We start from the raw sequence: 125,975 nt of genomic DNA on the forward strand, positions 1-125,975 counted from the left end.
CTAAGGTGGCAGTTTGCTCTAGTACAAAAAAACTACGATTGGGACCAGTTCTGATTTTGAATCTAAACTGCTCCAATTTCCGGCTGTGTGGTTCAGATTCCTTAACCTGATGGAGCCTCAGTTTCCTCTTTGGCCACATGCCTATTGTTCAGCGTTGCTGAGCTGGGGTGGGGGTGGGGGTGGGGAATTTGATTCGCTGCAGGCTCAACAGATTTGAGTCCCTCTGGCCTTATGTTCAGGAAGGACTGCCTGGGACTGCCCTGAGCTAATTAATCCAAGGGAGGAGGCTGGGGTCCTCCACCCAGATCAAGCCAAACTCTTTTCCCTGGGTCTCTGAGTGTCTAGTTGCAACATCATGATGGGCCCAGCCCCAGAACAGACAGGGAGGAAGTAGAAGCTGTGTGTGTATATGTGAGAGTGTAACAGCCATCTAGGTGGTAGATGGTTTTGGGATCTAGGGGTTTGGCCACCTATGACGAGGTAAAGAGTGGAGTTTGAACCACAAGGAGGGCCTAGTTACAGGTGGCTGTATTGCTGAGCCTGGCCAACAAATCAGCAGGCTTAGGCGGGGAAACAGGCAAAAGCCCAGCTCGGTAGCCTGAACACCAACTGGGGATGGGGCAGCTGCAGCTGAGAGTGACTCTAGCCAAGAGGGTCCAGGAATTGCTCTGGACAGAGAAACCCCACCCCAACCACCTTGAGGTCCTTGATGGACGGGGGCCAAGCATCCCAGGAGGGGTTGGGCCCATGTTGAAAGGGAAGGGCACAGAGGAACATGTCCTACTTGGGACAGCTCTGAGGCCTGAAGTTTCAGATAGTGATTCCAGGCCAAGTCCTGCAGCCAATGGAGGATGCCACAAGTATGTCTGTGTTAGTGGACCTATCATTCTCTACTGGCCCTGAGATGCTGCAAGGACCTCCAAGAAGAGGATAGAAAGAAGCAGAATTTTAGGATGGAGGGGGGGAGGAAGATACTGGAGCCTCCCAGGGGAAACTGGAGAAGAGAGCCAGAGGGCTTGACCTTCGAGAAGAAGGAGAAAGACAGGGTGACGGGGCACCTAGAGTGACTGATATCCTCTGGTCAGGCCTGGGACCTGACTGGCACAAATGCAGTAGTGGAGGTATGTGTGGAGGGGCTAATGAGATGATGGGAGGCTTTGGAAAGACTCACCCAGGAGGGTCACAGGGGCTGCTGGCCTCTCCCTTTACCTTTGGCAGCAATAGGAAGACTGTGGGTTCCTCCTGCCCCACAGAGTGTGTGCTACAAGGCCCTCAGCTTACCAGTAAAGAGAATGTGCCCTTTACAACAAAAAGCCATGCTCAAGTCTGACCTGTGGTGGCGCAGTGGATGAGGCATCAACCAGGAATGTTGAAGTCATCAGTGTGGCTTGCCGGGTCAAGGCACATACAACAAGCAATCAATAAGTAAAGTGAAGCACCTGATCGGTGGTGGCTCAGTGAATAGAGTGTCAAAACCCCAGGTTCAAAACCTTAAGGTCACCAGCTTGAGTGTGGTATCATTGAATGGTCCTATGGCCACTGGCTTGAGCCTGCCCAAAGCTTGCTAGCTTGAAGCCCAAACTCACTGGCTTGAGCAAGGCGTCACTGGCTCAGCTGGAACACAGATGTACACACCCCAATCAAGGCACATATGAGATATGAGAAGCAATTAATGAACAGCTAAAGTGCCACAGCACCACCGAAGTTGATGTTTCTCGTCTCTCTCCCTTCCTCTCTCTCTCAAAAAAAATAAAGTGAAGCAACTATGAGTTGATACTTCTAGCCTCCTCCTCCTCTCTCTGTAAAATTGATAAATAAAATCTTTAGGAGGATAAAAAGCCATGCATGGAGAAATGGCAGGGTGGATGCACACTGAGCTACCAGAGGGGTCAAGTTCAGAAACAGCACCTTCCTAACCACCCTTTTCAAGGCCGTCTAGTGGCCATTCTCAAATGCCGCCTAGGATGGGAAGAGCTCTGGTGGGAGAGTGGGTACTGTGATATATCCTTGGGTCACCATTAGAAGCGAGGTGACCAGACAGCCATGGTGGGGAAAAATGCCCAGGCCCGATATAGGAGTTCCACAGGGTTTGAGATAAGCCTCCAGGGAAACCCTACTGACTGGATATAGGACTCCCGCCAGGAGGGAGCAAGCAAGGAGCAGCCTCTCCCCTCCTTGTCAGCCTTGAGGGCTTTGTCTGCAGCTCAGCCTCCTCAGTGGAGTCTGCAGAACATCTGGTGGCTTCTGGTGTGGGAGGAAGGAGTCCCACTGGGCTCAGACTGCTGTGAGTGTTCATAGGGATCAGCCCTGGGCCTGTTGCACCACCAGCTCCCCAGCGAGGAGGCTGCAGGCAGCTGGGTCTCTTCCCTGGAATTGCCCCCTGAACACATTCTCTTCTGGCCCCTAGGGCAGCCCTGGAAGATATTAGGGGGGCCTCCCCCACAACCCCCAGTGAAGGCTTATTGCTGCTTGTGGGTAGACTCTGCCACTTGTCCCCAGCCCCTGACTGGGCCTTCTCAAAATCTTACTTACCTCTTCGCTGACCCTGTCCCCTCCTGGCACCTTAGAAGATGCTCTGCCTCCCCAACCTGCAACTTCTCAGGCCGCTGTGCTCCCCGCACCCCCAATCTCAGCCCCGCAGGATGACAGCTGCTGGTTTGGGGGCATGCTGGGAACCTATCTGGGGGACAGACCGAGCGGGTCCGACAGTCTGAGGCCTCAGGGGGCTGGGGTCTTTCATTTAAAAGGTCAACTGATTACTCCCGACCTAGCCCTAGGACTTGCTGTTTCCGCGGGACGCTTTCTAGCCACCACTTGTTTACGTATCACACAAACAGGTATTTTTAAGCGCCTATTACGCCTCAACCAAACCAACGGGGAAGGCGGAGGGCTGGGGACAGGGGCACCTCACACTGCTCCTCGCCCCCAGTTGGGTGGCCACGCCGAGTCCTCGGCCTGCCGCCGCCCTGCACCCTGCACTCGGCAGGGTCCCGGTGCTGCGCTGACTCTCGGCCACCCGCGCTCAAGCCTGGCCGGCTCTGCGGTTGCGATCAGCTCTGCGCGCCAATCGAAATGCTGAAAAGCGCCCTGGCCGGTTGGCTCAGCGGTAGAGCGTCGGCCTAGCGTGCGGAGGACCCGGGTTCGATTCCCGGCCAGGGCACACAGGAGAAGCGCCCATTTGCTTCTCCACCCCTCCGCCGCGCTTTCCTCTCTGTCTCTCTCTTCCCCTCCCGCAGCCAAAGCTCCATTGGAGCAAAGATGGCCCGGGCGCTGGGGATGGCTCTGTGGCCTCTACCTCAGGCGCTAGAGTGGCTCTGGTGGCAACATGGCGACGCCCAGGATGGGCAGAGCATCGCCCCCTGGTGGGCAGAGCGTCGCCCCTGGTGGGCGTGCCGGGTGGATCCCGGTCGGGCGCATGCGGGAGTCTGTCTGACTGTCTCTCCCCGTTTCCAGCTTCAGAAAAATGAAAAAAAAAAAAAAAAAAGAAATGCTGAAAAGCAACACTGGGCGGAGGGTGTTGCGAGAAGAGGAAAACCAATGGGGAAGGGGAAGGAAATGGTCTCGTAACCCTCTTCGTCCGGGCCTCCCAAAGGTTCGGAAAGGAACAGTTTGGAAAGGGGACTCCCGCGACCCGCGCATGGCATTGCTTCTGTCCGGCCTGGGCGAGGTCCCCGGAGAGGAGGCTTCCGGCTCGCCGCGACGTCACTGGGGACCCGGCCTCGCGCTGGGACTCAGGGCGTTCCCGGCTCCCGCCGCAGCTTCGCTTCCCTTACTCCCGCGCCAGGCCCTCCGCCACGGTCGCCAGCTGAGCGTGCCAGCACAGTAAGGCGACGGCCAGGAGACCGAGGCCCGAGCCTTATGCGGCCAGCGACTCGCCCTGGGCCAGGGCCAGGCAGGGTCAGCGCAGAGACGTGATGGCCGTGGTCTCGCGGCGGAGACAGTCAGCAGGACCACAGCACCAAACCCGAGGATGCAGCGAGGCCACGAGCCCCTGATCCTGGGTCGCCGGTCGCCAAGAGCAACATGCGCAGGCCCCTGGGTGGGAGCGCGGGATTGGCGGGCGCCAAGGGCCAAAACTTGGGTGTGCTCATGCCGCCCGCGTAGGGGCTACATTCGGGTGGATGTGGGCGCTCGCGCAGTCCCCGCTTTCTCTTGCCAAGTCAGAATAGATTGACAGGGGTCATGGATGAGAGTTCTCTGCTGCCTCTTGACATGGCTGGGGCCAGCGCTAATCTAGAGGGGGGTGTCTCCATTGCTCTGGGTTTGTGTTGGAGCCTACCTAGACATCCCTCCTCATACTATCCGTGGCATCTCCCTGCCCAAGAAGGTCCAGGTGCCCAGTGGTACTCAGGACACCACCAGTGTCCAGGACTGGCCCATATAGGTGGGTCTTTGGACATCCATTTGGGCTTAACTAAGGATCAAGGTGGACAGTGCCCCTGTCCTCATGGGGCAAAAGATCCAGTAAGGAAGGTGCACAATAAACCAAGTGAACACTGGATGAAATAATTTTGTGGGAAACCACCTGCTATGGAACATTCTGAGGTTCCCAGTGACAGGGTCATGGTGGGATCCACCCTGAGGATTAAGGGTTATTCAAGATCCAAGCACACGAGCAGTTTTGGAGACAGCAATGGAGTGGCCAGCTATCCCTCAGGCTCTCCTGCCTCTGTTCCCCCTTCTCATGGCTCCTCTCCTGGGTAGTAGATAGCGCTATTCCAATTACTGGATGCCCCTCTACCCTGGGTTTTCCCTTCCTACTTTTGTCATCAGGTCCCCAGCTGACCTCAAGACTCAGGACTCTATGACTAAGGTTTCCAGCCTGCTGGACAGTGGGGCCTTTAATAGACAGGACCTCCTGCAGCATACCTGGAGCCACACTGAGGTTGGTTCAGCATCACTCAATTCATGCTACACTTCAGCTAGTTCTCAGTTCTCTGCCTCCTGGGCCAGGATACCCTAGGGGCAAAGGCTGGTGTTACCCCAACTCTAAGTTACTGTCCATACTAAGGGCCAGGGCCTCAGCTCTGAGCATTGTGCCTAGTCCTTGTTGGTGCTCAGTAAAAGTTCATTTAAAGCAGGGGTCGGGAACCTATGGCTCATGAGCCAGATATGGCTCTTTTGATGGCTACATCTGGCTTGCAGACAAATCTTTAATAAAAAAAATAATGTTGGCCCTGGCCGGTTGGCTCAGCGGTAGAGCATTGGCCTGGTGTGCGGGGGACCCGGGTTCGATTCCCGGCCAGGGCACACAGGAGAAGCGCCCATTTGCTTCTCCACCCCCCCCCTTCCTCTCTGTCTCTCTCTTCCCCTCCCGCAGCCAAGGCTCCATTGGAGCAAAGATGGCCCGGGCGCTGGGGATGGCTCCTTGGCCTCTGCCCCAGGCGCTAGAGTGGCTCTGGTAGTGGCAGAGCGATGCCCCGGAGGGGCAGAGCATCGCCCCTGGTGGGCGTGCCGGGTGGATCCCAGTCGGGCGCATGCAGGAGTCTATCTGACTGTCTCTCCCCGTTTCCAGCTTCAGAAAAAAAATAAAATAAAAATAATAATAATAATGTTGCCTGACCAGGCGGTGGCGCAGTGGATGGAGCGTCGGACTGGGATGCCGAGGACCCAGGTTCGAGACCCCGAGGTCACCAGCTTGAGTACGGGCTCATCTGGTTTGAGCAAAAGCCCACCAGCTTGAACCCAAGGTCGCTGGCTCCAGCAAGGGGTTACTCATTCTGCTGAAGGCCCGCAGTCAAGGCACATATGAGAAAGCAATCAATGAACAACTAAGGTGTTGTAACGCGCAACTAAAAACTGATGATTGATGCTTCTCATCTCTCTCCGTTCCTATCTGTCTGTCCCTGTCTATCCCTCTCTCTGACTCTCTGTCTCTGTAAAAAATAAATGAATAAATAAATAAAATTTAAAAAATAATAACGTTGCCTGACGGGGCGGTGGCGCAGTGGATAGAGCGTCGGACTGGGATGCGGAAGACCCAGGTTCGAGACCCCAAGGTTGCCAGCTTGAGTGAGGCCTCATCTGGTTTGAGCAAAAGCTCACCAGCTTGAGCTCAAGGTTGCTGGCTTGAGCAAGGGGTTACTCGGTCTGCTGAAGGCCCGCGGTCAAGGCACATATGAGAAGGCAATCAATGAACAATTAAGGTGTTGCAATGTGCAATGAAAAACTAATGATTGATGCTTCTCATTTCTCCGTTCCTATCTGTCTGTCCCTGTCTATCCCTGTCTCTGTAAAAAAACAACCAAACAGCCCTGGCCGGATGGCTTGGTTCATTAGAGGATCATCCTGAAGCACAGAGGTTGTCGGTTTGATCCCCGGTCAGGGCACATACAGGAACAGATGGATGTTCCTGTCTCTCTCTCTCTCTCTCTCTCTCTCTCCCGGTCAGGGCACATACAGGAACAGATGGATGTTCCTGTCTCTCTCTCTCTCTCTCTCTCTCTCTCTCCCGGTCAGGGCACATACAGGAACAGATGGATGTTCCTGTCTCTCTCTCTCTCTCTCTCTCTCTCTCTCTCTCTCTTTCTCCTTGCTGATTCAGCAGGTCTGGGAGGGGACACTCCCACTTAAAAAAAAAAAAAAAACCCAACCAAACAAAAAAAATGTTAAAAATATAAAACATTCTCATGTATTACAATCCATTCATTTCCTACCGCTCATGTTCATAGTTGCGGGTTGCTGGAGCCAATCACAGCTGTCCTCTGGGACACCACCAAACTTTTATTGAATAATGCGTAAGGTACACGGGTCGTTGTATGGCTCTCACGGAATTACATTTTAAAATATGTGGCGTGGCCCTGGCCGGTTGGCTCAGCGGTAGAGCGTCGGCCTGGCGTGCGGGGGACCCGGGTTCGATTCCCGGCCAGGGCACATAAGGAGAAGCGCCCATTTGCTTCTCCACCCCCCCTCCTTCCTCTCTGTCTCTCTCTTCCCCTCCCGCAGCCAAGGCTCCATTGGAGCAAAGATGGCCCGGGTGCTGGGGATGGCTCCTTGGCCTCTGCCCCAGGCGCTGGAGTGGCTCTGGTCGCGGCAGAGCGACGCCCCAGAGGGGCAGAGCATCGCCCCCTGGTGGGCAGAGTGTCGCCCCTGGTGGGCGTGCCGGGTGGATCCCGGTCGGGCGCATGCGGGAGTCTGTCTGACTGTCTCTCCCCGTTTCCAGCTTCAGAAAAATACAAAAATAAAATAAAATAAAATATGTGGCGTAGCCCTGGCCGGTTGGCTCAGCGGTAGAGCATTGGCCTGGTGTGCAGGGGACCCAGGTTCGATTCTCGGCCAGGGCACACAGGAGGGGCGCCCATTTGCTTCTCCACCCCCCCCTCCTCTCTGTCTCTCTCTTCCCCTCCCGCAGCCAAGTCTCCATTGGAGCAAAGATGGCCCGGATGTTGGGGATGGCTCCTTGGCCTCTGCCCCAGGCGCTAGAGTGGCTCTGGTAGCGGCAGAGCGACGCCCCGGAGGGGCAGAGCATCGCCCCCTGGTGGGCGTGCCGGGTGGATCCCGGTCGGGCGCATGCGGGAGTCTGTCTCTCCCCGTTTCCAGCTTCAGAAAAAAAATATATATATATATATGTGGCGTTCATGGCTCTCTCAGCCAAAAAGGTTCCCGATCCCTGATTTAAAGAATGCCACAGCCTCCCTCACCAGGGCCCAGGGCTGTGAAGCATCTTGTATCTCATTTATCTTCACCCCAGGCTAATAACCACTCCCCCCAGTGTAACAGTGGTGACAACGCTGAGATTTGAGGCTCAGAGTCTTTAAGAATCTTTTAAAAAATTTATTATTTATTCATTTTACAGAGGAGAGAGAAAGGGAGAGAGGGAAGGGGAGGAGCAGGAGGCATCAACTCCCACATGTGCCTTGACCAGGCAAGCCCAGGGTTTTGAACCAGCATCCTCGGAATTCCAGGTCAACACTTTATCCACTACGCCACCACTGGTCAGGCAAGAATCTTGCTGAAAGTCCCAAAGCAGCCAACAGTCAGTGTAAACCCAATATGTGACTGGTTTAAAATCAGAGGCCATGCCCTTGACCTCTTGCCTTCCAAAGTAATGATTCCTTCAAAAGGGGAGGTGGGAGCCCCAGAAGAAGTAATAGAAGAGCAGATGAGGGGTGATGAGTAAAGGACCTGTTCCCTGTTGGAGGTCTTGGTAAAAAACACTTGATAAATTTTTGGAAAACAAAAACACAAAGTAAACCAAAATATGCATCAAATCCCATTTTGGTATGATAAATATATATACTTAAGTAGTTTTTTAAAAAATATTTTATTTATTGATTTTTAGAGAGTACTTAAGTAGTTTTAATGTCACATAAGCAGCTTGTAAGCCTAAACTGAGAAAAAACAGCCCTGACCAAGTACTCAGTGGATAGAGCATTGTACTGGCAAGCTGAGGGTAAGGGCACATACAAGAAGCAACCAATGAGTGCACAACTAAATGGAACAACTAAGTGGGCCGAGCTAATGCCCCTCTCTCTCAAATCAGTGGAAAAATTAAAGTGAGAGAAAACAGAGGTAGCTAAGAAAAGCTCTCCATGGGTTTCTGGTCTCCCCAAGCCACTGGAGGGCCCAGTTGACCAGATTTAGCAGCTGTGAGAAGGGACCTATGTCCTCAGGAAGAGCCAGGGGGCTGTCCATGCCCCTTGGAAACCTGGTCTCCCCGGGTGGCCAGGCATCTTGGCCTAGGCCACTGCCATCAGTGAGAATCTCCCCAATCCTTGTTCATTAACTCGGACTAGAGAGGGGGTGCTCTCCCCAGCTTGCCCTGACACAGCAAGGGTTCAGTCATCAGGCTCATCTCGCAGGATGGTGAGGAAATGATGGCCTCCCTCACAGAGAAGGCTGTGCACAGCCCGGAACAGCGCCAGCCTGGGCGGTCCCAGTGGCTCCCGTGTGCTCACCAAGGGGAGGAGCTCTGCCATCAGGACCTGGTGGAGAGATGTAGAGTCAGCGTAGTTGCAGAGAGGCCTTGTCCCAGACAGCTAGTCCAGAGCCCCCATAGGAGGGCCCAGGGAGTGTGGCAATCCCAGGGCAGGCTTTGAGGCACCATGCTCCAGCCTCTCCCTCCTCCAAAAGCTCCTAGCTCTCTGCTGCAGCCCCAAGGCCTGGCTGGTGCTGGCAAGTGCACAAGCCCAGAGGCTCCCATCTTCCTGGGGGCTACGGTGGGGAGCAGAGAAAGGTTCATAAGCCTCACAAGGCTCCAGACCCAGAATCTTCTCATGGCTCCCTCTCTCCTGGCACCCAGCCACCTACTCCCCACCTCTTACTCTAGAAATACCTTTTCCAGGTGGATCTGCTGGTCCAGCATGCCCACTCGAAGCCTGAGGGCCGCCAGGGTCTGCAGCTCCTCGGTGCTGGAGTAGAGAAGCAGCTGGGGGCCCCAGATGGGGTCTGCTCTTCCTCCACAGGGCAATGAAGCCCTGGGAAGTCTTCCCTCAGGCCATGGCTTCAGTGGCTGTTCCACCACTGCTGTGAGGACAGGAGGATGTGGCCTCATGGGGTTGCAGCTAGGCACTTCCTCCCCACTCTCCTCTAAGGGGTACAAAGTTGCAAAGTCTCCATTTGCCTCTTGGATAAAGCCCTATTGTCTAGTCATCTCTTGCAAGGCTAGGTCAGTTATCTGCCAGTACCTCTCTGATTCTCACATGCTACTTTTTCAATAACTGGACAAATAAACAAACTCTTTAGAGTGGTGGGGCTCTGTATGTAGGGAGAGGGAATGGGATGGGGGAACTGTCCAGACTGGTCCCATGGGACAACTGGGGAGAGCTCTTCGGTTGTTATTAAAGGCCCAAATCCTGCCCTGTAGCCAGAGGGGCTTGATCCCCTCCCAGACTGCAGTACCAGTGGGGGTGGAGTCTCACCCGCCTGCAGCTCCTGTAGCCTATGGAGACACTGCCCCACCATGGCCTGCAGCCCCTCCAAGGTAAGCAGGCAGCGGTACTCCTGCATCCAGTCTGTAGGGTCTATAAGAGTCAAGGAGGGCAGGCTGAGTCCATGTTGGTCCTGTAGCCTTCCCCACCCTAAGACCTGTATCAGGGCCCACTGACCTGTTGTGAGCTCTTCCCTCATTCGCAGTCTCAGTAGCGAGGAGGCCTTCTGCAGGCACCCCACTTCTGCCTCCACCTCTGCAGCACTGAGCCCAGAGCTGGGCCAGCCAGACTGGACACAGGTCAGGGAAAGTCCCCTGTGGTGAGCTCTCCCCCACCCACAAAGATGGGGTTTGCAAGTGGCTCTGGACCTTCCTGGAGTTGCTCCTCAAATTCACCAAGTGTAGAAGCAGACACTTCCCCCTAATCCCCTAGCAAATCCAGTAAGGATACAGTCATCTGCATTTTCTGGAGGAACTGGGTTTTGGAGAACACAGTGGCATCCACGGAGTCGCTGGTCTGTGTAGAGCTGAGCTGGGCCCACAGGCTGGGATGTAGACATGGGTACCCCAGGAACCAGGGAGGGATCATTATTCCAGCCAGCTGGGGGCCTCAGGAAGTAGGTATGGGCCAGAACAGGGGCCCCAGCCTGGGCTTCTGAGTGCCAGGAAGGGCCTTGGGAGCCTTTAGGGAACTAAGAGGACACTGGCCAGCTAGCTGACCCAATCTGGAAAATACTAGGAGAGAATTCCAGGAAGAAGGGGAAAGGGGCCAGCAGTGACTGGTAACTATGATGACTGGTCAGAGCTCTGGGTGCTGGCTCTGTACCAGGCACAGTGCATAACCTGAAAGGAACCACTTTGGTTAACATCTCTACAGAGCTACCAATATTATCATCACCTGCATGTGGAAGACAAACTGGGACTCATAGACACCAGGTGCCTTGCTCAAAGTCTTGCAGACTACAAGTAAGCAGCTGAGCTGGGGGCCTCAAAACCCACTGAGTCTAAGGCCACTATGGCAGTCTGAGCTGGGCAGACTCTCTCTCTCTCTTTTTTTTTTTTTGGTATTTTTCTGAAGTTGGAAATGGGGAGGCAGTCAGATATGTGCTCAACTGGGATCCACCCGGCATGCCCACCAGGGGGCGATGCTCTGCCCATCTGGGACGTTGCTCTGTTGCAACCAGAGCCATTCTAGCGCCTGAGGCAGAGGCCAGGGAGCCATCCTCAGCACCTGGGCCACCTTTGCTCCAATGGAGCCCTGGCTGCGGGAGGGGAAGAGAGAGACAGAGAGGAAGGAGAGGAGGAGGGGTGGAGAAGCAGATGGGTGCTTCTCCTGTGTGCCCTGGCCAGAATCAAACCCAGGACTCCTGCATACCAGGCCGACGCTCTACCACTGAGCCAACCGGGCAGGGCCCTGGGCAGACTCTCTTAATAGTGTCCCTACCTAACAAAGAAAGTAGAGGGATCTTTTGGAAAAGTCTTACCAACATGCCCCCAAACTGGTGGGAAGCCTTGGCTTCCCTGCTTTCTACATTCCTCTGGTCTCCCCATCACCCCCACCCAGTCACAGGACTCAGCCTCACCGGGAGTTCTGAGAAGCCGCCTTCCTGAAGGCCATGGGCAGCTGCAACAGGGTCCTGTCAGGAAAGCCAGTGCTCAGAAAAACGTCGCTTCACCCTGGGGCTGCAGACCCTGTACCTTGCTCATAGCCCACTCAGGGGTGAGACTTAGTACCCCTCCCCCCCACAACAGGGCCTCCAGAGTGATCATGTGAGCCAGCTCAGTCCAGGTCTGCTCTGGCAGAGAGAAGAGCGAGTACCACAAGCAGAGCCCATCTGGAGCCCCTGGGTTGAGTAGATAACTGAACAGGACACTGGACAGCCAAGGGAGGAGAGTGGAACAGGCTCTAGCTTGTCAAACTGGGCACATTTATACCCAGCTGTTCCAGCTTCAGGCCATGGGCCTCATGGGTGGCACTCTAGAACCCACACCCACCTCAATGCCCTGCCCTCCCTGACACCCCAAGTCCCAGACTACAGCTGCTGGCCAGGGTCTGATCGGGCAAAGAGCAGTTCCTCCAGTGAGGGTATCAGAAACCTACCCCTTCTCTTTCAGTCTGAAAGCTTCTGGCGCCTGAGGGGCAGCTGAGGGGGCTACTGGTTGGTCTCTGAGGCTTTGTCCAGGCTTGGCAGTGTGGGGCCTTCTCCGTATACAGGTCTGATCCCCCGCTGACAGAAGCCTGGGTTTAGGGAGGCGGGAAGCAGGCGTGGTGGTCTGGCCTATGCCCCTGGGGGGTTTTCTTTCAGAAGCCCGGGGTGGGGCAGAGGCTGTGGTAGCATGAGTAGCAATGGACCCAGACTTCAGGCTGGAGGCCTTGTCTCCAGTCTTCGAAATGCCTCTTCGCACCTGCACAGCTTTCTCCAGTGCCTGGGTCAGCAACTCCAGCTCCTTGAGGTCTTGGGGGCAGGGTGTGCATGCTGTAAAAGCCCAGGCGTAGTGAGCTTTCACCACTGTCCCCAGGAGAATCCTGCATGCCAGGAGACTGGTCAGGGGCAGCACCTGGAGGCGGGTGGCGGAGGTTTACCTGGAGGCAGGACCTCTTCATTAGTTTTTGGCCCTGGAGTTGGCTCTGGAGCCGGGGTCTCGGCTGGTTCCCTGCGAAGACACAGGGTAGCCGTGGCACACGGCCAGGAAGCGGAACCTAGGCCCAACAGACTCCGCGGGGTCGCCTGGCTTCGAAGCAAAACCCCATCCTCAGAACCTTCAAGGAAAGGGGGAAGTACCGACAACCGGTAACTCGGAAGTGGGCGCTGGGCCCGGCCTCTGGGTCCGGGGTTCTGGGAGGGGTTCTGAGGGCCCGAGGGAGGGAGGTCTAGCAGGTGGTCCCAGAGTCCGCGTACCAGGCCCGGAGCAGCCGCCGGGAGACTCGCAGGCTCCGCTCCAGTTGTCGCTGTCGCTCCGCACAGGTGTCCAGGGCGTCCCGCAGCTCGGCCATCAGCCTGGGAAGGACAGATGGGCAGCTCAGACCCGGGAAAGCCTCCCTCGGGCCTCGCTCGCTCCCATTCCTGCTCCCTCTCCCGCTCCCTCCCAGACTCCTCTGTCGCACGGGCCACACCGGCGCGAGCAGTGCGCGGGCAGCATGAAAGCGGCAGCCACTCTTCAGGAATTGCCGCCGCAGGAAAGCCCCACCCCTTCCGGGATATAAGCCCGCCCCTTTCCGACGAGCTACCCAATCCTGAGCCCAGAGCCCCCCACCGCCACCCCACTCCGGCGCACCCGGCGCTCCCTCCCTCCCTGAGCTAGGTACCATGGCCTGGGGTGCCGCGCAGGCTTCTGGCGTGAGTAACTGGGTAGATGGTGGCATCTGTGATCGCTTCGTCTTTGTCCTTATTGAAGGTACTCTGAATTAGGGCCCACCTACCTTGTTGACCTGGGGAGTGGCCCAGTCGGTATTTACTGGCCACAGTCGCTAGAGATGAGGATGAAGTGTGTGTTGGAAGCGAGGTGGGGGCGGGGAGTGAGCATGGAGGGGATTCACTTCTGGACATACTGGTGAAGTGATGACATCGAGGGGAGGCATTAGGAAGGCACCTGGGCAGTGAGGGCTGAAGCAAGATGGCCCAAGGTGGAACAGGTGTGCATAGTCAGAGACAGTGGAGGAATGGATGAAGGAAGAACGAGCTCAGAGAGGTGGAGGGACAGCAGAGCCCGGTGTCAAAGAAGTGGAAGGCTTTACTAGGATGTCCAAGGGATGGGGGATGGGGTGTGCAGTGACTAAATGAACACCCTGGGTTGGAGGAGTGATGCGGACAAGGTCCAGTGTAATTGGAGATAAGAATAGAGATTTGGGGGTAGCCGAAAGGACAACAAATCTTGGAGGCAGGGTTGTTTCCAGATGGAGAGCTGTTCATACTGTAGTCACTAAAAGGGAGGTGCTGCAACATAGGAGAGAGAGTTGAGGGGGTCAGACAGAGAAGGGGAAGAGGGTTGGGACCCGGGCAGAGCTTGCTTTTAGGGTGGCCCCTCCATCGGCAGTGGCCTGGTTTCATGCCTAATGGGGGGAAGGTGATGCCATTCCTGCCAAAAATGACGTTCTCTGTAAGGTAGGAGGGGAGAGGAAAACGCACCCATCAGTACTTAAGAGACCACACCACTCAGGTCACCAAGCTGATTGTTAGAACTTAGGGAGACACAGGGAGAACCCACACTGTGATCAGGCAGTTTTAGGTTCCACTGGAGTAGTTTTCTCCCACAGGTTGGGAGAAGGCAGACATGGGTCCACCCAGAGTTGAGACTTTTTTTTTTTGTGACAGAGACAGAGAGAGGAACAAATAGGGACAGACAGACAGTAAGGGAGAGAGATGAGAAGCACCAATTCTTCATTGCAGCACCTTAGTTGTTCATTGGTAGATGAGAAGCACCAATTCATTGCAGCACCTTAGTTGTTCATTGATAGATGAGAAGCACCAATTCTTCATTGCAGCACCTTAGTTGTTCAGTGATTGCTTTCTCGTACGAGCCTTGACTGGGAGGGGCTACAGCAGAGCTAGTGACCCCTTGCTCAAGCCAGAGATCTTGGGCTTCAAGCCAGCGACCATGGGGTCACGTCTGTGATCCCATGCTCAAGCCAGCCACACTGTGCTCAAACCAGCAACCTTAGGGTTTCAAACCTGGCTCCTCTGCATCCCAGTCTGACACTCTATTCACTACACCACCACCTGGTCAGGTGGAGAGTTGAGATTTTGATAAGAAGCCATGACAAGTGCCCCAAAGTGACTTGAGTGACAGTAGGAAGTAACAACAGGCCCTGCCCAGCTGGCTTAGTGGATAGAGCATAGGCCCAGCGTGCAGATATCCCTGGTTCGATTCCTGGTTAGGGCACACAGGAGAAGCGACCATCTGCTTCTCTTCCCCTCCCTCTCCCGCTTCTCTCTTTCTTCCCCTCTCGCATCCAGTGGCTTGATTGGTTTGAGCATGGGCCCTGGGCGCTGAGGCTAGCTCAGTTGGTCCAAGCATTGGCCCCAGACAAGGGTTGCCCAGGTAGATCCTGGTCGGGGTGCATGTGGGAGTCTCTCACTATCTCCCCTCCTCTAAAAAGTAGAAAATGAAGTAACAAGAAGGCAGTTCAGCCTTGGCCTGATAGCTCAGTTGGTGGGTGTGGTCCCAGTAAACAAAGGTTGCCACTAGTTCTGTCCCTAGTCAGGGCACATACAGAAGTGAACTGATGTTTCTGTCTCTCTTTCTCTCTACCCTCGCTCTAAAATCAATAAATAACAATTAAAAAAACAAAAACAAAAAGGCAGTTCAGATATACACGTCACTCAGCTTTCACTATCCTCATCACATTTAATCCTCACAACACCCCTGTGAGGTAGGTATTCTTGCCCCATCTTACAGGTACACAGTTGACAAGAGGTCTACAATCCTAACACCAGGGTCCCCTTACCTCAACCACATGCCAGGTGGTCAGAATTCTCTTACAGTAGCAAAGACAGCTCCCGTGGGGACATAGATAGACACATACACACGCACACACCTACACCCACCCAGAAAAGCCACTTCTGAGTCAGCATCTCCACATTACTGTAGTTCCGGTTCAAGAGCATTTGGGGAACACCCCTGGCCAAGTGGTTCTGACATTTTGAGAGGAAACAAAAGCTATTGTAGCACGGCAAGTGTCAGTGGCCAACCCAACTGGGGAGAGGTCAGGGTCACTATTGGGCAGATTGCTCTGGTGTTTTGGCTGCTGCCCCCAAGGGAGGGGGGAGCCCAAGTCTCTGGGCTAGTTATTCTCAGGAACACACAGCAGACCTACCCTTGCCCCACAGGCAAGGACAGATCCTCTGAATCTTGCTCTTCTGCCTCTGGGTCACCTCATTTATAAATGACTCTTAATTTCCTGGCTAACCTCTCCAGGAAAATTCTTTTTGCATAAACAGAGTTAGGATAGCTTTGAGGGGTTTGAATCAGATTTTCTTGTTTTAGCTAAATAATGTTAAAGAATCTATTTTTTTTAAATGTTAATACCTTCTATTTGAAATTTTTGTTTTCATCTTAGAAGATAGAAATACAGGAAAAGAAATGGCCCAGAAATTCAGCACAAAGAGATGTTCATACAGACACTATCTGTTGGGGACACAGATAGATCACTTTGGAAGGAGGGACAGATTTCGAAAATGAGCTGGGAATGTAGGAGGGAGGGAGCCTATGACCACATTGAGAACCTGGCCTTTAAAAAGTCAGGGCCATCACGCTTGGCTATCACATGCAGTCCCTTACAATGCATAGGTCAGGGCTCCCTCACCATGGGACCCTCTGCCTTGGGAGGAAGGAGTAGCTGACCAGGGCAGGTAAGGTGGGCATGGAGACAGACCTGTGTTCAGAGTTCTCAGCTCCCCTTAGAACCCCAAACCAGATAGCTGTGGGGAGGGAGGACGCTGTGCCAGGCTACCTGGATCATGTATGAATTGTGAAAGCTGTTGGCTCCCAGGAGAGGGGTTCAGTGGGGCTGTGGTTATCAGGTCGTGGGCTTAAACCTTCCTAGAAAGCAGAAACAACACAGGGTGTGTGTGGTGAAAGGAGAGACAGAGAAATAGGTTTTACATGGTGTTTGGCTTTGAGATTAAACTTTTCAGAGAAGGATCTGAATTTTTCTTCTGATTTAGACATTCTAATGGCTCAAATGGGACTCCCCTGGTGAAAGACTTAGTGCCTCAAGTGCTCTGTTCCCTGTTTGAGGCCTCCCCCCCACTGGGGGGTCTACACATCACCCACCTCCCATGCCCCCAGGCCTCACTAGTGCATCAGCAGCCCTCTTCCTGCCAGCATTCACTGTGGCAAACACTGACACACTCACAGCTTCAGGAAGCACAAGTTCGTGTCCTGCTCCTCCTGGATGGGGGCCGACAGGTTTTTCCTTTTCACCTGTTGCTGGGGAACACTGCTTTCTGGGGAACTTGGGGCACGACACTGTAAACACGACTTTCTGGCATGATGGTGGCAAGGCTGTGTGTTCAAGTCACTGCCTGGGGACAGTACTGAGGTAGAATGGGGAGGGCTGCCATCCGAGGAGTTTGTGGGGCTCACGCTGCTGATGGAAGAGTACCCTGAGGTTATCATGTCCTTGCCCCATTCCCTGCCACCACAGAGAGGGGCCTTGGGCCCTGCGGCCAGAGGCGGCTGGGTGTTCGGCATCATGGTATGCAGGTCCTGGCACTCTTCGTCCTCTAGAGAGGCCTCCTCATCACTCGATTCTTGACAGCAGTGCTGTTCTGGGTTGAGGTACACCACAGTGACATCAAGGACGCCGCTAGGAGCTGTCACTACGGGAGAAGTCAGGGGAGGTCAGGCCATGGACAGTACTAGGGTGACTCCCTGTCTAGTTGGGACCCTGGTGGCCCAGGGCTCAGCTGTCATGCAGCTCACTTGGCTACATATGTAAACCTTGCCAGATAGTTTCCTGTACTGATCTCCTTCAGGATAAGGAATGGAGGATGAATTGCCTCCTTCAGGCTCTGGATGACACCCAGTAGGACATAGGGGACAGTAGGAAGTAACAACAAACTGGTCATCTAATAGTTGACCTAATTTCCTGAATGGACACAAAAGAAAGCAATTGGAAAATCGACAGAAACTGGATTGGGCTTTCTATGCAGGGAGCTGCCTGAGAAAACGGGGGCGAGGCCTCCTGCAGCCTCCCTTGGAGGAGTCTGTGAGGCACAGAGCCCAACAGGGCAGTGGGGAGCACATCTCACACAATGTTCTAGGAAGATCATATTGTGAACTCCAGACAGGGTCTCTTCCTCTTCCCCTACCCTGGTGAGGTCCTTCTATTAACACAGGCCTGGCTGGGGCTGGATACAGACTTGGCCTACCCCCTGCTGTGGTGTCCTAGGGCCTCTGCTTGCTCACATATACCTGTAGCTGGACATGTTTTTCTGTAAGTAAGGCCCGGGGCCCTTCACAAGAGCTGCCCTTCTGCCCACTGCCCCCTCTGGCCTAGCCCCTGGGGGGTTTCATGTCCATAGGACTTACCCTCGCCCTCCTTCTCGCCCTCACTCTCTTGGTCACCCTCATAGCCAGAGCAGTAGTCCAGGTTCCAGTCCAGGAAGCTGCCCAGTAACGTCTCCTCCTGGCTGGACAGCTCTGCGGTGGGCGTGGTGACAAAGCTGCCCCTGTCCTCCTGGAGGCTGTTCTCCCGCTTCCTGTGAGGTAGAAGAGCCAGAAACTGAGTCACAGGCAGCTGTGTTGGATCCCTGGCACCTGCCCACCCTGGCCTAGTGTACGGTGATAGACAAGACAAAGCTGCCCAGTGCCTGCCCTCGGGAGTCCCAGAGGCGGGACCAGAGGCACAGTGAGAGTTCTGGCTCATCTAGACTTTGCAGAATCAGTAAGAGTTCTTCATGTGGATGAGAAGGGAAGTTATTCCAGGAGTGTACAGCCAGGACATTGAGGTGGGGAAGAGCGAAGTGAACAGGATACACACAGATTAGGGTGGAGATGAGGGTGAGTAGGGGAGGTGCTGAGGACACTAATCTGGTTGCAGCTGGAATGCATGGAGTGGTGGCAACATCATGGAGTAGAGGGCCCAGGGAGGGCGCCATGACCAGTACGTGGCAGGACCAGAGCCTGCCGCAGAGCTCACCCTGTGCTCAAGCCCAAGCCCATCTTTCCTCAGAGGAGACCAGTCAAAGCAAGAAAGAGTACATGGAAGGACAGGGCAGCTCAGGTCCAGGGGCCTAAGGCCTGGACTCAACACAGCTTCAATTTTTACGGGGCCTTTTCCTTCTCCCTGTTATGCCTCAGGAGCCCCCTGTGTATAAAAGGGGTGACAGAGCGCCACAGGCAGTTGCAGGGGTCATGAGGGAACCAGGGTCCAGTACGCAAAAGCCAACACTGCACTGTACCCTTCTAGATCCCTGGCTTACTAACCTCTTAGTTCTTCTTGCAGAGGGAGAGGTAAGGAAGGCGTGAATGTCCCCTGAGCTGAGGAAAGGTGGAGGTTCTGGGCTCTCCTGTTTCACTCCCAGAGCCGCACATACTTGGCTGTAGCTCAGCACCTGAGAGGAAGTGGAGTCAGAGGGAGGGAATAGGTCCCAAGGGGCAGGCAGGGGCCTGTCCCCACCGCAACCAGGACAAAGAGTAGGAGGGTGGCACCTCTTCCTGGCTGATCTCTTCATAGCGCTTGTCCTCAAATCGCTGCTTCACGGCAGTCAGAGAGACTTGTCTGTAGTCCTTGGGGATGTCATCATGGAAACTGCAAACAGAGGTATACATAAGGGACAATGGGAGGACAGGTGGGGTTCTAGGGTGGCATTATCAACATGCCCACCCCAAAATACAGTACTCCCATTTTAGTCTCTAGCACTGAAAGGAGAGGGAACCACATACTTTGCAAAACAGCCCAGTGTTGGCAGATAAAACAGGGTACTGCTGTGGAGGAGCCTAGCAGTTCCTAACAGTGTTAACCCTATGACCCAGCAATTCAATCCCAGGTATATCCCCAAGAGAAATGTAAACACATGTTCACAAGGAAACTTATACGTGGACGCTCAGAACAGCATGATTCTCAACAGCCAAATGGTGGGAACAAGACTGAGCAAGCGGTGCTGCAGTGGATAGAGCGTTGGCCTGGGACGCAGAGGACCCAGGTTCAAAACCCTAAGGTTGCCGGCTTAAGCATAGGCTCACCAGCTTGAGCATGGGGTCACTGGCTCAGCTGAAATCCCCCCACCCCCCAGTCAAGGCACAAACGAGAAAGCGATCAATGAACAACTAAGGTGCGACAAAGAATTGCTTCTCATCCCCCCCTGCTAAAAACAAACAAAAAACGTGACCTGTGAAGTGACCAATGAATGTACAACTATGGGAAATGAATGTGTCACTCTTTCTGCTGATCCTAAAATCAATCAATAAAGAAAAGGAAGATTATTTAATATTTCATATAATACTGACTTGGTGGTGATGAGCTTCTTGAGCTTTTCTTTTTTTTTTTTTTTTTTTTAATTTTTTTTTTAATCTTTTTTTTTTTTTTTTTTTTAAATTTTTATTTTATTAATTTTTTTGAGAGGAGAGAGAGAGAGAGAGAGAGAGAGAGAGAGAGAAGGGGGAGAGAGGAGCAGGAAGCATCAACTCCCATATGTGCCTTGACCAGGCAAGCCCAGGGTTTTGAACCGGTGACCTCAGCATTCCAGGTCAATGCTTTATCCATTGCGCCACCACAGGTCAGGCTTCTTGAGCTTTTCTTGTCTGGGAAGCTCTTTTTATATCCTTCAACTATAAATGATGGCTTCGCTGGGTAGAATAATCTTTGTTGTAAGTCAAGGTTATATATACTTTTCATGACCTTGAATATTTCTTGCCAATGCCTTCTGGCCTGCAAAGTTTCTGTTGAGAAATCAGCTGAAAGTCTTCTTTTTTATGATTATTATTATTATTTTATTTTTATTTTTTGTATTTTTCTGAAGTTGGAAATGGGGAGGCAGTCAGACAGACTCCCACATGCGCCCGACCGGGATCCACCCGGCATGCCCACCAGGGGGAGTTGCTCTGTTGCAACTAGAGCTATCCTAGCGCCGGAGGCAGAGGTCATAGAGTCATCCCCAGCGCCCAGTCCAACTTTGCTCCAGTGGAGCCCTGGCTGCGGGAGGGGAAGAGAGAGACAGAGAGGAAGGAGAGGGGGAGGGGTGGAGAAGCAGATGGGCGCTTCTCCTGTGTACCCTGGCCGGGAATTGAACCCGGGACTCTTGCACACCAGACTGACAATCTACCACTGAGCCAACCGGCCAGGGTAAAAAGTCTTTTTTTAAATTAAAAAAAATTTTTTTTTTTTGGGTATTTTTCTGAAGCTGGAAATGGGGAGAGTCAGACTCCCGCATGCGCCCAACTGGGATCCACCCGGCACGCCCACCAGGGGCGATGCTCTGCCCACCAGGGGGCGATGCTCTGTCCCTCCGGGCGTCGCTCTGTCACGACCAGAGCCACTCTAGCGCCTGGGGCAGAGGCCAAGGAGCCATCCCCAGCGCCCGGGCCATCTTTGCTCCAATGGAGCCCTGGCTGCGGGAGGGGAAGAGAGAGACAGAGAGGAAGGGGGGGGAGTGGAGAAGCAAATGGGCGCTTCTCCTGTGTGCCCTGGCCGGGAATCGTCTTCTTTTTTAATTAAAAAAAAAATTATTTTTTGAGCAAAAGAGAAACATCAATACATTGTTCCACCTATCATGCATGCATTGGTTGATTCTTGCATGTGCCCTTACTGGGGATCAAACCCGCAACCTTGCCATATGGAGACCAGGCCCTACAGGACTGAGCTACCAGGCCAGGTCAGCTAATAGTCTTATGGGAGGTCCCTTGTAGGTAACTGCTTTTCTCTCGCTGTTTTAAAGATTCTTTGTTTTTAACCTTTGGTGTGTTAATTGTGATGTGTCTTGGTGTGGGCCTTTTTAGGTTCATCTTGTTTGGGACTCTGTGCTTCTGGACTTGTATGTCTTTCACCAGGTTAGGTAAGTTTTCTGTCATTATTTATTTATTTTTTTTGTGTGTGACAGAGACAGAGAGAGGGGCAGATAGGGACAGAAGGAGGGGAGAGAGATGAGAAGCATCAATTCTTCATTGCAGCACCTTAGTTGTTCATTGATTGCTTTATTGTATGTGCATTGACCAGAGGCCTACAGCAAAGCGAGTGACCCCTTGCTCAAGCCAGTGACCTTGGGCTCAAGCCAGTAACCATGGGGTCATGTCTACTAGCCTGTGCTCAAGCCGGCGACCATGGGGTTTCAAACCTGGGTTCTCTGCATCCCAGTCTGACGCTCTACCCACTGTGCTACCGCCTGGTCAGACCTGTCATTTTTTCAAATAGGTTTTCAATTTCTTGCTCTCTCTCACTTTTTCTTCCAGCACCCCATGATGCAAATGTTGCTATACCTGAAGCTCTCCCAGAGGCTCCTTACACTGTCTTCATTTTTTTGGATTTTTTTCTTTTTGCTGTTCTGATATGGTGTTTTTAGCTTCCTTATATTCTAGATCACTGATTTGATTTTTGGCTTGATGTACTCTATTGTTTGTTCCCTATAAATTATTCTCACTTCAGTTAGTGTATCCTTCATCTCTTTTTTCTTTCATTTTTTTATTTTTAAGATTTTATTTACTGCCTGACCAGGCGGTGGCAAAATGGATAGAGCGTCAGAGTAGGATGCTGAGGACCCAGGTTCGAGACCCTGAAGTCGCCAGTTTGAGTGCGGGCTCATCTGGTTTGAGCAAAAGCTCACTAGCTTGGACCCAAGGTCGCTGGCTCGAGCAAGGGGTTACCCGGTCTGCTGAAGGCCCGTGGTCAAGGTACATATGAGAGAGCAATCAATGAAGAACTAAGGTGTTGCAACGAAAAACTGATGATTGATGCTTCTCATCTCTCTCTGTTCCTGTCTGTCTGTCCCTATCTATCCCTCTCTCTGTCTCTGTAAAAAAAAAAACAAAAACTAATTTTACAGGTGTGGAACAGGAAGTAGTTGCTTCACTCCAGCTGTTCATTGGCTGCTTGTTGTATGTGCCTTAACCAGGCAAGCCCAGGTTTCAAACCAGTGACCTTAGTATTCTAGGTTGGCATTCTATCTGCTGTGCCACCACAGGCCAAGCAGTGTATCCTTCATTTCTGACTGGTCTTTTTTTATGCCATTGAGGTTCTCACTAATTTCATTGAGCATCCTTATAAATAGTGCTTTGAACTAGGCATCTAGTAGATTGCTCCATGGTTAGTTCTTTCTCTGGAGTTCTGTTCTGTTCTTTCATTTGGGACATGTTTCTTTGTCTTATTATTTAGGCAGCTTCCCTTGTTTGTTTCCATGTACTATGTAGAGCTACCATGTCCCCCTGGCTTGGCAGAATGGCCTAATACAGTAGGTGTTCTGTAGGGTCCAGCGGCACAGCCCCCCGGAGCACCCAAGCTGGGCACTCAGGGTGTGTCTCCTGTGTGGACTGTGTACACCGTCCTCTTGTAGTTGAGCCTTGATTGTTGTTGGCGCTTCAGTAGCAGGGATTTACCCCCAGGCCAATCAGTTGCGAGAACTGGCTGCAACCACCAATTTCTGTGGAAGATCAGCTATCCAGAGGCCCACCCCACAGAGCGGGACTTACTTCAGTGGGGCTCTGGTGACCACTGAATCACCCCCTTGAGAGTGTTCTTTGTGGAGGTGGTTGGGTAGTGAGTCTTCAACTTGGTTGGAAGCTGTCCACTGTGTGTGCTACCTCTGGGGCCTCATGTGAGGTGCAGGCCAATGTCAGCCTCTGTGTTCTGACCAGGACCACCTGGCATGAACTATAAAGTGATCTGCAGATAGCTGCTACTTGTGCTGAGCTTAGAGGTGCCCAGACAAGGCTAAGTTTCAAACCAAGGCCAATTGTTGCTAGTGCCAGGCCTGGGGCTACTTAGCATGAGTTATGGGGCATGCTGAGGCCAGGTGCTGCTTGTTTGAGAACTTTTAGGAAAATCTGAAACATGAGCCAAGACAAGCCATTAGTATGGAAAAAACACTGGAAACAGCTTGGGTGGGCATGAGAGTTGGGTGGGGTGGAGCCTAAGAGACTCACCAGGTTGATAGAACTCAGATATGGTGCCCACCTGCCAGCTCTGTTAGGGGAGAGGGCTCATCAAGGGATCAGTGGCCTCTGCCAGCCTTTCTTTCTGGGAGAATGTTGCCTCCCAAGCTTCTGCCCTGTTGTCAGACAATTCAGTTCGTCCTTGTAAGTCCATACATATGCCCTTTAAAAGGAACTGGCTGGGACTCCAGTGGCCCTCTGGCTCTCTCAGCCTAATCCCCATTGGTTTTTACAGCCAGAAGTTATGAGGTCTTCTCTTGCTGGCATTGGAATCCTGGGCTGGGACTCCTCGCTCATCAGAGGTGACCTCTGCAGCTGAGATATCCCTCCTGATTTCATCCACCATACATGGGCAGGGGACCAACCTGTTCTTGTCTTTGTCCTTCCTACCATTCTTGTCTTCCTACCAGCTAGTTTCTCTAGTTGTACAATTTGCATTCAGCCAGATTTCAGGTGGTTCTGAATAATGACTTTTCTGTAGTTTAGTTGTAATTTTGATGTAGTTGTGAGAAGGTGATAAGGTGTTTATCTACTCTGCCATCTTGACTGAAGTGCAGAGTTTTTCTTTTGAGGGTGATGAAAATATTCTAAAATTGACTGTGGTAATGGCTGCATAACTCTAAATTTACTAAGAGCCTGTTGAATCATACACTTAGAAAATAGTTCAGGCCCTGGCTGGTTGGGTCAGTAGATAGAGCATCGGCATGGCATATGGACATTCTGGGTTCAATTCTTGGTCAGGGTACACAAGAAGCGACCATCTGCTTCTCTCCCCCTTCCCTCCCACAGCCAGTGGCTTGACTGGTTCGAGTGTCAGCCCTGGGTGTAGAGGATAGCTCAGTTGGTCTGAGCGTGTCAGCCTCAGGTGCTGAGGATAGCTTGGTTAATTCAAGCATTGGCCCCAGACAGGTTGCCGGGTGGATCCTAGTCGGGGCGCATATGGAAGTCTGCCTCACTATCTCATCTCCTCAAAAAAAAAGAAAAAAGGAAAAATAGAAAAAAGTTCAGTTTGTAAATAAGTGGTTCTGATTTATCTGATACATCTGGAAATAAAAACCTCAAGGGATAGGTATACAACCTAGCAATAACTTTTGGTAGCAATAACAGGCAATGGCTATTTGCACTCCCTAGCATGAGCAACCACAGGGTTATACACACGCTGACCTGTCACCTGCACTCCCAGTTCATTAGCTTCAAGGTCTGAGCACTGCAGGAGAAAACAGTGGGCTGAATCCCATGTCAACCCCTAATAATAGCTGATAGGTCCCCCCAAAACTGGAGCACAGCAGGGAGTGGGTAGAAACAGTGAATGGGCCAGAGCAGAGGCTGGTCAGAGGGATCTGGGGCCATGCTGGAGTTTTCTGAGCTCAACTTAGAAGGTGTAAGCAGAAGTGACATGTTCAGAGGCCTCCACAGCAGTAATCCAGGAGGTGGCTGGGGGAGTGGCAGTGGAAACTGAGGGCATCAGATCCCAAGATGTAGAAAACCAAGTGCCTTTGCCTTCAGAGTCCCTGGGATGCAGGAACAGAGAACCAGAAATGGGCTGGCCTAAGGTCTCTGCTAGGATGACCAGGGCCTCAGCCACTGAATACCAAATGCAATCTATGAGGAGAAATAGCTCTAGGAGGAGAGAGGTTCTGGCTTGGATAAGCTGGCCGGGGGTCTGGGGCCCCAGGTTTAGATATGTTCTGAATCCTGGAAGTGGTTACATTTTCCAGGGATGTCTGAGGATAAGAAGCCAGAATTACACAGCCTCTCATGCAGCGGGGAGGGGGGCACTGAGGCAGCGTAGCCTGGTGAAGGAAGATCACTACGTGCTTTAGTAGATATGCACGTGGTGGTGAGGGAGTGGGGAACAAAGTGTGTGGGCCACAGAGTGGGAGGAGAGAGTGCCAACTGAGCAGAGATGGGCAGGAGCTGGGGATGTGCTAGTGGCCATAGTTTGCCAGCTCCTAAGCTAGACCATGTGTCTTGCACTGAAATTCATACTTGTCATGGAGATGGTTTTGTTTTTTCTATATATTCTGCTGCCTGTAGAATTTGGTTTGGGTTGGGAGGAGCTACTGCATACATATCAAATGCTAAAAAACAAGTGAAATAAGCAATATGGCCTTGGAATGTTTAAATGTCAACTCTGAGACACACAACTCACTGCAGGAAAGGTCTGTGTGGATTGGTCTTCCCAAGAGAATCCCCTCCCTCCCCCCTGTACTTGAGGATACAGCCTCTGTGGCAGAAGTAAGGTAGAAGAACCCCCCCCTCCTTTTTTTTTAGGGAGAGACAGAGAGAGGGACAGATAGGGACAGACAGACAAGAAGGGATAGAGATGAAAAGCATCAATTCTTCGTTGCGGTACCTTGTTCATTAATTGTTTTCCCATATGTGCCTTGACTAGGGGGCTATAGCCAAGCTAGTGACCCCTTGCTCAAGCCAGCGACCTCAGAGTTTTGGACCTGGGTCCTCTGCGTCCCAGGCCAACACTCTATGCAGTGTGCCCCCTCCTGGTCAGGCAGAACCCATTTCTTTTACAGACTTACCACTTTTGGTGAAGGCTCAAGACGCAGGGTATGAGGTCTGCACAGGAGAACCCAGTGAGGTCCCACAGTCGAGAGGTCCAGGGCTGTGCTGGGGAGAAAAGCAGGAATAGTGGGGCTGTTCTGACACCCACTTACTCCTACAGCCCAGATGGTTCTGTTATGGCATTTTCTGGACTCAGGGTTACAAAGACCTGACACACAAAGCATGCCTGCTCACTGTCAACAGTGTGGGGAATACAGGGGTGGGCACAAGTAGGTTCACAGTTGCCCATATGGAACGTAAGAAGTAATAATAGAAGAATAAACTCTGTTTTACATACTCACAACTATAAACCTACTTTTGCTCGCCCCTGTACTTAAGCTAGAGCCATCCCTAACCTCACCCTCAGAGAATGGCTTTTAGTCCATTCTGGTGTTTTCTTCTCCAGGGGAGGGGGGCCTATTTCTGTCTCTCCCCCCTTCTATCTGAACATCGTCTCCTGACTCCAGGAATTGCCCAAGCCCCTGGCTTAGCCTATGCTGAGCAGCTGGCCCGAAAGGCAGGCTCCTTACTCTGCCCATGTGTCAGCCTTGCTAGCAGCAGGGCGGCCGTGGCCAGGTGGGCTGGCGAGTAGGCAGCCAGGCTGGTATGCAGCAGGGAGAGCTCGCAGAGGAAGCTGCACAGGTGCTGGGTTCTTGGCGCCACAGGGATCAGCGTCAGCAGGATGTCCTTGTAATCAACCACAGTGGGGACCTAGACAGAACCGGGAGTGGGGTCTCAGCACACAAAGAGCTCACCCACCCACTCAACAGGGAGTCTGGCCCAACACAGGGTTTGGCATCACTGACGTTCAGGATGAATGCCAGGGCAAGCGGTGACAAGACGCCCTCTGGGTCCAAGAGGACTTCTTAGGGCAGGAAAGCTCAACACCGTGAGGTTGCCCTTGGATGCTGCTGCCCCCTCATGTGACCTCCACTGTGATTTACAAGGGAAAAGCAAAAAGCCACTTACTCGAATCTTCCCTTCCAGGGCGGAAATGATCTCTCCCATCATCCTCACCAGGTCCTCATACTTGTACGTGTTGTCTGTGAGCCACACAGCTTCCCGGATTGTCAAGATCTCTTTGTTGATGAACCTAGAACAGTGAGAAGGGGTCTGAGAGTGAAGCCCAATTCCCTCAGTCGGGCAATCACTTCAGTGACAGTGGGTGGGGAGGGTCAAAGAGTGGACCTGGGTGCCTATGACTGCAGATGGCAACTGAAAAGATCACATAACCGTGTCATAAGGGGCTGGAAAGGAAGAGAGAATAGTGCCATGGACCAGTGAGAATGGCTGGAACATCTGTGTGCAGAACACACAGATGTTTCTGCAAAAGGCAGCTATTAATGACGTGACCAGCCAATCCTCTTAGTGCCTCCAGGGAGGGGAGTTTGCCTGCCTTGTGCCAGATTCTGCAGTGAGTATAAATGGCAGGTGAGCCAGCAGAGCCGAGCTAGAAGTTGTTTGAATGTTTGTACACAGCAGAGTCTGACCACTGGAACTGTGATTGTCCCTTAGGCAGGTGCTCTGTACTCTCCACCAGAGCCAACTTTCAGTGGACACTCTGGTCCAGTGGCCTGCTGAGGACAGGGCCTGTGATCACGGTCCTGAGGACTCTGCAGCTCCCACATTGCTGTTGGCTTGACTGAAAGGAGAGGAGGTACAGGGACCACGGGGGCTGAAAAGATGAGATGCAAGTGGGGTCGCCGAGAACCCTGAGCTTGAAGCCATAGCACGTGCTACTTTAAGAGCAGAGGAGGGAGTATCTTGGCCTCTAAAACATTTTAAAGCAATTAGCATCTCGCTGCTAGTCAGTCTGTGGTCCAGTAACTCAGTCTCTGATGGCAAGGATGTAAGTGTGCCATGCAGATCCAGGAGGCTCTCTCTGGTGAGAAGACTTGAAATGCTAAGGGGCCCGGAATAGCATGCAGCGGTCTGTTTACTGACCCCGAGCCCACACTTCCTCCGCCTGTGGTCATACAACCCTGCCTCCATGACTACCCAGAGACCACGCTTTCTAATTCCAAGTGTCCACGTGACTGAACATGCTGTGAAGGTAGACATGGTGACTATAGTGGTCAAGGGGGGTAATGGTAGAGAGTAAGACAGAAACTGGGGCTCCTCTGTGACCTCGTGAAACAGAAAAGCCATCCCAATGACATGGTGAGCCTGGACCCCTCTGCCTCTGGGTTCCTGTGCAAAAGAAATCAATCTTTATAGTTTGCACTACTGTGTACAATGAGCCTGTTCCACACTCCCCCAAGCCTTACACACAAGGATGGTTGGTCTGGAGAGAGTATTGTCCAGGGTAACTGGCAGGCCACCTGGTTTAGGAAAACTAGAAAATGCAAACTGTGTGATGGGAATCGCTGTCCATACTGCTTCCAAAGGCAGAGCTGGCAGACAGGCAGCTGCTAAAGGGCGCAGACTTAGGTAGAATGTACCTAAGGCGCAGACTTAGGTAGAATGGCACAGCTTATACGATCGCCGCTGCCAGGGGTCCATGCTGCACGTGAGGCAAGTGTGCCCTGTCTGTGTGGCTGCAGTGTGCTCTTCAGGGAGTTGGGCGGGGGTGTGTGTGTGTGTGTGTGTGTGTGTGTGTGAGATCCACTAAACAGAGGTCTTTGATGACATGTATTTGAGAAACACATTCTTGGGAAACTGACTGCCAACAAGCAGTCTTTCTATGATCTTGGGTGGAGAACTATGACCTTCCTTCCTTGCCAAGTCATCCTCAGGGGCCAGGGGTAAAGAGGTCCAGCTTGAGCCTGCCCAAGGAAGGCCATACTCGGGGGCCTGAGCCCTGTGCTGAGACGAGTGGCTGCCCATACATCGAGGGTCAGCTCTGCCATCCCTGTGTGGGGAGGACTATGCAGCTTGGGTACTCCTTAAAATTAAAACCCCCATCTAATAAGGGGGACACTGAAGGTTTATTTCTCTGAAAAGCCAGCCCAAGAACTAGGGCAGGGCCAGTATATTATGCATCATCCTATGGGCAAAGCCACAAGGAGGGGGGCTGGGAGGGGGGCTTCTCACCGGGTACAGATGACCATGCAGGCAATGCCCAGCAGCTGGAGCCTATACCGGGGTACCAGCCTCCTCCGTAGATACCGGTCCACACACTCCACAGTCAGGTGAAGGCATAGGCTTGTGAAGTCCTTCATGGTGGCAACTTCTACCAGCCAGTCAATTAGAATGTACCTTTAGGAAGAGCATTACTCCTGAAAACTAGAACGATCTTTCACAAGTATCCCATCTCCCATTCCAAATGGCCTATCTGACCCAAAGGAGTGAACTGGTCATCTATACCATTGGCTTATGCCCAGGAACCGTCCCAGGCTGGGATGCCTTATTCAGAGCAGTTGGGGAGCCCCACATCTCCCAATTTTGTTTATGGGAGGCAGGTGAGCTCACATTATCTGTGTCCCTGCCTCTCCCACAAAACCCCCCAGGCACTGAAAAACCTGACATAGGTAAGGGGCAAGGTGGGGGTTCAAGAGCCTTGGCCCTCCTGGAGCTCACCTATGAGGTTATTTTCCAAAACCCTCTGCATTGGAGCAAAAAGGCAAGAACACAATAAAGCAGGATGCACCAAGCCCATGAGCTGGACTACCTTCATCACCCAGCAACCCTGATGGAGCACATGGCCTGACACCACTGATACACACGGGGTCCTTCCTCGAGAGTGCTAAAACCTGGGGCTGGGGACACAGACATCACAAGGGAACGCTGCATGCAATGGCAAGGATACCAGAGTACAGTCAATGAACAAAGTCCTTTCTGAACAAAGGAGAAGGAATGAGAAAATAAGAGAGAAAGATCATGATACTGTAGCATTCTGTGCTGACAGGTCAATGAGATACTCATGTCAGCCTGGACAGGAGCATCTCACATGCAGAGGGAAGCAGGGAAAAACACGGTCAAAGCAGTGGAATGGAAGGAGGAGGGAAGCAATGGAGGTGAAATGGAGGGGGAGAGGGTGGAGGAAGACAGCATGAGCATCAGGTGTGAGATTTAAACCCGCCACTATTGCAACAGAAGAGAAAGCTCCCTCACACAAACAGACTTATCAAGCTTAATGATCTAACAGGAACAGAAGAACCATAATGTCTACTTTAAAATGGTTAAATCTGACACTGATACAATGTTACATGTCAGTCATACTTAATTGAAACATAGAGAAAAAGTTTGCCTGACACAGAGGAAAATGGAAAGATGCTCAATTCAAGGGCTGAAATGATATTAATATTTCAATAATATCATTTTAATTCTTGAAAAAGAAAACAAAAAAGTGAAATTTGTTTATGCTCGCCCCCGCAAAAATAGCCAGTCCAAAAAATAAGTAAAAGGGCAGACCAAGAGGGGCCACAGGTGCGATCAGCACATTCCTTCCAACAGAGAAAGGAGAGCCGAGAGGAACGGGGAGCAGGGCTGTCCCACCACCACAGGCAGAGCACTGAAAACACAACAGCTCTGTGACAGTTAATGTAATACCAAAGAATGATGCATAGTGCACTGTGTGTATGAAACGCCACAGAAAAGGCTAGATCCTTAAAAATAAATAAATTAATTAATGTTTATTTTGTTGAATTTAGGGAGAGGAAGGGAGAGACAGAGAGATAGGAACATCAGTCTGTTCCAGTATGTGCGCTGTCTGGGGACTGAACCAGTTAACTCTCTTCGCTTCAGGACAATGTTCCAAGCAACCGAGCTATCTGGCCAGGGCTAAAAATAAGTGTTTACTGAGAACTTACTATGTGCTGGGCATTGTCTGCTGAAATACAGCCAAACCCTGCCCATTATAAATCCAAACGCGTTAGAAATTTCTTGCATAAGCTTAAAAAAAGTATTCACATTTTCCATTTTACTAACATGTTCTGTGATTGAGTGTATGAGTGTCTTATCTCTAAACCTTGGAGAAAAATGGACCTGCAGAAGAGGGGTAGTGCTGGGGTTTCAGTCTGCTGGGCACATTGCAGCTGCTCCACAGGGCATAGCTCCCTGGGGCAGGCTGGCTCAGACGGCCATGGAATTTCATGCACTACGTTGATGCTCATAATGATGGCCTGTAAAGAATAGGTGGTTTCTGGGCTTCAGAAATTGGGGATATGAATCCCATCATTTTAGAAAAATGTTTAAAATGGTTTCACTTGTTCTGAGGCTTAGGAAGAAAACTTGGAGAAAGCAGATACTTTTTTTCTTTAGGCTTCCCCCCAACCCCCTCACTGATTTGAGAAAGAAAAGAAGGGGGAAAGGGGGTAGCGGTGGGAGGGAAGGAGGGAGAGGGAAGAAGAGAGAAAGAGAAAGAAGCATCAACTCGCTGCTCCACTAAGTTGTTCCATTTAGTTGTGCCCTCATTGATTGCTTCTCATATGCACCCTGACCAGGAATCAAACCCTTGACCTTGGTACACTGAGATGACACTCTATCCAGGTAGCAACCTGGCCAGGGCGAGAGCAGACGCTTAATTTTTTTTAAGCAGGGTGAGAGAGACAGACAGACAGGAAGGGAGAGAGATGAGAAGCACCAACTCATAGTTGCAGCACTTTAGTTGTTCATTGATTGCTTCACATATGTGCTTTGGTTTGTTGTGTGTGGGTTTTTTTTTTTGTATTTTTCTTAAGTTGGAAATGGGAAGGCAGTCAGACAGACTCCCGCATGCGCCTGACCGGGATCCACCCGGCATGCCCACCAGGGGGCGATGCTCTGCCCATCTGGGGCGTCGCTCTGTTGCAACCAGAGCCATTCTAGCGCCTGAGGCAGAGGCCATGGAGCCATCACCAGCGCCTGGGCCATCTTTGCTCCAATGGAGCCTTGGCTGCGGGAGAGGAAGAGAGAGAGAGGAAGGAGAGGAGGAGGGATGGAGAAGCAGATGGGCGCTTCTCCTGTGTGCCCTGGCTGGGAATCGAACCCGGGACTTCCGCACGCCAGGCCGACGCTCAACCACTGAGCCAACCAGCCAGGGCACCTATGTGCTTTGACCAGTCAGCTCCAGCTGAGCCAGTGACCCCTTGCTCCAGCCAGTGACCTTGGGCTTCAAGCCAGCGACCTTTGGGCTCAAGTCAGTAATCATGGCGTCATTCTATGATCCTGCGCTCAAGCTGGCAACCTCAGGTTTTCAAATCTGTGTCCTCAGCATCCTAGGTCAATGCTGTATCCAATGTGCACACCTGGTCAGGCTAGAGAGCAGACACTTCTTTTTTTTTTTTGACAGAGACAGAGAGAGTCAGAGAGAGGGATAGATAGGGACAGACACACAAGAATGGAGAGAGATGAGAAGCATCAATTTTTTGTTGTGGAACCTTAGTTGTACATTGATTGCTTTCTCATATGTGCCTTGACCAGGGGGCTACAGCAGAGCAAGTGACCCCTTGCTCAAGCCAGCGACCTTGGGTCCAAGTTGGTGAGCTTTGCTCAAACCAGATGAACCCGCACTCAAGCTGGCAACCTCAGAGTCTTGAACCTGGGTCCTCTGCATCCCAGTCCAACGCTCTATCCACTGGTGCCACCACCTGGTCAGGTAAGAACACACACTTTTTATGAGGGATATTTTCTCCTCAAAGCCCCGGATAACTTTGGCATGACTGGTTTTAGAAAACACACACACATATGAATGGGGGGGGGGTTCCTAGTGGGGTTGACAACAGAGTGTTCTGTGACAGGTAGCTCAGGTGAGACAGAACTGACAGATCCCTTCACTCCAGAGACTGGTGGTCACTCTGCCAATTAGAAGCTCTGGCTTGAACCCCTCACCTCATTGTGTCGTTGAGTCCCTTCTGCACAGAAAAGACTTCCTGCTTATTAGCAGCATGGGAGGCCTGAAACAGCTGGCGGACTATCTCACTGGACGTTTTCACTTCTAGTCCAAGCTGGTTTCCATTTGCACAGGCTTTGGCTAAAGACAGCTGAGAAGGAAGGACACGCAGAATAAGCACAAAGCAGTGGCTTACAAGGTTTTCCATTCCCGAACGTGAAGAGCTGTTGAGGGAGAAGACGTGTATACCCATTCGCTCTGCTTATGCTTTCTAGGCCTCCTGGAACCAGTATGGCTAAGGTTTTATTTATCCTTTTTGAAATAAGTAATATATCACATGATAAAGAATTTTAAAAAGGATAAAAGGTATATAATAGCAATCTCCTTCATACTTGGTATAGCTCCACAGCCAAAATATTTTGGCAACTTTTTAAAAAAATCACATTTGTGCCTGACCTGTGGTGGCGCAGTGGATAAAGCATCGACCTGGAATGCTGAGGTTGCCGGTTCAAAACCCTGGGCTTGCCCGGTCAAGTCACATATGGAGTTGAAGCTTCCTGCTCTTCCCTCCCTTCTCTCTCTCTCTCTCTCTCTTTCTCCCCCCTCTAAAAAAATGAATAAATAAATAAAAATAATTTTAAAAATCACATTTTTTTCTGTTCAACTCCCAATTGTGAAAGATGCCCAGTGGGACTCTGCATAGCCAAGTGGCAAAGAGCAGGCTAGGGGTTCAAATGACCTGCCTTTAACATCTGGGTCTGTATGTGGCTGCTGGCAAATACATACATGTCTATGTACTTCCTTTCAGGTTTTTCTATGCATTTGTAACAGTGTGCATATGCATTTGTGATCACAGTATACACATGTCTAATCTATTCTTTGCTTACCTAACAATAACGTGTTTTCTTAGGAAATGAAATTATCTGCAAACATGTTTCACCTGTACTTCCTGTTCAGGTATTTCTGACATGTTTTATTATTTTGTGGAACATCTTTGTGCAGTCAATTTTTAGTGCCCGCACCAGTCTGCTCCTGTGGTCAGTCCACAGAAGTGGTGCTCTGCTGAGCATTTTGCTACTTGTGGCCAAGTTCTTTCTGAAAGGCAAGCACCAATGTTCACACCCACTAAAAAGTGTATTTTCTGAGTTTACTACCCATCTACTCAAAAAACACATGGACTATATATACACAAACATGTATATACATAATTTGCTAATTTGATCCTCTGTACTCTCATTGAAACACATGCCCTTGTAGCCAGCCGTAATTAGAATGCTGCTTCTGTATTTCAGCCAGTTTTGCCCCTTTTCTCGGAGGTCACTCAGGTGCTGTGGACTTTATCAGGGTCTTTCTATTCTTTTTTTTTTTTTTTTTTAATTTTTTTTATTCATTTTTTTTTAGAGAGGAGAGGGAGAGACAGAGAAAGAGAGAGAGAGAGAGAGAGAGAGAGAGAGAGAGAGGAGAGACAGAGAGAGAGAGAAGGGGGAGGAGCTGGAAGCATCAACTCCCATATGTGCCTTGACCAGGCAAGCCCAGGGTTTCGAACCGGTGACCTCAGCATTTCCAGGTCGACGCTTTATCCACTGTGCCACCACAGGTCAGGCCTTTCTATTCTTATTGATGAGTTTAAGCTCCAACTAGAACCACATTGTTGGTTGTCTTATCTTACAAATTTGCTGGATGCGTTTTTGGACATAAAACATTACAGTATTCTGGGACATGTCAGGCTGGGCCACCTACTGCTTTGTGATTTCTTTCCTCACTTTATTTATTTATTTTTTTTAATTTATTGACTTTACATAGAGAGGAGCTGGGGGGGAACGCAAAGTTATTACTTCACTCTCAGCTGTTCATTGGTTGCTTGTGGTATGTGCCTTGACCAGGCAAACCCAGGGTTTCAAACCAGCGACCTCTGCTTTCCAGGTCAACACTTTATCCACTGCGCCACCACAGGGCAGGCCCTCACTTTTGAGGGTAGATGACTCTCAGCCATCCACTTGATTGGTTGAGCTTTTACCACTTGGCTTTATTTGTCTTGAAACCATGACTTTATTTATTTATTTTTTTTCATTTTTCTGAAGCTGGAAACAGGGAGAGACAGTCAGACTCCCGCATGCGCCCGACCGGGATCCACCCGGCACGCCCACCAGGGGCGATGCTCTGCCCATCCTGGGCGTCGCCATATTGCGACCAGAGCCACTCTAGCACCTGAGGCAGAGGCCACAGAGCCATGCCCAGCGCCCGGGCCATCTCTGCTCCAATGGAGCCTTGGCTGCGGGAGGGGAAGAGAGAGACAGAGAGGAAAGCGCGGCGGAGGGGTGGAGAAGCAAATGGGCGCTTCTCCTGTGTGCCCTGGCCGGGAATCGAACCCGGGTCCTCCGCACGCTAGGCCGACGCTCTACCGCTGAGCCAACCGGCCAGGGCGAAACTATGACTTTATAGATACAAAGAGGTAGTAGTTGAAGAATGCCAACTATAAATCTCTGAAGTTCTGGTTCTGACAGTGGGTGACCGGTGAGCAGGTCAAATGAGGAAAGGGCAGCACTGCACATGCCCACCTGCTCTAAGGAGCCTCAAGTTCTGTGGCTGAGGTAAGCTTCACCTGCTAGACACCTTCAGGGACTGGTATGGATTTGGACAACAATGCAGCCCACAAGCACTTAGAAACTGGACACATTGGATTAGGGGCAGTGGGCTTTGGGATGATAGGGTGGTAATGGGCAGAGGAAAGGAAAACTTCCAGGCTCTCCTCCTCAAAAATCCCAGAGCTAAACTTTTAAGACACAGTTCCAGTCCTGGGTCAATTTTACTGCCTCCTAAAAGAGAGCTCAGGGGGTGTAAGGCCAGCTCCCGCCTCACCTGGGCTTCCCAGCAACCTTTGGCGGCGTAGTCCCTGAGTTTCCGAAAGCTGTGGAGGCATCGTCCAGGATCGGACATCTGTCAATGTAGGAAAGTCACATCATGACTTACTATGCTTGTATCTACGGAAAAACTCAGAACTGACCCATGGGGTCCTTAAATGTTCCCCCAACACCCCCAGAGGGTCCCTGGCTGCACCTTCTTTCCAGTCCTCTATCCTCCAAATCAGTGTTTTTCAACCACCAGTCTGCGGACCAGCCTGCCAGAAATTTTGTGCCAGTCCGCAAAAGTTAACCACCCTAATGTTGTATGAAGATTATAGACCCAGTGATCTTAGTCAAATTCACTTAAACTCAGGGTGATTTCTGCCTTAGTGGTCCCCGAAATAATTCTATTTTCACCAGTTCCCAAGTGTAAAGAGGTTGAAAACCACTGCATGACGGTGGCCCTTTGGGGGCAGCACCATGAGTGGCCAACTGAGCAGCAAGGGGCCTAGGAGCTAGCTGTATGAGGATCCTTTCTGTGGTGACAACCTCATCTGAGGGCCAGTTTGGAGACTGCTTTGGACAACATAATTCCTCCTCTTCCCAGACCCTGGTCCACTCACATCGCTCAGTCTGTCACTTTCCCAGAGGAGGTACGAGCTGGTCAGACATCCCTGATTAGCAGACTCTTCAAAGAGGTCACGGGCCTGCTTCTTTTTCTCTTCATCCTGGAATAAGTCCAAGCATAATTTATTCTTTTTTTATTCTCTTCCTGCCAAACCATTCTACTAACTTCTAAGTAATCACATGCATTGCTCTTCGATAAAAATGAGTTAACTAAATTAGAATAGAAATGAATTCTCTAAAGATACACAATTTGAGAACCAATGTAGAGAGTGAATTCATGAGTTCTGCCCTCAAAGGCCCTGCTTTCTCTTTGACCAGGTTTGTGTTTGGCTTGGCCCTGGGCCACCTGGAGGGCCAGCCCTCCACACTGAACCACCCAGATGGTGGTGCTGGGGGCTGTCTCAGGGCTCCACTACCTCCTCCTTCACGCTCAGTGTCCCTCCCTGCTACTGTCAATGCATACCTGTTACCACAAGCCACCACCTTCCCTGAGTTAGCAACAGAGGGGCTTTCTTAATCACAACGTCCGTTACAGCTTTCTCAAGTGTGGACAAGCCTGAGTGAGGAGTGGGAGAGGCTCCCCAACAGCAGAACCATGAAACAAATATGCCCTGGTCCAGTGCACTCTTGGATGCACTGGATCCTGGTTCCACATAGCCTCTCACAGGCAGGACTCACTTTGGCTTTGAACCCTGGACACCTCCTTTTGCTGCCTTTACTTTATTTCCTCATCGTTGGTGTTTGTGCTTCCAGAAAGGTGAGCAGCATGGACACGTGAAGCTGCTGTACTCTGCGTGCTCACCCAGGCCAGACACATATCAAACAACGCAGAGTCCGAGGAAGATGGATGACTCAACTCACCTCAAAGAGACTCAGCACTCTCCCCAAGCAGTGCAGTATGGATGCTCTGTGAGTCTAAAGAAAGGAGAAGAAAGAAGGATAAGCATCAGTGGAGAGAATAGCTGAGGGCCACCCTCCCAGTCTGTGGGTCCCATGGCCCCTGACTCACCCTCTTTGCAGAGGACTGACTGCTTCACAGAGCCTCTGTCTAGCCTTTCCAGCTGTCAATGTGCCTGCAGTCCAGCCCCTCATCAGAGTCCCCTGACCCCAGGCTCTGAGGCCTCCTCCTGCAGCGTCATTTCTAACCACTCCTATATCCATATTCTTGATGTTCTGTGCCTCCAGTGCCATCAGATCCCTGACTTTATATGGTCCACAGCTTCTCCCTTAAGGTTTTCTCACCCTTGGGATCCTTCGAAGCTTGAACTAGCCAGAGCAGCCTGACCCATGTGCGCCCCTTGCCAGGACTCACTCTTTGCAGCTGGCACTCCGCCCTGAGGCTCTCGTGAACCACGGCCTTGCAGCAGCTTCCAGACACTGACCATGGAGGGCGGATGAAGAGCCAGATGAAAGGTGCAGCATTCACATTTAGTCGCTCGGCAAGACTGAAGTAGCGAGAAGCTTTCAGGCCGTTCACTTCTGCACGGGCCTCATCAGACACAGACACTGTAGAGGTGGACGCAGTGTAACTCAGGGATGTATGAGGACAAACGTGGAATGTTTTCCGTGGTCTTTTGTGAAAGTCTTAAACCTTAAGCCCACTGCGATGCAAAGTTGCTGGTGTTTTAGGAGAGAAGAGCCCTTCGGGACAGGGGACTCCTCCCTTTCCTCCCTCTACTTTGTGAACCATGTGTCCTTGCCAGGTCTTCCCAGCAGCCTGGATTTAAAAGGTTGGGAAGGTGCTCTCTGTGGAAATGTCATATGCCTACCCTCCCTCCTACTGAGAACCTCTAGCAACTGCCCTACTAAAAAGTTTCTTTTGGGGGTAGTGAGAATTTCCAAAATAAGCCACAATTCTGTGAATATACTAAAAACCACTGGGTTGCATACTTTAGATGGGTGAGTTGTACGTCATGTGAATTATGTCTGGGAACTGTTATCTGACGGGAGAGTTGGGTAGGACTGCTGCTATCCTGAGCCTACAAGAGGAATGTTCATCGCCTCTTTCAGTTACAACAGTGTCAACCAACCATGTGCATAAGTCACCTCTCAACAAGATGCCAGATCTTCTAGAAACAGAAAAATGGATGCTATACCCGTCTTTGTGTTTTGGGAACCAGGACAGGCTAGTTCTTGGTGTGTCAACCAAATAGGCAGGAATTGGGAGAAGGCCGCACAAAATTCTTTAAGGAGCACCTGATCCTTGGGGGTGACGAGATTCAGACATCATGCCGGTTTCACCTGTTTGTACTTGCCTCCTGCTTAGAACCCTGGCTACCTGCATTATTGATACCCCATGGAGTTAGGCATGCTTTGACTGCTTCCCCAGAGCTCCACAGAGGAGCTGTTACTGAAAACAGGAGCCAGAGTCTGCACATGGGTTGCAGTGTTAACTGGACAGAGGGTGGGCAACCAGGGAAAGGCTGGAGGCCTAAGTAGCCCCCATTCCGAGTCTCTGCTCATTTGTCAACCAAAATGATTTATTAAAATAAGAGTTGATTTGGCCTGACCTGTGGTGGTGGAGTGGATAAAGTGTCAACCTGGAAACGCTGAGGTTTCCGGTTCAAAACCCTGGGCTTGCCTGGTCAAGGCATATATGGGAGTTTATGCTTCCTGATCCTCCCCCCTTCTCTCTCTCTCTTTCTCTATCTTCCCTCTCTATAGTGAATAAATAAAATCTTTAAAAATAAATAAATAAAAAATAAGAGTTGACTCTTCCAACCTACAAAGTCAAAGTTCTCAATGAGTCCCTTACCAGGGCACCTCTGGGCTCAAGCTCCCTGGAGGAGACAGTGAGGCAGACCAGCAGACATAGCAAGAAGAGCAACTAAATTACAGACACTTGGAAGGGCTGCTGCTTGTTCTAAAACATCAACACCAAGTGGGGCAATGCCAGCTCCAGCCCTACTTACGGCCTTCATTGTAGAGGTAGGCAATGCCTAGCTTCACAGCAGCTTCAAAATTTCCCTTTTCGGCAGCCCTAGAACATAAGAACATAACATATTGTACAGTTTTATTCCATAAAGGCAATGTTCCATCACAGCAACTGAAGCTACAATACTTATTTTCTGAATAGAAAATTATTTTAGGTAACGTAGTCATATTATCATTTATCCGTGACATGCTACAACATGGATGAACTTACAACATGGATGAACTTTAAAAACATGCAAAGTGAAAGAAGGCAGTCACAAAAGACCACATGTCGATTTCTTTTCTCTCTCTCTTTTTTTTTTTTTTTAATTTTTTTTTTTTTTTTTTTTTTTTTCTGAAGCTGGAAACAGGGAGAGACAGACAGACTCCCGCATGCGCCCGACCGGGATCCACCCGGCACGCCCACCAGGGGCGATGCTCTGCCCACCAGGGGGCGATGCTCTGCCCATCCTGGGCATCACCATATTGCGACCAGAGCCACTCTAGCGCCTGGGGCAGAGGCCACAGAGCCATCCCCAGCGCCCGGGCCATCTTTGCTCCAATGGAGCCTTGGCTGCGGGAGGGGAAGAGAGAGACAGAGAGGAAAGCGCGGCGGAGGGGTGGAGAAGCAAATGGGCGCTTCTCCTGTGTGCCCTGGCCAGGAATCGAACCCGGGTCCTCCGCACGCTAGGCCGACGCTCTACCGCTGAGCCAACCGGCCAGGGCTCTCTCTTTTTTTTTAACAGAGACAGAGAGTCAGAGAGAGGGATAGATAGGGACAGACAGACAGGAATGGAGAGATGAGAAGCATCAATCATCAGTTTTTTGTTGCAACACCTTAGTTGTTCATTGATTGCTTTCTCATATGTGCCTTGACCATGAGCCTTCAGCAGACCGAGTAACCCTTTGCTCGAACCAGCGACCTTGGGTCCAAGCTGGTGAGCTTTTTGCTCAAGCCAGATGAGCCCACACTCAAGCTGGCGACCTCGAGGTCTCGAACCTGGGTCTTCCTCATCCCAGTCCGACGCTCTATCCACTGCACCACCGCCTGGCCTGGTCAGGCTCACATGTCGATTTCTTATATGAAATGTCTATAACAGGCAAGTCCAGAGACAGGAAGAGGATTAGCAGTGGCCTAGGATTTGAGGGATTGTAGATAAAATAGGCAGTGACTGCTAATGGCTATGGGGTTTCACTTTGGGGTAATTAGAACATTCTAAAGTTAGACAGTATTGACGGCTACATAACTCTGAATATATTAAAAACTATCAAGTTCCACATTTTAAAAGGGTAAATTGTATAGTTTGTTCATTACGTGTCAAGAGGCCTGCCTGAAACCATCAGCACATGGGGTTCCTGGTTTCCCCTCTGGGTCCCAACTCGAGCAGGGGAATGGGATCAGCCAGTGAATGAAATGCAATAGGGTTTAAACCACATGATTCTGACCAAAAGAAAAAAGGGCTGACTAAAGTTTCCACACACAGGTGACCTGGGGCTCAGTAATAAGGGATGGGTCACAGCCCCAAGGGGGTTCTTCAGAAGCACCACTGTGACTAATAAGCCAGGCCTGTGCTGGTGGATGACTGATGACTGTGCTGGAAGTCATGTGACTCGATGGGCGAGGTTGATAGCCCTCAGTTGCTTCCTTGGGAGTGGGTATAAGGCATTGGCAGGGGCTATAGGAAGAAAATCATGTCTAGGTCAGGACTGGAGACACAGGCTGAAATATCAGAAAGGCCCCAATGTGGGAGAAAAACCAAGCTGTTGTCAGGGTACAGAGATACCTTTCAAAGAGCTTTAGGTTCCTTGGAGAAGGCCACAGCTCTTGAAAGCTGGCACATGCCCATAAGCTGGCATGGTTGTCCACCAGGTACTTTAGGTGGGAGTGCACCTGCAGAACAACAAAAACAGGGTTGGTGGGGGGATTAAGGGACCTCCCCCAAAACCATGCCTCTGGAGCTCTTGAAGCTAATATAAAGACATAGGGTCTTCTGTCCCCTTCCATACCCCAATAGTAAAGGACCCCAGCCTGTGTCACAAAATAACAGTTGCTTTGAACAGAGAAAACAGCCCAGAAACAAGTTTCTCTATGGCTCTAAAGGTGGGGCCAGTGGTCCTGGAAGGGAGAATAAGCACCTAGACTGAGAAAGAGGAGATGACACCTCTGTAGGAGTATATACCTGCAAGGATAAGGAGATACAAGTCTAACAGGAGCAGCTAGGACAGAAATCTATTTTGTGTTGCCCTGCCTGGAGTCTTGCTAGTGGGAGCATGACTGGAGCATAGAGGTCAACAGGGGCTCTTGGAAAAGACTGACACACATGACAGCAGCCTCACGTAGGACCTGGAACCTTTGCCCTAGGTGGGAGCCTTGATCATAGGTTAGCAACTTGAGCGCTATGTTCCCATTGCCAGTGGAAACTCAGCACCCATGGATATTATAACCCAAATGGAGGAAGCTTTGAGAGTTAGAGAAGTAGGTTCTTATTTTCCCACTAACTTCCTATATGCCCTGAGTTAAGTCACTCAAACTGCACAGATATTGCAGTTCTATTATCTGTAAAATAACTCCCAGAGTCCCATTCAGTACTGAACGTTACACAGGACTTGTACTCAATAATGTACTTGTGCCCTAGCCAGTTGGCTCAGTGGACAGAGCATCAGTACGATGTGTGGACATCCTGGGTTCCATCGCTAGTCAGAGCACACATGAGAAACAACCATCCGCTTCTCTTCCCCTCTCTCTCCCCATTCTCTCTCCTCTCTTCCCCTCTCGCAGCCAGTGGCTCCATTGGTCCAAGCATTGGCCCTGAGCATTGAGAACAGCTTGGTTGATTGGAGCATCAGCTCCAGACCGGGGGGGGGGGGGGGAGCACAAGGGGGTGCTGGGTGGATCCCAGTAGGGGCGCATGCTGGAGTCTGTCTCAGTATCTCCCCTAGTCTCATTTAGAAGGAAATATATATATATATATATATATATATATATATATATACACTTGTATTTTTGATATATATATTTTTAAAGCAAGAGAGAGAGAGAGAGAGAGAGAGAGGAAGAGGGAGGGGGAGATAGACAGGAAGGGAGAGAGATGAGAAATATTAACTTGTAGTTGCGGCCCCTTAGTTGTTCATTGATTGCTTCGTATACGTGACTTGACTGGGGGGCTCCAGCCAAGCCAGTGACCTTGGGCTTCAAGCCAGCGACAATGGGATCATGTCAATGATTTCATACTCAAGCCAGTGACCCCGTGCTCAAGCTGGTGAGCCTGTGTTCAAGCCAGATAAGCCTATGCTCGAGTCAGCGACATTGGGGTTTTAAACCCCTGGGACCTCAAGCATCCCAGGTCGATGCTCTATCCACTGCACCACCACCAGTCAGGCCTTTTTAAATAGTATTTCTTTAAAAATTTTTTTAGCCATGGCAAGATAACTGGGTTGGTTAGAGTGTCCTTCTGGAGCACAGCAGTTGCCATTTTGGGTTGTAGGTTCGATTCTCATGTCAGGGCACATACAGAAGCTGCTCAATGTTCCTGTCTCTTTCTCTCCTCCGCCTCTCTCTCCAAACAAAAATAATAATTTTTTAAATCAAAAAAAATTTTTTCCCATTGATTTAAGTGAAAGAAGGATCAACTTGTTTCATTTAGTTGTTCCATTTAGTTGTGTACCCATTGATTGCTTCTTGGACGTGCCCTGACTGGGGGTTGGACCTGCAACAGTGTGCAAGGTCGATGCTTTGTTCACTGATTCACGCAGCCAGAGCTAAAAATTTATTTTTCTTTTTAAAATTTTATTTATTTACTTACTTATTTTTATTAAGTGAGAGCCAGGGAGGCAGGGAGGCAGAGAGACAGACTCCTGCATGCGCCCCTGGTAAGCACCCTAAAGGGTGATGCTCTGCCCATCTGGGACAACTGCTCCGTTGCTAGTCAACTAAGCTATTTCAGCACCTGAGGCAAGGCCATGGAGCTATCCTCAGCGCCCAGGAGTCATGGGTGTGAGAGATGAAATGAAAGGGGAAAGGAGGGTGGGGGGAGAAGCGGATGGTCACTTTTCCTGTGTGCCCTGACCAAAAATCAAACCCGGGACTTCCACACCAGGGCTGATGCTCTGTAGCTGAGCCAACCAAAATTTATTTTTCAATTACAGTTGAGATGCAGTATTATATTAGTTTCAAGTGTGATATCCTATTTCTTAAGAGATGCAAATTTTACTGCCAAAGAAGAGTGCTTTCTCTGTTAAACATCACAATGAGTGTGCTTCATTTCAGCTTTCTTACAATCAGAACAACCTCAAGCATCTATTAACAATATCTAACCCTCCTTTCTCTGCCCTCTTTTGTAGCCAAAGTTCTGTTCTGACATTTAAGTACATGAAGCTTTGATGGTATGACCAACAAGGCTAGGGCGGACACTATTTTCATCTAGCAACTTACAGATCGAACAGCAAGGATATCTCCAACAGAAAGCCATTTTAGGATATGAAAGATTACATCTTCTGGGAGACTCAAGATGGTTAGGTTTCGGGGTCTCCTTCTTATTCTTCGCTTTGTAGGATAACAGAAACACTTGGCACACCTACAGTGGATCACTTAAGAAAAAAAAGAATCAGACATCCCAATAAATAAAATTGAAAAAGGAGTTGTACTGATAATGAAAAGTTATGTCTGAAGATGATGTAAATTTTATTTGCCCCATAAAAGGAATCAGCCATATTTCTAGTCCCCAACAAAGAATAAAGGAGGAGTATTATAAGGATAACAGAAGACATCATCATTCATTTAAATATTCAGTAAGTATTTATGGTGAGTAGCAGATAGTCGTATAATTTGGCTATTGGAAAACCTTCTGATCCAGACCCCAGATGACAACCAGGAAGAGAAAAAAAGCAGCCCAAGATGATGAGGTCTCTCAATGAAGCTCCCTGGGACTGGTGCTCATCCCTGCTTCCATTTGCATACGACTTAAATGCATAATAATGATGATCAGTAAGGATCTGTGGACTTGAACAGTCTGGTTTCGAGTCCAAACTATGATGGTCAGCCCCACAAGGAAGCAAAGGCTGATCTTGGAGGCCAGGTCGGTCTTCGCTCTGCTCAGCATCCTCTCTCCCCGTTGGGCTCATTTCAACTCCAGCAGCATCTTCCTCGCGGTAAGCAGAGGATTTAGAAACTCCCGCGCCGGAGCCCCTTGTCTACAATGTACCTGGTTTGCCACCCGCTCCTCCCTCCTGTCGGGACCAGAGGTGGCGGCTCTCCCGGCAGCACTCCGCCCGCCGCCCCGCTGGGTCTTCCCATCAGCAGTTAACGTGCTGCGAAAGCCAGACCTACACTCGGGGCGACCGGTGCCCACTGATTATATGAGTTTTACCACAGTGTCCTCATTTCCTTGATGTAGGATAGACACAAAAACGCTTAACTGCCACAGTGACAATCACCGAAACCGCGACTGCAGTCACAGCCCTCGACAAGGTACTGGGACCGGCGCGGGGATTTCATGAGAACCAGGCGCTGCCTGGCATTTAAACCGCGCGCAGGGCAGGTGCAGCCGGGACCCCAGGCCGAAGGGCTCGAGCCCGTGTGAGCAATCTCGGGCCGCCCGCCCACCGCTGTCCGCGCCCCGGGCCCCGCGCTCACCACCGCCGCTCCCCATCGCCACCTGCACGGCCACTTCAGCCGCCGTCGCCACTGCCTCTGCCTAAGCCGCTTCAGCCGCGGGTCAGCCCTGCGCGGACCGCCCCACGCACGCGCAAACCCGCCCCGCCGCCCGCCCTAGTTTTCAAACGCGCCCAGTGCTCCCATTGGGCGGCCCGGGGGGGCGCGCGCCGCTGGCCTACAGGCTCCGCCCTCGGTCCCCGCTCCACTTGGCGGCCTCGATTGGCCACGCCAGGACGCGAATTCGAACGTCGGCCGTCGATTGGCGGAGTCGCCCCGGTACGCTACTCCAGGCGGGGGTCCCGAAGGGACGCGGCCGTGTTTGGCGGGCAGTGGTTTCGTTAACCCGAAATGGCCCGCGTGTTCACGGGCTGTTCGGTGCTTGTGTCTCGCTGCAGACTCGGCGTCAGAGGTCCTGGCCACCCGAACCCACGGCGCGCAGTGGGTTGTCTGGGAAGGTCGGGGCGTTCCGGCTGCGCCTCTGGATACGGAGTCTTGCGTACGGCAGTGCGCACCTGGGGCCAGGACGGAGTCGTCTACCTGTGGACGCGGACGAGCCGGCGCCCAGGCGGCCCCTGACCCCTGGCCCTCACCCCGAGGCCTCACGCCCTGCTTCTTCCTGTTTGTGCTTTAGGTGAGGACACCCGCTGATTGCACAGATTGTAATGCAGAAAGTTGAATTGGAGGTCTGGGCTCGAAATCATCCACTCAGTCAGCACATTTGACCTCTTCTTCCCCAAGAACGAGGCTCACCCTGGACCCTTACTCCATTCCTGCCCAGGGCAAGCCCAAACCCTCTCACTTTGACCAAATATCTTTCCAAGTCTATCCCCAGTATCTTTCCACTGTCACTTGAGAGCCCTTCCTAAAAGGAAAGTGCACACCTGTTTACTGGTTACTACTGCCAGCCACAGCTGAGCGTTCTGTTCATTCAGAAGTATCAGTGGGTGCTCACATAGTCTATCAGAAACCAATTCACATCCTATCTCTTTTATGAGACATTCTAACAAGGAAATAAATGCAATCCTTTTGGGTTCAATGGAGAACAGAGTAGCTTTGCCTGGAGAAGTCTGGAATCTTGGTCACGGCTCAGATCCCCCACCCTCCCAAAGCCTCAATCAGCTGTCATATCCCCTCTGTTCCCTCATCCCTCCTGCTCCCTGAACCCCGTGGTGCCCAGGTTCCATGCCAGTCTGGAGCAGAAGATGGAGAAGTGAGGTGATGGATGATCACAAGGAATATGAGAGTCTCAGTGGTCCTAAAATGACAAGGGGCTATAAATTGGGGGTCTAAGAGGGGGTTGGGGTGATGTGCACAGGAAGTCAAGTGGATAAAGCTGAACATGTGTGGGGTCTGCACCCCCAGATGTCCCACGTAATGTAGGAATCTGGAGGACTCCTCAGACTTCTCATCTTTCCTCACACCTTTGCTTCTGTTGGTTACTATTTGCCAATTTGTTACTTTGTTGCCTCCTCTCCTGCTATGTTACTTTTTTGCCCTCCTCCCCTGCACTGTTACTTGTTGCCTATTTCTCCCAGGCAGATGTACAGTCAGTGTTAGATTTTGGGAGCACCTTGCAAGCCCTAATAAACTGGAATGAGCTAGTCAGTTGTCATTCACTGCTCTAACTTCCCTGTAATACTGCGGCACTGAGTAAAGAATAGCACCCTGGTCACTCAAAGTTCCTCAGTTGTCCTCTGTCTTGTTCTTTATATCCTTATTGCTCTCCTTTGTGCAGAGGTGAAGTTTTCTTATTTTTCAGGAAACATGTTCTCCTCTTGGCTATGCTGCAGCCACACCTTCCCTAGCCCCCACCCACTCTCCTAGCAGTAAGAGCGCCTAGGACCCAGTGGGGTAAGACACACTCTCAGAGGGTGTGTGAAGAACCCACTTCCCATGGGGCTTCAGGAGGATAAGAGAACTCATTAGAAAGTCTAGACTGTGGGGAGCACAAGGATGTTCCTGCTTGGAATAACATGGCAATTGAAGGCCCTGGGGTGAATGGAAAAAAGAATTCTTGGGTGTCAGGGGGCGGAGGAAAGGGTAAGGAAATGTGAAGTAGGTTGGGAACTCGAAAGATCGCACCGTTTAAGAGAAAGGAAGAGGAGCCTTCAGAAGAGGCAGAGAAGGGTTGTGGAGGAATAGAGAACCAGACAAAGTGGGGAGAGGCCACAGGAGGGCTTTCATCAGAAGGTTGCAAGGGAAATTGTAAATGCCACAGAGAAGTTACATAGAAAAACCAGGGAGAAACCAGTGGGTGTGGTAGCAAGGGATGTGATACTGCTATAATTTTGGGTGAGTGGTGATGGGAGGTAGGAAATGTGGGCAGGGACAGTAGACACCACTTTCCTGGATCTTGGATGAGAAGGGAGGGAGACAATGACCTACAAATGAGGAGCTGAGAGTGCTTTTAGAGGGGGCCAGAGTAACCCCACTGGAGAAAGGTTACTTGATGGGGCATGTCTCAGAGGAGATCCTCATAACAGAAGTGGGTGCAGAGCCACATCTGTCCACACTCACAGGCTGGATAGGGTGATGGTCTGGAGCACACGGGCCTTGGGTCAATGGTTCTCATACCTCGGTTACATCAGAAGCACCTGTCAAGGTCCTGACTGGCTGGCTCAGTGGTAGAGCATCAGCCTGGCGAGTAGAAGTCCCAGGTTTGATTCCTAGTCAGGGAACTCAGTAGAAGCGGCCATCTGCTTCTCTGCCCCTTCCTCTTTTCTCTCTCTCTTTCTCTCTTCCTCTCCTGCAGCCATGGCTCAAATGGTTTGAGCAAGTTGGCCCTGGGCACTGAGGATGGCTCCATGGCCTCCACGTCAGGCATAAAGAAGAGCTCAGTTGCTGAGCAATGGAGCAATGCCCCAGCTGGGAAGAGCATCGCCACCTAGTGGGCTTGCCAGGTGGATCCTGATTGGGGCACATGCAGCAGTTTGTCTCTGCCTCCCTTCCTTTCACTGAATTAAATAAATAAATAAATAAATAAATAAAACTATAAAACTTCTAGGAAAGGCCCTGGCCGGTTGGCTCAGCGGTAGAGCGTCGGCCTGGCGTGCAGAAGTCCCGGGTTCGATTCCCGGCCAGGGCACATAGGAGAAGCGCCCATTTGTTCTCTACCCCCCCCCCCCCCGTCCTTCCTCCTGTCTCTCTCTTCCCCTCCCACAGCCGAGGCTCCATTGGAGCAAAGATGGCCCAGGCGCTGGGGATGGCTCCTTGGCCTCTGCCCCAGGCGCTAGAGTGGCTCTGGTCGCAGCAGGGCGACACCACAGAGGGGCAGAGCATCGCTCCCTGGTGGGCAGAGCAGTGCCCCTGGTGGGCGTGCCGGGTGGATCCCGGTCGGGCGCATGCGGGAGTCTGTCTGACTGTCTCTCCCCGTTTCCAGCTTCAGAAAAATACAAAAAAAAAAACAACCTTCTAGGAAATAAAAACATAGAATATCTCTGTGACCTTGGACTAAGACAGTGGTCAGCAAACCGTGACTCAAGAGCCACATACGTCTCTTTGGCCCCTTGAGTGTGGCTCTTCCACAAAATTCCACGTGCGGGCGCTACCTTGATAAGGAATGTACCTACCTATATAGTTTAAATTAAAAAAATTTGGCTCTCAAAAGAAATTTCAATCGTTGTACTGTTGATATTTGGCTCTGTTGACTAATGAGTGTGCCAACCACTAGACTAAGAAAAGACTTCTTAGCTATGCCATCAAAGGCATAAAAGAAAAACGTATAAATTGGCCTTTATCAGGCCCTCGCCGGTTGGCTCAGTGGATGTAGTGTCAGCCAGGCATGTAGATGTCGTGGATTCGATCCCCGGTCAGGACACACATGAGAAGCAACCATCTGCTTTTCTACTTCTCTTCTCCCTCTCCCCCTTCTCTCTCTCTCCTCTCGCAGCCAGTGGCTTGATTGGTTCAAGTGTCGGCCCCCCAGTGCTGAGGATAGCTCAGTTGGTCTGAGCATCAGCCCAGACAGGGGTTGCCAGGTGGATCCCAGTCAGGGTGCATTCAGGATTCTGTCTATCTCCCCTCCTCTCACTAAATAAATAAATAAATAAATAGGACCTTATCACAATTAAAAACTTTTTATCTGCTAAAGACTTAATAGAATTGTCTGACCTGTGGTTGCGCAGTGGATAAAGCATCAACCTGGAACACTGAGGTTGCCGGTTCGAAACCCTGCACTTGTCTGGTCAAGGCACATATGGGAGTTGATGCTTCCTGCTCCTCCCCCTTTCTCTCTATCTTTTCTCTCTAAAATGAATGAATGAATAAATAAAAATAGCAAAACTATGAAAAGAAAAAGACTTAATAGAATAAAAAAATACACAAGCCACTGACTGGGAGAAAATTATTTGCCAATTGCTATCTGACGATGGAACTGTATCCAGATAAATAAAGCTCTCAAATTCAAAGTAAGAGAACAAGCCAATTTTCTCTTTGGATAAAAAGAAAAATGAAGATGCTTAATCAAAAGGGATATATGACTGGCAAATATGACTATGCAAAGATGATAAACATCATCAGTAATTAGGGAAATGCACATTTAAACCACAACAAAATACTACTTCATAGCTACTAGATAACTCAGGGACTGAAAAAAGCAAAGCAGGGCATGGTATTGGCATAAAGCACTATGTTTAAAGCTGTTAATTTTGGCTCTACTTTTAAGTGTAAGTGAGAAAATCCAACGTTTGCTAATACTAGAATGGCTAATTTTTTTATAAGCTAAACATATACTTCCATATCATCCAACAAGCCCATTCCTGTTTTTACCTAAGAAAAAGGAAAACTTTTATTTTCAAATGTAAAACTTTATTTTTACTCAAGAACCTATACACAAATGATTATGGAAGGCTTTATTCATAATCTTTCCAAAACTGGAAACTGGGCCCTTGCAAAGTGCCAAGCACTTTTCTAAGTATTTTCTGTTTGATGCATCAAATCTACACAATATCCTATGAAGTGAGTACTGTATGATCCCCACTTTACACAAGAAAACTAAGGCACAGAATGGTTAAGTAAGACATTAAGATTTGAGATTCAGCCTGACCACGCGGTGGCGCAATGGATAGAGCATCGGGCTGGGACGCAGGAGTACCCTAGTTCAAGACCCCGAGGTCACCAGCTTGAGCACGGCCTCATTGGGTTTGAGCAAGGCTCACCAGCTTGAGCCCAAAGTCGCTAACTCAAGCAAGGGATCACTTGCTCTGCTGTAGCCCCCCCATCAGGCACATATGAGAAATCAATGAATGAAACAACCAAGGAACTGCAACAAAGAATGTTTCTCATCTCTCTCCCTTCCTGTCTTTCTGTCCCTATCTATTCCTCTCTCTGAGAAGATTTGAGAGTCAACTTGAGGCTGTCATCAGATTCAATAACAGGCTTTAACCACTACAATGTAATGACTGAATAACTGAATGAAGGGTTGGTGTACAGCCATTGGTCTAGAATTTATCGCCCCAATTATAACATCGTTCCTGTGGAAACAATCAGAGAAGCTCTATTCTAAAATTCTGCATTGAATACCAGCAACTTAGACACTGCTGTACAAAATAATAATAATAATAATAATAATAATTCATATATTGGGATGGAGAAAGAGCTGACATTGGTTTCTTTTCTTTCTTTTTTCTTTTTTGTTTGTTTGTTTTGTTTTTACAGAGACAGAGAGAGGGATAGACAGGGACAGGCAGGCAGGAACAGAGGATTGGTTCTTGAAAGAAAAAATTGAATAAGAAAGAGGTGGAGGCCCGACCTGTGGTGGCGCAGTGGATAAAGCGTCGACCTGGAAATGCTGAGGTCGCCAGTTCGAAACCCTGGGCTTGCCTGGTCAAGGCACATATGGGAGTTGATGCTTCCTGCTCCCCCCCCTTCTCTCTCTCTCCTCTCTCTCTCTCCCCCTCTCTTTCTCCTTTCTAAAATGAATAAATAAATAAATAATTTAAAAAAAAAGAAAGAGGTGGAGTGAAGAGAAAGACCAGTCAGCCAGGATCAGAGTTTTCTGGTAGAAAGGGGTTAGAAGGAAGGGGTGAAGTCTGTGAGGGCTTATAGGAAAAGACGATTTAAAAAAAAATATTTTTATTTATTCATTTTAGAGAGGGGAGAGAGAGAGAGAGAGAGAGAGAGGAGGGGGGGAGGAGCAGGAAGCTTCAACTCCCATATGTGCCTTGACCGAGCAAGGCCAGGATTTTGAACTGGCAACCTCAGCATTCCAGGTTGACGCTTTATCCACTGCACCACCACAGGTCAGGCCAGAAAAGACAATTTTTTAAAAAATTTTATTTATTCATTTTAGAGAGGAGAGACAGATAGAGGGAGAGAAGGAGGGGAGGAGCTGGAAGCATCAACTCCCATATGTGCCTTGACCAGGCAAGCTCAGGGTTTCAAACTGGCGACTTCAGCATTTCCAGGTCGACACTTTATCCACTGCGCCACCACAGGTCAGGCCCAGGAAAGATGATTTTTAAGATGTTTGCAACACTTTAATAATCTATGCTCCTACCCATCCTACAAATACATTATTTTTGGGTGGGTTGTTTTTCTTTCTTTCTGTATGTTCATTATAAAATACCAAGCTATATAAGGCTCTAGTTGTATTCACATTATACTAGTATTTATTTGACATTTATGTGCCAGGCATTGTAATAACCACTTAGCATTTGACCCTAAAAAAAATGCCTTTGAGTTTGGAATTATTATTACAGTTTTATTATTATTTTAATCTTAGAGATAGGAAATTGAGATTCATAAAGGTAAATGACATGCTTATTAGTTAAGGGATCAGGTTAAGTTTTTCTTTTAATTTTAAAATTTTATTTAGAGAATTAACTTCAACATGGTGACATTGACCAATAAGAGCACATAGCTTTCAGGTAAACATTTCTATAGCATCTGAACTCTTGATTATGTTGTATACCCATCAGCCAAAGTCAAATCATTTTCCATCATCTTATATTTATCCCTTTTTATACACTATCCCCCAACCCCCAGGTTAAGATTTAAAACTAGGTATTTGTGACTTTTTATTCAACAAATATTTACCAAGTGCCTCCTCTCTGCCAGGCATTCTGGCATCCTGCAACGTAGCCATAAACCAGACAAAATGCTTTTCCTCATGGAGAGTACCTTGTGGTGAGGGACAGAGAGGGAAGAAAATCAAACAAATAAGTGAATACCACTGCAGATAGTAAAAGGTGCTATAAACAAAATCAAATGGGGCATCGAGATGCTCAGTTACTAATCTATAAGGAGTCTTCAGGTGGCAGAATAATAAACCTCTCTACTTGTCATTACTTTACTGTTTAAAAAGTCGTATCTTGATCCCAGAGGCGTGCTGGGAGCAGAGACAGGAACTGGGCTGGTCAGGTGGCAGTGCCCCAGGACTGGCTGGCTTGCTGCGGCCCAGGAACTGCTGATAGGAACCGCCAGATTCCCAGCGGGGACAGCCGAGTGGCTCACCTGTGGCTGTGCCTTGGGCTGCTGGAAGAGGATCCTCAGAGTCTTCAAGTTGCTGGAGACATAGACCCTACTGGGCCATGTTGCAGCGACTGTCGGCTCTGCGCTGTCCACACTCCAGCCCAGTGCATCCTCGCCCAGCCCCATCACCTGCCACGAGACCCTCCAGTCTCAGGTTTGACCCCAACTAGGCCTCAAAACTCTCAGCCCCAGGTGACCCAATCCCTGTCCAGTGACTTTCCCACCCAGGTGACGTCTGCCTCAGGACCCTATCATTCCCGAGTGACTCTGACCTGACCTCACTATACTTCGGTCCAACCCAACCCATCACTTTGGGCAAATGAGTTTGTAAAATTTGTATTTTTTTAGTTTGCTCACTTTTAGTGTTAAAAAATGGTGCTGGGGCCTGACCAGGCGGTGGCGCAGTGGATAGAGTGTAGGACTGGGATGCAGAAGACCCAGGTTCGAGACCACGAGGTCTCCAGTTTGAATGCGGGCTCATCTGGTTTGAGCAAAAAGCTCACCAGCTTGGACCCAAGGTCGCTGGCTCGAGCAAGGGGTCACTCGGTCTACTGAAGGCCCGTGGTCAAGGCACATATGAGAAAGCAGTCAATGAACAACTAAGGTGTTGCAACGCGCAATGAAAAACTAATGATTGATGCTTCTCATCTCTCTCTGTTCCTGTCTGTCTGTCCCTGTCTATCCCTCTCTCTCTGACTCTCTCTCTCTGTCTCTGTAAAAAATAAAAAAATAAAATAAAAATAAATTAAAAAAAAATGGTGCTGGGCAGTGCCAGGTATGTGATCTGTGAAATTGCTAATTATTAATACCTTCCTGCTTGAGAAGGGCCATTGTTATGCTAATGTTGCTGGAGGAGGGATTTTCATGCCAGGAAAGTTTTGGTTTTTTTAAAGATTTTATTTATTGATTTTTAGAGAGGGGAGAGAGAGAAGGGGAAGAGGAAGAGGAAGCATCAACTCCTAAAAGTACTGTAGTTGCTTCTCATAAGTGCCTTGATCGGGCAAGCCTGGAGTTTCAAACCAGCAACTTCAGCATTCCAGGTTGGTGCCTTATCCACTGCACCCACCATAGGTCAGGCATGCCAGGAAAGTTTTAAAAAGAAAAGAGGGGGAGAACAGAGAGAGAAGGAGATGGGGAACAGAGGTGAGGGCTTTTGTGAGCTCCACTGAAACTGGTGGAATCTTTGACTCTAGGAAAAACCGGAGAAGATTCTCCTGGTTGTGGAACTGGAGAATGTGTCAGTAGCTTTGTGAGCTCTGAATAAGAGGGAAGTGTTTTACCCCGTGTGTGTTGCTTGTTGGCTGGTACGAGTCTTTTTTTTTTTTTTTTTTAAGATTTTATTTATCCATTTTTTATTGGAGAAAGAGAGAGAGAGGAAAGATATAGAGAGAACAGGGGGAGGAGCAGGAAGCATCAACTCCCATGTGTGCCTTGACCAGGCAAACCCAGGGTTTTGAACCAGCAACCTCAGCATTCCAGGTCGACGCTTTATCCACTGCGCCACCACAGGTCAGGCTGGTACGAGTCTTGAATAAAGGAATGGCCCACCATTTCTTGACTCCACTGTTTCTTTACTGTCTGTCCAAATCTAATAGGAACCTGCATGTAAATGGCTGGCATTACACTCACCCTCCTGCCTAAGGTGACCCCAATCCAGCTTTGGGAACTTCCTCAACCAAGGTGACCCAAATTTGGCCTTGGAACCCTCCAGTCCAAGGTGGCCCCAACCCTAACCTGTGACTCTCTTGTGGGAGATGACTCCAATCCAACCTTGGGAACCCCTGGCCTCCCCGCCCTTTTGAACTGCTTCTGGTTTCTGTGGTCACATCCCGGGATGCCTGGCCTTCCTGTCCACCCTACGACCGTTTTCCAGAAACTTCCCTGCCCTCCCAGGGCCTTGTCAGCTCCAGCAGCTGTCAGCACCAGGCCAGACGAGGTACTGGACACGAGAGGAGTTGCCCACCAGGAGTGAGGCCGATAGGGAGGTCCATACCCTTTCCGTGAGGAGATGGAGCACCACACCCAACAGAGCCCAGTGCTAAAGGTAAAATGGGAGACCAACCAAGGTCGAGGTTCCGGTGATAACTACTTCACCAGCCTTGCAGCACCTACCGACAACCTGATTCAGCCCTCTGTCAGGCCCCCCACCTGGCCCAGCTGTCCTGCGCCCCCTGCTGGCGTTGACCTGGCGCACGGGACACTGCGCAGGCGCGATAGGGAGGGGCGTTCCGGAGCAGGCAGGGCACCCGCAGGGGCGGCCCACGGCGCACGCGCGAGGCGGCCGGCGCGCCTCCTGCCGGATCCTGAGTTGCCAGATCTGTCTGGCTGTGGCCGATCGCAGGTGCCCCCTCCCAGCCTCGGCGGCCTAGCATCTGTCAGCGTCTGTCGCTTCCGCGAGGCGGGAGCGGCGCTGGGGGCCGAAGGAGTGGACCCCGCGAGAGGGCTGCGCGCAGGCCGCCCGGTGCCCAGGGTCGGTGAGTGCTGTCCAGACCCGCAGTCAGCGCGGCTGCGGGGCCGCTTCTCCGCTGCAGCCGCCTCCTAGCTCCTGCTGACCTGCCCCGGACCCCCGCCACCCTGCACCGCCCCCGCTTTGCCCGCGCCCACCCGCGCTGGCCCAGCAGGTGCATCTGCCCGCAGCGCCAGGCCGCCCTGATTAAGGCTTCCGCGCCTCTCGTGCCTCTGGGCGTGTCCCTATCCCCGCAGGCAGGTCGCTGAAGCCGGCTGCCCTCAGAGAAACTTAAACCTTCCTTCCTAGAGATAGAATCGCTTTGGAATCTTTTGTGCCAAGCTGAGATAAGACTCGCCGGCATTCATCCAGCAGGCACCTGCCTGCCTAGAGCCCTGCTAGTCCCAGGTTGGGGAGCCTACGCAGGGCCTCCAAGGATGCTGCTGGCTCATCTCTCAGTGCAGAATCCCAGAGTGGGTGGAGTGGGTGGAAATCGTTTCCCATACCGGAGTCCGCCTTGCTCCCAACCCCCCTCAGTCCCAGAACAGGGGTCCAGGGGAGATCAGGATCCACTGTTAGTGGTGGGAGTTGTATGAGGATAGCAGGAAGGAAATTCCTGGTCTAGGTTTGAGGGGCCTGCAACAAGCCTGTGTACAACCCCTGTCCGTGGTTAGTCTAGATTTGGTATGATTTTGTGTTTCCACTTGTATCTGCTCTCACACAGTATGCTATAAGCTTGGTGAGGACAGGGCCTGTCTCCTGCAGGAGGGCTTAGGACAGATGTATATTTGGTACATGAATGCACGCCCTCTCTTCACTTTCTTGGACGTGGTTTGATTAAAGCTGTTGCCTTATAGGATTATTTCTGTTTGCCCCTTTGCCTCCTGAACTGTGTGCTCCCTGAAGGCACGGACTGGATCTGGCCTGGATCTGGCCGAAGCTTGCCCTCCCAGCACGCAGTCAGTGCCTAGCACATGACAGGCACTTAGAGAGGGTGTTTGAATGAGTGGCTGAGACCCTGTAACAGAGTGGAGACTCCAGCAAGATGCAAGTGCAAGAGTCATGCACTTTCCTCCTTAGCAACTATATCATTTGATTGGTTACATTTTGGTGCTGCCTTTTGTAAACTTGAAAAGATGAAGGCAGTTTTCCTGTAGGAAGTTTGCATCATGGCAAATATAAGAGAAAGGGAAAATAGGTAAAAATGGATGCCCTGAGAATCTCCCCCTTTTGTAATTTTTAGAGAATTTTTAAAAATTGAACACTTACTTATTATATCTGACAAACAGGATGGCATCATTCCCCTCTGAGGTAATCTACCACTATTGTAATTGTAATGAGACAGCCTTTTAAAACAAGAGGATAACTCAAGTTTTTTTTGTTTGTTTGTTTTAGGAAGAGAGAGAGAGAGAGAAAGAGAGATGGGAAGCATCAACTTGTTGCTTTACTTTAGTTGTTCATTTATTGTTTCCCATATATGCCTTGGCAGGAAGGAGGGTGACTCTCCTGTCAAGCCCCAGTGACCTCTTGCTCAAGCCAGCGCCCTTTGGGCTCAATCCAGTGACCATGGGGGCATGTCTATGATCCCATGCTCAAGCTGGTGACCCTGCACTCAAGCCATATGAGCCGTGTTCAAGCTGGCAACCTTGGGGTTTCAAACCTGTGTCCTTAGCATCCCAGGTCGAAGCTCAAACCCCGTGATGGTGAACCTTTTTATAAAAACCTCCCACTTTTGCAGTGCTGGTCAACCTGGTCCCTCCCACCCAATAGTGGACGTTCCAGCTTTCTTGGTGGGCCAGTTTTCATGGTTGCCCGGTAGCGGAGCAACCAAAGGGCGCTGCGATTGGCCCACCATGAAAGCTGGACCGCCTGCTAATGGGCGGGAGGGACCAGGTTGACTAGCAATGCCAAAGTGGGCGTTTTTCTAAAAAGGTTAGCCATCATATCCACTGCTCCATGGTGCATGTGCTAGGCAGTGTAATGGGAACCTGTTTTGACTTAGGCTCAACTGGGAAGGCCCAGGTAATACTCCGTATTTAACAGGTTTTTCTCTAGACCTGTTTCTTGAAACAGACTCTCTCTCTCTTTTTTTTTTTTTTTTGAGAGAGAGAGAGAGAGGAATATTGAGCTGCTCCTGTTTGTGCCCTGACCAGGAAATCGAACTGGCAACCTCTGTACTCCGGGATGATGCTCCAATCAACCAAGCTATCTGGCCAGGGCTCAATTTGTTTTTACTGACTGACTGTTTGATTGATTTTTAGAGAAGTAGAGTGAGGAAAGGAGAGAGAGGAGAAAGGGAAGGGAAACATTCATTTGTTGTTCCACTCAGCTGTGTACTCATTGGTTGCTTCCTGGGGCTGCCCTGTCTAGGGATCGAACCCACAACCTTGCTGTTTTGGGATGACACTCTTAACTGACTGAACTAACTGGTCAGGGCTAGACCCTTCTGCTCTTAAGTGTGTTGACAGGGAAAGCATTCTAGAACTCTGGGGAGAATGATGGGTAAGGCTCTGTGAATGATTGAAAGACTTACTGGACATGGGTCCTGCTCTGAGGACCTTAGGGTGGAGTTAAAGAGATGATTTATTCACAAATAGCTATGATGTAAGACAGAACAAGATAAGTGACACATGAGATATCCACAAAAGGTGCTGAAAGTGTCCAGAGGTGGAGGAGGATGGCTTTCAACAAGAGCAGAAGGTCTCAACTTTGGCTGCACACTAGAATCACTTGGGAAAGAGTCTCATGGCCATAGTAGAGCCCAGAATCTCCAGGGGTTGGTCTCAGGTATCAATTTGTATCTTAAAGCACCCTCAGAAGATTCTATTGTACAGCCAAGATGAAGAACCCTTGGACCAGTGTTATCAGTGACTGCTTCACAGAGGTGCTAGGACTGGGCTGAGGAATGATAGGATTTTAGAAGGTGGAGACAGATATGGTGGGTGATATTCCAAACAGACAAAACCACAGAAGGCCCAGACATCCATACGAAAGTGTAAGGTGTGTCAGTCCCTGTCCTGGGGAACCTGGGTAGTGAATGGATGGCTGAATTATTTGCATGTTCGGAGTCAACAGGCAGGTAGGAACCTTTGCAGGAGGTGAGTAATGAGTTTGCTGCCTTGCTTCTTACGGAAGATCCATGGTTACCTCTCCCTGGGGATTCTCAGGTGCCCCATTACCTCATTTCCTACACCTAGAGAGGCAGATGGGCCAGCAAGACTAGGAATAGGACTGAGATCCCAGCAGGGGTTAGAAAAGCAGACAGCAGCACAGATTTTGTAGAACTCTCTCCCAGTAATCTCCTTTGGGTCACGTTTCTGACAAAAACATACTCTACCAACTCCCCCCAGGAACTTTAGTGAAAACTCAGAGCCATGTGATTCTGAGGAAATGGCCACCCCAGCCCTGAACAGAGCAGGTGGTGGTGTTAATTGTGAGATCAGCACACTGCGTCTCCACCTGAGCCTCCCAATGCATGTGTCCACAGCCTCAAACCTGGGGGGCATGGAAAGGGGAGTCCTCTCGGACAATGACTGAACCTTAGGGATTTCTTCCCACCTCATCCACATCAGGACCACTTGTGTAAATAAGTCATCTAAAAACTTTTCTTATGCACTTTCTTGTGTAAGAGTTTGAGCATGTACTCCCATATATTCTATTTGTTTATTAAATATAGCCATATACCACTGTCCTCAATATTTTGGACATGGAAATATATACAAATATAGGACTTTTCATTTTAGAGGAGAGAGAGAGACAGACAGACAGACAGAAGGGGGGGAGGAGCAGGAAGCATCAACTCCCATATGTGCCTTGACCAGGCAAGCCCAGGGTTTTGAACTGGCGACCTCAGCATTTCCAGGTCAACGCTTTATCCACTGCGCCAACACAGGTCAGGCCCTACAAATATAGGACTTTTAAAGGGCTGAGAGGCAAAGTGAGCATGATTAAATTTTGCCCATGTAGTAATGCAGTGATTTGCAGCTGGTGTGCTGCAAGAATTTTTAAAACATGCGCTCCCTGACTTTTAATCAGGGACACTGAACTCCTTTCCCTTAGACTGTCAAATTAAAAATGACAACAGAAAACACAACAATAGCACTATGAATGAATCAATTATACTGCTCATAAAAATTAGGGGATATTTCAAAATGAATATGAAGCGATAAAATATCCCCTAATTTTTGTGAGCAGTATATATGTATTTTTTTTTATCAAATTGGGAAAAAGTATATTTGTAGAGTGCCACAGGATTTGAGTAATTCATTTATGTGTGCCATGAGATAAAGAAGGTTGAAAATTGCTGTATTAATGGTACAAAATCTATCGTACCAACATACATACGTTGTTTTTCAACAAGAAAGCCATGTGGGCCTGACCTGTGGTGGCATAGTGGATAAAGCGTCGACCTGGAAATGCTGAGGTTGCCGGTTTGAAACCCTGGGCTTGCCTGGTCAAGGCACATATGGGAGTTGATGCTTCCAGCTCCTCCCCCCTTCTCTCTCTCTGTCTCTCCTCTCTAAAATGAATAAAATTTAAAAAAATCTTTTAAAAAAAAAGAAAGCCATGTGATCGAGTCCACATCTTGTTTATAAAATGGTGAAATATATGTCTCAGCATTTGAAGGTCTGGTTTTGTATCCTCTCTACCTCAGTTCCTGGTTCTTGTGGTACATGGCATTCACAGATCAACATGACACACATCATGAGGACACAGAGACTACACTATGAGATTGGTGCTTGTTTTTCAACCCCACTCACCAGTCATGCAAGGGCTCTTGACTTTGGTCTGATAAATGTTCATGGATTATCAGGGAAGCTGGAAGTCTGGTTTCCAAAGCTTTTGCTGTGCAGGTGTAGGTGTTTGTAAAGATGATGCTCCAACATAGTCACCCAATTGTAGAAACATCTTCAAATATCCATTTTCCTAAATGCTTGGTTCTTGGCAGATTATTTTGAAAGGACATAACTTGCATACATTGTCGCCTTGAAGAGACCAATTAGCTTGAAGGGCCCAATTAGCTTAAAAGAAATAAGCTAGCTGACACACTGCTGTAGTCATTTGCCCTTGAAAAAAAGAAAAGGAAAAGCTCTCCAGATTTGGAACTTTTTTTTTTAATATTACTACTATTTTATTTAATTTATTTATTCATTTTAAAGAGATGAGAGAGAAGGAGGGAGGAGCAGTAAGCATCAACTCCCATATGGCCTTGACCAGGCAAGCCTGGGGTTTTGAACCGGCGACCTCAGCATTCCAGGTCAATGCTTTTTCCACTGCATCACCACAGGTCAGGCCTGGAACTTTTCATGAAAGAAAATGTGAATTTCCTCCTTAAGGTAAAATCACAAGATAACCAGTGAACCTCTGTCACAAAAGATCTTCATAATTATTCCTGAATCACTACAAAGTATTGTAATACTTTGTGTAAGAGTCTTATTTTGTTTTGTTTTTTTGTTTTTTTGTGTGTGACAGAGACAGTCAGAGAGAGGGACAGATAAACAGGAAGGGAGAGAAATGAGAAGCATCAATTCTTTTTTCTTTTTCTTTTTTTTTTTTTTTGTATTTTTTTTCTGAAGCTGGAAACGGGGAGAGACAGTCAGACAGACTCCCGCATGCGCCCAACCGGGATCCACCCGGCACGCCCACCAGGGGCCACGCTCTGCCCACCAGGGGGCAATGCTCTGCCGCGACCAGAGCCACTCTAGTGCCTGGGGCAGACGCCAAGGAGCCATCCCCAGTGCCCGGGCCATCTTTGCTCCAATGGAGCCTTGGCTGTGGGAGGGGAAGAGAGAGACAGAGAGGAAGGAGGGGGGGTGGAGAAGCAAATGGGCGCTTCTCCTATGTGCCCTGGCCGGGAATCGAACCTGAGTTCCCCACACACCAGGCCGACGCTCTACCGCCGAGCCAACCGGCCAGGGCCGAAGCATCAATTCTTTATTGTGGCACCTTAGTTGTTCATTGATTGCTTTCTCATATATACCTTGACTGGGAGGCTACAGCAGACCTAGTGACCCCCTTGCTCAAGCCAGCGACCTTGGGCTCAAGCTGGTGAGCTGTGCTCAAACCAGATGAGCCTATGCTCAAGCTGGCGACCTCGGGGTCTCAAACCTGGGTCTTCCTCATCCCAGTCTGTTGCTCTATCCACTGCACCACCGCCTGGTCAGGCTGTTTTTGTTGTTGTTGTTGTTTGTTTTGTTTTATTTTTTACAGAGACAGAGAGTGAGTCAGAGAGAGGGATAGACAGGGACAGACAGACAGGAACAGAGAGATGAGAAGCATCAATCATTAGTTTTTCATTGCGCATTGCAACACCTTAGTTGTTCATTGATTGCTTTCTCACATGTGCCTTGACTGTGGGCCTTCAGCAGATCGTGTAACCCCTTGCTGGAGCCAGAGACCTTGGGTTCAAGCTGGTGGACTTTTTGCTCAAACCAGATGAGCCCGTGCTCAAGCTGGTGACCTCGGGTTCTCAAACCTGGGTCCTCCACATCCCAGTTTGATGCTCTATCCACTCCACCACCCCCTGGTCAGGCTGTTTTTGTTTTTAATGACTCCAATCATGATATATATATTTTTAAATAATTTTGAGAGGACATTTATTATAGCTGGGGACAGTGAAACAAGGAACGGCCTAGAATAAGAGACACAACAGAGAAAGTAGGCAAGGCTGCTTTGGTTCTCTAGAAATGTTATAGGAAAGAAGTGAGCCAAGGCGGCGGGGCTGTAGTCAGCTCACTGGAGAGTCAGAGAAAAGGAGGCCTTGGAGACAGGCTCAAGGGGTTAGCCTAGGTTGATCTGCCACTGCCTACTGCTCCCCTGGTTGGAAGGGAAAGGCGTGGGCATGCTCTGGGAAAGGAGAGTGCCCGACAGGGTATCTTGAAGCATGTAAACTCCAACATGTCTGAGAGGCTTAAAGTAAACTAGTGGGGAAGAGCCAGTCTTCCGTCAGGGTGTCATGGCTGCTGACACACAGGTCAACAGGGTGCCAGGGTCCTCCCATGTATTAAATATTAGTAAAGCCAATTTTTCTCATTTTAAAAGAAAAATACTTCTAAGTAAAATTTCCCACCGTTCCATTACTCCAGCAGATCATTTTGCTCACCCCACTTGGAGACCAATAATGGGGTTCACTGGTGGGGACCATACTCTATAAATGTGCCTGTTAGTTTCAGCCTGTTTCTTTTTACAGTGGTTGTTAGTATTTGGACATTTGATCTGCAGAATCCATTAAATTAGATATTTTCACATATTCCCTGTACACTCTGCCCCCAGAAGAAAGATCATGTACTGGATAAAAAATTTTTAAAAATTAAAACAAAACACCCTCAGGCAGCATTACTGTATATCTGGACACCCTGTCCCTCCCTCCACACACCAGTCCAGCTCCCTTCTTGGCACAGCACCCAAGTCCTGGTCAGGCTCCCCTTCTGGCTCATTCTCTGCTGTTCCCTCCTCACCACTCTGAACTACTTGTTGTTCCCCACACACTCTTCCACTTCTTTGTGGTCTTGTAATGCCTTTCTACCCCAACCAACAAGAAACTTGAGGCTAGTCTCCCATGTCACCTCCTCTTGGGAGCCTTCCCAGAGCTCTCTTACACAAATGTGTGTGTGTGCACGCACACACACACACACACACCAAATTCATCTCCTCCAGAATCTCATGATGCTTTTATTTGGCTTCAGTTTTGGCAATTACAGTACATGCAAACATTCACAGACTGTGAACTTCTTGGATGGAGAACTCTGGGATTCTCATTTCCAAATCCTTAGTCCCTAGTACAAGTGTCCATTACACAGGGAGCACTTCACAGATGTTTATTGGGTGAATAAATGCTTTTTTGTCTTGTGTATCCTGAAAGGCCACAGATTTTACTCACAAACGTTAATTAAGTACCTGTCATTCTTCAGTGTGTACACACACAGCCCTTTGATACTGCTGACTGTTCTGACTGTTGTGGACTCCGCATGTTGGTAAGGAAGTGCTTTCCTGGCTGAGATGGGTCCTCACCCACCTTGGTCCTCAGGAAAAGTGCCGAGTCCTGGCCAGCACCACCAACAAGGCTAGCTCTCTATTCCACACCTTTGGTCAAGAGGGCAGAACCATGCTGGTCTGTTCTCTGCCTGACATCAGGAGGAACATCTGTGGCTTTACTGAGACCCCGCCCCTCCTACCCACCCATGTCTCCCTCCAGGCCTGTGCAGACGTAGGTTTCTATGAAAGGAGATGTGCTGAGCCTGGGATATGACAGGAGCATGTGACATAACAGGGTGTGTGCCTTGTTCACTTGTGCTGATCTTGAGGCCTACTCAGTAGTGACCTCTTTAGAAGCCTTGACACTATTCTATTCCATATATGCAGAAATAAAACTTTTTTTGTATGGACATATAGAAGTTGGAGGATGTAGTTAAGCCCATAATGAGAAAAAAACCAAATAAAAAAAGTGGAGGTGTCTAGACCCCTCAACGTGTACTAAAGAATGCTGCTGAGCAGTGGGCCCCTGAACAGCCCCGGGTGCTCACGAACTGGCACAGCCCATTGCTCTTCAACTAATGAAAGCGACTGGAAAAACCATTTTCAGAGGACTTCTCTGTGCCATCGAGAGACTTCTCAGAAATTAACAGCCCACAATATGCACTCACTCTGGACCAATTCAGTTGCTCACCTGAAAAACAAATATTGAAATACTTAACAATTTGTGTAATGTTTAATATTTTAACAGTAAGCAAACAAGCCTCTTCGTGGTGGGGGTGGCGCCCTCCATTCCCTTCCCGCTCTGTCCCCGGAGGAGTGAGTGACCCTCTGGGAGCCAGGAGTTCTCAGACATGCTCTTGTGGTGCGGAGGTGGCAGCTTCGCAAGCAGCCAAGTGTTTGCCTTAGAGTAGAACCCTCCTGGGCGGGTTCTGGATCAAGGCCATTCCCACTTAGAGGGACTCTCAGTGCCACCAGGGTCAAGGGTTTTAAGGAACTTGGGCTTCCTTTCCTCCTGTACTTTTACTTTTGTAACCAGAAAGAAGCTTTCCCGATTTTGTAATTCCGGGAATCTCCTCCTTTAAATTCTTTTTACTCAAACAGAACAGACACAAGTATAGCATTCGGTGAGACTTTGGAGAAAGCGTGGCATGTGCAAAGCAACAAGCTGGGTGCTGCAGGGAGACAGAGAAAAACAGAATACTAAGGTGACAGGGCTTGGGGGCATTTTTTTCTTTTAATTTTTAGTGTTATATTCTGGGAGCAATATATACAGATTTTATAAGGATGTTTATTGCTTTTAGGATACACAAGGATATAGAGATATAGTGGTAAAAACATGGCCTGGAAGGTTCGGATCCTGGCCCTCTGGCTCTCTTGCTGTATGATCCTGAGCCAGGTGTTTCCTCCTGGTTTTTGTTTTTGTTTTTGTCTATAAATGCGTGATGGTACCAGCAGCCAGAGCTGGACTAGGCTGTATAAGTATAAAAGTGTATAATGGAAAAGCTTCTTATCTTTTAATGGAGCAGGAGAGAACAAAGAGCCGCCCTGTGGTCTGGTCTCTCTTTTCCGAAATCCATATTTCTTGGTATTGGATCTGTTTTGTCTTAAGGAATATACTCGCAATCTATTTTGCCCTTTGATTTTCTAACTTGGTGAGGGGTGTTTTGTGATTATTTTCCAAATTATGTTCTAAGACCCTCCCTCCATTTGCCCAAAGGTGCCAGAGAGTCATGCCAGCGAGACCCGGGCCCCTCCTGATGTCCCAAGAGGCGTCAGTGCTCCTGATCTCCAAGGTCACCCTGCCAGCCCCACCCCAGAGCCTTCTGCGCAGGGCTGCCTCCTTTCGGCCAGTCCTTCCGTAGCCCTGGAAGAAGACTGCAGCCAGGAGCCTCTACCAGGACTCAGGTCAGTTCCCAGATACTGCTGTACAGCCTCATAGGAAGGTGAGGGTCTGTGTTTCTGTCCCGTCTTTCCCCTAGGCTTAGAGAGACAGGAGTAAGCATGGTGATGTGTCCTCCCTTGGACCTACTTTTCCAGGAAAGGAAGTCACTGACTTCTCTGACCAGAAAACCTCTGTGAACTGTGATGGTTTCTACATTCCCCTCTTGAGATAAGGAATAAAGTTCATCTTGGCCAGGCCAGATGACCACAGGATGGCTGATCCCACTAGAGGCCCTGTCTTCTCCTTTTAGCCTAACCCACTGGAAGAAACCACGGGCCTCCGTGGGAATTATTAAACCACTACTTACTTATTGCTTGTCTACTGATTTTTAAGACAGTTTACTACCTTGTTAATTTTTTTTTTTATTGAGTGTTTTTTAGAGAGGGGGTAAGGGAGAGAAGGAGAGAGAGGAACATCTGTTTGTTGTTTGGCTTATTTATGCATTCATTGGTTGATTCTTTTTTAAAATTATTGATTGATTTTAGTGGCCAGGGCCTCCACATTGTTAATTTTAAAAGAATTGGGATAATTTATTACATTGCTGCTTAATAGTACTTTTACTATTTTAGCTTTAAAAAAAATTTTTTTTCCATTGATTTGAGAGAGAGAGGAAGCAAGAAAGAGAGAGAGAAAGAGAGAGAGAAAAGCATCAACTCATTGTTCCACTTAGTTGTGCACTCATTGTCTGCTTCTTGTGTGTGCCCTGACCAGGGATCTAATCTGCAGTCTCAGCGCACCAGAATGATACTCTGTTCTCTGAACCACCTGGTCACGGATATTTTTGCTTTAATTTGTTCACATTTTAACCGTGTGATTAAGCCCTGGTCAGATAGCTTGGTTGGTTAGAGCATCGTCCTCTGATGCACAGAGGTTGCCAGTTCGATCCTTGGTAAGGGCACATACAGAAACAGATTGATGTTTCTGTCTGGCTCTCTCTCTCCTGTCCTCTCTCTCTCTCTCTCTGAAATCAATTTTTTTTAAACGTGGTTAATTGAAAGCCATATTTTAAATTAATTTTAAAATTAATTAATAAGTGCCTGACCAGGCAGTGGCACAGTGGATAGAGCACTGGACTGGGATGCAGAGAACCCAGGTTCGAGACCCTGAGGTTGCCAGCTTGAGTGCAGGTTCATCTGGTTTGAGCAAAGCTCACCAGCTTGGACCCAAGGTCACTGAGTTGAGCAAGGGGTTACTTGGTCTGCTGAAGGCCCATGGTCAAGGCACATATGAGAAAGCAATCAATGAACAACTAAGGTGTCAAAACGAAAAACTGATGATTGATGCTTCTCATCTCTCTCATTCCTGTCTGTCTGTCCCTATCTATCCCTCTCTCTGACTCTCTCTGTCTCTGTAAAAAAAAAAAAAAAAAAAAAGTAACTACTTGCAGTTGTGTTATCTATAAATATTTAGTGACTACCCTTTAAAGCAGGGTTCCCCAAACTTTTTACACAGGGGGCCAGTTCACTGTCCCTCAGACCACTGGAGGGCCGGACTATAAAAAAACTATGAACAAATTCCTATGCACATTGCACATATTTTATTTTAAAGAAAAAAACAAAACGGGAACAAATACAATATTTAAAATAAAGAACAAGTAAATTTAAATCAACAAACTGACCAGTATTTCAATGGGAACTATGCTCCTCTCACTGACCACCAATGAAAGAGGTGCCCCTTCCGGAAGTGCGGTGGGGGCCGGATAAATGGCCTCAGGGGGCTGCATGCGGCCTGCGGGCCGTAGTTTGGGGACCCCTGCTTTAAAGCATAAATTTTGAGTTACTATTATTAGACAGATATGGACATGTCTTTTCTTTAAAAAAAATTGTTAAAGGGCTTTGCTGGGAGTTATTTTCAACCGACTGAAGCCAAAAGTGAAACTAGACATTTTATAAAACAAGCTCTTACTCTGCGCCCACTGGGTCTCAAGGCAGGTCCTTTGTTAGTTGTGTTCACTAATAATGATTGACTAACTGTATGTCTGAATCTTTCGTGTGTTCTTAACCCACTTAATGGATGGTGTTGGGTTAGTATCAGCCTGAACTTGGAGCCAGTTGATTGAACTTAGAACTCTTTTCCTATGAGTCATGGAGGTTTCTCCCGCACTTAAAGGACTCTGAGCTGTGAAGGGTTCTTCTCGCTCCACCTGTATCCTGGGTGCATGAACGGATACCGGGAGCTCTCTAAGGCCTTCTTCCTCTGCCACCTGTTACCCACTTAGGTCTGAGCAGCCTGGCCCATGCTTCAGCCTCCATGCCCGCAGCTTCCAGAACGCAGTGCCTCTGTCTTCTGGGCGTTGTGGAGTCTTCCTAAGCTAATTCAGACCACCTCCTTCTCTAGCAGTAAGCACCTAATGAACTCTAATGGGCTCAGTATCTCTGCTTCTCACATGTGAAATCTAGTGAAGTGGGTTTCCCTCAATCGAGAGAGGTCTTTTTAAACCTACACTCTTGTTTCTGTTATTTCTTATTTATCTGTTTATCTCTCAGCAGACTTTTCCAGTTTATGTGGCACATGTAAACAGAACATTCAGAGTGACACATGATAGATTTTCTTTGGAGGAAAGTGACCACTCTTATATGGAGGTTCACATACCAATGCTCAGAGTTAAAGTAGGAAAGACTGACCCTCTGGGGTCAAGGTACACTCTGTCATCCCACTTATGGGTCTGCCTCCTGGGTCAACGAGGCCAGTGAGGGCCCCCATCCCAGGCCTCTCCTCTCCCTCCCCCCACAGTCCTCTCCCAGCTTAGAAATCAACTCCTCCCCAAGCCAGCCCACTAAGCTGAGTTTCCTTTTGTTGGTTCTGTGTTGGTTGAGAGTAAAGCCAGTCAGGCCCTGGCCGGTTGGTTCAGTGGTAGAGCATCAGCCTGGCGTGCAGGGGTCCCGGGTTCGAAATCCCGCCAGGGCACACAGGAGAAGCGCCCATCTGCTTCTCCACCCCTCCCCCTCTCCTTCCTCTCTGTCTCTCTCTTCCCCTCCCGCAGCCAGGGCTCCATTGGAGCAAAGATGGCCCGGGCGCTGGGGATGGCTCCTTGACCTCTGCCCCAGGCGCTGGAGTGGCTCTGGTCGCAACAGAGCGACGCCCCGGAGGGGCAGAACATCGCCCCCTGGTGGGCAGAGCGTCGCCCCCTGGTGGGCGTGCTGGGTGGATCCCGGTCGTGCGCATGCGGGAGTCTGTCTGACTGTCTCTCCCCGTTTCCAGCTTCAGAAAAATACACACACACAAAAAAAAGCCAGTCAGAGAGAGGAATTCCATCAGCCTGATATTTTGCTAAGAAATAACACATTCATGTGAACTACACAGAACATCTGAATAACATTTGTCAAATGATAAATACCACTCTAGCAGTCACGTTGCATATAAAAGCCGGTTGTTGATCTTATGTTTTAGGAGGAAACAAAGTCAGTTTCCCAAAAGAATGTACTTTTTTTATCTGCTGTCTCTTTCTCCTGTGTGCTATTTTGAATTAAGGTGGTATAAAAGAAGGGGAGGAAAAAATGGAGAGGAGGGTCTGTGTCCCAGGACTCGGCCTTCCCCCTTCCCATGTGTCCCCCAAACACAAGGCGCATTTTCATGGCACGCCCTAACCTCTTGTCTTTGGTCTGTACCTAGTGCTGAGGGTCCCTCCTGCTGAGAGGATGGCAGTGCTCTCACCATTTTCATGGCACGCCCTAACCTCTTGTCTTTGGTCTGTAACTAGTGCTGAGGGTCCCTCCTGCTGAGAGGATGGCAGTGCTCAGGCAGCTGGCACTCCTGCTCTGGAAGAACTACACTTTGCAGGTATGTCCTGCTCCTGGGAACATGGCAAGAAGTACATGCCCACTGTGTGGGCGCCTTGGGAGGCAGGGGTTCAGGGCATGAGTGAAGCTTGGAGGAGGGGGCGTCTATGAGCCCCCTCTGTGCCTCTTGGTCCGTCAGCATGTGACCTCATTCCTGTTCCAGAAGCGGAAGGTCCTGGTGACAGCCTTGGAACTCCTCCTGCCCTTGCTGTTTTCTGGGATCCTGATTTGGCTTCGCTTGAAGATCCAGTCAGAGAATGTGCCCAAGGCCACTGTGTACCCCAGCCAGTCGATCCAGGAGCTGCCTCTGTTCTTCAGCTTCCCTCCTCCGGGAGATGCCTGGGAGCTCGCCTACGTCCCGTCCCAGAGCGAGGCTGTGAGGACCATCACAGAGACGGCCAAACGGGCGCTGCTGATCAACCTGAGGGGTGAGGTGTCCCCGGGATCCTTCTCTGCGAGGCTCCAGACCACTCTCCGGGCCTAGCATCTCCCCTCATGGGGCCATGTTGCCGGTGTGAACCCCCCAACTCTGTGTCATCTTATTATAGAGTGGGGACCAGAGTTGTGAGGACCCAATGAAGTGACAGGTGACAGCTTGAGCAGCACCCAATTACTCATCGTGGGAATAGGTGGCTACGTACCCAAAGAAAGCTCTTTAATTACAAGGGCAAGATGCGGTTTGAGAGCGCAGGGCCAAGAACCTTTTCTGGGATGTGGTTTTCGGAAGAGAGCTCTAAAATAGAGTCATTAGGAAGCCTTTTGAGGGATATTCTCAGTAAATACATGCTAGCCCCCTTTTCTAGCTCTTTGATTTCAGGATAAAAAAAAATGGGGTATCCCTTTTATTCTGCCTCTTAATCTTGGCGTATACCTCCTGTGGCTTAATTCATTATAGTAAACACTTAGGAGAAGACCCTTGGTCCCTCACTGGCTGATCACAGTAAATCCCTTTATGTGAAATGGGGTCTGGGTGATAGAGAATCTTTTAACAAGCTATATGTTAGTGTCTACTCCAATCTTTAAAGCACACCACTATGGCTATAAGAGAGGCTGCCCCCAGCGGTGGAACCCAGTGTGGGGTAGCCACCCGCATGGAGCAGGGTTATGGACCGGGCATCGCTGCCAGCCCTGCCCCCAGTCTCAGCAGAAACCCAGGCTACCTGTGATTGCGAGTTCTGGCCATCTTCACAGCAGCCCGCCTCTCTGCCAAAAACAAAAGCCTCCTCGAGTCTTAGGAAAGGTTTACACAACCCTAGAGAAATGTGTAGGTTTTCAGTCTTTTATCTGCAAATGACCGAACTGTCCAGATTTTTCAAGTGAGGCAGACGATTGGGCAACTCAGCTCCCGCGCTCTTCACAGTTCACGGTTTTCCCTCGGAGAAGGACTTTGAGGACTACATCAAGTATGACAACCGCTCCTCCAACGTGCTGGCCGCCCTGGTATTCGAGCACACCTTCAACCACAGCAAGGACCCCCTGCCCCTGGCGGTGAGGACTCAGCCCCACAAGCTGAGTGCTTCTTCCCCCACCCCACCCAGACCCCGAACTAATCCAGCCCTCAAAAGCGCTCTGCTGGCCTGGGAGTAAATGTCCAGCTTTCCCTTTGGGTCCAGTATTGCCATCTTTGTCCCCACTGAAGGAACCCTGGGGACATTTAGCCCATCAGGCCAGAGCACTTTAGAAACCTAACTTGCTTGAAGAAAGCGGCCTATAAGCCATAACTATAGGCCCCTTTATTGTCCCCTCATTTCAGAAACGGTGTTTCTGGTCTCCTCTTTGGATAGAATCAGATGGGTAGATAAGAAAACAGTAGATACTTGGGGCTGGAATGAGGTGGCATCAGCATTTCAGTTATATATTTAAAACAAACAACAACAACAAAGTTTCCTTTTGCCCAGTGGTATTAAGACTGAGAAATCATCAAATACCACTAGCATTGTTTCAAAGGCCCTCATTCATGGGTAGAGTTCATGTGAATAGATGGCAAGAGAGGGTGGCCGAGAACAGCCAAGGTGCCCCATGGGGCTTCCTGTTCTCCCTGGGGCAGTCCCACTTGCTCTGACATTCAGAGACCACATGGACATTGGCGGAGGCGGAGGGGGTGGGGAGGTCGGCAGAGTAGTGAGTTCACAGAATGACAGACTTCTCTCACCTCTCATCTGAGACAGCTGTTTGGTCCTCTGTCTGGATCCCTCAGAGAAGTTGGTTTTCTCTGTTTTCCACAGGTGAAATATCACTTACGGTTCAGTTACACACGAAGAAATTACATGTGGACCCAAACGGGCTCCTTTTTCCTGAAAGAGACAGAGGGATGGCACACTACTTCCCTTTTCCCACTTTTCCCAACTCCTGGACCGAGGGAACCCGCATCCCCCGATGGTGGAGAACCCGGTGAGAAGCATCTTCCAGGTTGTGTTACCGCCCCCGGTTGCTGACTGGTGATAATCACATGAAGGGAAAAACCTACCTTGCATTATTCTGCAGAAATATGTGTTAGGAATGTTTGACCTTTGTAGGAGGAAGAAGAAAACATGCAGTAACACTGCTTTCTCTGAGGCTAAAATAATCTTTGAAAGCAGCAAAGACTCCCTTCCTATTTTTCAGAGACATGTGCTCTTGAATGAAACGTTTATATTTCAGTTTTTAGGGAGCTTCGGTTTTCATTGAATCTTTTGGGCTTGATTTTACATTTTCCTTTTCTTCTTGTTGCCTCAGTATACAGTTTTATAGGAATTTTAAGCTCGTGTTGTCTAGCATGTGTGACTTGAACAGGTAGTTGGCATGTTTGTTTCCTCTGAAGCATGGTTACATCTTGGCATGTGCTAGATAGCCAAGAACGAACAGGACTAGACGTCACCCTCAGGCTGAGACACGAGTGCAGTTTCTGTGACATCCAGAGCCTTGCGGAGAACACAGGATTCCACAGGTCTGCAGGAGGCAGAGTTGGTTAGAGGTTTTGATGGAAAGACCCAGGAATGTCCCTAAATGGAGAACAAGGGAGACAAGAGGTAGAAAGGAGGTGGCCAGTGTGTAGCCAACGTGTGTGACCTGGCTGGTGTCAGGGCCTGTCACAGGTTAATGTTCCAGGACAAGGTTTCAAATCCAGAAGAAGAACCAAGATGAACAAGGCAAGGTAAGGTGCAAGAGGCCCCAGAATAAGGTTCTGGACAGGTCATCAAGCCTGGAGATAAGGTGAAACCACATCAACAGCAGGAGACACTGGTCGCTGAGACCCAGAGGCTGGACTAGAGTCCCTGCTTGTGTGGCCAGTTTCCTAAGCTTGAAAGCAACAGAAAAAGTTCTCAGAGGAAAAGACTGACAGATTTCAAGGACATTTTTTTTTTTTTACAGAGACAGAGAGAGAGTCAGAGAGAGGGATAGACAGGGACAGACAGACAGGAACGGAGAGATGAGAAGCATCAATCATTAGTTTTTCGGTGCGCATTGCAACACCTTAGTTGTTCGTTGATTGCTTTCTCATATGTGCCTTGACTGTGGGCCTACAGCAGACCGAGTAACCCCTTGCTCGAGCCAGCGACCTTGGGTCTAAGCTGGTGAGCTTTGCTCAAACCAGATGAGCCTGTGCTCAAGCTGGTGAACTCAGGGTCTGGAACCTGGGTCCTCGGCATCCCAGCCCGACGCTCTATCCACTGCGCCACCGCCTGGTCAGGCAAGGACATAATATTGATACTAAAAGCAAATAGAAGACTGGGGATAACATTTTCAGCAAATGACAAAGGGTAAATACCTTTTGTTATATGAAGGACTCATGCAAAGCAGTTAGAAAAATATGAAGGCCCCAAGAAATGCGGGTAAATTGGGTCTAGTGTTCTCCCCCAGCCCACCACCCAAAGGTCTGTACCTGAGACTCACTGATCCCCCTGATAAGAATTTAACCCTAACATAGTCTAAAAGAAGGAACAAATCCACAGGCACAAATATGTTCACCATAACTTTAGCTACAATCACAAAAATTTCAGCCAAGGGAAATGACTGATTACAGAGTGCTGGGCCGCCACACCGTCATGGTGATGGAGACCATATGGTAACGTGGCAAAGCCTTGCTAGACTACAGTGTGTGAGCGGGCAGGCAGGATATTTTGTGGGGGAAGTGGTGTGATGTTATGAGAAGACACTGGCTTCAAAGCCAGAGACCAGGGTCCCATCCCAGCTTGGCCCTGCCACCAGCTGTGTGACTCAACTGCCTGGGTCTCAGTGGTCCCATCTGTTCAGTGGAGATAACGTTAGCTCCTCTGCAGGCTGGTTGTAAAGATGAGAACCGAACCCTCACCCAGCACACAAATGGGTGACCTTAATTGAGCACCTCCTATTATCACAACCATAAAAAGACTTAAACCTAAGGGAAACACACAGGTACAGTAACTCCATCTGGGGGTATGGTAACTCCATCTGGGGATATAGTTGGGATATTGCTTTTCTCTTTTCTAGAGGCTGGAACCAAGGCAGTTCTATGTTAGAGGGTCTCAGATGTTCTAAACCTCACTGTATTATATGAGTGGGGGAGCTCATGCTACCTAGACCTGTACCCCATGTCCCTCCTCTGTTTCCCAGGCTCAGGCCTCAAGCTCAAGCTGCTGTTTTCTCTCTTAGGGCTGTGCTGACTCCTTCTTCACACTGAGTCCCTCCCAGGCTTATCTCTGGACGGAATACCATGTCCCCAGTTAATCACTCCTCCCAAGCCCTTTTCACTCTAAAAATGTTATTACAAACCACTTTGAGAAGTCAAAAAGGGCCAGCATGGAGAAACCACAAGGTCCACAAAGGTCTGATGGCAGTGGTCTTTGGGCGGTAGTGTCGGCCTCCCTTTGAGATGGTGATTCAAGGGCAGAGCTCCTTGTGGTCGGCAGCATTATGCTCTTAAAAGATGCCCACATCCTAATCCTCAGAACCTGTGAATATGTCAGGATACATGGCAAGAGGGAATTAAGGAGGCAGACAGAATTTAAGTTGATAATCAGCTAGCCTTAGGATAGCCAGATTATCATCAATTGTCCCAGTGGGCCCACTGCAATGAGTGGGCGAGGAAGGCAGAAGGGAGGGTCAGAGAAAGATGTGATGGGAGCAGCAGAGTCAAAGAGGTGCTGTGTTGTGGCTTTGAAGGAGGAGGGAGGAGCCACAAGCCAGGGAATTCTGGAGGTCCCTATGAACTAGTGGAGTGAAAGAGACCTTAGGAGTTAGGTGATGTCGCTCTACAGCCACATTCAATGGGAGAGATCAGTGCGCGCGGCTCTCTGAGATCGGAGCATCCCACGCTGCAGCTTTCACAACACGTGTTGACTTCCTGTGCTGGAATGTCCTGTTGCTCCTGCATTCAGGGTACATTCGAGAAGGCTTCCTGGCTGTGCAGCACGCTGTGGACAGAGCCATCATGCAGTACCACGCCAACGCCTCCACGCATCAGCTCTTTGAGAAGCTCGCCGTGATGGCAAAGCGGTTCCCGTACCCTCCTTTCATCTCGGACCCCTTTCTGGTGGCCATCCAGTACCAGCTCCCCCTGCTGCTCATGCTCAGTTTCACTTACACCTCCCTCACCATCGTCCGGGCTGTCGTGCAGGAGAAGGAGAGGAAACTGAAGGTAACCCTGTTTGCATTTGGCTGTAAAACAGTTTGGCAGGTTGATTCCAGGCACAATGCCACTGAGGGGCGGTTGTGTCCCGGGCCCTCTTGTCGGACAGGGGAGTGGCCCCTGGGCGCTGGAGCCACAGCGCAGTTCAGAGTGAGGCAGGCATCCATGGTGACTCTAGCCTATTTCGGGGCCTCTTTGAAACCAGCCCTGGTCTATCCAGACTTTAAAAATCATGAGAAAGCACCATATTTTGTGTGCAGTATACTAAGACCTGAATGTGGCTTTGGAGCTGCCTTTTCCAAACGGGAGCCACAAGCCCTGGGCTTCCAGCACTTTGCAGGGTGTCTGGCCTGAACGGAGTAATGCTGAGAGAGTAAATGTGCACTGGATTTCTGAAGTCTTAGCATGAAAAAGGAGTGTAAACTATCTCATCAGTACTTTTTTTTTTTTTGACCTTTGGAATGCAGTATTTTTTTTTAATTTTTAAATTTTATTTAGAAAATTAACAGGGTAACATTGATCAATAAGAGTAAATAGGTTTCAGGAGGACATTTCTATAGCGTTTGAACTGTTGATTATATTGTATACCCATCACCCAAAGTCAAATCATTTTCTGTCAACTTATATTTGTCCCTCTTTTTTTTTTAATTTTTATTAATTTTAATGGGGTGACATCAATAAATCAGGGTACATATATTCAAAGAAAACATGTCCAGGTTATCTTGTCATTCAATTATGTTGCATACCCATCACCCAAAGTCAGATTGTCCTCCGTCACCTTCTATCTAGTTTTCTTTGTGCCCCTCCCCCTCCCCCTCTCCCTCTTCCCCCCCCCATGAGTACTTTTGATATTGATTATATGTTGAAAAGACAATATTTTGGACATTTGGGTTAAGTAAAATACATCATTGAAATTAATTTTGCTTTTTTTTCCCCTTTTAACTTTTTCTTTGTGGCTACTATAAAATTCTAAATTACATATGTGGGTCACATTCTGTTTCCGTTGAACAGAGCTACTCTAGGGATTAGAGCAACAGTGAACCAAAATGTCTAAGTATATGGCCAAGCAGAACATTAACACACTTTACATAGGGATCAAGAATAGCTGTAGTTCTAGACTCTCAGGCACAGTGTGATGGGAAATGCAGAAGTATATGAAGTGTCACTCTAAAAGAGTATCACTCTAATCAAATGTATCCAAATGAGTAGTGTCACCTGTAAACCCATACCAATGACATTGCCAAAATTTCCAAAATGTATTCAAAGTTCCTCTTTTGGCAATATCTGCAGTGCCAGTAAACAACATTTAGAGTGTTCTCAGAGGCCCCCGATCTGATGAGGTGGGTTCTGTCTGCTTGGGCCCCTTAAATAACTTCGATAAAATGATATAATGTTTAGTTTAAATAGTTAACAGTGGACAATGAAATGGTTCAGAAAATGTTTGTACACGTGCATACCTACAGATACATAATAAAACCAATGTGGCAAAGTGTTTTTTTTTTTTTCAGAGAGAGTCAGAGAGAGGGATAAACAGGGACAGACAGACAGGAACGAAGAGAGATGAGAAGCATCAATCATCAGTTTTTCGTTGTGACACCTTAGTTATTCATTGATTGCTTTCTCATATGTGCCTTGACCGTGGGCCTTCAGCAGACCGAGTAACCCCTTGCTCAAGCCAGCGACCTTGGGTCCAAGCTGGTGAGCTTTTGCTCAAATCAGATGAGCCCGCGCTTAAGCTGGCGACCTCAGGGTCTCGAACCTGGGTCCTCTGCATCCCAGTCCGACGCTCTATCCACTGCGCCACCACCTGGTCAGGCGTGGCAAAGTATTAAATGATTACTGAATCTATGTGGTTGGTACATGAGTGACCATTGTTGCAGTCTTCCCATTTTTCTGAGGGTATGAAATTATTCATAAGAATCTGGGAAATTGCCTGACCTGTGGTGGCGCAGTGGATAAAGTGTCGACCTGGAAATGCTGAGGTTGCCAGTTCGAAACCCTAGGCTTGCCTGGTCAAGGCACATACGGGAGTTGATGCTTCCAGCTCCTCCCCCCCTTCTCTCTCTCTGTCTCTCTGTCTCTCTCTCTCTCCCTGTCTCTCCCTCTCCTCTCTAAAATGAATAAATAAATAAAAAATTTTAAAAAGATGGCAAAAAAAAAAAAAGAATCTGGGAAATCGATAGCCTGGCTTGGTGCCAGGTTTATAAAAGACCAGCCATGCTGGTTCCCTTTTCCAGACTAGCACTGTCCACTGGAATATTCCGTGGTGATGGATGGACATGTACTGTGTCTGTTGTCCACACTGTCACCACTGGGCACTTGTGCCTAGCACAGCTGAGGATTGGAAATAGCCTCGTGTTGCCACTGGCCACTGTAACGAATAGTGTGGCTTTATGTGTCCTGGGACTCCCTGGTCAGTGTGGTCAGTGGAGTAGCTTGGGTTTCCTGACCACACCTCCCGACAGCAAGGCCTATGCCCAGCATCACTACGCGCCTTTCCTTCTTGTGGGGGTCCTGCCCTCACAACGACAGTCTGGACCCCTCATTTCAGACTAGCAGGAGGGGAAGCGGTGCCTCTGGCTTTTAAAGCGTTCCCGCAGCCGCTGTTGGTCCTAGAACAGCCCCGGGGCCACACTCTGTGGCAAGGGCATTAGAGTGATTGGCACTAGACTGGAGGAGCTGGGCTCCACTCTCCTGACTCAGAACCCCAACACCAGCTGCCCCACCACACAGCTTCTCGGGCAGCAATCAGGGGCACCCAGAGAAGACTGGGAAGCACAGGAGTCTGGGATTGCTCCGAGGAATGAAGGACTGTTGAAAGAGTTCATTAGCTTGGTCAACACAATGCATGCCCACCTTGGGCCCTGACTGAAGCCCTGGGGTGGGGGTGGGAGTAATGGCCGAGGAGAGGGCAAGGGTGAGGGGAAGATGGCTAGTCCTGGCTGAGAAGTAGAGAGGGCATCCAGGTGGGTAGCACTCCTGGGGAAAGGTAGGGAGAGGGTGAAATTCCTCATACCCAAAGGTCAACGGCTGACACGCCAGTGGCACCCATGTCTTCTGTCTCTGGCTGATGTGGGTTTCACTGCTCAATGCCCCTGGCCTGTGGCCCGGGTGTCCTCCATTCTCTCTTGGCCCATGTATGACCCCTCGCATCTGCAGTCACACACACACAAAGGCTCTGAGATGATCAGTGTGAGGAAAGCGGCAGAGCCTGGCGTGGCCGGCAGTGGGAGCTCACCCCTGCGGGGCCGTCGCACGGCTGTGTTGGGCATGTATGGAGCGCATGCTGCTCTTCCCTCAGGAGTACATGCGCATGATGGGGCTCAGCAGCTGGCTGCACTGGACCGCGTGGTTCCTGCTCTTCTTCCTCCTCCTCCTCATCGCAGTCTCCTTCATGACTTTGCTTTTCTGTGTCAAGGTAAATGTGGCTTCAGGAGGGGGTCTGCTGTCAAGAACATGGCATTCGAGTTGATGGGAAAGCCAGAGGCAGCCATAGTCCCGCCGCAGAGACCCTGAGACCGTGTGTGCAGATCCCAGGGAGGGCTGCTTGGGCTCAGTAGAGAGGAGCGGTGGTTTCTCAGCTGAGCACTCAGCAGAGGCCCTTCACCAGTCCCCACCCGTTTCACTTACGGCTGGAACGTTTCCCACCTCCGCCTTCCCTGCCCTGCCCTGCCCTGTGTGTGCTGACCTCTGGGGTGGCATGTCACACAGGTGAAGAAGGACGTGGCGGTGCTCGCACACAGTGACCCCTCCCTGGTGCTGGTCTTCCTGGTCTGCTTTGCCATCTCCTCCATCTCCTTCAGCTTCATGGTCAGCACCTTCTTCAGCAAAGGTGAGTCTTCCTGCCCGTGGGAGGAGAGGACTGTGGGTGATAAAACCTCAGAAAACAGGGCAGTTTCGTGTGGGATACATAGAAAAAACCTAGGAACTGAAGGGTTTTTTGTATTCTGTACCTTCCTTTGAACTTAGTTTTTTGTTGTTTTTTTTTTTAATCTTTTCCTCTTTTCCTGTCTTTCTGGTTTCTTTTAAATTTTATTTATTTATTTTTACAGAAACAGAGAGTGAGTCAGAGAGAGAGATAGACAGGGACAGACAGACAGGAACGAAGAGAGATGAGAAGCATCAATCATTAGTTTTTCATTGCGTGTTGCAACACCTTAGTTGTTCATTGATTTCTTTCTCATATGTGCCTTGACCGCGGGCCTTCAGCAGACCGAGTAACCCCTTGCTGGAGCCAGCGACCTTGGGTTCAAGCTGGTGGGCTTTTGCTCAAACCAGATGAGCCCGTACTCAAGCTGGCGACCTCGGGGTCTCGAACCTGGGTCTTCTGCATCCCAGTCCGATGCTCTATCCACTGCGCCACCGCCTGGTCAGGCTGACCTTAGTTTTCTGGGTGATGAAGTATATCCCTGAATAATACTTCTTTAAATTTAATTTTATTTTATTTATGTGTGTGTTTATTTATTTATATATTTATTGGGGGGGCAGACAGGGGCATACAGACAGGAGGGAGAGAGATGAGAGGCATCAACTCGTACTTGTGGCACCTTAGTTGTTCATTGATTGCTTTCTCATATGTGCTTTTGACCGGGGGTTCCAGCTGAGTCAGTGACCCCTCGCTCAAGCCAGTGACCTTGGGCTCAAGCCAGCAACAGCAACCTTGGGCTTCAAGCCAGTGACCTTTGGGCTCAAGCCAGTGACCATGGGGTTATGTCTGTGATCCCATGCTCAAACCAGGGACCTCATGCTCAAGCTGGTGAGCCTAGGCTCAAGCCAGATGAGCCCATCTCAAGCCGATGACCTCAGGGTTTTGAACCTGGGTCTTCAGCGTCCCAGGTTGATATTCTCTCTATCCACTGTGCACTGCCTGGTCAGGATAAAAATTATTTTTAATTATAATTGACATACAATAAATATATTAGTTTTGGGTGTACAGCATAGTGAATCAACATTTATGTATCTTAGAAAGAGATCACCACAATAAGTCTAGTAATTGACTGTCACTATACATAGTTACAATGAATGATGTTATTGACTCTGTTCCCTATGGTGTACATCCTCATGACTTATTTTATACTGGAAAGTTTGTATTTCTTAATCCCCTTTCCCTTTTCCACCCCTTCCCACACACCTCTGGATACAGAGAACAAACTGATTTCTCTTGTTGAGGTGCTTGTGCCCTTGCAAATGTGACCCTGCCGAGGGCAGCAGCTGTCCCCCTCATCCTGGGAGCACACATTTATTTTTCTAGCCTTGTCCTATAGAGTTCACCTCCAGCCTTGACATTGCATACCTGACATGACTGATAGTGAGCTCTGAACCCCAGCCTTGTTCTCTGTATCTCTGACTTTGTTTCTGTTTTATTTGTTTGTTTTTATTTCACATATAAGTGAGATCATATGGTATTTGTCTTTCTCTGTCCAACTTATTTCACATAACATAATACTATGTAGATTCATCCATGTTTTTGCAAATGGTAAGATTTCATTCTTTTTTATGGCTGAGTTACTCCATTGTATATATGTACCACATCTTTATCCATTCGTATATTGATGGACACTTAAATTGCTTCCATATCTGTTATTGTAAATAATGCTGCAGTGAACATAGAGATGGGTACATATATCTTTTCAAATAATTGTTTTTGTTTTCTTCAGAGAAATACCCAAGAATGGAATTGCTAGGTCATATGGTAGTTCTATTTTTAATTCTTTGAGGATTCTCCATAGTGTTTTCCATGGTGACTACACTAGTTTATTATATTCTCACCAACAGAGCATGAGGGTTTCCTTTTCTCCACATCCTCCACATTTTTACTGTTTTTTTTTTATGATAGTCATTCTGACAAGTGTGAGGTTATATCTCACTGTGGTTTTGATTTGCATTTCCCTGATGACCAGTGGTATTGAGCATCTTCTCACATATCTGTTAGACAGCTAGATGTCCATTTTAGAGAAATATCTACTTAAGTCCTTTATTTAAAAATGAAATGTGTCAACATTTAGATCTGCATAAGCAGTATTTTCCAAATGACCAATGCATCATGTTACAAAATCATGCGAGAAGATTAAGCCATTCAAAGTGCAAATTAAACCAATGGATTTTAGTGTAACAGTATGAAAGGTTTATTGAATAGTTTCATTCCACATGGCACCTAACCTTTAAGAAACTACCACTTGTTGCATGCTGTAGTGTCAAAGAAGGATATCCACAAATATCTGAAGGACTCCTCTTTGAGCTACTTATCTGTGTGAAGCTGATATCTTTATTCACTTTACCCAAAACAATGCAACTCAACAGAGTGAATGCAAAAGCAGATATGATAGTCTAGCTGTATATAATCTGTTAAGTCAGACCTGCAGAGGTTTGCGAAAATGTAATCCAATGCACTTGTCTCACTAAATTATGAGAAAAAGTTTTTCATAAAAAATATTTATGTAGGCCCTGGCCGGTTGGCTCAGTGGTGGAGCATCGGCCTGGCGTGCAGGAGTCCTGGGTTCGATTCCCAGCCAGGGCACACAGGAGAAGCGCCCATCTGCTTCTCCACCCCTCCCCCTCTCCTTCCCCTCTGTCTCTCTCTTCCCCTCCCGTAGCCGAGGCTCCATTGGAGCAAAGATGGCCCGGGCGCTGAGGATGGCTCCATGGCCTCTGCCTCTGGCACTAGAATGGCTCTGGTCACAAAGGAGCAACGCCCCAAATGGGCAGAGCATCGCCCCCTGATAGGCATGCCGGGGGATCCCGGTCGGGTAAATGCGGGAGTCTGTCTGACTGCCTCCCCATTTCCAACTTCAGAAAAATACCCCCCAAAAAATTTATGTAAACTTGTAATGGATTTATTCTTGTTATTCTTATTCTTAAATATTTTTAAATTTGTTTAGTATTGCCTGACCTGTGGTGGCGCAGTGGATAAAGCGTCGACCTGGAAATGCTGAGGTCGCCGGTTCGAAACCCTGGGCTTGCCTGGTCAAGGCACATATGGGAGTTGATGCTTCCAGCTCCTCCCCCCCTTCTCTCTCTCTGTCTCTCCCTCTCCTCTCTAAAAATGAATAAATAAATTTAAAAAAAAAGAGCCTCCTAAAAGAAAAAATCCTTTAAAAAAAAAAATTTGTTTAGTATTAATTTTTAATACAGTAAACATTGATATCTATAGATATATCTATATATAGATCTAACTCACATAAACAACGGTTACTTGACATCCTTGATAATTTTTAAGGGAGTAAAGGAGTCTTAAGACCAAAGCATTTGAGGGCTGCCCTATGGACTAAAGCCATGCTGTTTTCCCCACACCTCCACAACCTGGTCCTCACCTCACAGGTCTTTCTCGTGTGTCACCTTCTCATCAAAGCTTTCCTTGGCTACCTGGTCATAGCCACAGTCCCTGGCTCAGGGAATGTCTTGTCACCATTCTTCATCTTGTTGGTCATTGGTTGACTGTCTGTGTCCCCACAGGATTATAAACTCAGGTGGGGCTGGCTTTATCTGTCTTGTTTGTGGCTGTCTCCATGGTGCCTGGAACAAGGCCTGGCACAGAGTAGGCACTCAGCGAATACCTGTGGGATGAACGAGTGAATGAGGGAGAAGACCAGGCAAGAAGCAAGGCTGGGGTTCAGGGCTCACTATCAGTCATGTCAGGTGTGCAATGTCAAGGCTGGAGGTGAACTCTGTAGGACAAGGCTGGAAAAATAAATGTGTGGTCCCAGGATGAGGGGGACAGCTGTCGCCCTCTGCAGGGTCACATTTGCAAGGGCACAGGCAGCTCAACAAGAGAAAAGTCTTCAGGCCTGGTCAGGCAGTGGCGCAGTGGATAGAGCGTCAGACTGGGATGCAGAGAACCCAGGTTTGAGACCCCGAGGTCGCCAGCTTGAGCGCAGGCTCATCTGGTTTGAGCTAGGCTCACCAGCTTGGACCCAAGGTCGCTGGCTTGAGCAAGGGTCACTCGGTCTGCTGTAGGGCCCCCGGTCAAGGCACATATGAGAAAGCAATCAGTGAACAACTAAGAGGCCACAATGAGGAATTGATACTTCTCATCTCTCTCCCTTCCTGTCTGTCTGTCCCTATCTATCCCTTTCTCTGTCTCTGTCACAAAAAATAAAAATAAAATAAAAGACTGCAGAACAAGCCTGCTGTTCCCAGCACCAGGGCATGAGTCCAGGGAGGGAGTCTGGTAGCTCACAGGCTTCCTTCTGACACATTCATCCAAATTCTCATGCACGATTTTATCACACTCCGCTTCCTCTCTCCCATCTCTAGCCAACATGGCAGCAGCTGTCGGGGGCTGCCTGTACTTCTTTACATACATCCCCTACTTCTTCGTTGCTCCTCGATACAACTGGATGACTCTTAGCCAGAAGCTCTTCTCCTGTCTTCTGTCCAATGTCGCCATGGCAATGGGAGCCCAACTCATCGGAAAATTTGAAGCAAAAGGTGAGTCTTTTTCTTTTGAGAAACTCCCCTTGCTGATTCAGTTACTCCCAGAGAGAGTCTGAACAGAGGCACCTCCAGCTCCAGGAACAGACGCATCACGACAGCTAAGCGAGTGACGCATTGGGAAGACAGGTCCTGAACATCCACTTAGCTGGCGTAGTCCAGGCTTTCAGTTCCCACAGTGCTCTACCTGGGACCAGCTGTTACTGCAGGAAAACGCTAATGGGAGCATCTGCTTCTGCTGACATGGGATTCCACTCAGTCACCTCTGAGTCTGCCTGCATCAGGAGGCATTCCGAATGATTACACCTGTGGTCTCTAAGTCTGTATTTTTGTAAAGAAATTTTTATTTTTCCATTCCAGATAATGTACAATATATTAGTTTCAGGTGTACAACCCAGTGATAAGACATTTATATAACTTATGAAGTGATCACCCCGATGAATCTTGTACCCATCTGACACCATACGTAGTTATTACAGTATTATTGGCTCTGCTGGACTTGACACCCCCTTAATGATCTACCAATTTGTACTTCTTTTTTTTGTTTCTGTTTTTTGTTTTGTATTTTTCTGAAGTGAGAAGCAGGGAAGCATAGAGTCAGAATCCCACATGTGTCTGACCGGGATCCACCCGGCATGCCCACCAAGGGGCGATGCTCTGCCCATCTGGGTCGTTGCTCCATTGAACCAGAGCCATTCCAGCGCCTGAAGCAGAGGCTATGGAGCCGTCCTCAGCGCTCGGGCCAACTTTGCCCCAATGGAGCCTTGGCTGCGGGAGGGGAAGAGAGAGAGAGGAAGGAGAGGGGGAGGGGTGGAGAAGCAGATGGGCACTTCTCCTGTGTGCCCTGGCTGGTAATCGAACACCCAGGACTTCCACATGCCAGGCTGACGCTCTACCACTGAGCTAGCTGGCCAGGGCTGGGCCAGAGTCTTTTTAATTTTTTTTTTTTTTTTGTATTTTTCTGAAGCTGGAAACGGAGAGAGACAGTCAGACAGACTCCCGCATGCGCCCGACCGGGATCCACCCGGCATGCCCACCAGGGGCGACGCTCTCCCCCTCCAGGGCGTCGCTCTGCTGCGACCAGAGCCACTCTAGCGCCTGGGGCAGATGCCAAGGAGCCATCCCCAGCGCCCGGGCCATCTTTGCTCCAATGGAGCCTTGGCTGCGGGAGGGGAAGAGAGAGACAGAGAGGAAGGGGGGCGGAGTGGAGAAGCAGATGGACGCTTCTCCTATGTGCCCTGGCTGGGAATCGAACCCAGGTCCCCCGCACGCCAGGCCGACGCTCTACTGCTGAGCCAACCGGCCAGGGCCTAAAATTTTTTTGCCAATTTGTACTTCTTAACCCCTTCTCCTTTTTCACCATCCTCCAATCCCCCCTCCCAGGTGGCAGCCATCAAAATGTTCTCTGTGCCCTGGCCGGTTGAGTGTTGGCCTGGCGTGCGGGGGACCCGGGTTCGATTCCCGTCCAGGGCACATAGGAGAAGCGCCCATCTGCTTCTCCACCCCCACCCCCTCCTTCCTCTCTGTCTCTCTCTTCCCCTCCCACATCCAAGGCTCCATTGGAGCAAAGATGGCCCGGGCGCTGGGGATGGCTCCTTGGCCTCTGCCCCAGGCGCTAGAGTGGCTCTGGTCACGGTAGAGCGATGCCCCGGAGGGGCAGAGCATCGCTCTCTGGTGGGCAGAGTGTCGCCCCTGGTGGGTGTGCCGGGTGAATCCCGGTCGGGCGCCTGCGGGAGTCTGTCTGACTGTCTCTCCCCGTTTCCAGCTTCAGAAAATTCCAAAAAAAAAAAAATGTTCTCTGTGTCCATGAATATGTTTCTGTTCTGCTTGTTCATTTGTCTTGGTTTAGATTCCACATTTAAGTGAAATCAGATAGTATTTGTCTTCCTCTGTGTGTCAGAGTCTGTGGGGTTTGAGCTACCTGTAGCTCTCTGTAAAGTGGTATGATTAGTATTTCTCCACTTCCTAGTTCCCTGAAACCCACAGTGATTTTCAATGAGGATGAGGACGCCCAAGAGAAAACAAGGGACAGACCAGAACATGGTTTTGTTTTGATTTTTTCATTGATTGATTTTAGAAAGAGAGGAAAGAAGAGAGAGAGAAACTTCAATTTGTTGTTTCACATGTGGTTTCACAATGCACTCCTTTGTTGATTCTTGTGTGTGCCCTGACCAGGGTGGAACCCGCAACCATGTCATATTGGGATGACACTCTATGAACTACCCAACCAGGACCGAACATTGTTTTCTTGATTTTTGTGAAATTTTCTGATTTTTAAAATATCACAGGGATGAAATAAAAACACTTCTTTGGGCTGTCTTTGGCCTTGTAGGCTCCCACTTTGGAAGCCATTGCGATAGCTGCTCAGATTTCTTTTTTTTTTTTTTTTTTTTGTATTTTTCTGAAGCTAGAAACCGGGAGAGACAGTCAGATAGACTCCCACATGCGCCCAACCAGGATCCACCCGGCACGCCCACCAGGGGGCGACGCTCTACCCACCAGGGGGTGATGCTCTGCCCCTCCGGGGCGTCGCTCTGCCACGACCAGAGCCACTCTAGCGCCTGGGGCAGAGGCCAAGGAGCCATCCCCAGCGCCCGGGCCATCTTTGCTCCAATGGAGCCTTGGCTGCGGGAGGGGAAGAGAGAGACAGAGAGGAAGGAGAGGGGGAGGGGTGGAGAAGCAGATGGGTGCTTCTCCTGTGTGCCCTGGCCGGGAATCGAACCTGGGACCTCTACACGCCAGGCCGACACTCTACCACTGAGCCAACCGGCCAGGGCGCTGCTCAGATTTCAATTGTTGGAGTCAGGCCTGTTCCTCTAACGTGATGAGGGGGCACCTGGCGTAACCCTTCACCTTCCTCCTGCTGGGAAGTCACCAGAGATGGAGAGCTCACCTCTTAGGAGAAGGCCCCGTTGATTTCCCCATCACTTAACCTCCTCTCCCAGAAGGGCCTTGGAGAGGTGGCTGAACTCAGACTGGCCCAGCTCTCTTGCTTGCTCTGTTTCCAAGAGGAGGATTGAGGGGTGCAGGTGAGTCTCTGCGAGGCTGGTGTTATGCTCACATCATGTCCCTGCAGCTCTGCCTGTTGTTCTGGCTCCACCAGCAGGAGGTAAAATGTCATCTCCCTTAGACATGACTGATCTGTGTGCATTTTAAGACCATCTGGGCCCTGCCCCATCCAGATGTTCTCTTTTTTTTTTAAGATCTTATTTATTGATTTTACAGAGCGGGTGGGGGGGGGGGAGAAGTATCAACTCATAGTTGCTTCACTTTAGTTGTTCATTGATTACTTGTTGCTTATCATATCTACGTTGACCGGTCAAGCCCAGGGTTTCAAACTGGTGACCTCGGCTCTCCAGGTTGATGCTGTATCCACTGAGCAATCACAGGCCAGGCCAGATGTTCTCTTTTCTCAGGCTGAATGCTCGTGTTCCTTCCAACCTTGGAATTCCTAGTTGTTGTAGCTTCTGATTGGCGGCATCTGTGGAAGGAAGCAGGTGGATAGCCACAGGAACCTTCGTATGGCTTTATCTATTTTCCCAGTGTGGCATTATCTTAGAATTTTTTTTCTTCAGTTGTCAATGTCTTCTAACACTTCAGTTTTAAATATACAGTTGGGCAAAAGTAGGTTTACAGTTGTGAGTACATGAAACAGTTCATTCTTGTATTATTATTTATTAATATATTGTTTTCCATACAAACAACTGTAAACCTACTTTTGCCCCGCCCTGTATGCGTTCTCGTGTTTAGTAGAGTGATGTATAATGTGGACTTTTTAATGCAGACTCTTCCAGAATGCAAATACTTTTTAAAAAGCCATTTACAAAGAAGAATATAACTATATGACACCTCTCGTTTTTCATAGTTCTGTACTGAATTTTCTTCCCTTTTTTTTTTTTTTTTTTTTAAAAGGAGAGGAGGGGAGATAGTGAGACAGAGTCTCACATATGCCTCGACCGGGATCCACCCGGCATCCTCCATTGGTGGTTGACACTTGAGTCAACCGAGCTGTTTTTAGTGCCTGAGGTCAATGCTTGGACCAACCCAGCTATCCTCAGCCCCCGACTGATGCTTGAACCAATTGAGCCACTGGATATGGGAGGGGAAGAGTTGTAAAAGGGGTGGAGGAGGGGAAGAGAAGCAGATGGTCACTTCTTGAGTGCCCTGATCAGGGATTGAACCTGGAATGTTCACACTCCTGGCTGATACTCTATCTGCTGAGCCAACTGGCTAGGGCCTGAATTCTCTTAAAACAGACAAATTTCTCATTGTTTGAAATTGAACACTAATCGAGGCCAGAAAACAGTCATTTTTATCAGGGAGTCTTGAGCAACAGAAGGTCATCTAGCTACACAGAATTCCAAAGTATCATTTGGACTGTGCTGTTGCAAGACCAAGAGTAGATAAAACACTATAAGCATCTCCAAATAGAGCTTTCTCTGTGTCCAAAGTATTTTTTTTTAATTTTTCTGAAGTTGGAAATGGAGAGGCAGTCAGACAGACTCCTGCATGTGTGCACCTGACTGGGATCCATCCAGCATGCCCACCAGGGGGCGATGCTCTGCCTATCTGGGGCGTCACTCTGTTGCAACCAGAGCCATTCTAGTGCCTGAGGCAGAGGTCATGGAGCCATCCTCAGTGCCTGGGCCAACTTTGCTCCAGTGGAGCCTTGGCTGTGGGAGGGGAAGAGAGAGACAGAGAGGAAGGAGAGGGGGAGGGGTGGAGAAGCAGATAGGCGTTTCTCCTGTGTGCCCTGGCCAGGAATCAAACCCGGGACTCCTGCACGCCAGGCCGACGCTCTACTACTGAGCCAACCGGTCAGGGCCGTACTTTTTTATTTTTAAAAAGACTTATATGAAATGCACACTGTTCCAGTTTTGGGTTTACCCCAAATCACATATGTGTGTGTGTGTGTGTGTGTGCATATGCATATCATGTGCAGGGATATGTGTTTGTGTATTTATATGTTATAAATCAAACGTGAGCCTATCTAGTCAATGAGCTTTTGCTGGTTCTAGAACATCGATTTTGTGACTTTTGTGTTCAAGGCCTTGAAGAGAGTCCTCAGATTCACTCTAAAGCAGGAAAGAAGTCCTGCTGCTCTGCAGTGGCTGTGTTGGGGGAGCAGGCTGCAGGTCTGCTTCAGGCCGATTCCTGGTATGTCTTCCAGGCATGGGCGTCCAGTGGCAAGATCTCCTGAGTCCTGTCAATGTGGACGACGACTTCTCCTTTGGGCAAGTGCTGGGCATGCTGCTGTTAGACTCCGTCCTCTATGGCCTGGTGACCTGGTATGTGGAGGCCATCTTCCCGGGGCAGTTCGGCGTGCCCCAGCCCTGGTACTTCTTTATCATGGTGAGTCCTAATGCCCTGCTCCTCCCGCCAGCCACCTCTGGGTCAGGGTCGGGTGGGAGCAGGTTTCCTTAGCCTCATTCCACTTGCTCCAGTCCCTGATACTCATGCCTAGTCGGCCGGGACATAGGACCTGGCCCTGTGCTCAGTTGATGAGCAGTATATCCTAAGGGCCCTGAGACCACACTCACACCCCCCCACCTCCCGAGATGATCCCTGCACTCGAGGGTCTGAGAGAAGGAACTCGTGCTGGCCCAGCAGACACAGCAGCAGCACACCCTCACCCTCAGTTTCTCTTTCTTGTCACTTACTGGGTTTTCTGTGTACAAAGTAATATGGCTTCTTGTAAAAATGATTGCGTTGCTGAATATATAGCACTGTCCCCGAGACGAACACTGTTGATATTTGGATGTAGAGTTCTTCTGACTTTTTCCAATACATAGACTATCCTTTAGCACAGTGTTTTTCAACCACCAGTCCATGGACAGGTACCAGTCCGCCAGAATTTTCGTGCTGCTCTGAGAAAGAGTTATCTACCCTGTTGTTATATGAAGATTATTGAGTCCATAATCATTGAGACCAGTAGTTAAAAAACACCACTCTAGCATACATGGGTGTGTACATTTATTTTTAGAAAACGAGATGATATTATAAAAATGCTTAAAACTTGCTTTTTTTTAACCTATAAGTGCACCTTAGATATCTTAAGTACATATATATATAGAGAGATCTTTAAAAAAAAATTTTGTGTGTGTGGCGGAGACAGAGAGAGTCAGAGAGAGGGACAGATAGGGACAGACAGACAGGAAGGGAAAGAGATGAGAAACATCAATTCTTTGTTGCGGCTTCTTAGTTGTTCATTGATTGCTTTCTCATATGTGCCTTGACCGTGAGCCTTCAGCAGACCAAGTAACCCCTTCCTCTAGCCAGCGACCTTGGGCTCAAGCTGGTGAGCCTTGCTCAAACTATTCAATAGATGAGCCCTCACTCAAGCTGGCAACCTCGGGATCTCAAACCTGAGTCCTCCGCGTCCCAGTCCGACTCACTATCCACTGCGCCACCAACTGGTCAGGCTTTATAAATACACTTTTAGATTTTTATCTATACATATTTGTAAATTTTGTTTTATTTACAAATAAATATATCTATATTTAAATATATACATGATTATGAAACAACTTCATTTTTTAAGACTGCACAGTATTTCACGGACAGCCCACCATGTATTTAACTAATTCCCTAGTGATAGTTAGGTACCACTTCAATGTTCTTTCTTGGATTCAACAAGTATTTATCAAGTATCCACTGCATATTTGATCAAATCTATATGCCACTGGTTTTTAGAGGCAGTTACTTTATCACTAAGAAGAAAAATACAGTTAAACAGTGGCACGTCATGATTTCTATGGCACAATCTGATTTCAAAGTCACTTAAAATGTGTGAAATGTGTGGCTTAAAACCAGTGGATGCAGTGTGCCAGAAGTATTCCAGGCACTGGGATACCCTGGGGACGTAGCTGTGGGTTAAACAGATTCTCCTCTCTAAGGCTTACCTCCGCGGGAGTTCTTTCAGGGCCCTGCTCTCCCCTTTCCTGTGGCCCTGCCCACATCTCTGTGTTCCCTGTGCCCACAGGCCGCCCTCAGGGGTGGGGTATTGTACAGTGTATGGGAATAGTCTTACCCCTCAAACATCCTGTCCCTGTGATGGCCAGACAGAGGATGGAGGGTCACTGTTCTCTAGACAGGTCAGGGCTTGTCCTTGTGGAGACAAAGGGTGGAGAGTCATCCTCTAGAAAGGGCGGGGCAAGGCTTCCTCATAGCAGAGGAAGGCCTGGTCCTGCATGGTTACAGGCTTCTGAGTAAGGGTGCAGTTGGGGGCGTGGAAAGACAGCCTCTTTCATTTTCTGCCCTGACATCACTCTGGACTGGAACAGTCACTAATCTGTCTGTTTTTAAATGTCACTGTTTGCCTTGTCTCTGTCTCCCATCTGAATTGGTATGATATGACAATACCTGTAAGCTGCCATCATGCCGGACGGCAGATTAGGAAGCTGAGGCTGAGCGCTTCCCCGGGAGTAGAGAGTGAGGGGCCATGCTGGCATCTGCCCCAGCCCTGGGGGGCTCTAAGTGGTATCCCCTGTGCAGCAGCATGGTGAGCGGAAGACCAAGGGCTCGCTGGCGCATGCAGTTAGCATGTCAGTTAGTTGTTGCTCTGTTTGTCACAAACACAGTGACCCAACGTGGATCAGCCATCTGAAACCCATCTGATTTCCATCCTAGCCCTCGTATTGGTGCGGGCACCCAAGGACGGTTTTAGGGAAAGAGGAAGAAGATCATGACCCTGAAAAAGCCCTCAGGACAGAGTACTTTGAAGCTGAGCCAGAGGATCTGGTGGCTGGGATCAAGATCAAGCACATATCCAAGGTGTCACACCCTGAGGGGACAGGCAGGGAAGGGGGACTTCGGAGTCTCAGGTGGTAAGACCTGCTGCCTTGCCCATGGCTCTCTCCAAGCTGGTGACTGTTCTCTGGGCCTTGTTGTCTCCTGGGTCCTCCGGGGTACTTTCTACCAGCTCTCCCAGGCACTGGCCACCACTCAGACTCTGTGTCCCCAAGGCCCAGTGTGGTGACTCAGGGTTGAATGGATAGACTGCACCTCTCAGCAGCTTTACAGTGAACGCTTGCTGTATTGGCCACACAGGGATGCCTGTCTCACAGGCCTTTGATATGAGACACAGAGGATGTTGGGTCCTATTGGGAGTGGGGGAGGCGGAGAACCGCAGGGGCCGCATGGCCTCCAATCAGCACTTTATTTGAAACTTCCTGCCCCTTGCCTGCTGGCTGCTGATGCTGGGCATGGTCCCCTCTGAGATCCTCGGTGGTTATCCAAAAGGGAGTGGGAGGGACTCGCGGAGTAAGTTCCTGAGGGCCCTGAAGTCCAGGGGATGCCTCTGCCTCTGCTGCAGGTGTTCAGAGTGGGGAACAAGGGCAAGGCAGCCGTCAGAGACCTGAACCTGAACCTGTACGAGGGCCAGATTACTGTCCTACTCGGCCACAATGGTGCAGGAAAGACTACCACCCTTTCCATCCTCACAGGTGAGGGGCCACAGGGCCACCATGGCAGGAGTGGGGTGACCAGCAAAACGACTCACAGGCGGGTTCTCCGGCAAATCAAGGGACAACTGCGCAGGCATGGCGAGACCATCGCGCCTGTGCCGTCTGGCAGGGTGTCCAGTGGAACCTAACGAAGCCTTTGGTTTTCTTCTTGGCTGCAGGTCTTTTCCCGCCAACCAGTGGGCGGGCATATATCAATGGGTACGAGATTTCACAAGACATGGCTCAGATCCGGAGGAGCCTGGGCCTGTGCCCGCAACACGACATTCTGTTTGACAACCTGACGGTCGCAGAGCACCTGTATTTCTATGCTCAGGTGAGCCAGCAGGGGGTGGGGCTCAGAGGTTGTTCTGGTCTTGTTTGTTCCTTAGCCCGCACGCTTGGCTTTCCCAGGCAGCCAGCTGAGCCCTTAGCCTCCCATACACTTGGGGCAGGGGAGGTGGGACGGGGAGTCAGCACTGGAAGGCCAGCACAGGAAAGGATGAGACGGTGCAAAGAGGTGGCTCATGGGATGGCCCCATCAGAAGCCCCTGCCAGATCTCTGTGTCCCCTGCTATTTCAGCTGAAAGGCTTGTCCCGCCAGAAGTGCCCTGAAGAAGTCAAACAGATGCTGCACACCCTCGGCCTGGAGGACAAGCGGGACTGCCGGAGCAGGTTCCTGAGCGGGGGCACAAAGCGCAAGCTGTCCATTGGCATCGCCCTCATAGCGGGCTCCAAGGTACAGAGCAGCGGCCCAGCCTCCTGAAGGACACAGGTCGGGGCCCCCATGTGTGGCAGACAGACACTCGGGGCAGCAGGGCCCAAGGGCATTGCCCTCTGACTCCTACCAGGCCCGAGCCGGCAGCTGGCTCTGCAGCTGGGGCCCAGGAATCTTGGGTCTGGGCACAGTGGACACCTTGGTGAGGGCAGTACCGCTGCATCTTTGTGGAACTCCAGCCACACAGGGCTGACGGCACAGCCAGCCTGGGCCTGGGGTGCGGCTCTGCTGTTGTCACAAGGCTGTTCTCTGCCCTCCAGGTGCTGATGCTGGATGAGCCCACCTCAGGCATGGATGCCATCTCCAGAAGGGCCATCTGGGACCTCCTTCAGCAGCAGAAGAGTGACCGCACCATCCTGCTGACCACCCATTTCATGGATGAGGCTGACCTGCTCGGGGACCGCATTGCCATCATGGCCAAGGGGGAGCTGCAGTGCTGCGGATCTTCACTGTTCCTCAAACAGAAGTATGGTGAGTGCAGGCGGCCGGAAGCGGGCTGGGCAGCCCAACTGCCACTCCGCACGGGTCAGTGTCACTGAGCCAGCCCACTGAAGAAAGCGCTCAGTGTTAACTTCCACGGAGGGCCCCTGAGATCAGGCAAGGACAGACCCTCCCTAGACTTCCTGTCTGGATGGAGGAAGTGGGGCCTCTGGATGGAGACCCAAGGCCCCAGGCACAGGGGATTGTGAGAATGAAGAGGGAAGGAAGTGGGGCAGATAGTCCTGATTTCATTAGAGTGACAATTAGGGGTGGCCAGTGGAACAGCAGTCAAGGACCAGGGCTGCCAAGAGTGCCCTTGGAGAGACCAAGTACATTTGCCAACGTTGGAGCTCTCCAACCAGCAAGTGGCCTGCGACATGGTCCAGGGCTGGTGAGTTGCATGTGGAATCAGGACCCTCTTTGCTACGTGGGCATGGCTTCCTTTCTCAAGGGCAGCAGCCAGTATGCCAGGTCCCATCGCATTCTGCTAGTGGGAAGGAGCAAAGACAGAAGACGTGACACACCCAGGAGTTGCATACCTTCCTTCTGCTGCTTCCTCTGGCGGGCACACAGCCATGTCAAACAGATGGTGACCCAAAGTAGTTACCGTCAGGCTGCTGGGGGCTGGAGAGGAAGCCTTTATCCTGGGGTTCCATTACTGAGGAAGCAAGGAGAACAGGTCTTAGGGACAGTATCTACTACAGCCTCTGAGACTTGAAGTCCAAAGTCTGGCTTGGGTTCCGCTCCTTATCATGCTCAGCATGCTCAGCACCCAAGTTTTTCAGCATCTCTTCCCAGCCAGGTAGCAGGAGGCAAGCCCCTCAAGACAGCTCTGAGACGTTGCAGTGTGCATTCATTCTGGTTCAGCTGCCCCCTGCTCTCTAGCCCCTTTCCCATGAGCCTGCCACAGTCATGAGCCCACCACGGTCATGAGCCCAAGGGCCCCAGGTAGGCCAGGGGCCATGGGAGGTAGCCGTATGTGGGGCTCCGCCGTGTTCCAGGTGCAGGCTACCACATGACACTGGTGAAGGAGCCTCACTGCAACGCCGAGAGCATCTCCCAGCTGGTCCGTCACCACGTCCCCAATGCCTCTCTGGAGAGCAGCGCTGGAGCAGAGCTGTCATTCATTCTCCCCAAGGACAGCACGCACAGGTTCGTGTCCCAGGAAGAGCACATAGGTACAGGTCCGACAGTGGGGCTCAGTGGGCCTTGAAGGCTCTGTGCTTCGAGTCACAAACTCTGCACCTGTCAGGCCTGGCCAGTGAGTGTCGCTCAGGTCCTGGGCCTGTGACAGTCTGCTTGGTGAATCTGCTTGCTGGGTCTAAGGTGCCAGGCTTCCTTGTGCAATGAGATGGGAGAAACTTCACTTGTACCTGAAAAACAGAAAAGTGTTTGATTATTCAAAAGGAAGTTCAGTGCATTGATCACACTGGGTGAAGTGTGCACAGCAACCTATCCAAAGTTCTCTGTTGAACTGAATTTGTATGTCCTCTTGGTCTTAGAATTTGAGTCATGGACACATGCCTCATAAACAGAGCAGACTACCAGTGTGGGAAGTGAAAAACCAAACTTTTGTGTGTGTGGCAAAGACAGGGAGAAAGAGAGAGGGCAGACAGGGGCAGACAGACAGGAAGGGGGAGAGATCAGAAGCATCAATTCTTCATTGCGGCACCTTAGTTGTTCATTGATTGCTTTCTCATATGTGCCTTTACCAGAGGGCCACAGCAGAGTGAGTGACCCCTTGCTCAAGCCAGCAACCTTGGATTCAAGCCAGTGACCTTGGGCTTCAAGCCAGAAACTTTTGGGCTCAAGCTAGCGATCATGGGGTCATATTTATGATCCCACGCTCAAGCCAGCAACCCAGTGCTCAAGATGGTGAGCCCACATTCAAGCCGGATCAGCCCTTGCTCAAGCCAGAGACCTCGAGGTTTTGAACCTCAGTCATCTGCGTCCCTGTCTGATGCTCTATGCACTGTGCCACCACCTGTTCAGGCGGTAAAAAGCCAAACTTGATTCATATTCTGAAACTTTGGGACACAAATCTTTTTTTTTTTTAACAGAGAGAGAGATAGATAAAGACAGACAGACAGGAACAGAGAGAGATGAGAGGCATCAATCATCAGTTTTTCGTGGTGACACCTTAGTTGTTTTTTTTTTTTAATTTTTTATTTATTCATTTTAGACAGGAGAGGGGGAGAGAGAGAGAGAGAGAGAGAGAGAGAGAGAGAAGGGGGGAGGAGCTGGAAGCATCAACTCCCATATGTGCCTTGACCAGGCAAGCCCAGAGTTTCGAACCGGCGACCTCAACATATCCAGGTCGACACTTTACCCACTGCGCCACCACAGGTCAGGCGACACCTTAGTTGTTTATTGCCTTCTCACATGTGCCATGACTGTGGGACTCAGCAGAGGGAGGAACCCCTTGCTTGAGCCTGCGACCTTGGGCCCAAGCTGGTGAGCTTTTGCTCAAACCAGATGAGCCCGTGCTCAAGCTGGCAACCTCGGGGTCTCGAACCTAGGTCCTTCTGCATCCCAGTCCGACGCTCTATCCACTGCGCCACCGCCTGGTCAGGCGGGACACAAATCTTAAAAGTACATTTAATTTTGCTATAAGACCAATTGAGTAATATGGTTTTAATAACTACATAGTGTTCCCTGATGGATATATAATTTATATATAACATCTACGCTATTATCACATGCTCATGGTTTTCCAAAAAAAAAAATGCTATTGAACATCCTTCTAGAAAACTTTGTGTCCAGATTTCCAGTGATCCCCTTAGGACAAATTCCCAAAAGTGGGGTAATAAATAGGACCAAATTACCTTCTAGAAAAGTGGTATGTTTGGATTCCCTTTCAGTAGGATAGGAGAGTGTCCATTTTATTCTACAGTAGTTATGTTTGAGTACATTTTTAAAAATATTTGTGGCCCTGGCTGGTTGGCCCTGTAGGATAGAGTGACGGCCAGGCATGCAGAAGTCCTGGGTTCGATCCCCGGTCAGGGCACACATGAGAAGCAACCATCTGCTCTTCCCCTTCTCTCCCCCTTCTCTCCTCCTTCCCTTCCTGCAGCCAGTGGCTCAATTGGTTCAAGCGTTGGCCCCAGACTCTGAGGATAGCTTGGTTGGTTTGAGTGTTGGCCCTGAGCACTGAGAATAGCTTGGTTGATTCGAGCGTCAGCCCCAGATGGGTATTGCTGAGTGGATCCCGGTTGGGGCACATGCAGGAATCTATTTCCCCTCCTCTTGCTTAAATATATATATATTTATAATACCTATCTGATGGGTGAAAAATGGCACATGCTTAACTGGCATTTTGTATTTCTTCCATTCCTGCTGGCAGGAGGTTGAGCATATTCAGTGCTACTAGTCTTTAAGCCTTGCTTCTTCTGGATATTGTTTGTTTATACCTCTTACTCATTTATCAGTCAGAGTGTTTTATATATAGTTGACCCTTGAACAATCCACATATAAATATTAATTCCCCCAAAACTAAACTACTAATAATAGTCTACTGTTTACCAGAAGCCTTATCGATACATAAATGGTTGATTAACTCATACTTTTTATGTTATATGTATTATATAATATATTCATACAATAAAATAAGCTAGAGAAAAGAAAATGTTAAGGAAAGCATAAGGATGAAAAAATGTTGTATGTATTTTTTTTTAATTGAATGTAAGTGGATCATGTGGTTCAAATCATGTGGGGTTTTTTTTTGTTTTGTTTGTTTGTTTGTTTTGTATTTTTCTGAAGTTGGAAATGGGGAGGCAGTCAGACAGACTCCTGCATGTGCCCGACCAGGATCCACCCGGCATGGCCACTAGGGGGCGATGCTCTGCCCATCTGGGGCGTCGCTCTGTTGTGACCAGAGCCATTCTAGCGCCTGAGGCAGAGGCCATGGAGCCATCCTCAGCACCCTGGCCAACTTTGCTCCAATGGAACCTTGGCTGCGGGAGGGGAAGAGAGACAGAGAGGAAGGAGAGGGGGAGGGGTGGGGAAGCAGATGGGCGCTTCTCCTGTGTGCCTTGGCTGGGAATCGAACCCGGGACTCCTGCACGCCAGGCCAACGCTCCACCACTGAGCCAACCGGCCAGGGCCAAATCATGGTGTTTTTTGTTTTTTTTTAATTTTTTTTTTTTTAGATTTTATTTATTCATTATAGAGAGGAGAGAGAGAGAGAGAGAAGGGGGGAGGAGCAGGAAGCATCAACTCCCATATGCGCCTTGACCAGGCAAGCCCAGGGTTTTGAACCGGCAACCTCAGTGTTTCCAGGTTAACGCTTTATCCACTGTGCCACCACAGGTCAGGCCAAATCATGTTTTTAATATCAATCATTTTTGTTGCAACTCTTTCCAATTTGTATTTGCCTAATAATGTGGGATTTTTTCCCCATGCAGATACTTTACATTTAATGGATCATATCTTTTTTTGTGTGATTTCTTTTTAAAAATTTTTTCCCCTGCCCTGCAATCAAATGAACATTCACCAATTGCTTTTGGTTTGTTTTGAGATCTTGTTGTAGTGAAACCAGCAAGAGTATACATACATTCTCCACACTAAAGTTCAAATTTAAAGGAGTCTTTTATTCAAAACCGGCGACCGCACAGAGACAGTCAAAGCATGTGGCCCGGAACACAATCTGAAGTCAGCTTTTAAAGACAAAAGTACCCACTGACTGGGGGATGGGGAGGAGGAGAAGCCTAGCAGTAAAACAAAGCAGTGAAACAAGCTCTTTTACAATGTTTATCTAAAGATTAATTCAGGGAGAAACATTCTAGGAACATCTGCAACCTTGAGGAACTAGCTCAAGTCCATAGCCTGGAAAACCAGCCTCAAAACCAGGGGTAGGGAGTCTTTTAGAAAAAGTAAGTTCTGCTGAAAGTCTCTTTGCTTTAGAGAAAGTAAGTTCTGCTAAAAGTTATTTATGCTAAGAGCCTTTCCTTTCTACATTTCCATCTCACATAGGTGGATACTATCAAAGAATGCCTTTGTATTCACAAGATGTTACATGACAGGGGGTGAGGGGGTCAAGGAACAAAAACTAACTTATTTTTATTTTTTTTTATTCAATGAGGGGAGGGAAGGGGAGGCAGAGCAGACTCCCGCATGCACCCAGACTGGGAGCCACCTGGCAAGCCCAGTAGTGGGTGATGCTCTGCCCACCTGGAGCTCTTGCTCTGTTTCTCAGCAACTGAGCTCTTAGCGCCTAAGACAGAAACCATGGAGCCATCCTCAGTGCCTGGGGCCAACTCGCTCCAAGAGACCCATGGATGCAGGAGGGGAAGAGAGAGAGAGAGAGAGAGAGAAGTGAGAGGGGGAGGGGTGGAGAAGCAGATGGGTGCTTCTCCCGTGTGCCCTGACCGGGAATTGAACCCAGGACATCCCATCCACACACTCTGCTGACGCTCTACCACTGAGCCAACCAGCCAGGGCCGACTTTTTTTTTTTTTTTTTTTTTTTTTTTACAGAGACAGAGAGAGAGTCAGAGTGAGGGATAGACAGGGATAGACAGACAGGAACAGAGAGATGAGAAGCATCAATCATTAGTTTTTCATTGCGCATTGCAACACCTTAGTTGTTCATTGATTGCTTTCTCATATGTGCCTTGACCGTGGGCCTTCAGCAGACCGAGTAACCCTGTGCTTTAGCCAGCAAACTTGGGTCCAAGTTGGTGAATTTTTGCTCAAACCAGATGAGCCCACGCTCAAGCTGGCGACCTCAGGGTCTCGAACCTGGGTCTTCCGCATCCCAGTCCAACACTCTATCCACTGCGCCACTGCCTGGTCAGGCCCGACTTATTTTTTTTATAATGGTATTTTAAGGAGCTCACTTCCTTTGCCTTTCTCCCATCCTACATGGAGGTGATTATTTAGGAATGAATTGTCTGGAAAGTCACTGAGAAGGGACTCAGCACTTGGGGTTTCTTTTCAGGTTTGAAAGTCTTTTTGCTAAACTGGAGAAGAAGCAGAAGGAGCTGGGCATCGCCAGCTTTGGGGCCTCTGTCACCACCATGGAGGAAGTCTTCTTACGGTCAGTGACTATGTGTTTCCTTTAGTCTAGGACCCAGCAATGTGGATGATTTTTTAAAAGTGTAGCGATAAAGCAGTCTCCTCACTTATCATCTCTAATACCCATCTGAGGGTGGAAGCAGGGCAGTGGGCCAGCTGTCAGAGCCCGAGTACAAATTGTGACTCTTTTATTAATACCTGCACAAACCTGGTGAGGTTTCTGACATGCACAGCAATTTAGGAAGAGGAGAGCAGCTGTGCTCCAATCCTGTAGGGCGTGTATGTGCTTCCCCTGGGGTCCTGCCCAGGAGCACCATGGCAGTAACAGGCTTGCCAAACTCTTCTCGGTTTAGGTAGTAGTCTAGAGCATGCCTCCTTCCATAATGAAGATGTGAAATTTAGCATTCAGATCCTCAGAACTGCAGGGTGAGCTCAGTACAACTGACACATGTATTAGACATCTGTGGAATACTTATTTGGCAGATATAGCGCTAAGAACTAGAAATGCAAAAATGGAATGTGAGGTAGATATTTTGCCTTAAGAACCAGTGGCCTAGAGCAGGTCACAGAATGAATAAATATAAACACAGTACAGCTATCATACCCCAAGCCTCTGTCCCTCTGGAAAGCCTTGATTATAATTGCTGACCTTGGTCAGTTTCCTCATGAGACTGGGATACCCATGGACAGGGTCCTATCTGCTTGTCCCTCTCTCCTGGACTTGCCTTGGCTGCAGTAGCTTTATTTTAGAGATATTTATTGATTATTGATGAACAAACCAGCCGATGAACCTGATGGCATTCTACTTTAGTACTTCTGACAGATGCCCTATTTTCCTCTCTAATTCCCTTCTCTGCGGAATAGCTTCTCCCTCCCTGGGAGCCTAGTTATGATCAGGACTTGTGTGTGGTTTTTTGTTTTTGTTTTTTAGCAAGAGAGAGAGAGATGGACAGACAGACAGGAAGAGAGAAAGATGAGAAATAGCAATTCACAGTTGCGGCACCTTAGTTGTTCATTGATTGCTTTCTCATATGTGCCTTGACTAGGGGGGCTCCAGTTGAACCAGAGACCCCTTGCTCAAGCCAGCAACCTTGGGCTTCAAGCCAGTGACCTTTGGGCTCAAGCTAGCAACCATGGGGTCGTGTCTATGATCTCACACTCAAACCAGATCAACCTCTGCTCAAGCCAGCAACCTTGAGGTTTTGAACCTGGGTCCTTAGCATTCCAGGCCGATACTCCATCCACTGCTCCACCACTTGGTCAGGCGGGACTCATGTGTTTTGGTGCAGGGTCGGCAAGCTGGTAGATACCAGCATGGACATCCAGGCCATCCAGCTGCCTGCCCTGCAGTACCAGCATGAGAGGCGGGCAAGCGACTGGGCAGTGGACAGCAACCTGTGCGGGATTATGGACCCAACCGACGGCATCGGTGCCCTGATCGAGGAGGAGTGCACCACCATCAAGCTCAACACAGGGGTGAGTGCTGGGGCTGCACAGGTAGCACAGGGGGGAGACACTCCTAAACCCCATGGGGTGCGGGTGTGTGGGGATAGATGTGGACTTCAGGAGAATCAGGTGCCAGGAAGAGGGCAGATTATAGCTCATGCTATATATGCTCCCATGGGTTGGCAGGGAAAAGGAAAACTTGGACCATTTTTACTGAGCAATTTTAACTTCTTAATATTCTAAATTGGCCACTCATGAATAAGAGCGAATCTTTGCTTATCATGCTAACAGTGCTCTTCCTGTGAGCCGGCATTTGGTGAGGTGGAGGCAGGACTGGTCCCATTTTATAGACAGGAAACTGAGCCAAGTTCACACGGTCAGCATATGACAGACCTGGGGACTGGTCCCTGTGGCACTCCCCACACTGAAGACAGTGAAGGGGTGAGGTAGGGGAATATGGGCAGCTGAGGGACGTTTGTTCATCTGCACGTGCGGCTGGGGTCCTCATACCAGGAGCAGCGGGGAGGCAGAGGCCTCGGCAGGGGAGCTGTGGGGTCGCAGCCAGCCCCCTAATGTCCTGTGACAAGGAAACAGTGCCTGTTCTGCCTCCATGGCTGTTGCAAGACCCCCTGAGGCCCACATCAAGGCCTGCAGAGATGTGTGCACACATGTCCTGCATGTCATCGACCAAAGCCTTGTGAGAAGCCCAGGGGACCTAGGGGGCAAATGTCAGCCAAAGGCCCCAGCCTCACCTGGGAATCACACCTGTTGCTGGTCAGATACTCCTGAGTGACAGCCATGTCACCTTGTCCCCTCTGCTGCAGCTCACCCTCCGATGTCAACAGTTCTTGGCCATGTTTCTGAAGAAGGCCACATACAGCTGGCGGGAGTGGAAGATGGTGGCAGCCCAGGTCCTGGTCCCTGTGATGTGCATTACCCTGGCCCTCCTGGCCATCAACTACTCTTCCGAGATCTTTGACGACCCCATCCTGAAGCTGACCTTGGGCGAGTATGGCAGAACCGTTGTGCCCTTCTCGGTTCCTGGGACCTCTCGGCTGGATCAGCAGCTATCTGAGCATTTGAAGGACATGCTGCAGGCTGAGAGCCAGGAGCCTCGGGAAGTGTTGGGTAAGGGGCACCCCTGGGGGCTCAGGACCCGAGCTGTGCTGTCAGAGTCTGGCTTTCCAACCAGGGCACTGTAGATATTGGAGGTGGTTAGTTCTTCACTGCCCTGTGCACTGTAGGACTTCTCCCCCAGCCCTGCCCCGTCACGACAACCAAAAACGCCTCCAAACATCGCCAGGCCTTCCCTGGAGGAGGAACTTGTTGCACTGAGTCAGAAAAAGACACAAGGCAACATCTCTGGGGCTAAACCTTGCCTAGGCTGTCATTTCCTGAAGTTATTTATTTGGGATTATTCAACTGAAATGTGAAACTTCCATGATCTTTTCGTTGCCTTTTCTTTGTTTGCTTAGGTTGGTCACAGTGTCCATTAATGTGACGCAGTGTTTCCTTCCATCATCCTAGAACCCAAACTATCTCATGTTTCTGGTGGTGGCAGTTGGACACTGCCCTGGGGTTAGAGCTGGTAGGATCCCTCTCCTTACAGGGACTATGCTGGAAGGTTTTCCCCCTTTATTGCTCCCCTCCCCCCACTTCCTGGCCTGCTACTTTGAGATTCAGCATACTGAATGGCCACAAAACCTTGGCCGGAATTAGGTTCTTCTCTAGCTGGATGTATGGGCAGCCTAGCATGGGCTTGCACTGCAGTGGGCACTGTGCTGGACAGGAGTGACTGTGACCCTGACTAGCCCTACTGAAATAGTAGTGGGTGCCCCTCTTTGTCACCCCATGCACCCCAGCCTCTTCCTGGCTGTTACCCATCCTGGCCCAGAGATTGTGGGGTTCCCATGGTGCACAGTGGCCCTGTGCGATTGAGGAGGCTGCCACAGATGCTCCGGCCTGAGTCCATCTGGAAGTTTACATTGCCTGCTCCCTCACTGAGTGTGGGCCTCTTGTTTCTGACCACCTCACTGTATGGTTTTATCATATTGTACTTAAAGACATTTGACCTCTTTCCTTAGGTAATGACAGCAGGCCTTGATGGAAGCCATTGTAAATATCAGTTCTAGGAGTGACTGATATGTCCCTGTCCCCTCACTGACCCTTGGGACCTGCAGTGTAGGTGTCATCACTGTACCCATTTTACAGCTGAGTGAGAAGCAAGGCCCGAGCAGTGAGCCTGTGTGCAGGGCGGAATGACCCGTGGACAGTGTGCACGTGGAAGATGGCTGTCCTTCCCATGGTTCTCCCAGGCCTTCAGAAGCATCCTAAAGTGTGGGCCTTGGGAGCCAGTGGTCCACACTGCTGACTCTGTCGTTGCCCCCCAGGTGACCTGGAGGAATTCCTGATTTTCAGGGCCTCAGTGGAGGGGGGAGGCTTTAACGAGCGGTGCCTGGTGGCAGCATCCTTCAGAGATGTCGGCGAGCGGACAGTTGTCACTGCTTTGTTCAACAACCAGGCATACCACTCCCCGGCCACTGCACTGGCCCTTGTGGACAACCTCCTGTTCAAGATGCTGTGTGGCCCTCAGGCCTCCATCACAGTCTCCAACTACCCCCAGCCCCGGAGCACACTGCAGGCTGCCAAGGACCAGTTCAATGAGTACGTGTGCTGCCCCACCATCCCTGTCCCCCGGCAGGACCCTGTCCCTAGCAGATCAGGCCCTTGCCCCCTCCTGTCAGGACCATCATCAGAACGGACTGCCTTGGCACCACCAGGGGCCACCAAGAACCATGGAGGTGAATGAAGCAGAATTTCTGCCCTGGGGAAGCTTCTGGTTCTTGGCTAGGGAATCCTTACTCCACATCTTTCTCAGCCCTCCGTACTCACCCTTTTCTTTGATAGCACATAAGCTGGTGAGACTTTATCCCTGTGGGGAGCTCCTGAAAATTTAGAGGGTGTCTGTAACCTCTTCCCAAATCTGCAGCCAGGTCCTGTCAGCCACATCCCCAAGGAACCCCAGCACTCACTCAGGCTCGGGGCCATGCCTGGCTGGGCATGTGAGCGAGGACAGCAGAACGCAGCAAGGTCAGGAGTTCTTGCCCCTTGGTGGCCTCGAGTCAGGGAGCCTAGGAGGCATCTTTCTCCTTAGGCCTTGTCAGGCCATCATGTGTATAGGACTGTCCCTCACCCCTGTCACAGAGCTCCCAAAACTCTAGGACTATCCAGAGGATGCCAAGAAAATCAGTTCATTTCAGAACAGTCACTCTACTTCAGGGCAGCTAATTAATGGGAGAAGACGGTTCATCTCCCCCCGACCCCATTCCAGGCTGTTCCCTGGGCCATGCCCTGTGTCTTTTCCTTCCACTACTTCCTGTTTCTACCCCAAAAGAAGAGGCATCATGGCAGCCGTTTGATTTCCTTGGTACACCAGAAACAAACAAGCACAACGATAAATACTTTTTGATGGAGCAGATGGCAGGGCTTTGAAATGATACACAAGGTGCTAGGGAGAGGCTTCCCCTTGATTGAGACATCAAGAGACCGTCTGATTGGGGAGGGGGGGGCAGAGAGAACAGGTTCAGACCGAGGCAGTCCTCAGCCCCTACGGGCAGGAGCTGTGTGTGCTGTGGGCACCGAGAGAGCAGCTGCCTCCTGATGGACTCTGAACTAGGAGATCTGGAGGTCAGGCAGGGCAGGTTCAAGCTTAGTGTGGTGAGAGTGGACCAGACAACAGGAATCTTTGTTTTAAAAGCTTAGGAAATGGCCCTGGCCGGTTGGCTCAGCGGTAGAGCGTCGGCCTGGCGTGTGGGGGACCCAGGTTCGATTCCCAGCCAGGGCACATAGGAGAAGCGCCCATTTGCTTCTCCACCCCCACCCCCTCCTTCCTCTCTGACTCTCTCTTCCCCTCCTGCAGCCAAGGCTCCATTGGAGCAAAGATGGCCCGGGCGCTGGGGGTGGCTCCTTGGCCTCTGCCCCAGGCGCTAGAGTGGCTCTGGTTGCTGCAGAGCTACGCCCCGGAGGGGCAGAGCATCGCCCCCTGGTGGGCAGAGCATCACCCCTGGTGGGCGTGCCGGGTGGATCCCGGTCGGGCGCATGCGGGAGTCTGTCTGACTGTCTCTCCCCGTTTCCAGTTTCACAAAAATACAAAAAAAAAAAAAAAAAAGCTTAGGAAATAAGCCTGACCAGGCTGTGGCGCAGTGGATAGAGAGACGGACTGGGATGCAGAAGACCCAGGTTCGAGACCCCGAGGTCGCCAGCCTGAGCACAGGCTCATCTGGTTTGAGCAAAAGCTCACCAGCTTGGACCCAGGGTCGCTGGCTCGAGCAAGGGGTTACTCAGTCTGCTGAAGGCCCGTGGTCAGGGCACATATGAGAAAGCAATCAATGAACAACTAAGGTGTCAAAACGAAAAACTGATGATTGATGCTTCTCATCTCTCGTTCCTGCCTGTCTGTCCCTATCTATCCCTCTCGCTGACTCTATCTCTGTCCCTGTATAAAAAATTAAAAAATTGGCCTGACCGCCTGACCTGTGGTGGCGCAGTGGATAAAGCGTCGACCTGGAAATGCTGAGGTTGCCGGTTCGAAACCCTGGGCTTGCCTGGTCAAGGCACATATGGGAATTGATGCTTCCAGCTCCTCCCCCCTTCTCTCTCTCTGTCTCCTCTCTCTCTCTCTCTCTCTCTCTCTCTCTCTCTTCTCTCTAAAATGAACAAATTAAAAAATAAAATAAAAATCTATTATAAAAATTGGCCTGACCTGTGGTGGCACAGTGGATAAAGTGTCAACCTGGAAACACTGAGGTTGCCGGTTCAAAACCCTGGGCTTGCCTGGTCAAGGCACATATGGGAGTTGATGCTTCCTGCTCCTCCCCCCTTCTCTCTCTCTCTCTCCTCTCTATAATAAATAAATTTTTAAAAATCTTTATTAAAAAATTAATTAATTAATTAATTTAAAAAATGAAAGCTTAGGAAATATAATTCACCTATAAAATATCCCTGTTAGCCTGACCAGGTGGTGGTGCAGTGGATAGAGCATCAGACTGGGATGTGGAGGACCCAGGTTTGAGACCCTGAGGTCACCAGCTTGAGCGCAGGTTTATCGGGTTTGAGCAAAGCTCACCAGCTTGGACCCAAGGTCGCTGGCTTGAGCAAAGGGTTACTTGGTCTGCTGTAGCCCCACGGTCAAGGCACATATGAGAAAGCAATCAATGAACAATTAAGCTGTCACAACGAAAAACTGATGATTGATGCTTCTCATCTCTCTCTGTTCCTGTCTGTCTGTTCCTGTCTATCCCGCTCTCTGACTCTGTCTCTGTAGAAAAAAAAATATCCCTGTTATACAATTGTATGGTTGTTAGTATATTCACAGTCATGGAGCCATCATCACAATATAATTTTTTAAGATAATTGACATATAACATTAATTTAGTTTGGATGATTTGATACACATATTGAGAAATGACCACCACAAAAAAATGTAGTTAACAACCCTTAACATTTTATACATAGTTATAAAATTTTCTTCTTGTGATAAGAACTTTTGTTTTGTTTAGTGAAAGAGAGAGAGAGAGAGGCAGGGGGACAGACAGGAAGGAAGAGAGATAATAAGCATCAGCTCATAGTTGTGGCACCTTAGTTGTTCATTGATTGCTTTCTCACATGTGCCTTGACTGAGGGGGCTCCAGCCGAGCCAGTGACCCCTTGCTTAAGCCAGCGACCTTTGGGTTCAAGCCAGTGACCATGGGATCATGTCTATGATCCCACGCTCAGCCAGTGGACCCACACTCAAGCTGGCGACGTTGGGGTTTTGACCCTGGGTCCTCAGTGTCCCAGGCCAATGCTCTATCCACTGAGCTACCACCTGGTCAGGCTGTGATAAGAACTTTTAAAATTTACTCTCTTAGCAGCTTTAAAATATGTAATGCAGTACAGTATTATTAACCATGGTCACCATGATGTACATTACATCTCCATAACTTACATATTTTATAACTGGAAGTTTGCACCTTTGACCCCGTCACCCATTGTGCCCATGCCCGACCTCTGGCACCCACCAGTCTGTTTTCTGTATCTACCAATTTTGTTAATTTTCTCTTTTCAGATTCCACATGTAAGTTTGATCATGCCATATTTGTCTTTTTCTGTCTGACTTATTTCACATAGCATAATCCCTCAATTCATGTCACAAATGGCAGGGTTTCCTTCTTTGTTATATCTGAGTAATAGTTTGATATATATATAACATTTTTTTTTTTTTTCATTTTTCTGAAGCTGGAAACAGGGAGAGACAGTCAGACAGACTCCCGCATGCGCCCGACCGGGATCCACCCGGCACGCCCACCAGGGGCGACGCTCTGCCCACCAGGGGGCGATGCTCTGCCCATCCTGGGCGTCGCCATGTTGCGACCAGAGCCACTCTAGCGCCTGGGGCAGAGGCCACAGAGCCATCCCCAGCGCCCGGGCCATCTTTGCTCCAATGGAGCCTCGGCTGCGGGAGGGGACGAGAGAGACAGAGAGGAAAGCGCGGCGGAGGGGTGGAGAAGCAAATGGGCGCTTCTCCTGTGTGCCCTGGCCGGGAATCGAACCCGGGTCCTCCGCACGCTAGGCCAACGCTCTACCGCTGAGCCAACCGGCCAGGGCCTATATATAACATTTTTAATCCACTGATCCATGGACACTTAGGTTGTTTCCACCTTGGCTATTGGAAATAATGCTGTTATGAACGTGGGTGTACAGATATCGATTTGAGTTAGTGTTTTCGTTTCCTTTGTGTAAATACCCAGAGAAGTCACTGGATCATATGGTTGTTCTTATTTTTAATTTTTTGAGGAAACTTCACACTGTTTTACATAGTGGCTGCACCAATTTGCATTCCCATCAACACTGCAAAAGGGTTCCCTTTAACCCACATTCTCACTAACGCTTAGTATTTCTTATCTCTTTAATAATAGGCATTCTAACAGGTGTGAGGTGATATCTCATTGTGGTTTTGATTTGCATGTCCCTGATTATTAGGGATGTTGAGCATTTTTTCATGTACCTGTTGTACCACAATATAATTTTATTGGATGTGTCATCACCCCAAAAAGACAACCTGTGACCTCAGGCAGTCACTGTCCATTCCTCTCTCCTCCATCTCCTAGCAGCCGCTAGTCTACTTTCTGTCCCCATGTATTTGTCTGTTTTGAACATTTTATATAAATGGAATGATATAATATGTAGCCTTTCATGACTGGCTTCCTTCATTTCCATCCATGTTGTAGCAGGTGTCCGTACTGCATTCCCATTTTGTGTCAATTAATACCCGGCTGTTTCCAGTACCATGTATTGAAGTGGTCAGAAGGTTTTTATTTTATTTTTCTGTATTTTTTTGAAGCCGGAAACAGGGAGAGACAGTCAGACAGACTCCCGCATGCGCCTGACCGGGATTTACCCGGCATGCCCACCAGGGGGCGATGCTCTGCCCCTCTGGGGCGTCGCTCTGTTGCTACCAGAGCCACTCTAGTGCCTGGGGCAGAGGCCGAGGAGCCATCCCCAGCGCCTGGGCCATCTTTGCTCTAGTGGAGCCTCGGCTGCGGGAGGGGAAGAGAGAGACAGAGAGGAAGGAGAGGGGGAGGGGTGGAGAAGCAGATGGGCGCTTCTCCTGTGTGCCCTGGCCGGGAATCGAACCCGGGACTTCCGCACACCAGCCTGACGCTCTACCACTGAGCCAACCGGCCAGGGCCGGTTAGAAGTTTTTAAGCAAGAGAATAATGCCATCAAAGCTAGTTTGTAGAAGGTATTGCTAGCAACCGAATGTAGAATGTATGTGACCCAATAATGGGGTCTGGCAAAGGTAGAACAGAGAGAACTAGGCAGAGGGCTTTCAGATGTGGGCAAGGCAGACTGATACCGGAGTGTGTGTAGGAAGTGGGTGGCACAGGGGACAGATTGAAGGCAACTAGGAGAGTGGCACTGCCATCATTGAGGAAAGGAAATCCAGTGGAGGAGCTATTCTTGAGGAGTGCAGTTTTCTTGGTTCTGAGATGCCCCCCCCCAGCTCTGGCATTCTCTCTTAACCCCCTTTAGTGGCTAGGCCTCTGCATCGCATGCTTTGAATGGTAGTGACCAAGGACCCAATCCCCCAGGTGAACAGAGCACTATTCTCTATTCCTGAACCTCCCTGTCCTCCCAACCCCCGCAGGGGCCGGAAGGGATTTGACATCGCCCTCAATTTGCTCTTCGCCATGGCATTCTTGGCCAGCACATTTTCCATCCTGGCGGTCAGCGAGAGGGCTGTCCAGGCCAAGCATGTCCAGTTTGTGAGTGGCGTCCACGTGGCCACTTTCTGGCTCTCAGCTCTGCTGTGGGATCTCATCTCCTTCCTCGTCCCCAGTCTGCTGCTGCTGGTGAGGGCCGCAGCGGGTACTGGGACCCTTCTCTGCACATCCAGGGGGCTTGCCCTGGGGCCCCTGCACAGACCAAAACCAGCCCAGGATACACGCTGGCAGCTCAGCCCTGATTCCAATTGGGAATGCCAGGCAGCCCCCCTTGTTGGTCTCCACACCCCCAGCTTCTGCCCCCCCTTTGGTAAGGCAGGGCCCTGGGGCCAGGTGCCCTGGTGACAGTTCTGACAGCAGAGGAAAGAAGGGCGACCTCATCAGGAAGATCCCAGGGCTGAAAGCCACCATGGGGGACGACTCGGCCTGTAGGGCTGATGGGCCTGGGCTCCTGCGTTGCTCTGCAGGCATACCAAGCCACCCTCTCTGTGCTGCTGCAGGTGGTGTTCAAAGCCTTTGATGTGCATGCCTTCACACGGGACGGCCACGTGGCCGACACCCTGCTGCTGCTCATGCTCTACGGCTGGGCCATCATCCCCCTCATGTATCTGATGAACTTCTTTTTCTCGGGGGCGGCCACTGCCTACACGAGACTGACCATATTCAACATCCTGTCAGGCATCGCCACCTTCCTCATGGTCACCATCATGCGCATCCCAGGTGGGAGCCTGGAGGCCGCCCCCTGCTCCCCACAGCCCGGGCACCCGTGGCGCCTCTCTGCCCCAGTGTGGAGGTGGGGGGGTGGGAGGGGTGGTCTTGGTACAGGCACTGGGCCAGACCACACTCCAGCAGCACCCGCTTGTATTTTCAGCAGAGCCAGGGGGGCCGCCCCTGGGAGGTAGTGTCCCCGGAAGGCCTAGGCCGACCTGTGGAGGACACCCAGCTAGATGCCCTGGCCCGCACACAGTGCATAGGGAACATCAGGGACCCGCCTTCCCTGGTTTGATCTGTCCTTGGAGGCAGGTGTGGTATGTCCTCCTGTATTCACTGGTCTGTGCCTTCTCCCCACAGCGGTAAAATTGGAAGAACTTTCTAGAACTCTGGACCGCATATTCCTGGTGCTGCCCAACCACTGTTTGGGGATGGCAGTCAGCAGCTTTTATGAGAACTATGAGACCAGGCGGTACTGCACCTCTTCCCAAGTGGCCGCTCACTACTGCAGGAAATACAGTGAGTGTTGGCTCCCACGGGCAACCCCTCTTCTCAGCTCTCTCCCCAGGACCAGCCAGGGCATCCTCTGGAGAGAGCCGGGCCGTGGCATGGCAGGGCAGGCTCCTGGGCCCAGGAGTGAGACACCCAGGAGCCTTGTTTCTGCACAGGGGCTCCTCTGGAGAGAGCCAGGGCCGTGGCATGACAGGGCAGGCTCCTGGGCCCAGGAGTGAGACACCCAGGAGCCTTGTTTCTGCACAGGGGCTCCTCTGGAGAGAGCCGGGGCCGTGGCATGGCAGGGCAGGCTCCTGGGCCCAGGAGTGAGACACCCCAGGTGTGTGCAGGAAGCAGATCTTCAGAATACTTGTGCTCACCCCCCCAATAATATGCTCTTCTTCCTGCCTGCCTGGCTGACCCCTAAATCGCTGTAAGACCAGCCTAGGCACTCCTTCTGGAGTTCCTCATCGCCAGCCCCACCATGACTTGGACGGGGTACCCCTCCCCTGCCTCCTTGATCACCTGATCCCACCAGTTCCCACCATCACTCCAGTCTCCTTCTCTATCTTTTTGTAGCTTTCTCCATCTGTCTCTGTATCTCAAACCTCCCTCCCCTTTCTTTTGTAAGGACATGTGTCAGTGGATGTAAGGCCCAGCCTAAACTCAGGATCTTGCCTTGAAATCCTTAACTGATTACACCTGCAAAAACCCTATTTCTAAGTAAGCTCATTCGAAGGTTCAGGGGGTAAGACATGGATGTCTTTCTGAGCAGCAGGATTCATCACACCGCATACCCTTTCTGTGCCTGGAACAGTCTTTAGCAGGCAGTTTACTTGTCATGTCTGCAGAGCCCTGTGCGTCCATTCCGCTGGCAGGCTCAGTCTGCTCGGTCCCTACCCCTTTCTTCATAGACCAGCAAGGGGACAGGGAGAGGGAGGCACCTCTTACTGTCTTTATGTCTCAATGCAGTCCCCAAGCAAGGAAGTGAGTGTCTGTGGGAGTAAGGCTATGACTCAGTCACTTGTCATAGATGTCTCTTGCAAGGTGAAACTGCCCCAAATGCAGGAAGTGTTTGGAGCTCTTGTGTGGTAGTGACAAACGTGGGATGTACCCTCTTTTTTTTTTTTTTCTTTTCCATTTTTCTGAAGCTGGAAACAGGGAGAGACAGTCAGACAGACTCCTGCATGCGCCCGACCGGGATCCACCCGGCACGCCCACCAGGGGCGACGCTCTGCCCACCAGGGGGCGATGCTCTGCCCATCCTGGGCGTCGCCATGTTGCGACCAGAGCCACTCTAGCGCCTGAGGCAGAGGCCACAGAGCCATCCCCAGCGCCCGGGCTATCTTTGCTCCAATGGAGCCTTGGCTGCGGGAGGGGAAGAGAGAGACAGAGAGGAAAGCGCGGCGGAGGGGTGGAGAAGCAAATGGGCGCTTCTCCTGTGTGCCCTGGCCGGGAATCGAACCCGGGTCCTCCGCACGCTAGGCCGACGCTCTACCGCTGAGCCAACCGGCCAGGGCCTGGGATGTACCCTCTTAAGATGAATGGACCCTGTACCTCCCCAGCTTCCATGTAGAGGGCTAGGGTATAGGTGCTTGGTGGGCCTGGAGAGAGGGACGTAGGCTGGCACCCCAGTAGAGGAGGAAGGGCAGTAGGGGACGCAGGTGCAGCACCCTCCGTTCTGTCCACAGACATCCAGTACCAGGAGAACTTCTACTCATGGAGGGCCCCGGGGATCGGCAGGTTCCTGACCTCCCTGGCTGCCTCAGGGTTTGCTTACCTCACCCTGCTCTTCCTCATTGAGACCAACCTGCTGTGGAGGCTGAAGACCTGCATCTGGGCGTTTCGGAGGAGGAGGGAGCTGGTGAGTGGCCCCTGCAGCTGCACCAGGCGGCCTGTCCAGCTAGGCCAGGCTTTCTCCAGCTGCGCCCGCTCACAGGGACGGCCTCAGCACTCAGCAATGGCCGGGCTATATGCTTCAGCCCGGGGGTCAGGGACGCAATCCTCCTGAGACCTTGGGGTCCTTGGTCTCAAGAGGGGCAGTGCTGAGAGGCACCGTCGGGTATGACTCATACATCTCACAAACAAAACCTGCTGAGATGACATTGGATGCACAGATCAACCCAGAGCAAATTGGCTTCTCTAAGTAATAAGACTTCTTGCTCTGGTCAGATTGTTCGGTTGGCTCAAACATCATCTCGAAGCGCAGAGGTTGCTGTCCACCAGTCTTGCATGGTCCTTGTTCCTCAGGCAGTTGGTGCCTGCTCTGTGTTCATTTCAGCCCCTCTGGCTCCCTGCCCCCACCCTGCCACTCTCCCTGTGAAAGGTCTGAGTCTGAGCAGGTAGGCTGGACTAGGAGAGCTGTCTCAGAGACCTCAGCCTCTTCTCCCATAGAAAAGGACATCTGGGGCTGGAGCTCACGCCTTGTGGTCTTTTTCTGGAACAATTAGATGGGAATGAACACCCGTCCATCAGCACTTCCTGAGGACCAGGACGTGGCAGATGAGAGGAACCGCATCCTGGCCCCCAACCTGGACTCCGCACTGGACACACCTCTGGTCATCAAGGAGCTCTGCAAGGTAAGGCGGCTACACTCCGCAGGTGCCTGATCTGCCCCCAATGCCCGGCTGCCCAGAGGCTGGACCCCTGCCTCCCCGTCCATTCCTCTCTGGAACTTAACAGGTGTATGAGCAACAGATGCCCCTCTTTGCTGTGGACAAGATCTCCCTTGCAGTCCAGAAAGGAGAGTGCTTCGGGCTGCTGGGTTTCAACGGAGCTGGGAAAACCACCACTTTCAAAATGCTGACTGGGGAGGAGACCATCACCTCTGGGGACGCCTTCGTTGGTGGCTACAGCATCAGCTCAGATATCGGGAAGGTGGGTGCCACTGGGGAGGCGGGAAGAGGGGGCACCCTGGAGGCAGGGATGCAGCTCTTCTCTGGCTCAGGAAGTGGACAGCAGGATGAGGCAGTGTCTGTGGGCAGAGCCAAGCCAGGGATCGGGAAGAGAGAAAGGATAGGAAGATAAGAGCCTCCTAGGCTGGGAGGGCCCAGGCCTGGCTGAGGGGCCGAGACTAGGCCTCTCCCAGAGAAGCTGTCTCACTGGACCTGGTGGGCATGGTGCTCACAGCACGCTGCCCTGCTCAAAAGAATAGGCTCTCTCCAGTCTGTGCGCGGAGATTTACAGTAATGGCCCCCGGGGCTATTCGGACCAGCCATGCTCCGAGCATCAAAAGCCGGGTAAACATCAATGACAGACCATGGTGGTAAGAACAAGGAGGTGCACACAGCATGGTGAGGAACTCGGACTGAAATCCAGGAGCCCTGAGAGGCACAGGGGGCCGCTGTGTTCTATGCAGTGGGCATGGGTGTAGGGGCCTTGCTGAATGAAGACAGCAGAAACAAAGGTCCAGGGCCCCATGCTAGGGTTGTAATAGACTTCCCCCACGTGGAGTTGAACTGCAAAGGCTGTCTCTCAGGGTAAAAATGAACTGGGCCACCCTCCTGCTCCCCTACCCCTGGGGATTGCCTGGCAGGTTCCCTGTGTGCTGAGCAGAGCAGGACAAGGAATGGAGAAGAGCCCGTGTCTGGGAGTGACCTCATTTCCTGAACTGGCAGCGGGGCCTGCCGCTCACACCCTCTCTGGAGGAAGGCCTTTGTCTTGGGTTTCTAAGAACACCCCAAATAGTGTTTTAAGGCCTATGAGGAGTACACAACTAAACAAACAAAGCAGACAGTCCTTGGGGCTAGAATCTGCAGACACGAGGGTCCCACCACTTTAGAACATATAGTTTTTTAGATTTTATTTATTCATTTTGGGGAGAGGAGAGAAAGAGACAGAGAGGGGTCCCACCACTTTAGATTTGCAGTTGCCAGACCCAGATTATAGAAAGCTGTGTTTACTGTGTTTAAAGAAATAAACACACCCGAAAATACATGTAGGAAAGAGAAAACTATAGATGTAATCTAGAAAATGGAGAAAAGGATGAGAAGTCCTGAATACATTTAATCTGAGTTCCAGCAGGAAAGGAGAAAATGAGAGAAAGATAATCATTGACAAGGTAATAGCTAAGAATTCTCCCAGACTGAGTAAACACAAATGCTGGAAGCATAAGAACCCCAAGGACGATAAAGAAAAGAAACTCGGTCTTTGGAATCCACAGACTTCAGGCTTACCTGTCCCCAGACAGCTGCTGAAGGTGGAGGGGGGAGATAGCAGCAGCTGTGTGGCCTCCTGGCTCTGATGAATGTGGCCATCTGACTAGGGGATGTCGCACTGCAAAGGCATTGCCCCCAAACCTCTGTCATTAGAGGGAGAAGAAAGGAAAGTCCTAGCACATGTTAGATGTTTATTAAATGTCCGATGAATGAATGAACAGATGATACGCCAAGAGATATTTTTGTGATGATCACTCTATATAATCAATACATTCTTTTTTTTTTTTAAGTGAGAGACAGAGAGAGGGACAGACAGGGACAGACAGACAGGAACGGAGAGAGATGAGAAACATCAAGTCTTTGTTGTGGGCCCTTAGTTGTTCACCAATTGCTTTCTCATATGTGCCTTGGCCAGGGGTCGGGGGTGGCTCCGGCCAAACCAGTGACCACTTGCTCAAGCTGGCAACCTCAGAGTTTCAAACTTGGGTCCTCTGTGTCCCAGGCTGACACTCTATCCACTGTGCCACCACCTTGTCAGGCTAATCAATACATTCTTGTACCAGCCTGCCTCCACACTGCCCATAGTGGACAAGGCTCTGGCCCATCTCTGAGCCCTCACAATTGGGCACTGTGGCCACTTGTGGCCTCCCTGAGCCGGCCAGGCCGCTCCTGTGTCCCTGCTGAAGTGCTGCTTGTAAGCTTTGGCTGTGGTCAGCGCCAGGGCCTGTGTACTGGCTGAGGGACCACCCTGCACAGATTGTCTAAGAGAAACCTCGAGGAGCCTCCCTCTGCCCTGTTACCTCCCTGGCTGTTTTCCAACCCAAGGTGCGACAGCGGATTGGCTACTGCCCCCAGTTTGATGCCTTGCTGGACCACATGACGGGCTGGGAGACACTGGTCATGTATGCCCGGCTTCGGGGCATCCCCGAGCGCCACATCAGTGCCTGTGTGGAGAACACACTTCGGGGCCTGCTCCTGGAGCCACATGCCAACAAGCTGGTCAGGAATTACAGGTGCGTTTGTGTCTCAGTCCCTCCCCCACCCCGTGACTTGACGACCCATGGGTCTTCCCGGGATAGTCAGTGTCTCCCTCCCCTTAGACAGCCACACAGGTTGGGAGCTGCAGCTCCCAGGTGAGAGGGGCTTCTGTCAGTTCCCACCTCCTGGGGGTAAGGCCAGCCTCAGGTCATGTCAGGAGTCCCCTAGGTGCATAGACGGTGTTACTGCTCCATGTGGGGGTGGGAATGACCCACCCGTGCACACAGCGTTCTCGGGGGCCTCCAGCTCTCTGAGGTGAGAGATCTCCGGGCACACTGCCTTGTTCCTCTTCACCTGGGCCCTGTCATCTGTTGGGACTTGAGGATGCCATGCTAGTAATCAGCCTTGTCCTCTCCTGCGTCCCTTATCACCCCAGCGGTGGCAACAAGCGGAAGCTGAGCACCGGCATTGCCCTGCTTGGAGAGCCTGCGGTCATCTTCCTGGATGAGCCATCCACTGGCATGGACCCGGTGGCCCGGCGCCTGCTCTGGGACACCGTGGCGAGGGCTCGTGAATCTGGGAAGGCCATCGTCATTACCTCCCATAGGTAGAGCCAGGGTCTCTGTGGGCCAGTAGAGGAGCCACAACGGGGGCTATGGGAGGGCTGGGCTGGGTGGAGAGAGCTCTGACATTGGCTGGCATAGAATCCATGAGGAATATCCCCAGGCTTTGGTACATGGCCACACTCTGAGCACAAGAATCACAAACGTCCTGATATGGTGTTGACCCTTCCTAACTACACAGAGAGGGTGGGTGTCGGCATACCCCAGCCCTGTGTCAGGCCTCCACACCCTCTCCCCAGCATGGACGAATGTGAGGCCTTGTGCACCCGGCTGGCCATCATGGTGCAGGGTCAGTTCAAGTGCCTGGGCAGCCCGCAGCACCTCAAGAGCAAGTTTGGCAGTGGTTACTCCCTGCGGGCCAAGGTGAGGAGTGACGGGCAGCAGGAGGCGCTGCAGGAGTTCAAAGCATTTGTGGACCTGACCTTTCCAGGTGTGTGACACTGCACAGAGGACATCTGAGCCTTGCCTCTACCAAGTCCCACATCCCTGACCCCTGGGACAGTCTGTGATTCTGCGGGCCCAGGCCACGGCCCCCAGGCCGTCGGCCCAGCCTTCATGAGAACACAGTCTCTCCTTTGTGCAGGCAGCGTCCTGGAGGATGAGCACCAAGGGATGGTCCATTACCACCTGCCTGGTGATGACCTCAGTTGGGCAAAGGTGAGCAGGGGCCTCAGCGGGGGCTGGGGAAGTTTCCTCTAGCAGTCACTCCTTCTGCGGTGGTTCCAGGCTTTTTCCAAGGAGGAATCACTTGTAGTTTCTGTTATAGCACTCTAATATCTATTAGGTTTGGGAGTTTACACCTGAAATATTTGGGTTGGAAAACAGTTGGTGCAAAAGAGGAAACTTGTTCCGAGAGGGAGCACAGCTTGCCATACTCTGCACTGAGTCAGGAGGAAAGCCAGTGCCCAGGCCTGCTCAGCTAGCACAGCCCGCCTCCCTCTGAGCTCTCAGCTCACCCTGCAAGGCCGACTCCCTGTGGGTGCTCTAGGGGCTGGACTGAGCAGGGGTAGACTCTGCGGCCATACTGCCCCTTACAGCCACAGGACTCTCAGACCAGCCAAGCAGCCAGGCTCTGGGCTTGTTAACAGCAACTGTCTGCTTCCCAAAGGTCTTTGGTATCCTGGAGAAGGCCAAGGAGAAGTATGGAGTGGACGACTACTCTGTGAGCCAGATCTCGCTGGAGCAAGTCTTCCTGAGCTTCGCCCACCTGCAGCCCCCCGCCGAGGGTGAGGGGCCATGAGGAGCCCGACCGAGGTGGGATGAGTGGAAGCCCAGGTGGACATGCTCTCCGAGTTCATCTTACCCTGCACTTTTATTTCTAATCACTGTTTTCTATGATGGATATGAAAATCAAGGCACAATATAGACTGGGTGTATTAGTGCCTTCAAGCCGGGAATCAGCATGCGAATACCCACGTCCAAGGTGGTCACCAAACCCTACTCCCAGAACTCAAGATCCCAACCAGGAGAGGGTCTGGCAGTTTGTGTGGGCAAGCTGCAGGGTCTTCGGGGAGAGCTATCCAGGGAGGGGCCCCAGCTGACCCAGAGAGTGAATTTCCCTACGAGCTCATGAGGAGAGCACTCAGTGACATCTCCGTGTTCCCACGTGGCACAGAGCTTCTGTGGGGGTGAAATGGGAAACTGGAGGGACAGTTGGCAGCAGGGCTCGCCAGGCTGCCCAGAATGGACAGAAAGGTCGCCTGTCACCATCCATGAAGGAAACGCTGGCTGTGATTAGGCACTGAGGTCTTGGCTTCCATTATAGCTGGGGGCATCCTGAGAGCCCCTGCTCCTCAGAGGGTGAACACTACGCTGGACAGAGCTGACCCTTCATCCAGTGCCATCCCACCAGCATCTTCCTGAACCGGCCAGTGCAGGGAGGGAAAGCAGCCCTCCATTCCAGACCCTGGCCTCTGAAACACCACCAGCCGAGGCCCGTCAGGGACTGAGCTGCCAGCTATGGAAGATGCACCAAACATATGGTGCTTGGTGTCCAGAAAATAAAGGCTGGAAGGGAACATGTCCACAGTCTGTAAGTCACACACAAGATGGGGGTCACAGGCCCAGTCACTCCATTCTAACACAAGCCTTCTGTGTCAAGCTTCAGGTAAACAAGAGCTCCTTTCCCCCAGCATGTCATAAACTCATAGAACTGTCATGAGGTGAAGGAATAAGCAAAACACAAGTGCAAAAGCAAGACATATAAACGGCCAAGTGACAGATGTTTGTCTACAGCGAGGAAAGAGCGGTGTAGGCTTGGTGTATAGGGTGCAGGGGTGGGCAGGAGGCCTCTGGCTCCAGGGCCACTCATGGGCTTTAAGCCATTTTCCAGAAAATTCTTCAGCATCAGCTCCCTTTTTGTGTACTATTTATTTCTTTGTTTTCTAAATGTCCATGATTTGAATCTGTGCCTTTTACATCCCGTTAGAATTTATAGTTTGAGGAAGGACTTATTTTCATCACTTTGGTTCATTTGGGTCAGTTTCAACTTCGCACTTTTATCAGTCTCTCAAAGTTTATAAACACCACAAATAGTTTCCAGTAGCTCTTTTATTCCCTTTAAAATTCTTCAAACTATCATCATTTAGTTCCACGTTATAAAAATTAAACTCAGTGGTGGTTGCAGTCCTAAACATTGCCCAAGAGACAACATCTAAGAGGTGGGCCTGAGATCTGTGGGCAGGAAATGTGGTTGCTGAGAACAAGTTGGGTGTGCAGGGTCAGGGAGGAGGGCAGAGACCAGCACAGTGGGTGCGCGGGGTCAGGGAGGAGGGCAGAGACCAGCACAGTGGGTGCGCGGGGTCAGGGAGGAGGGCAGAGACCAGCACAGTGGGTGCGCGGGGTCAGGGAGGAGGGCAGAGACCAGCACAGTGGGTGCGCGGGGTCAGGGAGGAGGGCAGAGACCAGCACAGTGGTGCGAGGGGTCAGGGAGGAGGGCAGAAACCAGCAGTCTGGCCACACGTACACACTTGGCAGCCATACCGCAGGATTTCCTGGGCAGTTTTTAAGCCCGCATTAGGAATTTATCATATTTCTCCTTTGTTGCCACAAAAAAAGGGTGTGAAGAAAGGGGTTTACGGCTGAAGGGAGGTGTATGTGAGATGCATGTATGAAATCAGACTGCATCAGTTCAGGGAGAGGCGGGTTGGTTGATGGGAGATGAAGTGGAGAGATCAGTGTGAAGGAGACAGGCAGGATGAAAGTGGGAACTGGGCCCTGGCCGGTTGGCTCAGCGGTAGAGCATCGGCTTGGCGTGCGGGGGGACCCGGGTTCGATTCCCGGCCAGGGCACATAGGAGAAGCGCCCATTTGCTTCTCTACCCCCCCTCTTCCTCTCTGTCTCTCTCTTCCCCTCCCGCAGCCAAGGCTCCATTGGAGCAAAGATGGCCCGGGCGCTGGGGATGGCTCCTTGGCCTCTGCCCCAGGCACTAGAGTGGCTCTGGTCGCGGCAGAGCATCGCCCCCTGGTGGACAGAGCGTCACCCCTGGTGGGCATGCCAGGTGGATCCCGGTCGGGCGCATGCGGGAGTCTGTCTGTCTCTCCCCGTTTCCAGCTTCAAAAAAAAAAAAAAGAAAAGAAAGTGGGAACTGTCTTGCTCAGAGATCATTCTTAGGAAGATGACCTGGAAGCCGTGGAAAGGATGATGCCGGCACAGCCCAGGCTGCAGCGTGGGGACCAGAGGGGAAGGTACACAGAACAGTCAGGGAGAGCCCAGAAGACCAAGAGGAGCCCGTGGTTGTACCCAAGCATGGAGCTTGGGCAACTGCAGGAAAGACAGAAAGGACCCCAGCCAAGAGCAGGAAGGGGCACTGGTGTTAGGGTCCCCAAATCATCTGCAAGATTGCTGGTCACCCGGCATGATGCTGAGTGTCCTCAAGGTGAAGTGGGGCCTCAGAAAACCCCTACACACTGTGCCCTGGCTGGTTTGAACTGTAGTACCTCTAAACCCAGGAAAGGGGTGTGGAAAGGAGCTGTGGACCCCCCAGCAGAAGAGTCAGCCTGTGTCATCCATCCTTCCATTCCTATCTCACTCTCCTCTAGACCTGTTTTTCAACTGCCAGTCCACAGACCACTGCTGGTCTGCCAGAAATCGTGTCGGTCCACAAAAGGCACTGGATAGACTATAATCTCCATATAACATCACGATGGTTAACTCTCTCATGGACCGGCCATGGTTCCATGAACCAGCAGTTGAAAAACACTGCTCTAGACCTTCAGGCCCAGACAGTGCCTAGAGATGCTGGTCTCGAATGGCTGTCACATCTGGCAGGCACAGCCCTCCACGGGGACTCCACTCCTGCCCTGCCCCCAGGAGGGATTAGGAGACCCAGGAGACAAGGCATGCCTTCCCTGCCCTGTGTGGCCTGGTCAAGGGCTCTCTAAGAGCAGACAGCCATATCAGGGCTGAGAGCAAGGCCTAGAAAAATCCTGCCCAGTCCAATGGTATGGCCCAGCTGAAATAGTGGATGCAGGGACTGTCCTTCAGCCTGACAGCTGCACCCAGAACTTCGAGAGGGCTCTAATAAGGGAGGGGGGGAGACTCAACAGGGGGGCAGGGCTGAGGTCAAGCCTCTCCACTGCCTTCACTGTGAGGAAGGGCTGCCAGGCAGTAGGTCACAGGTCAAGGGGACCCCACTATCCAGGCCACAAGAACAGCTCCTGCAGAATGAAGACTGCAACAGGCTTGCTGAGCACATCAGAAAACCCCAGGATGCAGTGGTTTAGAAAAGACAGTTGATTTCTCTGCCAAGTACAAAGTCCAGAGAAGGCAGTCTAGGCATTCTGTCACCACCAAGGTCTCAGGGAGTCAGACTCCATCTGCCTGCTCCATTCAGGTGCAGGCCTCCCTCTTCAAGGCCACCTCTCAGGGTCCAAGGGCTGCTGAGTCTTCCAGATGGCATCATGAGAAAACAAAGGAAGAGCAAGAGGGCACAGCTCCTGGTGGCTGCCACACACTTCTGCTTCCACCTGGCTGCTCAAAATGCAGGCACCTGGCTACACCACATACAAAGAGCTGGGACTCGGATAAAACCAACACCAGCCTGATCAGGGCCCCCTGGCCTGGTCTCACAAAGCAGCAGACAAGACTGAGGAGTGAGCCAAGGCTAGCACCTGGAGGGGAGGGGAGACTGGAAGGCAGGTCCAAGAGTGGCCACAAGCTGTCTGGGGATGAGGAGAGAAGGTTCCAAAAGGCTGGCCTAAGGCTAGACTGCCAGCCAGGGCAGCTGATTCCTGCTGTTCCACCTGAGTGACAGCCAGCTGCTGTTCGGTTCACCTCTGGGGACCAGCAAACACTCATACACGGTCCAGGACCTCTGGGACTTCCCAGTCCCACACAGATGGGTCAGTGTGAAGGTGAGTGCTTCCTACATTCATCCAGAGCCCACCCACTGCACTGAGGGAGAGAGCTGCACCTGCAGACACAGGGACAGACATTCCTGGGTAAACAGCCTGGGCCCCAACCTGAACCCAGAGGGGCTAAGCTCCATCCACTCCTGCGTGACAGATATGGCCGGGAGGTTCTAAGAGGTAACCCCAACATCAAAATTAGGGTTAGGCTGCTTACTCCATCCCACGGCTGAGGCCAGCAGGTCAAGTGTGTGATGTCCCACTCTCCAGACACAAGGCTCCATTCCCTGAACCCATGCTCAGGTCTGAACCCAAACCCCAAAATGCTCAAGCGCCTGCAACCTGTCTCCCTTCCCCAGTAGAGGACAGAACACTCTGGGAACCCTGCATGAAAGGGGGCTCAGGGCAGGTGAGCCTGGAAGTTGCCAGAGAAAGGGCAACAAGATGGGGGTCCAGGCTTCCCAAGAGAGGCAGCCAGGAGGCAGGACAGCTCTGGGCTCTGGAGTCCCATCACCCCTGATGGGCTGAGCTGGTCTGGGCTTCAACCAGGCAGGTGGGTGGGCTGAAACTATGGGGTCAGGCCAAGGGAGCGGGGTGTCCGATAAACTCAATACACGTTGCTGCCCAGGGCCCCCTATTGGGGCCTGGCCTACACCCTACAGGTGCTGGCTTCAGATGCCTCCGAGGTCAAAGAAGCTCTAAATTGACAGACTGCAAAGCCCAAGGGAATGGGGGAGGGCTGGGGGCCTGGCCACAACAGCTCAGCTCCGGCTACCACCACTGCATGACCTGAGGCTTACTCCAGGGGTCCCCAAACTACTGCCCGCGGGCCACATGCGGCCCCCTGAGGCCATTTATCCGGCCCCCGCCACACTTCCAGAAGGGACACCTCTTTCATTGGTGGTCAGTGAGAGGAGCATCCTATGCTACTGGAGTACTGTATGTGGCGGCGCCGCAAAGCGCAGCGTCGCTCATATAAAGTACTTCTTCCGGTGACACGGGATGCACACATCACGGCTCCAGAAGCACGTCATATCACTTGTTACGGCTAGCAGTGACAAATATGGAACTGGACATTAACTATCTCATTAGCCAAAAGCAGGCCCATAGTTCCCATTGAAATACTGGTCAGTTTGTTGATTTAAATTTACTTGTTCTTTATTTTAAATATTGTATTTGTTCCATTTTTGGTTTTTTTTTACTTTAAAATAAGATATGTGCAGTGTGCATCGGGATTTGTTCATAGTTTTTTTTATAGCCTGACCCTCCAACGGTCTGAGGGACAGTGAACTGGCCCCCTGTGTAAAAAGTTTGGGGACCCCTGGCTTACCCTGTGCTGCAACACACTATACACCTGCTCTGCATCCAGCTCTGGCCAGGCCCCATCCTATTCCGTCACTGCCCCAAGGTGGGCAGCTCAGTTGTCACTATCTTTAACTTCGTTGGAGCAGACACAAACATGGAACTTTGAGCATTAAAACCAGCAGGCTCCTGCCTCACCAGGTGGTGGCGCAGAGGATAGAGCATCGGGACTGGGATGCCGAGGACCCAGGTTCGAGACCCCGAGGTTGCCAGCTTGAGCGTGGGCTCATTTGGTTTGAGCAAAGCTCACCAGCTTAGACCCAAGCTGGCTTAAGCAAGGGGTCACTCAGTCTGCTGAAGGCCCCGCAGTCAAGGCACGTATGAGAAAGCAATCAATGAACAGCTAAGGTGTCACAATGCTCAACGAGAAACTAATGATTGATGCTTCTCATCTCTCTGTTCCTGTCTGTCTGTCCCTGTCTATCCCTCTCTCTGTAAAAACAAACAAACAAACAAACAAACCCCAGCAGGCTCCCAACCCACTACTTGGCCGACCCTGGTCATGCAGCGCCTCCTGGGAGAGTCCAGAGGTGCCTGGTGCTGGGGGGTGGAAAGGTGAGGGGGTGGCGTAGGGGAGCTCAGGACTTGATGCCCCCCTCCACCTTGAAGACACTAACTGGGAAGGCCTCACTACAAATCTAGACCCTTATTGGCTAGCTGGCCCTTTCAGACCCAACCTGGCCACAGAAGGACCAGCCAGCACTAGCTGGGTTCCTTCACAGGCTGCAGGCACCCACCTCCACAGACAGGAGCCAGACTTTGGCGATCTGCTCCCTCTTCTTTTTTTTTTTTGTATTTTTTTCTGAATTTGGAAATGGGGAGGCAGTCACACAGACTCCCGCATGTGCCCGACCAGGATCCACCCGGCATGCTCACCAGGGGGCGATGCTCTGCCCATCTGGGGCGTTGCTCTGTTGCAACCAGAGCCATTCTAGCGCCTAAGGCAGAGGCCATGGAGCCATCCTCAGCACCCTGGCCAAGTTTGCTCCAATGGAGCCTTAGCTGAGGGAGGGGAAGAGAGAGACAGAGAGGAAGGAGAGAGGGAGGGGTGGAGAAACAGATGGGCGCTTCTCCTGTGTGCCCTGGCTAGGAATCAAACCTGGGACTCCTGCACGCCAGGCCGACGCTCTACCACTGAGCCAACCAGCCAGGGCTGCCCCCTCTTCTAAGGCTTTCTCCAGGGTCACTGAGCCATCACAACCTCCCTGACCCCACCCAAACCTGTCTTTCACCAGGCTGGGCCACATCTGCTCTTGGCACAGACTACTAGCAATGAGTAGAAGTGCTTTTTTCAGACTACTAGCAATGAGTAGAAGTGCATTTTTTTTTTTTCCTAAGTGAGAAGCAAGGGGAGGTAGACAGGCTCCCGCGTGCCCACCAGGGGGTGATACTCAGCCCATCTGGGGCGTTGCACCACTGCAACAGGAGCCATTCTAGCACCTGAGGCGGAGGCCATGGAGCCATCCTCAGCGCCCCGGGCCAACTTTGCTCCAATGGAGCCTTGGCTGTGGGAGAGGAAGAGAGATATAGAGAGAAAGCAGAGGGGTAAGGGCGGAAAAGCAGACAGAAGCCTGACCTGTGGTGGCGCAGTGGAAAAAGCGTCAACCTGGAAATGCTGAGGTTGCCGGTTCGAAACCCTGGGTTTGCCTGGTTAAGGCACATATGGGAGTTGATGCTTCCAGGTCCTCCCCACCTTCTTTCTCTGTCTCTCTCTCCCTTTCTCTCTCCTCTCTAAAATGAATAAATAAAATTAAAAAAAAAATCTAAAATCTTTAAAAAAAAAAAAAAGGCAGACAGAGCCTCTCCTATGTGCCCTGGCCAGGAATCGAACCTGGGACATCCACACTCCAGGCTGATGCTCTACCGCTGAGCCAACCGGCCAGGAATTAGAAGTGCTTGGATTACAAGGGGTCACAATAGCTGCTCAAAGCTCCTGGGTGGCTGGGTGGCCCAACTATGACCTCTAGAACCCTAGCTATCTGTGACCCTCTTGGTGTCTGGCTCACCAGCCTCCAAGGGCAGGCACTGAAGAGGTTATCAGGCCCACAGAGGGTTAAGGCAGAGGGAACATTCTACTCTGATGTGGGTATGCCCTCAAAGTGAGAGCAGCCCCACATTGCAAAAAGGTAGCCCTCAGCACTGGGAGGAAGGAGAGCGCAGGATACCTGTGGTTGGCTGCCAAATGCTCTGTCCACAGGATCCCTGCCCCACCCCATCTATCAAATCTGGACCAAAGACCTCCTGAGGGCCCCGAAGACCCCTGCTGTAGGCCCTCAGCCCCCATGACCTCAGCATGCTGGCACTAGGGGCTGGGAAGGGGAAAGGCCAGGAGTATAGTTTTATTTTCTCATGTTTCTTTCAAACACATCTGCTGATCCCCCAAATGGCAAAAGCCAAGATGCTGTAATGTCAAAGCTCACCTGCTAACACACTTGGTAACAAAAACCAGTAATACTGAGAAACAAATTTTTTGTTGTTGTTGAAACACCTTAGTTGTTCATTGATTGCTTTCTCATATGTGCCTTGACCGTGGGGCTACAGCAGACTGAGTAACACCTTGCTCAAGCCAGCAACCTGGGGTACAAGCTGGTGAGCTTTGCTCAAACTAATTGAGCCCACACTCAAGCTGGCAACCTCGGGGTCCTGAACCTGGGTTGTCCACATCCCAGTCTGACGCTCTATCCACTGCGCCACCGCCTGGTCAGGCGAGAAACAAATTTGATTAAACTCATAAGTGAATAAATCATGCTTTTAGATTTTATATAAAATGTTACACAATATAGAGATGATGTATTTTAAAATTGTACACCTGAAACCTATAATGTTTTTAAATTTTTTTTTTTTTCTGAAGCTGGAAACAGGGAGAGACAGTCAGACAGACTCCCGCATGCGCCCGACTGGGGTCCACCCAGCACGCCTACCAGGGGGCGACGCTCTGCCCACCAGGGGGCGATGCTCTGCCCCTCCGGGGCATCGCTCTGTTGTGACCAGAGCCACTCTAGCGCCTGGGGCAGAGGCCAAGGAGCCATCCCCAGCGCCCGGGCCATCTTTGCTCTAATGGAGCCTCGGCTGCGGGAGGGGAAGAGAGAGACAGAGAGGAAGGAGAGGGGGAGGGGTGAAGCAAATGGGCGCTTCTCCTGTGTGCCCTGGCCGGGAATCGAACCCGGGACTTCTGCACGCCAGGCCAACGCTCTACCACTGAGCCAACCAGCCAGGGCCAAAACCTATAATTTTATTAACCAATGTCACCCCAATAAACTCAATAAAAGGTGCTAATTTATTTTTTAAAAAGATAAGCCTCACTGGGCAGTGGCACAGTGGATGGGGCATTGGACTGTAATGCAGAGGACCTGGGTTCAGAACTCCAAGGTCGCTGGCTTAAGCGCAGGCTTATCTGGTTTGGGCATAGTTCGCCAGCTTAAGCCCAAGGTTGCAGGCTTGAGCAAGGGGTCGCTTGGTCTGCTGTGGCCCCCTGGTCAAGGCACATGTGGGGGAGCAGTCAATGAACAACTAGGGTGCCACAGCAAGGAATTGATGCTTCTCATCTCTCTCCCTTCTTGTCTGTCCCTCTGTCACCAAAATAAAAAAGATAAAATGTGTTATGTGCATTTCAAATTATATTACTTTAGAGCATTAAGAAAAGCAGAGGGGGTGTTAGGCAAGCTGGTTATTTTCCCACCCTCCTCTGGTCATGGTGGGGGACAAGGACCTGCCCTCTCCCAACCAGGGTGTTAATGCTGCCCTGGGCAAAGGCTCTGGGTTCAGGCCCTTCAGGCACCTCCTGATGGTTGACCCAGGATGTGCGGGGCTCCAACATGCGGCCACAGCCTCCTCATAGATCTCCATGTGCTGCGGGCCTGGACCACCAAGACCACCCCATTGCAATGCTGTCCCTCGGGCCTATTCATTGCTGCAGGACCAAGGCTGCCCTTACCCCTCCGTGCCTGGCCTTGGCCGATGTGAAAGTGAGGCACAGAATTTAACTTGCTCTAAATGTGTCCCTATCCTTACCATCACATCTAAATCCAAAGGGAGGAGGACATCCACTAACTCAGCCTGTGGACCCTCATTTGTCCCGGACTCCTCAGACACCCTTCAACACAGGGTGAAGTGTTAGGGGCACACTTAACATCCCTGGACCGGACCAAATGCACTGGAGGAGGCAAAGGTGTCACCATCATTGGCTGAGAACACCAAGTGGAACAAAGAGCAATGACTTGCAGAGGATGTCTGCTTCACCACCCATCCACCGCGAGTCACCAAGCCTTTCTTACTGACATCTAATCCGTCTCTACGTCACACTGGTTCCTTCCTCAAAAAAAAAAAAAAAAAAAAAAAGCAGCTTGGATCTGTTCCCTTCTCCTTGCTGCACTCACCTATACAGACAACGTCTGGACTCGGGTGCACATTCCTTCCTCCCACTAATGTCATGGCGCAAGGGCTGCTTGCCAG

At 50.4% G+C, this 125,975-nt stretch overlaps 3 protein-coding genes across 8 annotated transcripts; 1 reads left to right on the forward strand and 2 right to left on the reverse strand.

Annotated features, from left to right (window-relative positions):
* Nucleotides 1-7,760: 7,760 nt before the first annotated feature.
* On the reverse strand, nucleotides 7,761-13,043 carry TEDC2 (tubulin epsilon and delta complex 2). 4 transcript variants are annotated; one of them, XM_066275211.1, is made up of 10 exons: nucleotides 12,984-13,043; nucleotides 12,769-12,867; nucleotides 12,453-12,523; nucleotides 11,970-12,345; nucleotides 11,452-11,505; nucleotides 10,320-10,413; nucleotides 10,047-10,158; nucleotides 9,861-9,962; nucleotides 9,275-9,465; nucleotides 7,761-8,924 (listed from the first exon to the last, which is right to left on the reverse strand). In XM_066275211.1, exons 1-10 carry the CDS (start codon nucleotides 13,007-13,009, stop codon nucleotides 8,778-8,780), a joined length of 1,272 nt encoding a protein of 423 aa, XP_066131308.1. In that variant the 5' UTR covers nucleotides 13,010-13,043; the 3' UTR covers nucleotides 7,761-8,777. The 4 variants fall into 4 exon arrangements, with proteins under 4 accessions (XP_066131308.1, XP_066131305.1, XP_066131307.1 ...); XM_066275208.1 differs by having other exon boundaries at nucleotides 9,275-9,528; XM_066275210.1 differs by having other exon boundaries at nucleotides 9,275-9,462; nucleotides 12,975-13,036.
* A 2,162-nt stretch (nucleotides 13,044-15,205) lies between these two features.
* Nucleotides 15,206-46,407, reverse strand: CCNF (cyclin F). The gene is made up of 17 exons (XM_066275212.1): nucleotides 44,781-46,407; nucleotides 43,581-43,735; nucleotides 40,933-41,039; nucleotides 39,148-39,215; nucleotides 37,548-37,741; nucleotides 37,097-37,150; nucleotides 36,232-36,336; nucleotides 35,625-35,702; nucleotides 32,765-32,916; nucleotides 29,048-29,212; nucleotides 26,984-27,107; nucleotides 26,545-26,725; nucleotides 25,993-26,080; nucleotides 19,025-19,124; nucleotides 18,800-18,927; nucleotides 17,903-18,072; nucleotides 15,206-17,190 (listed from the first exon to the last, which is right to left on the reverse strand). The coding sequence occupies exons 1-17, from the start codon at nucleotides 44,794-44,796 to the stop codon at nucleotides 16,721-16,723; spliced, it is 2,355 nt and encodes a 784-aa protein (XP_066131309.1). The 5' UTR covers nucleotides 44,797-46,407; the 3' UTR covers nucleotides 15,206-16,720.
* An 8,111-nt stretch (nucleotides 46,408-54,518) lies between these two features.
* On the forward strand, nucleotides 54,519-116,831 carry ABCA3 (ATP binding cassette subfamily A member 3). Of its 3 annotated transcripts, XM_066275214.1 has the most exons (33): nucleotides 54,642-54,745; nucleotides 63,793-63,896; nucleotides 64,409-64,596; nucleotides 68,334-68,413; nucleotides 68,576-68,840; nucleotides 69,773-69,900; nucleotides 70,638-70,803; nucleotides 73,749-74,008; nucleotides 77,301-77,417; nucleotides 77,711-77,831; nucleotides 82,253-82,426; nucleotides 87,600-87,781; nucleotides 90,059-90,202; nucleotides 90,744-90,873; nucleotides 91,053-91,207; nucleotides 91,454-91,609; nucleotides 91,909-92,119; nucleotides 93,130-93,280; nucleotides 98,066-98,164; nucleotides 99,432-99,618; nucleotides 100,413-100,716; nucleotides 101,979-102,252; nucleotides 107,777-107,981; nucleotides 108,353-108,572; nucleotides 108,924-109,082; nucleotides 110,747-110,919; nucleotides 111,506-111,634; nucleotides 111,738-111,932; nucleotides 114,038-114,225; nucleotides 114,627-114,797; nucleotides 115,053-115,243; nucleotides 115,397-115,470; nucleotides 115,922-116,831. In XM_066275214.1, exons 4-33 carry the CDS (start codon nucleotides 68,360-68,362, stop codon nucleotides 116,051-116,053), a joined length of 5,115 nt encoding a protein of 1,704 aa, XP_066131311.1. In that variant the 5' UTR covers nucleotides 54,642-54,745; nucleotides 63,793-63,896; nucleotides 64,409-64,596; nucleotides 68,334-68,359; the 3' UTR covers nucleotides 116,054-116,831. The 3 variants fall into 3 exon arrangements, with proteins under 3 accessions (XP_066131312.1, XP_066131310.1, XP_066131311.1); XM_066275213.1 differs by lacking the exon at nucleotides 63,793-63,896 and having other exon boundaries at nucleotides 54,608-54,745; XM_066275215.1 differs by lacking the exons at nucleotides 63,793-63,896; nucleotides 64,409-64,596 and having other exon boundaries at nucleotides 54,519-54,745.
* Nucleotides 116,832-125,975: the final 9,144 nt, after the last annotated feature.

This window comes from Saccopteryx bilineata, chromosome 4 (genome assembly GCF_036850765.1).
Source record: "Saccopteryx bilineata isolate mSacBil1 chromosome 4, mSacBil1_pri_phased_curated, whole genome shotgun sequence".
Classification (NCBI taxonomy): domain Eukaryota; kingdom Metazoa; phylum Chordata; class Mammalia; order Chiroptera; family Emballonuridae; genus Saccopteryx; species Saccopteryx bilineata.

Bases quoted from the DNA above. Each gene is read 5' to 3' on its own strand.
- TEDC2 (XM_066275208.1), bottom strand. From the start codon at position 13,009: ATGCTGCCCGCGCACTGCTCGCGCCG. The intron at 11,506-11,969 runs GTAGGTTTCTGA...CTTTCCTGACAG, and splicing joins TTCAGACTGAAAGAGAAGGG to GACCCTGTTGCAGCTGCCCA. The intron at 9,963-10,046 runs GTCAGTGGGCCC...TGACTCTTATAG, and splicing joins GAGGGAAGAGCTCACAACAG to ACCCTACAGACTGGATGCAG.
- CCNF (XM_066275212.1), bottom strand. The intron at 37,742-39,147 runs GTAAGTAGGGCT...CCACCTCTACAG, and splicing joins CTACCTCTACAATGAAGGCC to TGTCTGTGTCTGATGAGGCC. The intron at 17,191-17,902 runs GTAAGTCCTATG...CTTCTCCCGTAG, and splicing joins GGGCGAGAAGGAGGGCGAGG to TGACAGCTCCTAGCGGCGTC.
- ABCA3 (XM_066275215.1), top strand. From the start codon at position 68,360: ATGGCAGTGCTCAGGCAGCTGGCACTCCTGCTCTGGAAGAACTACACT. The intron at 68,841-69,772 runs GTGAGGTGTCCC...CGCTCTTCACAG, and splicing joins GCTGCTGATCAACCTGAGGG to TTCACGGTTTTCCCTCGGAG. The intron at 91,610-91,908 runs GTACAGAGCAGC...TCTGCCCTCCAG, and splicing joins CCCTCATAGCGGGCTCCAAG to GTGCTGATGCTGGATGAGCC.